Source organism: Podarcis raffonei, chromosome 2, assembly GCF_027172205.1.
Source record: "Podarcis raffonei isolate rPodRaf1 chromosome 2, rPodRaf1.pri, whole genome shotgun sequence".
NCBI lineage: Eukaryota > Metazoa > Chordata > Lepidosauria > Squamata > Lacertidae > Podarcis > Podarcis raffonei.
Window position 1 is genome coordinate 31980724 of NC_070603.1, and position 111278 is coordinate 32092001.

General features: G+C 46.2%; 7 protein-coding genes, 1 long non-coding RNA gene and 1 other non-coding gene across 22 annotated transcripts; 6 read left to right on the forward strand and 3 right to left on the reverse strand.

Moving 5' to 3' along the window:
* Positions 1-3386: 3386 nt before the first annotated feature.
* TMC8 (transmembrane channel like 8) lies at positions 3387-19001 on the reverse strand. Of its 2 annotated transcripts, none has more exons than XM_053375609.1 (16): positions 18371-19001; positions 16155-16315; positions 15391-15539; positions 14347-14499; positions 14139-14218; positions 13530-13669; positions 12020-12167; positions 10577-10747; positions 10122-10270; positions 8917-9040; positions 8142-8239; positions 6983-7166; positions 5761-5891; positions 5522-5677; positions 4535-4613; positions 3387-4384 (listed from the first exon to the last, which is right to left on the reverse strand). In XM_053375609.1, exons 2-16 carry the CDS (start codon positions 16301-16303, stop codon positions 4322-4324), a joined length of 1974 nt encoding a protein of 657 aa, XP_053231584.1. In that variant the 5' UTR covers positions 16304-16315; positions 18371-19001; the 3' UTR covers positions 3387-4321. The 2 variants fall into 2 exon arrangements, with proteins under 2 accessions (XP_053231584.1, XP_053231585.1); XM_053375610.1 differs by lacking the exon at positions 18371-19001 and adding an exon at positions 17864-17954.
* Positions 16303-18149, forward strand: LOC128407362 (uncharacterized). Its single transcript, XR_008328777.1, has 2 exons — positions 16303-16424; positions 18030-18149. It is a non-coding gene; the product is annotated as an uncharacterized LOC128407362 (long non-coding RNA).
* Positions 19002-20725: 1724 nt separating the features above from the next.
* Positions 20726-49035, forward strand: TMC6 (transmembrane channel like 6). Of its 6 annotated transcripts, XM_053375613.1 has the most exons (23): positions 20726-20847; positions 21292-21391; positions 22686-22848; positions 27384-27515; positions 29609-29733; positions 31990-32121; positions 32278-32436; positions 33154-33259; positions 33664-33757; positions 36042-36296; positions 37007-37203; positions 38390-38534; positions 39373-39528; positions 40000-40172; positions 40635-40716; positions 41291-41388; positions 41823-41918; positions 42805-42880; positions 43437-43570; positions 45051-45227; positions 46082-46160; positions 47151-47229; positions 48545-49035. In XM_053375613.1, exons 4-22 carry the CDS (start codon positions 27460-27462, stop codon positions 47205-47207), a joined length of 2397 nt encoding a protein of 798 aa, XP_053231588.1. In that variant the 5' UTR covers positions 20726-20847; positions 21292-21391; positions 22686-22848; positions 27384-27459; the 3' UTR covers positions 47208-47229; positions 48545-49035. The 6 variants fall into 6 exon arrangements, with proteins under 6 accessions (XP_053231588.1, XP_053231590.1, XP_053231589.1 ...); XM_053375615.1 differs by lacking the exon at positions 22686-22848; XM_053375614.1 differs by lacking the exon at positions 21292-21391.
* Positions 49036-49057: 22 nt separating this feature from the next.
* On the forward strand, positions 49058-49131 carry TRNAI-GAU (transfer RNA isoleucine (anticodon GAU)). The gene has a single exon. It is a non-coding gene; the product is annotated as a tRNA-Ile (tRNA).
* A 1210-nt stretch (positions 49132-50341) lies between these two features.
* Positions 50342-54347, reverse strand: ARL16 (ADP ribosylation factor like GTPase 16). Its single transcript, XM_053375630.1, has 5 exons — positions 54229-54347; positions 53399-53456; positions 51448-51561; positions 50984-51099; positions 50342-50729 (listed from the first exon to the last, which is right to left on the reverse strand). The coding sequence occupies exons 1-5, from the start codon at positions 54327-54329 to the stop codon at positions 50561-50563; spliced, it is 558 nt and encodes a 185-aa protein (XP_053231605.1). The 5' UTR covers positions 54330-54347; the 3' UTR covers positions 50342-50560.
* A 138-nt stretch (positions 54348-54485) lies between these two features.
* Positions 54486-67063, forward strand: HGS (hepatocyte growth factor-regulated tyrosine kinase substrate). 6 transcript variants are annotated; one of them, XM_053375618.1, is made up of 21 exons: positions 54486-54588; positions 56407-56491; positions 57991-58066; positions 58507-58599; positions 58952-59075; positions 59562-59677; positions 60324-60392; positions 60548-60672; positions 61217-61295; positions 61392-61490; positions 62064-62159; positions 62456-62494; positions 62604-62747; positions 63126-63339; positions 63949-64121; positions 64268-64408; positions 64526-64703; positions 64822-64955; positions 65570-65680; positions 65881-65976; positions 66203-67063. In XM_053375618.1, exons 1-21 carry the CDS (start codon positions 54552-54554, stop codon positions 66314-66316), a joined length of 2343 nt encoding a protein of 780 aa, XP_053231593.1. In that variant the 5' UTR covers positions 54486-54551; the 3' UTR covers positions 66317-67063. The 6 variants fall into 6 exon arrangements, with proteins under 6 accessions (XP_053231593.1, XP_053231594.1, XP_053231595.1 ...); XM_053375619.1 differs by having other exon boundaries at positions 64822-64948; positions 65563-65680; XM_053375620.1 differs by having other exon boundaries at positions 63129-63339.
* Positions 67064-67268: 205 nt separating this feature from the next.
* Positions 67269-70607, reverse strand: LOC128407366 (methyltransferase-like 26 B). Its single transcript, XM_053375628.1, has 6 exons — positions 70195-70607; positions 68801-68960; positions 68658-68717; positions 67996-68063; positions 67597-67675; positions 67269-67400 (listed from the first exon to the last, which is right to left on the reverse strand). Exons 1-6 carry the CDS (start codon positions 70386-70388, stop codon positions 67347-67349), a joined length of 615 nt encoding a protein of 204 aa, XP_053231603.1. The 5' UTR covers positions 70389-70607; the 3' UTR covers positions 67269-67346.
* Positions 70608-72053: 1446 nt separating this feature from the next.
* Positions 72054-77701, forward strand: MRPL12 (mitochondrial ribosomal protein L12). Its single transcript, XM_053375629.1, has 5 exons — positions 72054-72245; positions 73433-73619; positions 73818-73892; positions 76196-76333; positions 77304-77701. Exons 1-5 carry the CDS (start codon positions 72193-72195, stop codon positions 77418-77420), a joined length of 570 nt encoding a protein of 189 aa, XP_053231604.1. The 5' UTR covers positions 72054-72192; the 3' UTR covers positions 77421-77701.
* Positions 77702-83260: 5559 nt separating this feature from the next.
* On the forward strand, positions 83261-97484 carry SLC25A10 (solute carrier family 25 member 10). Of its 3 annotated transcripts, none has more exons than XM_053375627.1 (11): positions 83261-83361; positions 88298-88417; positions 89393-89507; positions 89596-89644; positions 90575-90616; positions 90976-91019; positions 92311-92381; positions 93415-93507; positions 94649-94726; positions 95004-95060; positions 95500-97484. In XM_053375627.1, exons 2-11 carry the CDS (start codon positions 88328-88330, stop codon positions 95599-95601), a joined length of 741 nt encoding a protein of 246 aa, XP_053231602.1. In that variant the 5' UTR covers positions 83261-83361; positions 88298-88327; the 3' UTR covers positions 95602-97484. The 3 variants fall into 3 exon arrangements, with proteins under 3 accessions (XP_053231602.1, XP_053231601.1, XP_053231600.1); XM_053375625.1 differs by lacking the exon at positions 83261-83361 and adding an exon at positions 83385-83744; XM_053375626.1 differs by lacking the exons at positions 83261-83361; positions 93415-93507 and adding an exon at positions 83381-83744.
* The last annotated feature ends 13794 nt before the right edge of the window (positions 97485-111278 follow it).

A 111278-nucleotide genomic window follows, 5' to 3' on the forward strand; every position in this document is an offset into this window, starting at 1 on the left:
GGAGAATTCTTAAAACAGTGCACAGGATGAATTGTTTCTGGGAAGTTGAAATGCTTTCTCCAACAGAATGTTTGTAATAGTGTTGAATTCCACCCCGAGTGGAATTCTTGAGGCAATCAGACATCACCCATGCTTGCAAGCTAAGAGACCATTTCACATAAAAACAAGTAGCTTTGTAAGTGTTGCTTTTTCTTTTCTTTGTGTTTGTAGATTAATACCATTTCAAAATCGTTTTGAACTTGTCTGATTTATGGTTATTTAGTTCACTTGATGGGGAGACCCCCAGGGACTTCAGGCATGCACTTTTACGCAGGGCAGTAGGATCCCTGTTAAGAGAGTGTTGGGGTTATACTATAAAAAACAACCCCTCCCCAAACAAAATCCGAGTAGACCACAGGAAGACTTTACAGTGATACCTCAGGTTACATATGCTTCAGGTTACATACGCTTCAGGTTACAGACTCCACTAACCCAGAAATAGTGCTTCAGGTTAAGAACTTTGCTTCAGGATGAGAACAGAAATCGTGCCGCGGTGGCAGCAGGAGGCCCCATTAGCTAAAGTGGTGCTTCAGGTTAAGAACAGTTTCAGATTAAGAACAGACCTCCGGAACAAATTAAGTACTTAACCTGAGGTACAACTGTATTATGATTATGCTGCACCTTTTTTTTTTTTTTGCACCACAAAGGTAGCTGAAACTAGCATAGATTCATTGTAAAAACCAAGCTGTTGAGAGGTTTGCTCTGTGAAGGATAAAACGGATCTAATTTTTATTTTATTTTTAAATTAAAAATTGAAACTTAGAATCTCTTAGAGAGCTACAGTCCCCTGAACTAGAGTGACAAAAGGAGGGAGTATTCCTTATGAATTCCTTGGAGAGAAAAAGAAGATGGGGTGATAATTGGGTGGGATTAGTACAATGGATGGAAAACACCCAGGAAATCCAATTTTTTGCCACAGCTTTGTCCAAAAACAACAACGGAGACAACAATCATCACTGTCCTAAATCAGAGAAGAGGAGCTGAATGTGCTATTCAGCTCTCAGAATTGATGTTTTATCTGCACAGTCCTGACCCATTTGTTTGTTTGTTGAAATATTTATGTCCCACCTAAAATTCCAGAGGGAGACAAAATATGGTCTTAGCTGCCCTAGGAAACAGAATCAACACAAGTAATGTCTGAACGATGCATATAAAACAGCAGTGAGGAACCTGTTGTTGGACTCTGACTCCCATCACTCCATCCAAGTCTAGTGTCACAACAGGGATGATGGGAGTTGTAGTTCGCCCACCTTTGACAGAAGGCCAGAAATCTCATTTGGTGAGGAGGAACAAGAAGCTTTATCTAGCACTGGCCCAGTACAGGGAGCAAAGAATAACCATTCAGTATAGAGTAGCCCAGCCTGGTCTCTCAGTAGAAACATGGCTAGTGCCAGAGGTTGCCATAACCCAGACTCCCTAAGCCCATTCACCTCCTCAGAGCCATTGCTGCCTTCTTGACCTTCTTGAGAGCCAGTGTGGTGTAGTGGTTAAGAGCGGTGGACTCGTAATTTGGTGAACCAGGTTCGCGTCTCCACTCCTCCACATGTAGTTGCTGGGTGACCTTGGGCTAGTCACACTTCTTTGAAGTCTCTCAGCCCCACTCACCTCACAGAGTGTTTGTTGTGGGGGAGGAAGGGAAAGGAGATTGTTAGCCACTTTGAGACTCCTTAGGGTAGTGATAAAGCGGGATATCAAATCCAAACTCTTCTTCTTCTTCTCTTGGCATGGAGACCAGCCAGGTCAGAGGTAACGGGGCACTATATTGGTAGAACACTGCACTAATAATAATAATAATAATAATAATAATAATAATAATAATAATTTTTATTTATACCCCGCCCTCCCCAGCCTCAGGGCGGCCAAGTGAGGCTGTCCCCCATATAATTTCCTGTGGTGGAAAAGAGGATTATGGGTTGTTCTCTTAGTTTATATACCCAATTCTCCTTCACACCTCTTGACAGTTGAAAGACACCCATAAGGATACGGTCAGCTGTCAGGTGAAAAAACCTTAGCCCACATGCTCTGCAGCTGTTTCCTGAAAGGCTGATTTAATTTTCTTTGTAAGATGTAACTTAGTGCCTCTAAGTCGTTTTTGCTAGTACATTCCCCTAGGACATCTCTGGGTTCACTGGGCTGGCTTTTCTGGAGGCAAAACCATTTAAAGCCCTAGTTCTTGAAATGGTCTGAGAGCACATGAGGTTACCGCCTAGTAGTTTGTTGCAGGGCAAACTATAAGCACCGCAAATGTGAATTTAAAAAGCAGAGGGAAAGACATTGTATAAGAGTTCTTAAGAGAGAGGTGCAACAAATGGTTTAGCTGTATAGAACACCCAATCCCTCTGACTGCTGGAATCTGTGCCTAGCTAAGCCCTCTCCAGACATTGCCCATAATGTTCTGTTTCTCTGTAAAGAACATGTCAGATATCTGTTCAGAGAGTGCCACATTATAAACAATGCATTATATTCTGTAGTTACTGGACGAACTTGCAGGAAACCCGCACTGTACACAGCATGCAGCAAGAAGAGAACACGAGGCTTGAATCTTAGACAACAGCATGAATTCACATCTAGCCAGAGGCAAGACTGTGCGTACACTTAGTATGAAGATATCTGCCATTTACAGTCTTAAGTGGGGAGAGTGTTGCTAATAGATACAGAACACAGGGGAAGGTATGAAAGGTTTGGACCGCAGTTTCCACGTTTGCCTCTGACACAGAGAGGTGCAACATGGTGGGAGTGTATGTTTTAACACACAGGTTTTCAACCTTTTTGGGTCCACGGCTCCCTTGACCAACTACATTCTTTCTGCAACACCCCTGTGGGGCTCAGGCGTCCAGTTATGTCACCCCTTGCCTGAAGAGCTGGCAGCCCCTCACCCCTTTTCAAGCACCATCCCTTCTGGAGTGTTTCCTCAGCCTCCTCCCCTCTCCTTGGGAGGCCTCTTGGAAGCCGCAGCTGCTGCCCCGATCTCTGAGCTGCCTCCCCTGTCCTAAAGAGAGATGCCTCCTCACACTGCCCTACAGGAGCCTAGGAAGCACTCCCTGGCCAGCCCCAGAGGCACCAATCCCCTGGGGAGCTTGTAGCCAGGGCTGCTGCAACTAACAGCCGCAACATGAGAGGGCATCAGAGGAGGGAGTGAAGGAAAGAGGGGCAGTGTTGCCCGTGGGACCCCGACCATCATTCAAGGCATCCCAGGGCACAATGGTTGAAAACCACTGTTTTGACAGATTGACGTATGCTGGTTTAGGACTATGCAAGCTTCCAAGTTAAGCAGAACTCTTCATGTGATTGTCAATCTGATCCACATTGTGTACAACACACGACTCATATACTCATGCCCTCTTGACATTTATTAGACAAAGCATTTGTTTTATTTTGCAATACAAAAAGATCATGATCCAGTTAGTAAGTAATCCACCTCAGTGAGGACTGGTGACATACTCAGTTTCAAATTTTTGTTGAATTAGAATTACTTTGGACACGGGTGGCACTGTGGTCTAAACCACAGAGCCTAGGGCTTGCCGATCAGAAGGTCGGCGGTTCGAATCCCCATGACGGGGTGAGCTCCCGTTGCTCGGTCCCAGCTCCTGCCAACCTAGCAGTTCGAAAGCACGTCATGTACAAGTAGATAAATAGGTACCACTCCGGCAGGAAGGTAAACAGCGTTTCCGTGCACTGCTCTGGTTCACCATAAGTGGCTTAGTCATGCTGGCCACATGACCCGGAAGCTGTCTGTGGACAAATGCCGCCTCCCTCGGCCAGTAAAGCAAGATGAGCACTGCAACCCCAGAGTCGTCTGCGACTGGACCTAATGGTCAGGGGTACCTTTACCTTTACCTTGTCATGATAAGGCTGTATATATTCTTGCCATACACCTTGTTCTTTACCCAAAACATTTTCAGGCCTGCAGGAACTTGTTCTAACATGAAGTTGGCCAAATAAGGTACAGCAACTCACAGGGAAGATATGATATTAGGTACCAAACGTACATCCCAGGGACCTGTATGCACAGTGAAAAAGTAGGTATTGTACCTATCTAAAAGATAAAGGGTATGATAGGGTAGTTCTATGAGCCAACTTGTGTTCACAGAAAAACGAGGTCTTCCAGCATATAATGTTCAAATCACACTCGGGGGGGCTTCTCTTCCTTCTTTAATCCAGGTATGCTTTGACCATTCTGTGGTCTTTGCTTTCCTCAGGAGGAAGACCATTTTTTCCTGCCTGTTGCCCTGCCACCAGAAGTTTTCGTCCTTTGGGAGGCCTTTCCCCCCTGCAACCCAACTCACAGTTGTTTCACCAGCCGCTGAGCCAGCTTCCTCACTAAACACCATTTCTCCTTGACACACTGGACAGAGGAACAAAAGGAGAAACAGGTTACATAACCTAACATTACATGAGCCAGAGAACAGATCATCACACAGTCACAGGTTACCAGAGGTGCATGATTATTGCACGCCATCTGGCATCCTTCTGTAACATTGCAGGACCACTTTACCTGCACACGTTGCCTCTTGAGCCTTTCAATGATGTGTCTGTTTGCTTGCACCTGAGAAACGTACACTGTAAGGATGAGGCTATGGAAGAAAAAGAGAGGCCATCACACCAATAGTTTGTGGAATATTGGTTCCCACTTACACACCAGGCCAGACAGGGAAACGGGATGCCACCTGCAAAAGGCTGGGTAAGTTCAAAACCATCTGCTAGGTTAAATTTAATCAAGGTTAAACTGAGAAATAATCTGTTTTAGAGCATTTGTAGTTGGGTCACTGACCAGGAGCCTCTTTTTCCTGCTAGTAACATCAAGGCATCAAAGTGATGATCAGGTGTGCTAGCAAATGTCTGATGCTGATGCTACTAAAAAATTCCATCCTTGACTCTTATACTGGTCTCCCATACAAGGGATTGACCACCTCCACACCTGCTTAGTTCAGCTGCAGCATCTGCTTCCGGACCACTCAATGGATACACAGCTACACTATCATGTATAGTTACACAGAGGCCTGCCAGGACTCTGACATTTCCTAAAATATTGGTACAGTAATTTTTTTCAAATGTGACTCTTCATTTGCCAGAACTATGGGACTTTCATTACCTAAAAAGGGGGGGGAGCTACACTCCTTTTTCATTAGTGGCAAAGTTTCCATTGAAATTACACACTGTGATCACAATCCAACACTGAGGTGTGCTTGAGCCACCTTCCTTTTGGGGTGAAGCAGTAGAAGATAAGAAGTAGTGTTTATAGAGGACAGGTCTCTTGCTCAAGTGGCCCTGAGTGGTAAGGCAGATGGTCAGATTTAGCTTGAAAGGAGCCGTGGAGGCTGTTCTGTGGCTTGTAAGGCCAGTGACGGTAACACTCCACTTTTGCAACAGGGTCTAGGCCAAGAAACAAGGAGGTTGCTTGCCTTGCAAATAATTCAACAACATACGGCCAGCCCTCCCTCCTTTGGTATTCCTCCATCCATGTCCCTCCCAAAGTACCCACCTGAGTACCATCAGAAGTAAGAAACAAAAGACATTGGATGTCGCATAGCTCAAGGCACGTTGTGTTGACATGGGCAAACGGGACAAAGCCTTAGGTACTGCCTCCCATGGAGTTGAATAATTAGTAAAGAGCCCACAAGCTTGGGATGGAGAGACCCTGGGAGGAAAAAAGAATGACTGTCAGAATATAGGCTTCATCAACCCCGTACTCTTAAGATGCTCAACCACCTCTCAGCTCACCTACTGATGACATAGCCCAGAGGGACGTAGGCCTGGAAAAGGCCTAAGAGTAGCATGATCTGGAAGAGGAATTTAGAATGGGATGCTCGAAACAGCTGAGTTGAAGGCTGGCAGTTCTGGAACAAGGTGTACTGTGGGTGAGAAAAAGAGACAGAGTGAGCATGCCTCCTGAACCCTCACACATTCCCAGAGATATAAAACCCATGAGACTTTGCAGAAGGATGACTGCCTTGGGGTGGGGTGGGGTGGGGAGAGATAGAGAGAGAGTGAAGGGCCTTCATTAGGAAGCAGTTGCTTTTATACCATACTTCCTGGGATTCAGACAGCAACTTCAGTCCCCCCTCCTTGACCCCAAAGGTGAACAGCTCAATATCGCTTTCAAATATATTGCTAAAGCCTTCACGTCAGAGCTGCAAACATATATTGAAACACCCCCTGAAGAATCATGGGAACTGTAGTTTACCCCTCACACAACTACAATTCCCAGCACACTTAAGAAATGACAGTGCCCATGATTACTTTTTTGTGGGGGTGCTTTAAATTATGATTTATATGCAGTCCAGGTGTTCACAGTAGGGCCAGGTTGCACCCAACCTGCTACAGCCAGGTTCAATGGCTTCAAATGCATACATGCTAGCAACAGCTGTGGGCAGGATGAGGTCAGTAACCACCAAAGTGAAGGTCTGATTCTGGGTGGGACTGCCTCCAAGAGAGGTGAGTTCAGAGAAGCAAGTTCCTTACCCTCTGCCTCTGGTCTTCCTGTGTGGGTTGCTTGCTACTACCAGCAATTTCTCTGGTTTGAGAGTTTGTAACTCCCGGAATTCTCTACAGTCTCTTAGCCAGGATCAGGACCATTTTCCCTGGCACGGTACAAGCCAAGAGGATGAGGGGCTCAAAATAGGGCCAGATCCACAACCCACATCATGATGGGCATGATAGGTACTCTTTGTGTGTACTCTCAAACACCCACACATACACACATGTATACACAACCTTTACCTTTTTCAATAGCGGGCAGTGAATTTTTTCATAGGGGAACAGTTAGGGTGAGAGACACCAGCTTGCAAGGGCGATTAGGGGTGGGGATGATGTCGTGCCCATGAACACTGCGCCTCCTTCCCTAAGCTGGGCAGAAGCTTCCCAGGCTTTGGGAATGAGGTGCCAGGGGAACATTAAGGGGACTAGCCTAGTCCCCCTAGTCCAATGACCGCATGCCACTGACCTTTTTTATATAGAATGTGAAGAAGACGAAGACACAGGCAAGCAAAGGCAGAAGTGGGCAGAAGAAAATCCCGGTCCAAATGACTGTTTGAGCTGCTACAATATCCAGTACATTGTGAGGCACCAGGAACTCTTCTTTGCCAAGCCACTGAGCCAGTCCACAGGAGGAATGCTTAGCAATCAGTCTGAGAGAGAGGGAGAGAGAGAAAAAGAGAAAGAGAATTAATTCAGAGGCCGCGGGCATAACCTCTTCCAATAACTGCAGCTGGGTACCATGCCACTGAATTCTGCCTCTTTTGCATAGGGAGCACATATGCTTATTCTCCCTTACTAAAAACACCCTGCAGTCAACAACGATACAATGGGCAGATCTGCACATTTAAAGCATATGACTTCGCCCAAAGAAGTCAAGCTTCCCCCTCACAGAGCTACCATTTCCAGCATCCTTAACAAAGCACAGTTTCCAGAAATTATTTGAGGGAGGTCATGAATGTTGAATATGCTTTGAATGCAGAGCATGCACCTGCCCAATGACAGCTACCCTGCAACTGGACCACCTGGCATCACTACTGGGAGGCAGGAAGATGAGATAAAAATACCTGTAGGTCAATGTGGTGCCTTTTGGGTATGTGTGTTTTTTGGCTCCAGTTCCTATCACCTCCAGCCAATCTAGCCGGTGGTCAGCGACAATGAGAGCTATGGTCTAACAATGTTGGCTATCCCTGCCATACATAATGCTTTCCCAAGGAAGGAATGGTCTGTCCATTTGTGGAAAGAAAAGGCTGAATGAGGGCTTAACCACACTTAAATTCCCTCCATGCTTTCCAAGGACTGTCTGCACTTTAAAGCTCTGAATCCAAGCACCCTTTTTTGTTGTTGTTCAAGCTTTCCCAGCAAAACCCACTCTTTAAAGCTCAATTGGAGCACATGACAATCCATGGAAAACCCGAATAGCCATTTGCTCGGATACAGCTTTAAAGATTTCACAGGGAAAGCTCTGGTACAAAAAAGGTGTGCTCAGACACAGAGCTTTAGAGTGCAGACCTGTGCCTGGAAAGAGTGGGCAAAAGGTAAGTATGGAAAAGCCCTGGGTTAGGCCAGGAATCAATGAAATCAGAAGAGTAGGGTAGACTAGTATTAGTTATGATCTCTTGCCTCACCTCCGGGGCAGGCTGATAAGGAAAGCAGATCCCAAGGTGGTCAAGAAACTGAAGAGGGTCATCTTGTACATCTCTTGTCCAATGTGGGTTTCCCAGCACTGCATGCACAATCAGGAGAGAGATAATGTCTTATGGTGAGTATATGGAAGGAAAAAAGAAAGAGAAGGGAAAAAAGGAATCCTAGACATATCAGGCACATTATTATAAGCATAGTATATTGTAAGTATATGGTGTTAAATGCAAAAAAGAAAAAGAAAAAGCTAAGTTCACATTAAGCATGCACAATACAACATTATATAGGTAATAGAATGTATGGAGAATTGTTGTATAAGTTGCAAATTTCTAACACATTAGTAACCCCAAATCTGGGGGACTTTAATTGCTAATGATCAACCAGGCTTTCCTCATTGCTGGAATTGGGATGAAACAAGGTGTGTGTTGACGGGGGTGGGGTGGGGGCTGGGGAGTGGGAATCTACAAAATAAGGGGGAAATGATACATTGACACGCAGACAAAAGAAGTACCAGGAAAAGGAATACTCAAAGATGTCTAGACAGCCGAAGAGCCATTCTAGAAATTGAAAACCAAGTTACGCAGCTGGGTGCTTAAAGGTGAAATATACTTTTGTCACTGCACCAAGTCAAGGCTAACTAGCTCTTTGCCTTGCCAGCTAATCATACCTTGCTTTAGAAAACTTCATACCCGAACACATTATGTCTGGGCCACATTTGCTCTAAACAGGAAAAGTTCAGCTGAAATATCCCATCCATGTCACCTGATAGAGTTTGTTGTAACCGCATTGGTGGCACTGAGGAGCACCGCCGCTCCCTATGCATAGCACTCTGCGCCCCAAGAAGAACATGAACATTCCCAGGCTGGACAGTTTCAGGATTACACACCTGCGAGAGACCACAAGAGAGATTGGGCCTGCACCTTACACTTGGTTTCCACCCCACTAATCCTACCATATAAGCCACTGCTTGAGATTACCACCTGACCATGAATGGATCCAAATATCCATCTTACCACACATTTCCCCACACATCTGTCCCTAAAGTGGGGTGTTGTTTGGTTCTGATCATAGCTGTCAACTTTTCCCTTTTCTTGTGAGGAATCCTATTCAGAATAAGGGAATTTCCCTTTAAAAAAGGGAAACGTTGACAGCTATGGTCCTGATGCACTTTGCACTTCAAAACTTCTGAAAGATCTGGATCTTTTTAACATTCCACAATATATTTTTAGAACAGCTGCTGCATTGCATATCTTAAATCTGTATATATTTGGTTGTTCTTTGGGTTATGGCATTATAATTGTAATTATTATGGGTGGCATTCAACTAAGTTTTACTCAGAGTATATCTATTTAAATAAATGAGCCATTTATTTCGAAGGGTTTACTGTGAGCACAATTTAGTCGATCGCTATCCTATTATTTTAGGAAGACAAAGGAATGGGGAATTTTGACAGCAAAAGAACTAAGGTATATTAGAAATGCATTGATGATGTTCATAAACACATACATTACATGACTGCATTCCCCCTGAAAATATAATAATCTTTTTTGAATTGCACTCCTCAAGTTTTCTTTGTGTTTACTATTTGTCAACAGGAATCGATAAAATACACATTTTAAAAGTATATATTGTTGCTGTCAGCATCTGCCTGTCTCAGGAAATATTGATTTTACTGCATTCCCGTTTGCCCGCTTGAATCATTGTGCCATTGTAAGGGGTATCAATCCCTTCTTGATTGTTCTGCTTCTTCCCTCATACTTTCACTGCCATATTTACAATAAAGGATATTGGGCTTGATGACCGACTGGAGCAACTAGTGCTTCCCAACTTAGAAAGAGAGAATAGCGAAACTAAAACAAAGCATAAAAAACTCTGCTTGCAGCTCAAAGTAATTTAAGGCCTGCAAACTCCTTATACCACGGGAAATATATCTGCCCCAGGTTCCCCACCAAGATGAAAACACCTACCTGACTAGGGTGAGGTTGACTTCAGTATTAGGAGAGTAGCCTTCCAACTGGGTCAAGACATGAAAAAGTAAAGGCAGGATGACATTCACAATGGAGATGGCCACTGGTGGCAGGTACTGGCTCAGTACATCAAGGCTGGCAGCATTTTTCTGGGAGTACAGAGATGGATTTGTTACGGGGAGGCACATTTGTGCCTAGAATCAAAACACAGAGGAATATTTCCTGACCACTCAGTACCAAAACACGGTGCAAAAAGTCAGGACCACCAAACTTACTGACTTTTCAGAGCAGTACCTTCTGCTTACTGCGTGTCAGGCTTAATCCCTCACCCTAGCCCAGATTCCTGGTCCAGCTGCAGCAGCTGTTCTCCAAGAGCACACAGCTGAGTTCCGGATTGAGGTACAGTCCCCCACAGCCCCACTCTGACCCTGGCAAAGGATGAAGGGTTGGCCTACTTGACTGTGCCCCTGGGAAAACTCAGTGGCTGCGTAGATACAGTAGAAAGCAGCCCCTGTCAGCAGCAAGATGACACCATTGATCAGCAGGCGTAGCAGGTAGAGCTTAGCAAGCTGCTTCCGTGTGCGCTGTTGGTTCTGCAGATGCCGGATCTGCTCCGCTAGGTCTATCTGTGAAAAGAAACCGAGTTGGTCACTTGCTATTTGTGCAGCTGAGCATGCAGAGGAGAGGTTTGCTTCCAGTGCTTCAGCATGCAAAGGAGAGGGAAGACCCAGCCAATCTAGTAGGCATGCACAGCCCAGGAGAGCCATAACACCTTGAGCACAGAAGGGACATAATAATCTGAGGCTAGAAAGAATGACTGAAACATAGCAAAGCAATCCCTTGTTGCCTTGGGAAATGTCCTTTGACGTGGGAACAGGAATTAAAGGGTATGATTCCTGTTTCCCTTTGCTTGTTGCCCCTACTATTAAATGGTGGGTGGACATATCAGATGACACAGAGATGTCTCCAAGTAGTTCTTTATAAGTAAGCTGGAACTGAACTGAACAGCTCAGCCGGCCTGCTTTTATAGGCAGCCAGCGGTCAACATTGTAACAACAACAGCTCAGGGTTTCCCACCTAAATTAACTGACGTGGACCTGAGTGAAAACTATATACAGTGGTACCTCGGGTTAAGTACTTAATTCATTCTGGAGGTCCGTTCTTAACCTGAAACTGTTCTTAACCTGAAGCACCACTTTAGCTAATGGGGCCTCCCGCTGCTGCCGCGCCGCCGGAGCACGATTTCTGTTCTCAACCTGAAGCAAAGTTCTTAACCCAAGATACTATTTTTGGGTTAGCGGAGACTGTAACCTGAAGCGTCTGTAACCCGAGGTACCACTGTACTGTACCCAATACCCCTGGTGGCCAGGGTGTGAACTTCAATACATAACACCTACAATGCTTGTTCTCTTTGATTTCACCCAAGACAGGTATTGTTAATTGTTGCTGCCTGACTTGCAAGTGAAATAAGCAAGGAAGTGACACAGGGCCTGAAGAAAATAAAATAATGGTGCCTGTATCAAATTCTGCAGCTCCACTTGTGCAATATACTTCTATGCATGCAACAGAACTTCCTCTTCCTCTCCCCTCAAAATCAGCTCCAGAGGGTTGGGAGACCTCCCAGAGCAGATTTGGGGGGGGGGGGTACACAGTGGGAGGACAAGAAAAGGAAGCCTCATTATGCAAGCAGAACACCGCTTGTGCAACATTGGATTCAACCCTGGTTTGTTTGCTTTTTCAGTTCAGCCAAATTAGGCAATGGCTGAGGTTTCGTCCAAAAATATTTTTTAAATGAATGGATGTGTATACATACTTGAAAGGATGCCGCAATGAAAGAGGTGGGACTTTTGAGGACATGAGCAAATTATCATGAAACCCTATAGGCAATTTTCATGTACCTTTAGGTGATTGTAAATATTCCTCTGTTTGAGGGTGGCTGCCTCTGGGCTTTGGATGCAGAAATCCCACTCTGTGAAGATCCTGGCACTGACACATGGTTTGAATTCCCACCGCAGCATCTGCCACCGGGCCATGCTGGCTACAATCCTGAATATTGGAATAGGAGTGAAGATTGTCACAGGCAAGCAAGACTTTTCTCCTAGCAAATTAATTCCTTTGCCCCGAGCAGTATATAGAACTCAGTGTGTTGCATAAGAAGTTCCACTGTGTCACTGCAGCGGGTCCAGCCCAAGATATGTGAATCAACATGGGAGTAACACCCAGTTTCTAGAAAGAAGGAGATTGCAAGTCTGCACAGGGATATATGGTATGATGTGAAAGTGTGCAAAACAGTTGCAGGGGGTGATGAAGGCAGAAAAGATGCAACAGTTTAGGAATATTAGCTTGGTCCACTGGAGGAGGGTTACCTAGTGATGCTTCAGAGTTTTCTGGGAATAGTAGGAAAATTAGATGGGAATGAGTTAGGGATGCAGAGTCTCAAGAAGACTGACCTGATCTACTATGGCAGGATCTCAACACATAGAATGTTGTTGTAACATGAATAAATGCTAGACTTATTGGAGAAAAGGTAGGGAGTGAAGAAGGAAGAAGAACAGATTTTTGTCCATCAATGTCTGATTAGATCAAACACTCTGTGAGAATGATTGGGCACTGGAATATGCTCCCAACAGAAAGTGTATAATTTCCATTCCCAGGGAATTTGAACATGCCAAGAATAGGTTAGAGCAGAAGTTGGGGAACTTGCAACCCTCCAGATGTTGCTGAATTACAGCTTCCAATGGGGGCCAATGGCAGCTGAAGTTCAGTAACACTTGGAGGACCACAGGCTCCCCATCCTTGGGTTAGAGAAATGTTATTCTGACTGTATGTAAGATATGGGAGTATATAACCTACTGAATTACTACAGGAAAGAGTCAGCATTTTAAGTGGGTCAACATAAGCCATGGTGTATGTAAATCCCTATTCATTAATCCACTCCCTTGCCCTGCAGTTCCTTGCTTCTCTCCTCCTCCCTTTTCCAAACCCCTGCTGAGATCCAGCGCCGAGGGCCTTCTGGCGGTTCCTTCACTGCGAGAAGCCAAGTTACAGGGAACCAGGCAGAGGGCCTTCTTGGTAGTGGCACCCTCCCTGTGGAACGCCCTCCCACCAGATGTCAAAGAGAACAACAACTATCAGACTTTTAGAAGACATCTGAAGGCAGCCCTATTTAGGGAAGCTTTTAATGTTTGATGTATTAGAGGATTTTAATATTTTTTTGGAAGCCGCCCAGAGTGGCTGGGGAAGCCCAGCCAGATGGGCGGGGTACAAATAAATAATAATAATAATAATAATAATAATAATAATAATAATAATTATTATTATTATTATTATTATTATTATTATTATTATTATTATTACTGCTGTCAAGCCTAGAAAGGCCTGGGTCTCAGCCATCATTAGGGCCCTTACCGCCGGAGGATCCAAATGAGGCAGGCAAAGAAGTATCCCAGGATGCTAAGCAGATATGCTAAGTGTACATTGTAGTGGTTCTTGCTATCCTGTGTCACATGATAAGCACCATAAAACAGATACGAATACTCCAGAGAGCCCTAAGGATGGAACATAAGAGGAAATTACAAGCCAGCCTTATGCTTGCAGATTAACCCAACTCATAACAGAGGAGCATGGGACCTGTGGGTCCTTCAGATGTTTGCAGGACTCCAACTCCTCTCACCTCTAACCACTGATTGACCATGCTGGCTGGGCCTCTTGGAGTCACTGCCCAACAACAGTGGAGGGCCACTGCTTCCTGTCCACTGACATAATACTTTTCTAAGGACTTTCTAAGTCTGAATCATAGAATGCAGTGAGTACAAAGTTTGGATAAGAACCATCACTCATTAATCCAACATTGTCCTTCCTGCTCAACTCCAAGCTATATTTGTCTTCCCAACTGCTCCATTTTTGTCCATTCTTCTTCACTCCATCTATAACCACTTGCTTAGGCAGCATTTGCCCCTCCATCAGCCTCTCCTCTCCAGCACAGTAAACTCCAGTCTCTATTTCCAGCAGACTCACCTCCCCGGTGAAGATATCTTGGAATCGTTGCCAGGCAGATCGATAACTGACGTTACTGCTGTACTTTATGCATTCAGGATCTGGGGGAAAAGACTGGGTAGCTTTATAGCACTAGACACTCTGACACTTAGATGTCAGTATAGGATCTAATCCAGATGGGATGTTGGGGAAAGCACAAATGCTCTTGGAAGTACCAGCAGAGACTCACCTGCACTCAGACCTGTAGGAAATATCGTCGTATTTTGAGAAATGATAACAGGCAACAGTATGAAGCCTGTGGCCAGCAACACAGCCAGGAAGTTGATGAAGAGCAGGAACCTCAGGAAGGTAAAGTAGGACTGGATGCCAGGACCAAAGTTCCCTGTACAGTATGTTGAAGAGGATAGCAAAAGTGGGAAACACAGGAAGGCAAGCAGACAGGCATCAGAGGGGATGGGGAGGATGAAAGTGACACACACAATAAATTCTGTCCCAGATCCACAGCCCTTCCTTCATTCACATGTAGTATTGCTAACTGTGGCTGGTTCCTATCTAGTCTGACAGGGGATTCCGCCTGCTGTGTCTACTTCAGTGCCAGTCAAGCAGAGGTTATCTTGCATTTTGAAACTGTTCACACATATCAAAGAGGATAATAACTAAAGTGGGTAGTTTCTTTAGGAGAAAGAACTGCAAACTGCCTCCCCTTCCTAATGTACACAACAAATCCACAACTCCGTGGTTACCCTCCGCTAGAGGAAAGCAAGATTTATTTGTGTTCTCCACAAACCATGTGGTCAACCAGCCTGCAGAGGTCTCCCTTGCCTCACACCAGTTAGAGATAGATTATCAGTAGTTCAGTTGTTGTATTTAGTATATATAACCAGCAGCCCCTGCCATTTATAATACCAAGTCCCTTCTCAACACAGAGAGAACTTTATATTTTCTTCAAGTGCAGCTGTCGATCTGACGTCCTGCAAGGGGTGGACCCTGGTTTCAAATACCAGGGGTGCCCTGTGCAATGCCAAAATTTGGCACCCCCAGCCTCTTGCACTCCATTCTAAAGCATAATTGCAGTGTCCCCTGTGTTGCCCCTGAGGTTCTGCACCTAGTGTGACTGAACCAGTCGTGCTCATCTAAATCTGCCTCTGATTCCACCCATTTTCCCTTTAGAAGTAGCCCACCTTGTTTGCTGCCACTGGACCAAACTGATACCCCCGTGACATTCCTTGGGTAGACAAACTTTTAAAGGTGAAAAACCATTTCCTAGTGTTACCTCCAATCTCATCCAGGGGAGGCTTCCAGAGTTGGAAGATCCTGACAAGGTTCCAGATTCCTTCCTGAAACTGATTCTGGGCCCTGGATTGTCTCTGTCTCCAGACCACCCAGTAGGACACATCTCTCCCTGTGGATGCTCTCAGCTGCCTGTGCAAGGGAGAATGGCTTGAGTTTAGAATGGGCCTTCTGAATCAGTGAGGCTTTGGGAGATGAGGTTAGGAGAGGACCACACGTCCCACCCCATCTTCCGGTTGAATATCTGCACTTACCTGCCTCGTGCTGGGACAAAGACTCCCTTTTGATACTCTTCTATTTTTAGTCAGCAGGTTCCTCTTCCCTGCCAAGCCCCACTAATCCTTTATTTTATTACCTGTATTTCTTTGATGCTTCTGTGCCATATCAGAACCGGCTACAGTGGGATGGGGGAGCTTTTTCAGTTCAGGGGGGCTACATTCATGCATGCGCAATCTTCTGGTAGGCTGGTAGGCGGGGCCAAGGGCAACTGTGAGTGGAACAATGACTGCGACTCGTCCCTTTGTACAGTTGGCCACCAAAAATCCACAGGTTTTTACACCACTTGGTTGGGTTAAAGCAATCTATCTAAAGTAGAAACAAACCAGCTCTGTTGTGGGAAGGAAGGGAAAGGGGGACAAAAATTGTGTGCCTTTTCTTGCCAAGTACCGCGTGGTTTTAGCAACCAGTCTGCACAATTACAATCAATTACATACTAAATATGTTTTCCCATGTGACCTTGCTCCAGACCTGAGGAGGCGCTTCTCCTTCATGGAGCAGGGCAAGTCCCTGAGCAGCAACTCCTGGCCATCCAGCTCCTCCAAGGAGTCTTCTGTGCTGGAATCAGAGAGAGCATCGTGCTGGGCAAGTCTGTGCCTCAGGACCGGGGTGCCATCCATCGCTTGAGATCCCTGAAACAACAAGTGTGCATGTGTTAAGGTGTGAGGATCTGGGCACAGAATAAACCAGATGTGAGAAACCTTTTTCAGCCTGAGGTCAGAACCCTCTGGAGGACGGAAGGTGAGCAGGGCCAGAGGCAAAAGTAGATGTGACTCTTGGGCTATGTACAAATCAGAGGCTTATAAAGCAGTGAGGTCGGTTCCCCCTTGCTGCATTTTAAGTCACATTTGCACACCAGAGAGGGAGCGGGCATGTCTTCACCCACAGAACATTACTTTATTTGTTTCCCTTGTGACCGCAGCTACCACCACCCCAAACTCCTATTCATGAAGCTGTCATCTGTGCATGCGCAGTGGATGTCTTAAATGCACTCACCTCAGCTCAACCGTGAAGTGAATGTGGCTTACGTTTTCTCTCTCTCTTTTTGCCAAATTATTTTATTGGTTTTCCATAATTTAAAAACAAATTATAACCAAATGAATACAAATTTTTGAGAATGTGGCTTACGTTTTCAAATCAGATAGAAGCTGGTTTGAGGGGAAATGCATCCAACAGCAATATTTCTCAAGAAACTACAGCAGGCACAGGCAAACTCGGCCCTCCAGATGTTTTGGGACTACAACTCCCATCATCCCTAGCTAACAGGACCAGTGGTCAGGGATGATGGGAATTGTAGTCTCAAAACATCTGGAGGGCTGAGTTTGCCTATGCCTGAACTACAGGATAGATGTCGATTGTGGCCAACATCTGTACATGGACGGCTTCAAACACCAGCGGTGGAAGCGCACCAGTGCCAGAGTAAATGGTAATGTGCACACAGCTTTGCCTTTATATAGTAGGCTGCATTCCAGCCGCACAAAACTCAAAGGCTTCTACATACAGATGCACATCTCTCTATCCAGGCAAACAAACAATATTTTCTCTATTCAAGGCCGCTTTCCGAGCCACGCAAAAACCCTAGGGGGTGCAGAGCAGGGTTGGTGAAGAATATGGCCTAGGAAGAATATCAGGGGCCATAAAGAGAGGCCTGGAAGGCTGAATTTAGCCCTCAGGTCTGAACTAAAAAATTATCCCTCAACCTGAATACCTGATATCTCCATTATAATTTGAATGTGTTAGCTGCAGACCACAAAAAAATACCACACAACACTCCTAATGTACCATGACTGCCTTTTAGGCCGCAACCACAGCCTAAATTCTAATTTGTTCCGCTTCATGTTTGACTGGAAATTGGGAAGATAGCTAAAGTAAATTAGGATTTCAACATCTGCCAGTAAAATGATAAAATGACTGTTTCACATTTAAAGGTGCATATTGTGGTGAAGCGTTTAAATAAACAACCACAGAATCTTGAACAGCCTCCTAAAAACATTATCACAGCCCATTTTTTGAAAAAAGATGGGGCAAATTTTAGTATGGCAGGGTACAACATGCTAAGATAATCTTGTTTTTAAGAGATATTGATGCCTCTTTCCTAGAGTGCAACTCTAGAAAGGAAGCATCAACAGGCCTTCAGTTTACTGTTATCCTAATCCTGTGTTGTGATAAACAATGCGCACCAGTTAGAGCCAATTTGCAGCTATTGGGTGCAGTTCTGTTCACGTTCCAGTTTACACAGACAGTCCTCAGGTCAGCTGTCTGCTGAGTCACCACCACTAAGAGGAAATGGAAGAGAGAGAAAACAGTATCACTGGTACTTAATTTTACTTTCTATTTTTTCCCTAGGTGGCTGTTCCCTCTCACAGGATTTTCACACATCTATGTGGGTCAGTTGGGCACAGAAGAACAACTGTTCACCCCTGGCTGTGCTATTCCTGCTGAAATAAAGGCTACACGTTCACTTTGTACTCTTGCATGTATACACACCATACACAAGTACAAGGCTTCCCCCCCAAAATCCTGGGAACTATAGTTCACCCTTCATAGAGCTGCAATTCTCAGCACCCCTTGACAAGCTACAGTTTCCACCATACCGTTCCCAGGATGCTTTGGGGCACGTCATGTGCTTTAAATATGATTTAAATGTATGGTGTTGCATGCGGCCTCTGAAAAAGGAAGCAACTCACCCCTTGTCCTTTTAGCTTCTTATCACGTATCACTACTACAGCACCACACCAAATCCAGTCAACCTGAAGTACAGTTCTGGCGATACAGCTCTCCTGTGCATTAGAGAACCAAACGGAAGTACAGCGTCTTCATCCTAGCTGTGGGTTTTTGCTCGCTTATCTGTGGAGATGCTAGTGGCAAGCCCATGTGACAGGAAGACGCAATTTCCTGTATCACACCAAGTCATTCTGTTGGGTTCATACGTTGCACTTGGTAGATTACACTTGTGGGAGATGGTAGATATGAATACATTTTTGCATTTCTTTTTCTAGTTCTTTTAAACTGCCAGGCCAATGCTATGTTAAAGGTAAAGGGACCCCTGACCATTAGCTCCAGTCGTGACCGACTCTGGGGTTGCGGCGCTCATCTCGCTTTATTGGCCAAGGGAGCCAGTGTACAGCTTCCGGGTCATGTGGCCAGCATGACTAAGCCGCTTCTGGCGAACCAGAGCAGCGCACGGAAACGCCGTTTACCTTCCCGCCGGAGCGGTACCTATTTATCTACTTGCACTTTGACTTGCTTTCAAACTGCTAGGTTGGCAGGAGCAGGGACCGAGCAACGGGAGCTCACCCCGTCATGGGGATTCGAACCGCCGACCTTCTGATCGGCAAGTCTTAGGCTCTGTGGTTTAACCCACAGCATCACCCATGTCTCAATGCTATGTTAGAACTGCTTAATTTTCCATTACAGTATTTAAAAAGTTTATTTGAAGTATAATTCCACTTTCTTCCCCCTTTCTACCATTCCCCATCCCCTCAAGTTTCCCTGGGAATCAGCATTTTGTTTACATCAGGGATAGGGAACCTGGGGCCCCTCCAGACGTTATTGGACTACTACCCCCATCGCTCCTGACCATTGGTCATGCTGGCTAGGGCTGATGGGAGTTGGAGTCCAGCAACACGCTGCAGAGCCACAGGTTGGGGAGGGCTGATGTAGCAGGTCCAAGCTTGCAGACTGCACAGTGCAGTCATAAATATGTTTACTTGGAAGGAGATCCCACTGAGTTCAATGGGGTTCACTCCTAGGTTAGCAAATATAAGGTTTCAGTTTTAAATTGGTTCAACAGACATTTCCTCTTCCCAGGGAACCTGGGAATAGTCCTGAGGGAGAATAGGTTATTTTACAGAGTTGTTAGTGCTGTCTCACTAAACTACAGTTCCCAAGATTCTTTGGGGAAATAGAAGCTTGTTACTTTAGTATAAATCTGATATAGGTTGCAGTGTAGTATATCCTGTTAGTGAGGCAAGCATATGTAGAGTGAAGTTTCTTGTAAAGTGTAGCTATGCAGAAACCTTCGTTTTAGGCAACTCAGACCCCATCTGAACTTTACATCTAAAGCATTATCACAGACCTTCCAAGTGTCCCTATTTTCCAGGGACGACCCTGTTTCAGAAAAGCCAACTCGGTTATTGATTGATCCTGGAATGTCCTACTTTTCCTTAGGATGTCCCTATTTTCAATGGAGAAATGTTGGAGGGTATGGAGTTATCCAACCCCCGAGCCATCTAAAGGCAATCCTGTATAGGGAAGTTTAAAAAAAATAAAAATGTTTAATTATTATTTTTTATATGTTGAAAGCTACCCAGAGTGGCTGGGGCAACCCAGTAAGATGCGTGGGGTATACCGTAAATAGAAAAATTATCACTGTGGAATGGGACGTCCCTATTTTCTTCGGAGAAATGTTGGAGGGTATGGTATCATGCTGCTTTAAACAGTCATGGCTTCCCCAAGGCATCCTGGGAAGTTAAGGGTGCTAAGTTGATAGGAGAACCCTATTTCCCTCACAAAGCTACAATTCCTAGAGGGGTTTAACAGTCACTCCCTTTACCCAGTGAATTCTGGAAATTGTAGCTCTTTGAGGGGAATAGGGGTTTCCTAACAACTCTCAACACCATTAAGAGGCCACAGTTCCCAGAATGCTCTGGGGGAAGACATGAATGTTTAAACTGGTATCATAGTGCTTTCAATGTATAGAGCTAATGTGGCCTTTGAGAGGATGATGGTGATGATGATGATGGCGAAAAGAGTGATCAGTACATCCTTTCCCATTATACAAGGCTCTCCTTCTTGAGAGCGGACATCTAACAGTGCAAGTGGAAATATGAACACATAGTAAGCCATACCATAATACAGTAGTCCTCTCTGATAACTCGGGAGACTTGCACTTATTTGGTCCAAACGTGGCTCCTTTGAATAAATGAAGTTGTTGACTTCTTTGCAAGCCGCCCTTCAATACAAACCTAACCTAGGAGTTTGCTCCAGGTAGATGCTGGAGTCGGGGAGGACTACATCTCCCAGCGTCCTTTGTGTAACAGGTGAGGCGCAGGGTGTGGTCTGAAACTGCCGAGACGGGACAAAGGAGACCTTGGAGGGGGAAAAAAGTTTTCTGAATCTTGTGGCTAAGATTCTACTGATCAAAACCACAGGATCCCACCAGGTTAGTGAGTAAGATGCCGCAGAAAGGCTGCTTGTGACTTGCTGGACTGAGAAATAGCTCAGTTCCCCTTGTTTTGTAAGTACTGAAACATTTTCTTACATTGTTATTGCCTCTGATGATTTCCCGCTGTGTTCTGAGCGGGGATGGGCTACAAACTGAGGACTTTTCTTGTGTCCCCGATGCGTAATCGTTCTGATTCTCAATACCCTCAGCGTGGGAAGGTAACAAAACTGCTCTGGAAGACCCGTGACCGTCCCTCCTTCTCACACCCACTCGGTTGTATATGTAGTAGAAGTACGGCCTCTTAGATACTCTATCGTGTTTGGCCAAAACTCTTTCTGGCCCATCCTTTATGGTTCAAGAGAGAAAGGGAATAAGATGCCCACGGCGTGCATGTACACAGAAGCAGCTGCCTTTGCTCCCTTCCTCATTCTCTCCCTCCAGGCAGCAAGGGGAAATAAAGAGAGAAAGGCAATAGGAGCAGCTTAGTTTGCTGCAGGGTCCTAAAACTAGTGCCTCTCCAGGAGTAGTGGGCTGGAATTAGGTATGTTTTGTTTTGATTTTTTAGTAAAAATGAATAAATCTGCCTTTCTCTCTATTGAAAGCCTTCAAAGAGGGGCTGGGGTAAAAGCAGAAATGGGGTACTCTTGGCATGATGTGCAAAAGGTTATTCAGTGGGACAAGGTGGTGTGAAATTATTAGATGTGCAGCTATTCCTTTTAGAAGTTCTAAGTCACTCCTGCACACAGTCAGGCTTCCCTTGCCTCAACCGAAGTATTGTTTTATTTACTTGTAGCAAAATGCCCAAGACATTGCTAAATATAGTTCACGATGAGAAATATAACATAGCTGCAGTAATTATACGGAAATTTTGGATGCAAGATAGCTCTGAAACCTTTTATTTTCACTATAACATGATTTTAAAGTCAGCCCCTGTGACTTGGTGTGTGTGGAATTTTTCTAGTTAGTAGGGTTAGCTTTCATATTCCACGTACCCTACTGGAGCACTTTCAAACAATGAAAAGTAATGCTAGGGTCACAAGCAAGTTTACTTGCAAGAAAGTGCCAATGACCTTGGTTGAGTTGTTTCCAAGTAGTCCGAGATGTTAAGCGCCAATGTAAGAAAGGGGAATTGGGTAGTGGGTTGTGGTAAACTGAAATGGTGCCTGGACATTTTTTTCAAAAGTAGTCTCTTCTGCCAGAGTGCCAGTGTGATTGACAGTCTCCTTGTTCTGGCAAGTAAATGAGGTGATAATGTTTGTGACAGATTAGCATAGAGGAAGTTTGGGGTTGAGGACAATGAGCAAACGCTGGGTACTGCTTTCCTTTTCTTTGATGTGGTCCTTGTTTCACAGTGGCAGTTTAAATTAAACTTTTCATTAAAAGTTAAAAGTTGTTTTTCAGCTGAGTAGAGATATTTTGTTAAATGCCAGTGTGCTTTACAAATTAAACCTATACTCCTAGGTAATTATATACTGTACTGTATATGATTTTAGTTGGGATGATCCTAATAAATTGGATATTCTGCTAAGTGGTGCTGCTTGCTAGGTGTGGGTGTGTTGTATTCTTCTTCGAGTGAGGCTGTGAAGGCTGTTTTGATTAACTCCTGCATTTCAGAATTTACCACTGTGCTTCTCTGACTCCTCCTGGGCTGTCCTGCTGTATCAGAGCAGATAATATGAAAGAGCTGTTTGCAGAAAAGGAATAGGGGGAGGGTGGAGGATGAGGCTGCAGCCTGTGCTTCTTGGCACAGCAGAAGCAGAGATCTTTGGAACACTTTCTTGGCCCTGCAGGCAAGCCTTGGGCATGCAGCAGTTCTATTGTTTCCATTATTTCAGAAGCTGCTGTGGAGAGAAAGTAAGAATGCAAAGGTATGTCAGGATGGAAGCATGCCTTTGCCTTCTGCCAGGGAAGTAGGATGCGCTGGGCTAGGCTCTCTCTAGCCCTGGAAGTGTGAGAAATTTCATGGAGTTCAGAGGTCTTCTGGGTGTCCTTACACTGGTAAGTAAACTATCTGGTTTGGGGATGAGAATTACCAATTGCACTAAGGGCACATCCTGCCAGCTTTCTTTCTGCATTCCTATTTGGGTGCTGAACTGGCAGTGCAAAAAGTGTTTTTGAAAGAGGCACTGTTTCTCTGGAGGCACCACCCTACTCACTGCAGGAAGCCAGATGTGAGCCCTGCCTTGCCCTTGTTAACTGGCAGGTGATTAGTTCAGTCCAAAAACCCCACTACATCTGGAATGCAGCTCAAAGACACCAGAGCAGTGCTTCTAATTGCTTAGCCAATCCTGGCTCTCATGGGTGACCATCCTGAGACTGCTTTGATGTTTCATTTAGGACAGGAGGCGGTAAACCTATTTCCCTCCAGATGTTGGACTCCCAACTCCTAGCAGCTCCAGCCAGCATGGCCAATGGTCAGGGATGATGAGAGTTGTAGTCTAGCAACATCTGGAGGGCCACATGTACCCCCTCCAATGTTCTAGGGTTCCCACATGATTGTCCTGACCTGCCCATCGTCCCCTGCATGTGACCTAGTGTAGGAGGTTTCACTCTAACTGAGCAACAGTAGCTTTAGCAGTTCTGGTGTTGAATATGGGCTTCTTGGTTCTTAAGAATTCATACAGGAAAGCATACTTCCATAAGGAAGAAAGCGCAGAAGCATCATGTGACAATTTTACACGTCTCCGTTTCATCCTAATATATACCCAGTGAAACAGATGCATGCAGACAACATCACATGTAACAATCTGCACATGAGTTTCATCCTTTTCCCTACACAGAACTGTTCCTGTTCCGGTGAATGTATAGGAATGGGTGTGCAGCCCAACCCGTTATCTGTCCAAACATGCCCACAGGCTGGGTGAGCAAAACACTCTGAAATTCCTGCTGCTGGGGGCTGGGAGGAGAGGCCTGAATGTACTGCGATTAACTCTTCTATGTCCAGTGGTGGCCGTGCCTGTTGTAATGATTCTTCTCCTGTGTGGCTGCCAAGAAGCGGTAATTAAGCTGCCACTGAGATTTGTGTTGAGTTAGACGTGGATGCAGCTGCTCCCCAACATAACCCTGTGCATGCTGTAGTAATGAGAGTGTGTGTGTGCCCCCATACCGTGCAAAATCACTGCTTCTCTGTGATTTGGCATTTATTCCAAGAAGGGGGAAAGAATACTGCCTCCGGCTATTTGCATAGTTAAGAGTTCATTTACACATGCATAAATTTGACCGGTGCCTGCTGCCTAATTTTGCAGGTGTTAAATGAAAACTGGCCAGGGTGCAAGTCTACTTCAGCCCAAAGAGAATAGTCTTATTAAAAATGGGGGAATGCATAAAGTATGGCTGGGGAAGTACATGAATGTTTGGGATATATAGATGCTCTCAAAACCAAACTGCAGGAGACGGGTGTGACTCTTTGCTTGGACAAAGGCTGTAGCAAAGGCCTGGCATTCTGGCATTCTATTAGGCTGATGTTAAAGCATGCTAGGAGAAAGCATGCTAATTTATATGGGGGCAGGAAAAGGGTTGGCAGCCACGACTGGGCAAACAAATGCCTTTTGTTGCATCGTTGCTGTACCAGCTGCCTGGCCCCCTGCATTCTGGTGAGAAGTGAGAGAGTTTAAAGCTTGGGGTTTACATACATGCCACACATTTAAAGTTCCCCATGAATCCCTGGAACTATAGTTTGTTAAGGGGCATGGGAATTGTAGTTCTGTGAGGGATGAACTACAGTTCCCAGAATTCTTGGCAGGGGTGGGATGTACTTTAAATAAATACAGTGGTACCTCTAGATACAAAAGGGATCCGTTCCGGAGCCCTGTTCGCATCTGGAAGCAAACATAACTAGCAATGGCATGTCTACGCATGCGTCGCTTTTCGCCGCTTCTGCGCATGCGCATGACGTCATTTTGAGTGTCTGCGCATGTGCAAGTGGCAAAACCCACAAGTAACGCGCTCCGTTACTTCCGGGTTGCCGCGGAGCGCAACTTGAATGCGCTCAATTGGAAGCGTATTCAACCCGAGGTATGACTGTAGTGTGTACAGAGGCAGAGTTCTAAGTGTTCCAACAATACCAATCTGCATCAGACACCATTGCTGAGCTACTATCCAGGGCTAAACCTTTCTGCTTGCTCTGATAAGGAATTCAGAAGATCAGTGGTTGTTCCTAGCAAGCATGAACTTGGGGCCAAGGTTTCCTCAGGCTTGTTCTTGGAGGCAGCCAGGGCAGTAGTATGGGACGTTGTTAAGTTTCACGTTATCTTTGCAATAGGTTTCAGGTCAGCCAGTTGGCTTCCTTTCTGCAGGCTTAATAATTAAAACGCAGCTCCTGGACATTTTAGCTCAAATCTCTTTCAGGGCTACTTGAAGGAGAGGAGCATAGCGTTTTGCTGTAAGACCTGCCTCCATCAGTACTCCTAATACAATTCCCACTTTAGCCAAAAGAGAGAAGTTGATGAATAATGTTAAGCAAGGTCAAAAGAAAGGCCCAAGGGTTCAGGGAGCTGTAAATGTGAGGGAAGCTTGGAAGCTCTGGGTGGAGGCATGGTAAGATGGTTCTGGCCTATGGAAGGCCGAAATGAAAAGAAGACAGAACAACTTTTGCCACATAGAAAAAGCCTAAAAGAGCCCAAAATGTCAACAGAGTGAGGAGAAATAAGTGGGGTCAGCATATAATTAGGAATGCTCTAGAATAAAGTCAGTTTTTAAGGAAGGCTTCCTGACTGTGGGATGAGTCACTAACAAACGTTCCCATGGGAGTGTTGCATTCCCATAATAAATCTCTCTCACAGATGGTCTGAGGAGGGGCCATAGCCCAGTGGTAGAATGTCTGCCTTGCATGGAGAAAGTCCCAGGTTCAGTCCCCAGCATCTCCGAACAAGGTTGGGTAACCTGTAGCTGGCACCTGCCATCATGGTCCTTGGTTGGGATAATAGTAGTTGTGGTCTAGCATTGAGGCACCTCTGGTCCTCCAGATGTTACTGAACCCCAGCTCCCATTGTCCCTGCCTGTATTTCATGCTGGCTGAGGCTGATGAAAGATAAAAGTTCAACAACGTCTGGAGGGCCACAAGTTCCCTTGCCCTTACCTAGAACAACGGGGTTACGGTTTCAAGAAGTAAGGGCACTACACTGTTGTTGTTTTTCTTCTGCAGTATTGATGTAGGCTTGTGAAATAATGGGTGTCCCTTGCACCAGGCTCTAAAATTTGAGACCTCCTTCAAAGCAAAAAATATGTTGCAACTCCTCCTGAACTGAGCGACACAGGATGAACCAAGTGATTTCCTGGCTATGGACGTCAGAACTATGGGCAACCATGCTCAGCTTTTATCTTGTGTGTAAAACACACTTCAGGCATCCAGTCATTTGTTTCCTTCATTCTCCCATCTCAGACTTTTCCTGGAACCTGAAGCAGGAGTTCCTGGTGTTTCCTGTCAGGCAGGAAGCACCAGCTGCTTTGTTTGCTGTAGTTCTCAGTGCACTGAAGCAAGTGAGGCGTTTTGTGAGGGAACTATTTAATCCATGGGTAGGCAAACTAAGGCCCAGGGGCTGGATCTGGCCCAATCGCCTTCTAAATCCGGCCTGTGGCCGGTCTGCGAATCAGCGTGTTTTTACATGAGTAGAATGTGTCCTTTTATTTAAAATGCATCTCTGGGTTAATTGTGGGGCATAGGAATTCGTACATATTCTTTTTCCCCCCTTCAAAATATAGTCCAGCCCCCCACAAGGTCTGAGGGACAGTGGACCAGCCCCCTGCTGAAAAAGTTTGCTGACCCCTAAATTCCGAGTGATGATGAGGGACTTCTATTCCTCTCCACCCTTAAGAATGTCAGGGTCAGGCTCTCCTTATCCCTTGGAAGCCAAGCAGCCTTTGTGCACTGAACTGCAAAAAAAAACCCCTTATCTCCTTGGCAACATGTGGCGACAGCTGGTGTAGTCTGATGAAGGCTGAGGCAGTCAAAATAAACTTTAGTGAGTTTGTCGCTCCCAGAGCAGCGCAGGCGGATGTATGAGAAGCACCTGCATGTGCGTGGGTTCATGAGAAGTGCTCCCCTGCCCTTTCAGTCAAGAGAATGGAGAAAGCCACTCTTTTTCGCCCCTGAGCGGGTGAAGTTCTGACTGTCCTGGAATCTGCTGCTCTGTGTGTGTTATCTCAGTGGTGAAATGCAGAGCAAGGTCACTGCACCATGCTGAATTGCAGCCTTTGTCTCAACCTCCGTTTCCTTCCTCTTCGCAGTGTTTTGCTCCTAGCTGACTGGGCTGCTGTGGCGGTAGACATTTGCCTTCTGTTTAAAAGAGTCTTGCAGCGGGAGTTGAAGGTAGCTTTGCGTTCCTGGTCTTGTGGTCCTCCTTGTAGCATAGAGGCAGCTCATAACTCCAGACCTAGCTTTGCTGTCTGTGGGAGTCAACAGGATTAAGCCAGATCAGTCTTCCTAACCTCAAAAGTCTTGTGATCTCAAGTGTAGCAGCACTGAGCCCCAAAGTGGGGCCACCTCACCAGAAGCAGCTCATCGGTGACGGGATCCCTCTCTAACTTGCATTTAGAAACGCCGTCAGACTGAACCATGAAGAGGCAAGCAAACCAGTAGGCAAGTGATTGGTGCTGTTGAGGGAGGGCAAGATGTCTCACACGGTGGCCTTCACCTTTCCTGCCACCGAGAATAGGGAGGCTGCCAGGTGAGTGACAGTATTTTAAATGATATAAATTAATGTAAATACACTTGGGCTTCATTAACTCCATGGTGTTGGGGGTATTGAAATTGCCAATATGGGGTTTTGTTTTGTTTTGTTGCCCTAAATTGTCTTCATCCTGAAATTTGGTATCTGTGTAATGCTTTAGAGAAGGGATTATGTAACTCAATAGGTAGAGGATCTGCTTTGTAAGCAGAAGGTCTCATGTTCAATCCCCAGCATCTTCAGGTAGGGCTGGGAGGGTCCCAGACAAAACTGATCTAGAGGGACAGGTGGTTTGGTGACTTTAGTCAGTATAAGGCAACTTCCTGTGTTCCTGTTCCAAGGCATCCTAGTCACTCATGCCTTATTTCCCTTCAAATGGAAGACTCAAAAGATATTTCCAGAAATCTAGAAGCACTAACCTGGCAACGGGGAAAGTCTGAAAGAGGACATGATTGTTCTCTCTTGTGCGCAAAACAGAACCCAGCTGGTTACACCACTTCCTTGGTAACTGGGAAGTTAAAATGTGGTACCCTGATAACCACAGAAGTCCGAAGGGGGCGCTTCCAAGGCTCTCCCTAGAAGCAGGGGGCAAATAAATGTACCACAAGGATACTTCCAGGCCCCCCCCGAAAGCTGAACTTTGGCATGCACAAAGTTCTGGACATGCCAACTATTAGAAATACCTGGAAATTGGACATTTTTGTTCAAAAGATGGGGCCTGAGGGATTTACTTCATTGTAGAGGATTCCAGTGCACAGTGAAGCAGACCACACATGTTATGGAATATTGGGAAGTTCTTCTGATTCATCTATGTTTGCAGAATGCAAGCTTTCTTTAATGGCACGAGAAAAAACTTACTGGGACAGGCAGGTGGTCTATTTTAGTCCTTGGCTCCAAAATTTATTCAGCTGTGCACAAGTTGAGAGAAGCCTACGGCTAACTGCACAGAGCAATAATAGATTACTCCACCACATATGTAATTTACATTCATCCCCAGCATGTTTCAAAACAACAGAAGGATGCCGATCACCCTACCTAAACTTTTAAAATGTTCCTTTCCTTTCATAAGAATTGTCTGATCTTTTGATGAAAGATATTCTACTTCCCATGGTTGAACCATGTGGCAATGAGTTCCACAGTTCCTTGCAGTACAAATGGCAAAGCTTGGAACTGGGAAACTAGAGGTACAGGATTTATGCACCTATGGGCTCTGCAAGCAGAGGGAAATGGTACACATAGATTTCATTAATCTTGCCTCTGAACTAAGGCACTTCTCAAAATCCTTTTCATTAGGTAGAGTGAAGCAGCCCCCTCAGGTGACAGGTGCTGGGGGCAGCAGCAGCTCCCTGCTCCTCTTGAGCTTCCCCTCCCCTAGCCATTCCTCACTGTTGTCATAGGCCCTCTCTTAGGTTTGTTGCCTAGGTGTGGTGGAGGTAAAGGTAAAGGACCCCTGACCATTAGGTCCAGTCGTGACCAACTCTGGGGTTGCAGCGCTCATCTCGCTTTACTGGCCGAGGGAGCCGGCGTACAGCTTCCGGGTCATGTGGCCAGCATGACTAAGCCGTTTCTGGCGAACCAGAGCAGCACACAGAAACGCCGTTTACCTTTCAGCCAGAGCAGTACCTATTTATCTACTTGCACTTTGATGTGCTTTCGAACTGCTAGGTTGGCAGGAGCAGGGACTGAGCAATGGGAGGTCACCCCGTTGTGGGGATTCGAACCGCTGACCTTCTGATCAGCAACTCCTAGGCTCTGTGGTTTAGCCCACAGTGCCACCCACGTCCCTGTGGTGGAGGACCTGTGTCTAAAACTGGTGGTCCACAGTTACTGCTTTGATGACTGTTAATAAACACTGCCTTGTGGGACATCTCTATTCTTAGGCTCTATATACACCTGACTCCTAGCATTATCCTACACATGGATCCAGTTGGGAGTTAGGATGCTGTCTTCTTAGGCAATGCACCAGCTTAATGCTTTAGTTGAAATTCCTGCGTTGCAAGGGGTGGACTAGATGGCCCTCGGGATCCCTTCCAACTCTACCATTCGATGATTCTATGAATAATTCTGGAACCTGGTTCTCTGTTCCCCCACAGCCAGGACATAAGTCCTTACGATGAAGGTGCTGTGCACGATTCCTTCCACCAGCTCATCGAGGAGCAGAGCTGGCTGGCTGAACAGGAGGAGGTGGAGATGCAGAATCTGGCTCCCAGAGGCAGAGGTGAGACAGTGTGTCTCATTGTTGAGAACTGCTGGGTGGATATCATCCCTCTGATTGCTGCAGGGAAATAGCTGTGATGGAGTGTGATTTGTGTGGTGAAAGTAATTTTTCTTGATTCTGCTTTTCCTCAGAGGCCAATGTGGTTGTAGAGCAGGAGAAAAACCTGGGGAAGTGTTCTGATGTAGCTTCTATGTTTTCACTTAGAAAGTCAGGGTTGACAGATATTGCTAAATGCACAGCGTCCTAATTTCAGAACATTTTAGCCTCCACTAAAATGCAGGAGTGCTACAGCTAATCAGAATTGTTTTATTTCAGAGAAGCTGATTTTGCAATCTGATCTGTATGTGGTGAAAGTAGAATGAGAACAAACTGTTATATTTTCACATCTTTTTTTTATTCCATTTTCAGCCAGTTCTTTCTTCTACAACAACCCTGCGAAGTAGGTTAGGCTAAGACATGGTGACAGTGACCTTAATGACTGAGTGGGTATTTGAACCTTGGTGTCCCTAGCCCTAGCCTGGGCCTCTTAACAACTGCACCACACTGGCTTGCAGAAGCCGGTGAATTTTACCCAAAGCAAAATTCAGTTACTTTGGCAAATACAGTAGAAACAGCTCTGTCTATTCTTTGGTTAATACTGTATAATATTCTTTCCAAGGGAGACTATACAGCTAACATTGCTACAGCACTCAAAGACGAGAGCATTGCTACCATGACAAAGACCTTCAAATGGTCTGAGGTGTACCGTAGATTGCGGTGTATTAGGCAACTGGGAGTATTAGACAACCCCAAAAAATGGCAGCTGCAATTTGGGGGTTCGTCTTCTAAGCCCAGTTGCCTAATACACTGGGCAGCTCCATGCTGGGAGAAAGCCGCGCGGAGTGGAGCACGCCGCCCCTGCTGCAGCAGGCGGGGGGCGGGCTCCGCTCTGCACCGCGCCGCCAATACCCAGCATATAAGACAACCCCCGACTTTTTAGCCTCTTTTCCGGGGTTAAAAAGTCGTATTATACGCCGGAATCTACGCTATATCGAAAGTGTCCCTATGTAAGTTATATACTATTGGTTTTGTTCTGTTTACTCAGAAACTTTAGATGTCTCCAAGACATAGTGATAAGAGAATTTTGGAATTGTGTGCTTTAAGAACTTCCACATATTTCAGCTGTTTTGTTTTCTTGTTTATTTGCAAAATGATTTATATAAAACACCAGTTGTAATTGTGACAGTAATTATTGTATTTTAAGCAACTTGATGTGCTAGATGAGTGAACCAAATTACCGGATATTGAAGAATGAAATACAAATAACAAAACTATGAATTCATGAACTTGCAGACTAAGAGACAGATTTGGCAGTGAACTTGTGAGATTCTCAGATGTGATGAAAGTTGAGATGTTTTTGGGTTGTTGTTGTTTTGCTTTTTTGTTGTGCTGAATATTAATTTCACTCTTCATGTGTTTTCGGAAGCCTCTGGCAAGAAACACTGGGGGAGATTTCCCAGGGGTATAGACGACTCAGCCTAGATGACAAAATGTGCCATTTAATTTAATTTAATTTATAATAATCGCCCAAGGGGTCCTTAAAGCTTCCTTTGTTAACCGTATTGAAGCTGTGGAGAACTCAAAAGGTGTAGAAACCAAAGAACCTAGACACACACACACACACACACACACACACACACACACATATCAATGCAAGGATGGGTTTCCACAACAATGCAATGTCTCAGACCATCAGAAAGGCAGCATAATTGCTGTACCATGCATACAAGTTTCACATATCTATGAATAAGTACATTCTATTAGTGCACTTAATTTTTGCCATCTCTGGCAAGTGGTTGGGGCCTTCAGGGGAGAGAAGAAGGAAGTTCCGTTGTGCAAATGGAAGTCTGTTGCACTAGCAGAACTGGAGTGTTGCAATACTCACAGAAAATGCTATTGTTCATTAAAGATTTTCATATTTAATGCTGGACCAGGTGGGTCGTATGCCTGATTCAACGTTTGTTCTTGAGTCTGCTGTGGAACAAAAGGTTGGTCCTGAGTTGAGGTTGGGGAGAGAAGGCACAAGAAGTTCAAAAGTGGTAGCAAAGTATTTAAAAGTTCGCGAAGCACTGCTTTTATTTAAAACGAGGGAGCATGCACAGAACTGGAAATGAAAAGTAGGTAAGGAGGATCCCTGCTCCAATGGGACAACACCCCTTCCACCTCCCTACCCAAGACTATGCAGTAAAAATCATTTCGTTCCTCCCTTCCCTCCAGAGAATCTGGCCTACACGGTTTCTCCTCCCCGCCTGACTGAGGCTTGGGAGGCACCAGGACAGATGGCAGAACATCCGGACTTCTCCTCAGCCACTCTGCGCATCCTGGCCAGCATGCCCAGCCGAACTATTGGTGAGTTGGAGCAAGCCTGCAAGGAAGTGCCTTTGCAAGAGGCAGGGTCTCAGAGTTAAGGCTTTTCAGCATGGAGCACAAACGATAGAGGGTGAAAATTCTCCATGGTATCAGACCAGGAGCCTTCCTCTCATCTTCTTTCCCATCCACTTGCAGGCCGCAGCAGAGGAGCTGTCATCTCCCAGTATTGTAACCGCACTGCCCGGCTGCGCCGGAAGAGCACCCGCGCCCCTCTTCAAGAAGTGTCCCGCTCCGCGCGGCCCAGCATCCGGCAGCTTGATCTAGACCTGGATTCCAGCCACGAGGAAGAGGATAGTAAGTCTGCTATGGAAAGCTTGGGGAGATGCACACTCTGGCAAGAAATTGGAAGGGGCTGTGTACTCATTGTGTAGCTGTCTGAGTGATGAGCATTTTAGGGAAATAATAATAATATTATTTTATTTGTTTATTTATTTATACTTACATACATACATACCCCACCCATCTGGCTGGGCTTCCCCAGCCACTCTGGGTGGCTTCCAACAAAATATTAAAGTATAGTAATCCATTAAACATTAAAAGCTTCCAATAATAATAATTTATGGTCACTGTTCTGTGCATATGGTTCACCCTTCCAAATATTTGCATCATTAGAACAATTGGATTTTTTCACCAGAGCAGGTGGGGCAGAATACCTTTCCAGACCAATGACTGCTCAGAGGATCAACTACCATAGCCCTTTAAGGCAGCATTATCATGTTATGGCCCTGACTCAAGAAAATGTACAGGGTCAGCCTTGCCAGGAAAGGCCATGGAACAAACACTTTTCCAGACCAGAGCTGCAGAATCCAGTGTGTGGTTTATTTCTTGTTTTCTGTACGACTTGTTTGTTTTAATACCCAGTTCAAAATGTGTAAGGAAGGGGAGCCAAGGAGGTACTTTTTTCTTTTTGACATTTTCTCTCTTTCGCCAAAATTCCTGCCATTGGAAATGCAGCTGGGTTTACCTCCTCCAGCAGTGGCCTTTAAACATCCTGTATTCTTCCCTCCCTAGACAAACGCAGCCTCCTGGTGAAAGAACTCCGGAGCCTGCCAGCCAGCCAGCGCATCAGCATGCTGAGAACAATGCCTCTAAGCCTGGGCGAGAAGTGCAAGCTGAGGTCAGTGCCTTTAAGCCATTTCAGCACTACTAAAATGGGCAGGAATGAGATTCAGTGGCGCCTGACCTGTGGAATGCCCTCCCACCAGATGTCAAGGAAATAAACAACTACCTGACTTTTAGAAGACATCTGAAAGCAGCCCTCTTTAGGGAAGTTTTTAATGTTTGATCTTTTATTGTGTTTTTAATATTCTGTTGGAAGCTGCCCAGAATGGCTGGGGAGGCCCAGCCAGATGGGCAGGGTATAAGTAATAAATAATAATAATAATAATAAAAATAAAAATTATTGCAATCAAGGGAGCAGTTGGTGAGTGTGCTGAACGACATGAGGAGCTTGTACTTCTCATCTAAAGAGCAGCTTTTTGCAATGATTCTATAAAAATCCGTTTGTCTGTCCCTTTGTAGGCAGGAATCAAGTGGGTACTCAGGCACCTTGATGAAACCCAAGACAAGAGCTCCTTTGTCACATTGCAGCCGGCTTAAATACCACATCATCATAGTAAGTCATGAACTTCACCTGCCCTGCATAGTCCTGGGCCACATCTGTGCCATACCTTTAAAACACTTTAATACCCCATTATTATTATTATTATTATTATTTTATTATTATTATCTACAATAGAACAGCATAGCACCAGCCCTTTCCTTAAAAACAGTCAGTTCCCAAAAGCCTGTTGGGAACTGGCTTCACCTTCAGGCAGAAGGACAACAAGGAGGGAGCAGGTCTAGCTTCTCTAGGGAGAGAGTGTCAAAGTCTGGGAGAAGCCACTGAGAAGGCTCTCTCCAGTGTCCCTTCCAAGCGTGCCTGTGAGGATGGCGGGACTGAGAGAAAGGCCTCCCCTGAATATCTCGGAACCCAAGCAGCGGTTCATGGCTTCCTGCAAAGAATCCTGGGAACTGTAGTTTGTTAAGGGTGCTGAGTGGTATTAGGACACCTCAGTTCCCCTCACAGAGCCACAGTAGTGGTTTAACAATCAATTCCTCTTCTGGGTGAACCCTGGGAATTGCATCTCTATGAAGCATATAGGGGTCTCCTAGCAACCTGCAGCACCCTTAACAAACTACAGTTCCCAGGATTTGTTTGGAGGAAGCTGTGACTATTAAAGTGGTATACTACTGATTTAAATGTATGCTTTAGAAGTAGGCCTGGAAAGGTCAGCCTGCTTTGGCACCACCAGCTGCCCCCAGAAAGAGAGAAGAATCTCTGCTTACGCCCATTGAAGGTGCTGCTAAATGAGGGCATAACTTTACCAACACCCTTTCTAGATACAAGGTTGCCTAATTGAGGCCAATTCTTTTCATACAACTAATGAAATCCCTCATTTGTCCATACAACAGTTTCCCAAGCACTTCCTTATACAGTGGTACCTCGGGTTACATACGCTTCAGGTTACATACGCTTCAGGTTACAGACTCCGCTAACCCAGAAATAGTACCTCAGGTTAAAAACTTTGCTTCAGGATGAGAACAGGTACCACTGTATATCTATATTGTGAGGAGAAAAACAGACTCAGGGGCCTCTCTGAGAAGAAGTGTGGCCTCCAGAATCTTCCTTGCATAGCTGTGGAAATATCCATCAGAATCCTTCTAAGAAATCCATGGGGTATTTAAGGATTTGAGTCGGCCCAACTTTTGCCAGTTACGGAGTTTATGTTAATGCCATCAAGGCATTAAAATGTTTTAGGAGCCTCTTTCTAAGTTTCTTCTAGTGCTGTTAGAATGTTGTACTCAAGGCCTGGCTTCAAATTCCCACTCAGACATGAAGCTCTCTTGCTGACTTTGGGCCAGTAGCTTGACCTACCTCACAGGATTGTTGTGGGAATGAGATATTTTTTTCGGGGGGGGGGGGAGAATCATGTACATTACCTTGACCTCCTTCAAGGAAAGGTGGGATAGAAATGAAGTAAATAGATAATGGAAGACTTATGTCAGCTTTCTCTTCAACACAAGTTCATTTTTGGCTCTGCTCGCATTTTGAGAAGGCACCATGTTAGGTTCCAAGCTGGGCTGGGAGAGGAGGCACTTAATATTCTTATGACATTCTTACTGTGCCACATGCAAAGCAAATATTTACTCATTTTGTGCCGCACCCCAGTGAGCTAGAACATTGTAATTCACACTTCAGAGATTGTGGCCCAGTGGTTTGCTCAAAACAGGCGGTGACTGCATGTTTCACATAATGTAGTGGCTCCCAAACTTCTCCCCCCGACAGACCACTTGAAAATGGCTGAGGGTCTTGGTGGGACCACTTAATGGATTTTCTGCCTGTTGTGGCAGCTGCAGTTCCATAGAATTCAAAGGTTGATACAATAAAACACAATATAAGAAATAAGCAATGAAAATACAGTTAAAAATTAATACAAATATCCAATGTGATTGATGTGGCATCTCCCATCTTCAACCACAAATTCACAGATGCTCAGCAGACCCCCTGAATGAAACTAGCAGACCACAGTTTGGGAACACAATGACACAATGGATTGCAGTGGATTTACTTATCCTGCCAAGACCAACGGGAAGGAGTCCAGTAGGGTTGGGCTGGATGCTTAGTCAAGTGTAGCTCAGGTGCTTGGGAGTCAACTAAATAGTTGTACTAATGCAAGGGGATTTCCTCCCTCTCCTTCTCCTCTTGCACATGACCTGGACCCTCACCAGGACATGGAACGATTTGCTTAACTGTGTGTTGGTGAAACACACCTGTAGGACCCCAACCAATGGCTTGCTGAAAGCTACCATCTCTTCAGCTGAAGGGCTTCTCTGATCAAAGGCTGCTTTCCCTGCAGGGGTTCCGGAATCTCTGGTACAGCCTTCTGTCCCTCCGTCACACCCTCCAGCCCTGGCATTATTCCCTCAAGCAGATCAGCGGTCGCTTTGGGTCCAGCATCCTCTCCTACTTCCTGTTCCTCAAGACTTTGCTCATGTTCAATCTCTTCTTGTTTCTGCTCCTGCTGGTCTTCGTGGTTGCCGTGCAGGCTGCTTACCCTCCTACCACACCCAACAGCAAAGCCTTCACGGGGCTTGAGCCCCTCACTGGAGCGGTAAGCATTTGTCGAATACATCTGATGTCCCTTTGCTGCCATTGGAATAAAGCAGCGTACTTCTAATCGTGGCATGTGTGGAGTGATATTAAAAACGGGGGTGAGTAAACTGTGGCCACTCAGATTTCCTAGGAGTTTGATTCCCATCAGGCCCAGACAGCACAGGCAGTGGTCAGGCACGATAGGAGCTGTAGTCCAGCAAGATTGGGAGGGCCACAAATCCCCCATCACAACGTAAAATATGCCTTTCTCCTTATTCCAACACTACTTCTGGAAACAATTGCACAGCAGAGGTGTTTGCTTAGCCCATGAGGGTTTTAAAAACCCCAGACTCCTCTGAGAAGAAATGGGGGAATTGTGAGTACAGTGGTACCTTGGGTTACATATGCTTCAGGTTACAGGCATTTCAGGTTACAAACTCTGCTAACCCAGAAATAGTACCTTGGGTTAAGAACTTTGCTTCAGGATGAGAACAGAAATCACGTGGCGGCAGCACAGCGACAGCGGAGGCCCCATTAGCTAAAGTGGTGCTTCAGGTTAAGAACGGACCTCAGGAACGAATTAAGTACTTAACCCAAGGTCATCAGTGTCATCAGTGGTTGTGTCAAGCATGCATGTGGGAGCCACCCCCATGTTGCTGTGCCCAAGTTCCTTGGGCAAAGAGTAAAGCACTTGAAGGACTGGAAACCATTTCTCTCTTCTCCTTGCAGGGCTACTTCAATCACACATTGATGTATTATGGCTACTACAGTAACTTCACACTGAATGACCCCTGCGCATTCAGCCCTAACAGCAGCACAACTTGCAGGCAGGGCAGGACTGTCCATCTGCCATACAATATGCCACTGGCTTACGTGTTAGCCACCGGCGTCTCCTTCTTTGTGACCTGCCTTCTGCTGGTGTACAGGTGAGATGATACGGGTTTCAGGAGTTTTCTTTGCTTTTTCTCTTACACAGGACCTGTCCTCAACCTTTTCATTTTGTCTTTCCTTCTTGGTTGCATTTAGAAAATGTCTAGGTATCTTCCATATTCTGCATCCTTCCTGATTTTTTACAATTCCCTGAAAATAATATTAATTTTATTATTTATACTTCACCCATCTGGCTGGGTGTCCCCAACCACTCTGGGGAAAACAGAGGTACTGGGCTCCAAATAACACTTCCTCCTTCCCATCAGTATTTCTTACTGCTTTTTTTTTGCTGCAGTCTGGTACACCCAACCTTCTCAAACCTGGTATCCTCCCATATAATTATAAATTCAGCTCCCCATCATTCCCAGAAGGCAGAGCTGATGGTCAGGGATTGTGGAAATCCAGCAGCATTTTGAGGCCTCTAGGATGGGAAGGATTGCAGCAACAACAACAAAGCAATCAAGAAGGGTTCATAATTGCCATTCAAATGTGATAGCATATATTGCAAGTCTAAGTAGTAACATATTTTGTTAAATCTGCAGTCTTGTAAGCAGTTTACAAGAAATGTTAAAAATTATAATAGGACAGTTAAAACATATTTTTAAAGATATTATTAAAAAAGCAGTTAAAAAGATTTAAACATGTCACCATTTTACAAAAATGATTTAAGCAAGCAGCAAAAAGAGCACAGCAAAGGTGCCAGTCTGGTGTCAATAGGCAGGGAGTTTCAAAGTGTTGTTGCTACCGTGTTATAAGATGGATTTCTCAGAACTGCAGAAAGAGTATTACGTGGCAGCTACAACAGTGTCAGAGTAGTTGAGTAGGCATATAAAGTAAGATGATCCTGCAAGTAAACTGGTCGCAAGCCCTTATGGTTTATTATGACATGTGAACACTAATAATATCTGTTTTAAGGTCTGCAATCCAATGCGTATTTATCTGGGAGTAAGCGCCATGGAACATGATGGGACTTACTTAACTCAGGCAGTGTCAGAATCTCTCTCTTTTTCTTTCTTTTTTTTTTTGCCAGATGGTCAACAATCTGGTATCAGAAAGAGTGCAAATAACTTTAAGAAATGAAAAAAAAAAATCATGAAGGGTCTTGCTTGGAAGACTTGATTTAAAGAAAGTATTTCTAACACAAGCAATCTTGATTGACGGTATCTTCTCCCTTCTTCGCAGCATGTCCCACTCCTTTGGGGAGAGCTACCGTGTGGACAGTGCATCAGGGGACCTGGCAATCAAAGTCTTCTGTGCCTGGGACTACAAGGTGATCCAGAAACGCTCCGTCCGACTTCAGAGTGAAAACATCTGCACTCACCTGAAGGCAAGTACTGAGTGTGCCAATTCAGGCTGTGAAAATGCAACAAGCTTGGTGGATAAATCGGTCTCCCTGGGAAGGCTGAGTGATGGGGCTCTCGATATCCTGTGCAGCAGGATGTTGTTGTTGTTGTTATTATTATTATTAATTATTTGTACCCCACTCATCTGACTGGGTCGCCGCAGCCACTCTGGGTAGCTAGATGTGAGAAGGTAACAAGGCATTTTGTACGACACTGAATATAAATAGTGCAGCGATATCTATGCCATGATGCTCATACCTCTCCAAACTGTATAAACTTTTCCTGAGAGATGATGCCACATGGAAGATGGAGTTTGCTTGCTTTCTGCTGCTCAGAGGGTAGGACCCAAACCAATGGCTTCAAGTTACAAGAAAGGAGATTCCAATTAAACGTTAGGAAGAACTTTCTGACATTAAGAGCTGTTCAGCCGTGGAATGGACTCCCATTGGAGGTTTTTCAGCAGAGTTAGGATGGCCATTTGTCAGGGATCATTTAGTTGTGATTCCTGCATTGCAGGGCGGTGGACCAGATTACCCTTGGGGGTCCCTTCCAACTCTACAATCCTATGATGACAACAACAAGTCTGATCTGCTCTTTTGTACAGATAACCTCCCCATATTACAGAGCAGATTACAGTCACACTCTTTGATTCCTTTGAACTCCCAGGTGCCTCTCCCACAGATTTATCGCTGGCTCCTTTTGCATTGGGTATATTGCCTACCCCTAAGAAATGCAGATTGGCCATGTAACTAGGAAGTCATGTTGCAGCCCCTGTCCTCATTTATCACTCAAGTGGTTGTTTTTCTTCTTTTCCTTTATCAGGAGTGTCTGGCTGAGCGGCGATCCAGGTCTCGCCCATTAAACCTGTGCAAGAGACTGCAGAGGCTGGCAATCCTACTGATAGCCTGGACTCTGTCTCTGGGCATTGTTCTGGGATGTGTCCTAGGAGTTCACTACTTCTCTATATACATTTACCAGGTGAGATGGCTGCTACATTGCTTTCCAAGGGCCTGCTGTGTTCTTGGCAGCAAGCACTATCTCTGATTTTCTGGGTCTGTGGCAGGGACTCCTTAGCCTCTTTGGGGAAAGAGGCCATCACTGGGCTCACATGAGGCCTGCCTTCCCCAGCTTTGGGTCCCCAGATGTTCTTGGACTACAATCCCCATCATCCCCTGCTGGCCTGGGGTGATGGGAGTTGTAGTACAACAGTGCCAGCTTTCTACTTGTTTCTTCCATGAAAGGTGGCCACTTTTCACTGTAATAAACAGGCAGATGTAGATTATTATCTCCTGCAATTTCCCAGCTTGAAAGTTGCGATTTCAGTGATAGTCATAAAGGAGGTGCTGTGATGCTTATATCCCGTTCCTAGAACCTAGAGCTCTGTTTGCATTAAATGTGGGGACTTGATAAGAGTTGGAACAGGTAACCCACGGTGCACCACTTTCACAGGTTCATCATGAGAAGCTCTTGACAAGCAACTACCTGGGCAAAGAAGCCCTGCTCCTGGCCCTGCCTCTGCTGGTGTCTCTGATTAACTTGCTCATCCCCTACATATACAACCTCCTGGCTGCCTGGGAGAAGCAGGAATCTCCCGTCCTAGAAGTGTATGTCGCCATCTGCAGGTAACACAGAGCCTAGCAGCTGAAACAGAGGAGCATGTTGCTTCCTCTGCATTTTGTGTCCAGGTATTGGCGTTGGTCCTCCATGCCTGAATGTGCTGGTGATAGCTTTTTCCCTACCTCTTTACTCCTGCCAAGCAGAAGAACAAGAGAACTAAGTGGATCACACTTAAAGCACATGGGTTCCGCCAAAGAATCCTGGGAACTCTAGCGTACCCCTTACAGAGCTACAATTCCCAGCACCCATTTAAACAAATTCATCTCCCAGGAATCTCTGGGGGGGGGGAGCCATGTGCTTTAAATGTATGCTGTGGGTGTCACCAGATTCTCCAGGTAACATTCTGGCAGTTGGAGGTGGAGTGGGTGGGTTTAGTCGATCTAACTTAGAAACAATTTTCTTCCTCAGAATATTGTTTCTTAGGAAATTCCTTTCCTCTTTTTCTTTCTTTTTGTTTTTGTCTTCAGGAACTTAATTCTGAAGATGGTTATCTTAGGGTTGCTGTGTTATCACTGGCTGAGCAGGAAAGAGACGACTTCAGAAATGGAGGTCAGTGTGAATTTGTGGCAAGTGAAGCTGCTGCTGGGACATTTCCAGCAACTGCTGGTCTTCTGTGGTTTTATCATACTGAACCAAGCCAGGCACAAAAAAGGTGGCTTTGTGTACTTGGAACAAAGTGACCCCCCACTCGGATGCTTCATAATTTCCAGCAAATAGCTCATGAGAAATGGGAAAGGTCTTTGCAGCAGGAAACCTTTTCTGGTGCTTTGAATAACCTTTTAAACTTTATTTATGCCAAATATTAGTTTCTTAAATCCGTTCATTGGGCATGCTAAAACTGGAACAATGCAAAGTATCTTGTGGAACAGGAGGAGAGTTGACCGGCTGCAGCAAAGGCAGGCTGGCGTTGCTTTCCCTTGTTTTAACCTGCAGCAAATAGAGCCCTGCCCCTCCAAAAGCAAGAGGCAAAATGTCATCTTTTTGCTGGCACGTTGCACATATAGCAGGGATGGACTCAACTTCTGTTGCTAGGGATGTCTGAAGCAACAGCAGACAGAAGAAACTGGTTGGCCAAGAGCTCCAGAAAGAGAAACACCTCTCCATTTTGCCCATTTTTCCACAGTGCTGGGAGAACTTTGTGGGGCAAGAGCTCTACCGCTTGGTGGTGATGGATTTCATTTTCTGTCTCTTGGACACCTTCTTCGCAGAGCTGATGTGGAGGTAATTATCAGGCCAATCCCTTTCCCAAATGTGAAAACTTACTCTGGCAAAGCCCTGCTTTGCAATTTGGACTGACTGGGGTGGAATCTAGACACATACAAAAATGCTTTTAAAAAAAAGCGTTTTGAAAAATATATTGAATTTGCCGTAAGCTCACCAGCACCATCTACTGTCACATTTGTATAATGCACTTATAACATTGTATCTGCAGCTGTATAGCTGTGTCCTGGGTTGAATCCAGTGAAGTCATTGCATAAATAGAACTACTTCAATGGGTACAATGGAACATCTCCTTCCCCTACACCCCACAGAATCTGCTCCAGAGGGTTAGGGAATCCTCAGAGCAGATGTGAGCAGAAGTTGTCCCCCTTGTGCAATGACTTCATGGGATACAACCCAATCTCTTTCTCTCTCTCTCTCTGACTACTACTCAGGGTTATTTTGGAGAAGAAGCTACAGAGTAAGCGGAGGCCTGAGTTTGACATTGCTCGAAATGTTCTGGAGCTCATTTATGGACAAACCTTGACCTGGTGAGAGATGCCCGCTTCCATTTTTTTGCTGGGTCACTCCTTTTCCCTTTGCATATTCATGTTATAGTCTTACATTCTGTTCACCCTGCAGATAAGAGCACTAATCTGTTTTTGAAGAAGGCAGAGGATCTTTAGATCGCATGCATTTTATTTAAAACATCTACACCCTGTCTCATGTGAGCTGCTCAGGGTGGCTTTTAGTGCAATGACATATGTTAACAGAGGAAGCTGCCTTGTACTGAATTAGGCCACTGGACCACCTACTTGATATTGTCTACACTGACCGGCAGGGGCTCTCTAAGGTTTTCACAGCCTTACCTGAAAAAGCCTAGGACTTATGCATGCAAAGCATCTTGTTCTACCTTCGAGCTGCAGGTTCTGCAAATAGCAATCCTATTAAAACAAATATCAAGACCAGCAGTAAATTAAACAATCCTAATTAACCACTTTGAAGCAGGAAAGCTTTAAATTTCCTTTAAATCTCCGCTGCCACAGTCTTTCAGGTGCTGCTGCACATCTGCACCTTGTTGTTTGTTGTTTATTTGCAGTATTTTTACCCTATTTTATATCATTCAAACTTTTAAAATAGGATCGCCACACCACAAAAACATGCAATGGGGTGGAGCCTCTAGGTCAAGCACAGCTCCTTATCATGGACCCCTTGCAGCCCATCCATCTCCACCTTCAGTCTTTCTGTGCATTCATTTCTTTCAGACTCTGCTAAAAAATTCCACCTCCTTTAAAAGCCAGAAACCAGATTGAATAATGTAAAATACTTCACAGGATTCTGGTTGCCTAATTTGAGATTCTGGTGCAAAACTGTGCAGGGGTTTACAAGCTCAGCTTAAGTAAACTACTGATCTCTCCTTTTTGTCCCCCCGCCCAGGCTGGGAGTCTTCTTTGCCCCACTCCTCCCTGTTGTCCAAATCTTCAAGTTGCTGCTCCTGTTCTATATTAAGAAGGTAATTTATCTGCCCATCTCCAACGGGCACTAATGCACTTTCCACTGCACTGAGGCAACATGCATTAGCAGAGGGTTGGCTTATGGAAGTTTTGTGGACAAAGAAATTGGGGTGGAGACAAGCTAGCAAATCACACTGAGTGGACTTGCCTCCCAGACTGCCTTCGCTCTGTCCCGAAGAAAATTAAAGGAAATGGAAACCTGATAGAGGTCCTTGACCAGCAGGAACTAACCTAGATTGTACTTTTATCAGTACCTCGGGTTACAGACGCTTCAGGTTACAGACTCCGCTAACCCAGAAATAGTACCTTGGGTTAAGAACTTTGCTTCAGGATGAGAACAGAAATCGCGCAGCAGCAGTGCGGCAGCAGCGGGAGGCCCCATTAGCTAAAGTGGTGCTTCAGGTTAAGAACAGTTTCATGTTAAGAACAGACCTCCAGAACGGATTAAGTTCTTAACCCGAGGTACCACTGTATGGCTGAGTCCCACTCAGAAGTTGCTGTTGTTAGGAGAGTGAATAAGCTAGTTTAAACTGTGTATTTTTTCCACCCTCCTAGACCAGCTTGATGAGAAATTGCCAGTCTCCCAGTAAACCCTGGCGTGCATCTCACATGAGCACCATTTTCATCACCTTGCTGTGCTTCCCTTCTTTCCTGGGTGCCTCCATATTCCTCTCCTACACCATCTGGGCGTGAGTAGATTTTCTGTTCAGTTGTAACTGACTGCAGTTACATTCCGGGTGTTAGAGGAATGCTATGACTGCTGGATGTTTTGCCACTCTTCTGTTAATTCCAGTTCTCTCAGCCATGATATCTGATATCAAAACATCCTGCTCGTTTGGGCTTCTCCGTCCCATTCTACTGCAAAGCTTGTCCCCATGCCCACCTGAAAGGCACCTTGTTACTAGTCTACACTGCTCCCTCGCTCATAAAAGCTCATCTTCCACCTAGTGCTAGTGCAGCCACACTAGTCTACCATCAAGGCACTAAAGTCTGAATGACTTCTCTGATGCTGGTGAGCATGCTGTCTTTGCGGCCTCTGGTGTCCTGCTTTTTTTAAACATACAATTTCTTGCTGTTGCTTTAAAGAATGTGTCAGAAGTCTTGCATTTGGCATCCTGCTCACGGGACATACTGTAAAGCACTCTTTCCATATGGGGGCAGGGGTCAAACATAATTAAGGATTTTTGCTTTCATTCTGGCAGACATGTGCACCTGTTTTGATACTGCTAAATAAATTATGGTATGGTACAGAATAGGTAACATATTAAAAACTTGTCTTTGTGCAAATTGGCATATAAGAGAAGTGCAGGCAACTCCCCATTTATGTGGGGATTACGTTCTGAGGCGCTGCACGCTTAAGTGAAATCTTGAATGTTGGGAACACTATTGAAAAGTCTGCAGAGACCCTCTAAACCTCCATGCTCAAACTCTCCATAGGCCACAGAGGTCAGTGCAAGTGTTTCTGGGATCGCAATTGCCAAGGCTCATGCTAGATTCTGTTCTTGCGCCATGTTTGCTGTTTTCGCCCCTTTTTGGGCCACTTCTGGGTTTGCTGTAATGCGTGCATGTGCGGTGGCGGGTGCCTTGAATGTGCATAAATGGGGAGTTGCCTGTAGTTGAAAAGGGGCCTCTAGCTACTGCAGGCAGCTGAATATTCAGACATTTACACAATCAGTTATTAGTTAAACCCATGTGGGGCCTGCAGTAAAAGGTTGCAGAGTGGAGTACTCCTGTTCAGTCAGCCATGGTCTTCTGCATGATATTCCATTCCATTCTATTCTATTCCATTCCCCTCCCACCCATTTTTCTATTGTTTTCTTTAACTCAGACAGTCAGTCAGCATTCCATGGCTGCTGAGCACACTCGGTTCTTATTTGGCTATCTTTTGTTTTGGTTTCTAAAGGTTGTTTTGTTTTTGCTTTCTGCAAAGCTTTAGGTTTTCTCAAGCCTGCTGGTATCTCCCTCTTGTGGTGTCATTTTGGCCAAATAATCAGTGACGCTCACCTTTGAACTTACATTTTTATGCTACAAATGGCTTTGTAAGTTATCGAAAAATGCTGTATAAATGTTGTAAAAACAAAATGATTAGGTGTGTAGCTTTTGTATGCCAAGTAGAGCAACAGTCCTTTGAATAGCTCTTTGATAATGAGCTGCTCTTTGTCCATCCAGAGTTAAACCATCTAAGATATGTGGACCCTTCCGAGACCACGAGACCATCTATGAGTCTGGGAAGACCTGGGTTCTGAAGCTGGAGAAATCCAACCCAAACCTCACCTGGTTTACCTGGATCCACCAGCACCTGATCCAAAATAGCTTCTTCCTGTTTTTGATTGCTGGAATTTTGCTGTAAGTTGGAAAGACTCCGTTATTTATCTAAGCTTAGAAAGCCATAGATGGTTTCTCCCTTCCCAACCCAAATAATCAAAGTGGTTTGGTGAATACCATACAGGGTTTACCGAGAATGGCATATACCTCAACCTGTGATATAATTGGAAGGAAGGCTGATTGTGTGCCCTGTTCTCAGCATAGTTCAGCTTCAGTAGCATCAGCTGTACTCTTCTGTAAAAGGTTGATGGCTTCCACTGTGGGACACCTCCCCTTATCAAGCTGGGGTACCTCATAAGCTAGCACTAATGCAACTTACTAAACCTGTAAATATAACCTGCATATTTCAAGCTTTTCTTTACCACTGTTGATGCCATATGCTGTTCCAACACCACCGCAATTTCCTATTTGGTGGCCTTCGTATTTGTTGCTGGATTCCCATTTCCAACGTCTGTGGCAACTGGCCACCTGGCTGGGGCTGATGGAAGTTGCGCAACATTTGGAGGGGCACCACATTAGTTACCCGTGTTACGTAATCCAATTACGATGCAATCCAGAGAAGGAAATTTTGGGGTGTTTCTTTGTGCAGCTAACCATACCTAATGGAATGTGCACCTCAAAGCTGTCAGAGGCTGAGGCACCAATATACGCGTGGGAATGAGTGTCTTAGATGTGCCAACACCCAGGATTTCTGACTGCCCAATGGATCATGAGGGTTTAATGCCCTCCCTCTTCTCTGTATGAGGGCAGACGATGATGCATCAGTTCTGTCACCAATCTGTTCCACATTCCTGGTGTGCATATTACTCTTCTGCGCATTTCTCGCTTAACATCTCTCTGTGCTCATTCTGTCCCGCGCCTTTGTGATTTTGCAGAGCTGTGATCTACCTCAACTTCCAAGTGGTGAAAGGTCAGCGGAAAATCATTACCCTGCTGAAGGAGCAGATTGCCAATGTGAGTGGAGTCTGCTTTATCCTGTGCAGTTCCGAGACCTGAAAGTGCTGCTACCGTATTTTTTGCACCATAACACTCACTTTTTTCCTCCTAAAAAGTAAGGGGAAATGTCTGTGCGTGTTATGGAGGGAATGCCTACAGGTGGCATGCCTACAGATTTTCCTCCTCTAAAAACTACGTGCGTGTTATGGAGCGAAAAATACGGTAATTCCTGCTTTGTCAGAGAATATGAGTACCATGCTGAGTGGGGCCTTAAGAACTGGGCCCTTAGTTCTTGGAATTTATTGGAACCAAAGCAAATGGGCTGCAGTCTGTTTCTTTCCCTGAATGAATGAATGGAGAATTATTTCCCCTGTGGTGAAAAGCAGTGCAATAGAAGCATACTTGGTTTCTCAGCTTCCATTGAAAGATATTTCTGAAGACGGCTGTGTATATGTGTGTGCTCACGCAAAGTGCTTGTATACAAAATTCTACAGATGCATCTTCCACATTAGGTTCCTGCTGTGAACAGTCCCTTTGTCTGCATGAATCATGCTAGTCATAATGGCAGGACACTTCACTAATAATAAATAGATTAAACTTGCATAGACCCCTACAGCAGTTAGGAAAACGCAATAGGCATTACAAATTTTTATTATCTGCCTGAAATGCTTCTTGGGAGATGGCAGAATAGATTTTAACCCCTCCAGGAACGGCAAACAAGCCCATGCTGCTGAAGATGTCAGTCTCCTGTTGCCTCCCTTCAAGCTTCTTCCTGTTCAGGAAATTTCACGGTAATCTCATCCACCTTCAGTCCCAGAACGTCCATTCTTACCATTTGCCAGCAATCCCAGCTTCCATGGAAAGGCAAATGGAAATGTTTCCTTGAGCTGGATGAAGTGAGCACAGATCGTATTTGTTTCAACCTTTTATATAGATTCCTAACATTGCTAGCATTTGTTCAAGAAAGCCACTTTCCCGCAACTCACCTTAATGTCTCTAATGTTCCAGGAAGGGGAAGACAAGATGTTTCTCATTCAGAAGCTTCATACTATATATGGGAAATGAGAATGCAGCAATTGAAGATGAGGTAAGGCTTTGGGGGCAGTTGAAGGTGAGGTAAGACTATTGAGGAGCTCCATGGAATTGACAAGATGCTGCTGCCAAGCTGCTTGGCTGGGTAGCACATACATAATGGATTACTGCCTTAGCCAAAGCTAGTGTACACCTTACACTGAGCCCATCCAGGTGCAGCAGAGGCTAATGGGGCGGGGCAGAGGAAGCAAAAAGGTAGGAGGAAAAGGTACTGTAGAAGGAAAGTGGAGACAGTATAACAGAAGTTTGTAACTTCCTGATGAAGGACCTGAGAGGTCCAAAACATGCTGGATATTAGGAAACTTTTTCTCCTCTCCCTTTGCTTCCTGCTTACCCGATGACCCCTAAGCCCACATAGCCTGTGCAGTTTGTGCCTGGCAGACTGGGTGCTTTTGAATGATGCATCAAAGCACCTTGATCTTCCCTTGTCTGAATTGTGCAGTGAGCCTCCACGAATACAGGAGACTGGCCCTGCAGTTTCTGGGAGGTGATGAGGATGGCAAGAGCTTTGCATACTCCCCCCCCCCCACTCACCCTGCTTATGAATGGATTTTATATAAGCAAAACATCTGCAGAGACTGGTAACGAGACAAGCTTGGCTGTGTTGCAGCGCTCTCTCCTGTTACTGCTTAATGTATGCATATGTACACACAGAGAGAAAGGAAATGCAGTCCATTTTTGAAAATGTATTTCACTAGGAAATCAAATTGATGGAAGTAAATTGCAGGACCTTGGGGGCAAGCAAGATATGATGGTAGCAGATTGGAGGGAATCAGATTGCTATCAATTTCCTATGAAACAGGGCAGGGGAGCAATTTAAATTGCAGCATGGGAAAGTGGGAGGGTGCTGAACTCTTGCTCTGCCTGTACTTTTTTCCAAGTTGTTTTTCTCTTCCATCAGAAACAGTGCCTGCCAAAAATAAATTGGGGGGAGAGCAGGTGGGAGAATCGCCTAGGTTTCATTTTAAATTACCATCACTCTGCTTAATAGGAATTTGGCATGATCCGCTAATGCAGGATTGTGCCACTGTTGCATCTTGTTTGTCCTTGGATGCTGGCAATCTCTTAGCTCTTCTGTTCACTTCCCAGCACACTCCCAAGGCAATAATTTACAAGCAAGATTAGAGGTGGAGGGTGTGTTACTAACAGCCATTCTGGTAAGTGAGGAACGTAAAAGAGCACTAAAAGGAAGAACTGAAAAATATAGGTGTTGTTGCTGAGTGGTGCATATTTAGGACCATTATTCTGATTGTAAAAATAAAACCAATTCTCTAATAACAATGGCAGCTGAAATTTCCCTTTCAATCCAGCAGTATATCAGTGGATGTGCAAGATGAACCTTTGCCTGAAATGCTCCTTGTGAGATGGAGGATTGATGTCAGCTGCTCTAGGAATGCTCTGAGGAATAGCCCATGCTGCTGGAAATGTCGGTCTCCTCTTGTCTGCCTTCAAGCTTTTCTGTGTTCAGAAGATCATGAGAATCTCATCCATCTTCAGCCCAATAACATCCCTTCTTAATATTGGCTGGCAGTTCCAGCTTCCATGAACAGGCAAATTGAAATGTTCCTTGAGCTGGACCCAAGTACTTGAAGCATACAGAAACTAATGATATTTAAAAGAGAAGGACCAAACACTGAATTTTTAAGAATTGTAATGGCCCTTCCTTTTGGGCCTTGCACAGTGGATTTATAGGGCCATTGAAGCACAATAAGAGGATTGTAAGACATTTGTTGGCAGGATGCCATTTTTACCAGGACATCTTGATTTGATGTTATTAAAAACATTTTCTTTTGAAAAACTACCCAATTACAGCTGATCATGAAGCCTGGATAGCTCAGTTGGTTAGAGTTTGGTGCTGATAACGCCAAGGTGACAGGTTCGATCCCTGTATGGGACAGCAGCATATTCCTGCATTGCAGGGGTTGGACTAAATGAACCTCAGGGTCCCTCCCAACACTACAATTCTGTGATTCTACTTGTGAAGATTTGGTTTCGCCCCTTCACCTTCTACCCTGCCCCATCCTTTCCTCTTTTGCTGTTCCCCTTGTTTGTGAGCCTGGTGGCAGTACATCTTTTCATTATTATTGATCTGAGTAACTTTGAGAGACAATAATTGTCAGAAAAACAGCATAGATTATAGCTGATGATAATATAACAGATCACCACCATCTTTTTCAAGATTCCTTAGTTTAAATGTACTTTTATGCTTAAATGTATCTTAGTTTGATTCCCCCCCCCCCAATTGCTTCTGGACCATTTCCTGAACGTTTAAAGCTCTTTTCTCGGCAGTGTTACACTGCTTAGCTCAAAATACCTTCCCAAGGAAACTCCCCAAATTGGTTCTGTCCTAACCATCTAAAAATTAGTCACACTGTTTTTATTCCATCAGGTTTTTAAAGGATGAGAGGAGGTGGCTATTTTTAAACTTCCAAAGTGTCACCTCCTTCACATGGCCCAAAGTCTGTGATTGATTCTGGGCAAAAGGAGGCAGGGCTCGGCACAGAAAATTAGTCCAAGCAAGTCGCTTCTTCACTGATGTACAGGATGGATGGACAAATGGATCCTTTGCCTTTTCACCATTCTGTTAATCAAAGATCTTGCCATTGTAGCAGATGAAGCAAGGGGCATGGGGTTTGCTGTAAACGACAATGGTTAGTGAGAATGACATGCAACTAATAATGTCACAAAAGGATATGGCAGAAGGCAAGTTTCATGCCACATATAATCAAATAGGTGCCCTCGACACACAACCACATTCCACAGGCCAGTTGCAACTGCTGTTGTGTGAATACCTGAAGGGAGAAATTTATTCTATATTATATTATGTAAAAGTTACAATATCCCTGAAACCAAGAGGTACCTTTTGGATTCTTTGTTAACAACTCTGCATTCACTGCATGAACAAAGTATCCTGCAAAGAGGCTCTAAGCCACAGAAGGAATTTGAGAACTGGCACAGACGCCATGGGAACTTGGACTGTGAGAAATGAAGACCTTAATTAAAATAAATGGATGAGACAGACATGTAGTTTGTCCTCCCCTTCCATAGAAGCATTCTCTTCCAGCATCCTAGTAGCACATGCAGAACAGAAGAGGCAATATACTGAATGATTTAAATAGGAAAATATTTACTTTTGGGTTCAAAGTACATCCAAAGTCCATAGCAGCAATGTTGTTTCCACTGCCTGCAGGGAACTATTAAGTTCTGCTGGCTATAAATTTTGCTAGCTGCTGCTTCCTAAGTGATAAGACTAGGACTGTTGCCTAGGTCTCTTTCTGCTGCTCCATGTCCAACCAAGGTACCTGAGGTGAGAGCAATCTCCAGCTTCAATCACATTGGATTGTAGAATGAAACCACTGCATCACATTGGATAAGCCATTGCCATCACGCGCACTGGTCTCTACAACAGTGATGGGCTGCTTGGCACAGGCAATGATATCCTGGATTCGGAACAATGACTTCATCTCCACAAGGGACATATAGCAGGGTAGGTCACTAAAGTCCAAGTAGAGAGAGAAAACAGTAGTCACACACTTTTTACTGCCTGCTGAACTTTCCAATAAAAAGCCCTGCAGTGGAACATTGTGAGCAGGTTGCAAATCAACTGAAAATTAAAATATCCCCATTCTGATAACTCTCATCATCCCACTGCCTTGCCACTGGCTACTAATAGTCACTGAAGCCCATCAAATTCTGCTCCCCCTCTTCCAGAGTCCCTTGCACAGAGATTAAAGTTAAATATCACTTACATCTTGTTGAAAATGATGAGTACAGGGACTGATGCTAGCTGCTCAGCAGAAAGAAGTGACAGAAGCTGAATGCAGGATGAGGAGATTTGCGTAGGCTTAGCAGCATCAATCATGTACTGCAGGAGAGACAGAAAGAAAAAGAGAATGATTCAAAGGGAGCCCCAAAGTGAAAAACTAAAGTTCCAGAGTTTTCCAACACAGCATAGCCAGAAGAATTTGGAAATATGCATGAACCACTGAGGTGCTGCAGCATACAAACTGCCTAGTTATTCTCTGGTCAGAGCAAGATTTTCTAGAAATTTGAGTTATTTTTTCTAAGTGGAAGTATAGTACATAGGGCTGCTAAGGAGCAGATGCAGGACGTGCTGATGTTCCAGGCTCTTCAGACCCTATGCTTTCATTTTTAATGAAAGTAAGTAATTAAGAGCAGCAAACAGCCACAGGAGTGGACAGATTTCCCTTACCAGGACGCAGCAACAGTCACTGTAATAACTAGACCAGATGGGGCCCATGCATCCTCCCAGTTCACGAATTGTGATTTTCTTTCGTATTTGAAGGTCAGTAAGGTTTGTGCCAACCTGCAAAGGGACAATCACCAATTAGACTTGTACGCTGGCGGGTAACTGAGCTGTTATTCACAACACAGGCAAAGGGATTGGTCCAGGTACTTCTGTCAAGCATGACTCAACTCTTGGCACTAGAAGAATCTGATTGGAGCTCTTCCATGCACTTAAAAGGCCCGATAAGCTGGAGATGCAGTTACAATTCTCAAAACAAGCTATTGCTGCCTTATAATGACAGTGCAATCCTGTGCATACTTAGTTGGAAGTTAAAGAACTCAATGTGTCTTACTCCCAAATACGTGCATAGGTTTGAAGTCTTCTACTGGCAGCAAGTCCCACTGAGTTCAATGGGATTTGCTTCTCAGTAGACATTTATGGGATCACACTGTACATATCTCATGGATCAAGCAGCCTGTTGTGGACTAATTCATACTGTAAAAGTGTCATTTTGTGTAGGTAACCTAAGAGCTGTGGGGTGTGAAATAACAGCGTTCCCAGGGAGTACTGGTATAGAGAATGGTGAAGCTACCCTTTAGCTACATCACAGAGAGTTGGTCAAAGTGTTTTAAAACAAATTAATTTGGTTTGAGGTTTAGTTTATTTACATGACTCATCTGGGCAGAGGGCTCTAGGAATGTTTGTGTGATCAAAACCACAGTGCTTAAGGATAACTCAACAGTTTCAACCAGTGTCTTGAGAGCACTACAAGTTTCTTGGTTGTTTTTATTGATGGTGTGTTGCCCAGAAACCCCAAAACGCTGAATGTGGTCTTGCCTTATACATGCCACTGAACTATGTCCTCTCCTTGTGTACAATTGCTTCTTTTCCCAAAGTTGCTGAGCTTCTCCAAGCTTATTTTGAAAATATTTGGAGCAATATTAATACTTGCTGGAGGCTGGGGACGGGGAAACGTGTTAATACAGTGGTACCTCGCAAGACGAATGCCTCGCAAGACGAAAAACGCGCAAGACGAAAGAGTTTTCCGTTTTTTGAGTCGTTCCGCAAGACGAATTTCCCTATGGGCTTGCTTCGCAAGACGAAACGTCTTGCGAGTTCTTGCGAGTTTGTTTCCTTTTTCTCAAAGCCGCTAAGCCGCTAATAGCCGTGCTTCGCAAGACGAAAAAACCGCAAGACGAAGGGACTCACGGAACGGATTAATTTCGTCTTGCGAGGCACCACTGTAGTTTTGCAGTGTGCAATGAACTGTAAGCCGACTACAACACACAGCCATGTGTAAGCTATATAAGCTATATAAGAAGTGAATCCTTTGTAACAAGAAGAGTGACAAAATGCAACAAAGGTAATCACAGCAGAAACTATAGGAAGAGGTTGGGGCCTGTCTTAGAACAACCCCTCCCTGAGAGCCACCTACCGGCCATTATCACACAAGCAAAAACCACTCTGAAATAAACCAATCTGTATATACAGTGTTCAGTTTCACTGATGAAATTTGCTCAATGAAGTTTGATTTCATTGACGACAGAAGTGTAAAACATTAGCTAGTGTGACCACAGCAATGCCCTTATCTTTACCACAATTTGCTTCTGTCAAAGATTTTGCCATGTCTTCCTGTCAGGAGCAGTAAATCATCTCTAATCTGGGTACCACAACATCCTGTACCAATTGGAACACAAGAAACTGCTTTATGCCAAGTCATACTGTTGGTGGGCTAGCTGGGCAATATTTACTGGGGCTGACAGTGGTTCTTTCCTACCGATGCTACTCAAGATCCTTTGAACAAGATGTTCAGGAGCAAACCTGCTGGCACCTTCTGCTTGCAGAGCACATGCTCTACAGCTGAGCCCCATCTGCTGAGCCACAAGAACCAAACCAAAAACAAGAAAGGCCATACCGTAGGCAGAGTAGCTGGCGGCTCCCCAAGGTCTTTGGCACCATCTTTGGAGCTCAGCTGTGCAGAGAGACTGTTAAGGAAAGTGGTGGGAATGGAATGGAGAAAGGTTCGGTACAACACAGCACAGACAGAGCCCAAACAGGTGCAAGGGGTTCCCTTCAACCCCCAGGAGAGAGGATGGGAGTAGGGTTGCCATATGTCCTCTTTTCCCAGGGCATGTCCTCTTTTTTGAGTCATCGTAGTGATCCATAGTTAAAAGTGGAAGTCATGAAGGTTTTGCTTTTCAAAATATGGCAACCCTCATGGGAAGGGTCTGTTGTCATGAAGCCAGCCTCCCACCACACTTAACTTTCTGTCACCAGGAATTATCTCCTCCCCCTCTCCTTCCCTCCCTGGCCTTTTGCCCATCTTGTGCCTAGTCGCACTGCCAGGCAGGCATGGATGACCAGCAAGAGGGGCACAAGAAGAAGAAGAAGAGTTTGGATTTGATATCCCGCTTTATCACTACCTGAAGGAGTCTCAAAGCGGCTAACAATCTCCTTTCCCTTCCTCCCCCACAACAAACACTCTGTGAGGTGAGTGGGGTTGAGAGACTTCAAAGAAGTGTGACTGGCCCAAAGTCACCCAGCAGCTGCATGTGGAGGAGCGGGGAATCGATCCCAGTTCACCAGATTACGAGTCCACCGCTCTTAACCACTACACCACACAGGCCAAAGAGATGCAGCTCACCCACCACCCCTTTCCACCCTAGGCAGCCTCCCCGCTTCCTCCGCCGCCGCCTCTGCACCCGCAACCCCATCCCCGGCCCTCCTCCCAGCCGCGAGGGGATATTCTGCAGCCGCTTCACCAGCAGAGTCTTGCCCGCGCCCGAACCCCCCAGAAGCAAGTAAGTGGAGCCGCCGCCGCCGCCGCCGCCGCTGGCCATCACCATAGCAACCAGAGGCGACCGCTTACTCCCGGCCACGAATCCATCCGTTCCTGGACCGACAAGCCGCTTCGGTCGCCACGTCCGCCAATCGCCAAATGGCTGCCGCCGGAAGTCCCGCCTCGGCGCTCCGCGGAAGCCGGAAGCGGGGCCTAGGCTGCGGAAGCGGGTTTCCGAGGCGAACCAGATCCAGCGCTCGGTGCTACCTGCTCTTGGACGGGGATCGCCATGGGGCGAGGCGGCGGCACCTTCGAGCGGCTTCTAGGTACTGGGCGCGGGGGGGGGGGAGTCTCGGCAGCGACCTGCCCTCTTGGCCTGTGACCCCAAATACCTGGGTGGGGTGTTCTGTTCTGACCCTTCCACTTCCTCTCCCCTTCTTCGCTCCCCTCGCACCTTCGCCCGATGCTGCGCTTCTTCGGGCAGAGCTCCTGTGGGGAACGTCGAAGCCCGGAGCTCCCGCGCGGAGGACCTCCCTTTTCCATCAGCTCCCATCACCCTGGAAGCCAAATAGGGTTTTTTATCTGAAAGCTGCTTCTCTGTTCGCTGCCCATCCCCCCCTCCCGCCCCTATTCATTTCCCCATGGTTATTCGCTATGGTCGCCTCACATACGCCCAGATTGAAACTCCCAACGTAAAAACAAAACCGTGTTTGGGCCTAGCAGCTGTAACCGACTTCCTCTGCCAGACACAGACAGGATGACAACATTTCTTTTGCTGCCCTTTGATCTCGAAAATGGGCGTTTGGGGTTTTAACCAGTGTTCATAAAGCTCAGTGGATATACTCTGAACAGAAATAGCATGGGATACAACCCTTAGAAAAATAAACAAGTCACACACACACACACAAAAACATATATTCAGTGACGAATGAAGGGGTTATCATTGGATCAGAGCTGTGGTGTTTGTTTAACTGACTAATCTGGCCCTTTTTGAATTCTGGGGGAAACTTAACAGTCTTTTGAGAAATGAAAAGCTTTATGCTTTTACAGTACAACACTGGTGATCTCACCACTATTACTAAAATCAGGCTCTGCAAGGTGACTAACAATCCAGGAAGTGACAGGGCAAGAACAGAACTCTCAGCTGACTGAGTCAGGAGAGCACACAGTGGTGCATTTGGGGCAGATGTCACATGGGGAAGGAGTTTGAAATGTGTCAGCTGCTGTGGGGGTGGCAATAACATTGCTTACCAGAAAACAAGAAAAGGGGGATGGGGGATGGGCACACAATTGTCATTAGATTATGAGCTCCTTTGCCAATTTTTATATAGTGCTGTCCATGAACAATGAACTTTAGAGTAACATTAGCAAAAGAAAGAGAAAAAAGTTAAAGAAGCTTACAGTAAAAATTTTTACAATTAAGTGAGAGGATGAAAACGCACAGAAGCAGTTGCAAATAATTAGGCTTTGTGGATGGCAGAGTTGGAGTAGCAAACATGGGTAGGGTCACTAGACAGCAAGTATGCTCTGCAAGTATTGACTGTGCTATTGGGGGTTAGAAATGCTCTTTGTAAGGGGCCACCACTTAGCAGCAACATAACTGTGGTGTTGTTGTTTCCATTTACAGATTGCAAACTACTGTATATGAAAATCTCAACAGTTTACAATAGATAAAAATAAATTTAGAAAAACAATAATTAAAATAAAAACCATATAAAATGATTTATATATAAACAAAACAAATTCATATATACCATACATCATAAACATAATATCAGTTATAAAGTCAGAGAATGTTACAAGGCAATACAATACAACATAAAATTTCAACCAAAATAATGCACATCATTCATACAACCACTCACCCAATCCCACTCACCATCCATTCCATGCAACTGAAATTACTCAATAAAATTATAATCCACATACAAAGGGCTGATGCCAAGCATAGACATGTAAGATATTTTGCAAGATACTTTTAGGTGAACAGTAGGTCACAAAACAAAATGCTCTAGGTTCTCAAATTTCTGGTGTACTCTATCAACAAATACCAAGTATGGCTTATTTGTCCAACAGACTCCTAAAGCAAATAACTATATTAGCATTTGACCTGAATGGTTAATGGTTATTTCAATGTATTTCAGATAAAGCTACCAGTCAGCTTCTGCTGGAGACAGACTGGGAGTCCATCCTCCAGATTTGTGATATGATTCGTCAGGGTGACACCCAGTAAGTGCTGATGTCTGCACCAATCTTTCTTTGCTCCATGCACATCAAGGTTTATTGATCATATGTTTAGAACTGTCCCACATTTTAACCTCGCAGCTGCCTTTTGCGGTAGAGTAAGTTGAGTATTTGTGGTTGCCCAGGGTCATCCTTTGAGCCTCAAGGGTGAGCAGAAATTTGAACCTGGGGGTTTCCACATCCAAAGCCAACATTGTTGCTACTATGGCATGCTCTCTGCCTATGAAACTAATACAGAGGTAGATAACATGTGGGCCATGTGTGGACCCCCCCCCCAAGTGATTTCTGGTGGTCCCCAGCAATTTGGCTGCTGTCATTGTTTACTGAGAAGGACTTGGTGCTGCTGAGCACTGCTGTCGTGTTGTACTGGTGTGAGCAGAGAGGTTTCAGCTCCACAACCCAGACCAGTGCAATGATGGGGATCTCCCCTTATGTATCAGAATCTCCCCTTATGCATCAGATTGATCTGATGAGCAGGGGCAGTGATGTTGTCAAGCCCCATCACTCCCTGAAGATCAAGGAACAGCATTTGCTCTTTCATCCCCATTGCTGATCTGCAGCTGAAATAGGGGGTGGAAAATGGCCTTGGCATCCAGCCCTTGGAGTGGTACTTTATGGTTAATATAGCCCTTGAACCAAAAAAGGTTAGCTAGGTAAGAGGCTAACCAAATGAGCAGTTGATGAGTGTAGACTAAATTTTTCTGTGGGAATTGGTTCAGCTTGGTGTCTGGAGGGTATATCTTCTGTGTAGCTGTAAATTTTCTTCAGAAAAATGGATTTTCAGGACAGTCACATAAGTCATCTATTAATGTCAGTCCTTTGGGGTCTTAAAATTCCATCTCATCCCAGTGTATTTATTAGTGTATTTATTAACAGAACTGTTAAAACTACATATGAGACCTGCTCTTCTAGATATAGCCTCTGCTGAAGGAGATGAGAAAATTGTTTTGTGGGTTTCTTGTCCTGTGAAACTAGAGACATGCTGTCAACTAGGAAGTTGCAGCCCTTGTGCAAAAGGAAAATGATAATAATAATGTGACAATTATGTTTGCTTATATTGGCTTGGTTCTGTGTGTTCAGCTTTAATAACGAAATTGTCTGAAAATATTTGACAAGGAAGGTATCTATAGAAAAGAATAGGAAGAGAAGGCACTGCATGTATTTCCAAGTGTTTTCTACAACTACTGATACTTATTCTTTCATCATACAGCAGTTTCCACATTACGTAATAAACTCACAGATGTACAAGATATTCACTGCCTCACATGTCAGTGATTTTGATTGGTAACTGGAACAGTTATCATAGATTAGTCAAATAATTTAGCTTTGAATCTTGACACATATTGACACCTTTTCCTCTTCTATTATAAGTGCTGCTATTATATTTCATGAGAGCAGGGATTTTGGGGTGGCTTCAGAATGACAACTAGTCCTTGTATGCTGCCATTAGACTGAGTTATTATTCTTCGCATTTTGTTGTCCAGGGCTAAATATGCTGTTGGTGCAATAAAGAAGAAAGTCAATGACAAGAATCCACATGTGGCTCTCTACGCACTAGAGGTAAGCTAAAGTGAACACAACTTCCTCAGGGTGTATTCACTCTCCCAGGTCAATGAGAGAAGCTTTCTTTCCCTAACCTTGCGAGGGAGATATGCAGCCAGCCCACTTTTTGTTCAAAGGAGGACCAGAACTTCTGCTGCTAATTACTTTTAACTAGGGCAACATTAAAAGGGGATTAGACAGATTCCTGGAGGATAAAGCTATCAGTGCCTCCAATACCAGAGGCGGTATGCCTCTCAATATCAGTCCTCTGGGGGAAAACAGTGGGAAAGGGCTGTTGCATTTGTGTTGGTTGCTGGTGGTATTTCCATGGACATCTGGTTGGCTACTGGGGGAAACAGGATACTTGACTATATAGGCCTTTGGCCTGATCCAGCAAGGCACCTCTTTGGATATTTGGTCAGGGACAGTGCATGCTCATGAATATATTTTCCTTGTAGGTCTTGGAATCTGTGGTAAAGAACTGTGGTCAAACAGTTCACGATGAAGTGGCTAACAAACAGACCATGGAGGAGTTGAAGGAATTGCTGAAGGTAGGAGCTTTTTGGCTGTTTCTCCTCCTCATAAGCAGCTGTTTAAAGAAAAAGAAATCCAAATTTATAAACAGCGAAGCACCCTCATAGGCCAACATGGAGTTCCTTTCCAGCGGGAGGAAATTTACAAGGAAAATCACTCTTTCTGTCCTTCCCACCCCTAGTAGATGATGAATATACAGGTAGTGAGCAAAGAGAATAACTGAGGTTGGGTTTCTGATACTAGATGGCAAGGGACATTGCTCTGAGTGTCATTTCCCAGTTAAATTGCACTTATGCTGTTCCCTTGGAAGATTGTGGGTTTGCTTCCATTGAGCATATTGCCTGATCCTGGCTCTGCTCATTTCTACAGAGACAAGTTGAAGCCAATGTTCGCAACAAGATCCTGTACTTGATCCAGGCATGGGCTCATGCCTTCCGCAATGAACCCAAGTACAAGGTGGTGCAGGACACTTACCAGATCATGAAGGTTGAAGGTAAGGATGAGTGACCTGTGCTGTGAAGAAGGGAGGGGGACAGGGGGGAAGACTTAGTATGTTAAGTTGGGGATCTGGAGAAAGCACACTGGTGCATTTGTTTTAAGAAACAGCAATGACCAGCTTCCATGTAGCATGTCAGTGTTTTAGGTATAAGCCCTAACAGAACACCGTAGCTTCCAGAGCCGAGAAGAATTCCTGTGATCTTTGTCACTTGTGATATTATGGTATGTTGGACTATGGGTCAGGCGGTTTGTTGGACTCAATTCTGGAAGGCCAGTCTAGGCCAATCGCTCTAGCCTCATCTCCTCAGTCCCTTGTGGGGATGTCATGATTTCTTTGGTTGGGAAAGGGAACGTGGTGAGCAAGTGAATGGCTTGTGTGCACAGCTTCTCAGGTCTGTCACTTGGTACCCCCATCCCAAGTACCAGCTAGTGCCAGTGGTTGAAGATCCCAACAGAGTGACATTGTTGATCTTTCCTGCAGGTCATGTTTTCCCAGAATTCAAGGAGAGTGATGCCATGTTTGCAGCGGAAAGGGTGAGTGTCCCAATTGGGAAAGGGGCACGCCTCACATATGGAAATGATTTGGACTTTTTTGTGGTAATTATAATCTGTCTTGATACTTCTGTTGCTGAGTTTGGGCTGAATCAGTCTCCAGTGAAAATTCAGCTGCCTGGGGGTGGGTGACAGCAAAAATAGAACATATCCCATTCGATTTGTACATTGTGGGCTGTGGGAAGTAAGAGAAGCTAATTGTGTTACTTACTTCTTATCTCGTTTTTATAATGTTCTTCACAACAGCATCCCAGGGTGGTTCACAAAAGGTAAAAAAATGTGCAGAACTAAAGCCAACATTAAAAGCAACAGCAGAAAGTAAATACTTCTAATAGATTGTTACGGAATCAGATTGCTCATAACCCAGGGGTGCCCAAACTTATTTTTCAAAGAGGGCCAGATTTGATGAAGTGAACATGCACGAGGGCCGACCAGAATTGTTGAGCTTTTTTTAGAATTGAAGTTGCTGAGCTTTTTTTTAGGATTTTGCCCCAGGACATATACTACCACAGGGGAAGAGAACCACCTATTTAGTTTTTACTGCCTCTTTATGTTACATGTGCATTTTCTCTAGGATCCCTCCTCAAATACTGCTGCTCTTGGGGGTGCTTTTTTCAGGCTCTTAGGATCACTTCAGGGCTTTATGACAGCCTTTTTGTTACCCAATACTTGCTTTGTTTCTGTGCGGCAGGCCCCAGACTGGGTGGACGCGGAGGAGTGTCACCGGTGCAGAGTCCAGTTTGGGGTGGTGACTCGTAAGGTGAGTGGTGCAGCTCCCTGTCCCAACCTGGAGCTTCTTTCCTGTGGCAGCTGACATGACACAGAGCCATGTTATAATGGCAGCAAGAGGAGGTGGTGGCCGTGAGATTTAAATTCTAGTGGGCTTCTTTTCTCAACCTCTCCCTGTGTTCGCAGCACCACTGCCGGGCATGTGGGCAGATTTTCTGCGGGAAGTGCTCCTCCAAGTATTCCACCATTCCCAAGTTCGGCATAGAGAAGGAGGTGCGAGTGTGTGAGCCCTGCTACGAGCATCTCAACAAGTAAGTATCGGAGCTCAGCTAATGAAGAGGGTCATTGGCACAGAAAGGTTGGGGAGGAATGAGGGTTTTTTTTGGCAGCCTTTCTTTCTACATGTGCATACTCTGGAGGGAGAGAGTTCTTATTCCTCTAACAGTAAACTGAATACAGTCATACCTTGGTTCTTGAATGCCTTGGTACTCGTATGTTTTGGCTCCCGAATGCCGAAACCTCGGAAGTAAGTATTCTGGTTTTCAAATGTTTTTCAGAAGCCGAACGTCCAACACAGCTTCTGCTTGAGTGCAGGAAGCACCTGCAGCCAATAGGAAGCTGTGCCTTGGTTTTCGAACTGTTTCAGGAGTCAAACGGATTAAATTCGAGAACCAAGGTTCCACTGTAGTCTGGCAAGTTGCAGCTTAAAGAGAAAGAGCTAATTGGCTTATTGCAGTTCAACAGATGCTACAATAGAGCAGGTGTTGAGCGGTCCTCTCTTCCCCCCAAACCCCTGGCCGACCACCAGATTGCAGTTCAGCTGTGGTCATGATCCTGGCTTCTCTGTATACACAGGAAAGCAGAAGGGAAAGGAACTGCAACCACGGAGCTTCCTCCTGAGTACCTCACCAGTCCTCTTTCCCAGCAGTCCCAGGTGAGCACTTGGCTGTGATGGCAAGGGATGGGGTTCCTGCTTCACCCGTCACCTCTTCACCCAGGTTACAGTGACTGCTGTTTCTTCTGCCCTCAGCTGCCTCCCAAGCGTGATGAAACTGCCCTGCAGGAGGAGGAGGAGCTGCAGCTGGCCATTGCACTCTCCCAGTCAGAGGCAGAGGAGAAGGAAAGGATGGTTTGTGTCTTGAGAATTAGGGGGGGATTCCTGTGACATTAATACTCGAAGGTACCCCGCAGGGTTGACTGCCTTGTAGCGCCCAAAGAGCTTAGGTAGCTCAGTGTTCTGCATAAACTCCCTCTTTCACTGCAACAGCCTAGCCCTCAAATATGGGAAACTTGTGCTGATGTCGTCTTCCCCCTGCCAAAAGGAGGCATTTTAATTTTGGGGTGCTTTGCCAATTGGGTTTTGTAACTACCAGAAACGATTCCAGGAAACATACACGTTATGTCGTGTTCAGTTAATTAAAATGCTGCACTAACTTTCCCATTTTGTTGTCTAATTAAGAGCAGATAAAGACCATGCTGATTCTGGGTGAATCTTAATTTCATCACTAACTGCACACTTATTTGTGCCATTCTGAGATGCCCAGATGTGGCTGGTAACTGTCAGGAGGCACGCTTCATGCTTCATTCCCGATCAGCTTCTGGCTTGCTGGCCGACTGCAAAAGTGGTTCCTGGCTTGCTGTGCAAGTTCAGGAATCGGTGAAGCATTCCTATATCGTTCTCCCTCTTGCTTTTCCTCTGCAGAGACAGAAAAGCACGTATTCCACATACCCCAAGGCTGAGCCGACACCAGTCACCTCATCGGCTCCACCAGTCAACACCCTCTATTCCTCACCTGTGGTAAGTGCCCACCCGCCTGGAGAGATTTCCCCTTTTGCCATTTAGACACTTCTCCCGTGTCATGAACATTCTGTGGTTCTTTGGTAAGTCCAACGATGTCCATGGGAGAGGAAGAGAATGTGTGTTGGCTTTTCCTCTCCCCTTGCTTCAGCAGCTCCTTCTGCTCACAAGTCCCCTCATGCCTTGAAGCTTGAAACAGGCAGCGTTTCAAGCTTGATCTCCTAAGAGAAGGGGAGGCAGTGGGGGCACCCATCTTTGCATGGGTGGTTAATCCTCTAATATGTGTCTTATTTCAGAACTCCTCTGCACCTCTGGCTGAGGACATTGACCCTGAGGTAAGACCCATCCCCCATCCCCATAAGCCATTTTGTACTCCACTGGTATCAGCGACACCCTGGCTAGTGACAACCAGCTTGCTTCCTGTTTCCCAACATCTCCTTCCAGTTGGCTCGGTACTTGAACCGTAACTACTGGGAGAAGAAGCAGGAGGAGGTGCGCAAGAGCCCCACCCCTTCAGCCCCACTATCCATGGGGGAGCCAGCAACCCAGAACACCGAGGTCCAGCCTGCCCCGCTCAGTGTGGTGGAGGTAAGAGCAGCCTTCCCTTTCTGTGTGCTCTTAGGATGCTCCACAGTAAGGCAGAATTAGGCTCAGCCGCTGGGTTTGTTTGGTTTTTTTCCTGAAATGGTTGCCAGCTGGTGAGCAACTGCTGTTTCTTTCTCCAATGTGAGCAGCGGGATTAAAGGAGGCCAGGCACGGAGTGCGGCAAGCTTTCTGTGCTGCATTTGAACAGTCTGGAGGTTTAAGGTTTTTACAGGAGATGCATCGCCTTGCAGGGAAACAGGACAGGGGTAACCCAAGGCAGCTGAAGCCACATTGAAAAATGAACTCTGTTGAGCTTTAACTTAGTTGGAATTGTGGCTTCCAGTTAATGGTCTCCCCATCTCTCTCTGATGGTCTCCCCAGCAGCAATACCAAAACGGTGAGACAGACGAGAGCCACGACCAGTTCCTGAAGGCTCTGCAGAACGCCGTCACCACCTTCGTCAACCGCATGAAGAGCAACCACCTGCGCGGCCGGAGCATCACCAATGACTCCGCCGTGCTCTCACTCTTCCAGTCCATCAACAGCATGCACCCTCAGCTCCTGGAGCTGCTGAACCAGTTGGATGAGCGCCGCCGTAAGTTCCCAGGGCCCCGGCCCTTAATGTGGGCAGAGACCTGCGGGAGGAGCTTGTAGCACGGTTGGGATCACCTCTCTCCCCATGAAATCATAGGCGGTTAATTGACTTCCTTGCGTTGAACCAAAATGGGCATTGGGGCTTCCTTTCCACTTTTTGGGGTGGGAAGGAAGGGAAGATGGCGTGATGCCTTTGGCCCACGCTGAGGAGTCTGCCCTGCTTTCCTTGAGGTGAGAGCTATAATATAATATTTTTATTATTTATACCCGGCCCATCTGGCTGGGTTTCCCCAGCCACTCTGGGCGGTTTCCAACAAAACACAATACAATAACCTGTTAAACATTAAAAGCTTCCCTAAACAGGGCTGCTTTCGGATGTCTTCTAAAAGTCTGGTAGTTGTTTTTCTCTTTGACATCTGGTGGGAGGGTGTTCCACAGGGTGGGCGCCACTACTGAGAAGGCCCTCTGCCTGGTTCCCTGTAACTTGGCTTCTTGCAGCGAGGAACCACCAAAAGGCCCTCGGCACTGGACCTCAGTGCTATACCTCCTGTGGATCTCATGGAGGTGGGGCTTCTGACTACGCCTTTTTTCGCCCCTTCCCCCCGCCCAGTGTACTATGAAGGACTTCAAGATAAACTTGCACAGATCCGGGATGCACGGGGAGCCCTGAATGCTCTGCGGGAGGAACACCGGGAGAAGCTGCGCCGCGCTGCCGAGGAGGCCGAGCGCCAGCGCCAGATCCAGCTAGCCCAGAAGCTTGAGATTATGCGGCAGAAGAAACAGGTGAGGTGGCCGGTGCCAAGTGTGTCCGGTACAAAAGGTACATCTGTCCTCTGCAAAATGGTTTTGCAAGTGGTGCAGCTTAGTAAAGCATGAAGTCCCATGGCTCCCGTGTTGTAATGCATCCCATGTTCTTCTCCAACTTGTAGGAATACCTGGAGATGCAACGGCAGTTGGCGATCCAGCGCCTTCAGGAGCAAGAGAAGGAGCGCCAGCTGCGACTGGAGCAGCAGAAGCAAACGATCCAAATGCGGGCCCAGATGCCTGCTTTCTCCTTGCCGTATGCTCAGGTATGACGGGTGGAGAGGCCGAGAATCCCTCCTCCTCTTCCCTTCCATGGCTGTTCTCTTTGCAAATACATCAGCCAAGTCACCGTCCCTCTCTTAACCTGCTTCCTGTCTCTCTAGCTGCAGGCCATGCCTCCTGCTGGCGGGGTGATCTACCAGCCATCAGGCCCCACAAGCTTCCCAGGCACCTTCAGCCCAGCAGGCTCTGTGGAGGGCTCACCTATGCACACAGTGTACATGAGCCAGCCTGCCCAGGGCAGCACCGGACCTTACACTGCAATGCCTGTGGCAGGAACAGGTAAGAGCAATAGGATGGAGGGGGAATGTGTTAGCTGAAAGCACCTGAAACGGGATACTGGGCTACCTGGCGTGGTCTCGGAAGGCTGTCCTTTTCTCATATTTCATCTGTATTTCAGATCCCAACATGGTGAGCACCTACATGTACTCAGCAAGCACTAATAATGCCCAGGCAGCTCCGCAAGGGCAGGCTGTGCCCACCACGAATCCTGCCTATTCTTCCTACCAACCTACACCTACCCAAGGCTACCAGGCAAGTTTGACCCACAGCCCAAATTTCCTCTGCCCCAGCAGGTTATATGTGCTGTTGTGAAAGTGGGGGGGGGGGGGAGAGAGTTCAAGCCAGTGTGGTGATGTCATTAGTGTTTGACTAGGACAGAGAAAATCCAAGTTTGAATCATTCTAGCGGTGATGCTTCTGTTGTTATGAAGTTGAAGCACCTATTTTAAACCATTTTCAGAAGGGTAGCCAAGTTAAGTCTGTTGCAGCAAAAATAACGGAGTCTTGTGGCAACATAAAAGACAAAAAAATAATAATCATTGCATCAGCTTCAATGGACTACAGTCCAGTTCATCTCATTATGCGTGTTGTGGTTCAAGTATTTGGATTTGGACCTGGGAATTCCAGGTTCAAGTCTTCCCATAGCCATCAGGCACAGTGCAAGTAGCAAGCTCTCCGTCTTACCTATAGCACTATGTGAATACAGTGGAGAAGACTGTACATGGCGCCTTGATCTGCTTGGAGGAAGAGTGGAATATAAATAGTCTTTGCCAGCTTGCAAGTAGCAAAAGTTTCTCCCTGTGTTCTTGCCTGTGTGTTGAAGTTTGTCTAGACTTCTCACCCATTCCTGCCTCCTTTACCTTGCAGAACGCAGCTGCCCCTTCCCAGACCCAGGCGATCCCAGCCATGACACAAGCGCCGCAGGGTTACATGGGCAATCAGTCGGTCTCCATGGGCTACCAGCCCTACAATATGCAGGTGAGAGACTCCTTGAAACTGTTGCGCTGTGTGCCTTCTCCAGTGTCCAGTGTGAGGGCAGCCGGCAGACAGGACTGAAGGGGAATTTTTATATGTGCATAGAGGCAGCAAAGCCACCTCTAAGCTCCAGGCTGCCTCCTGTTATGAATGGAGCCGTGTGGATTGGCGGAAAGTCTTATGCCCTCTTCTTTTCCTGCTAGAACCTCATGTCAACCCTCCCTGGCCAGGAACAGGGTTTGAGTAACCTGCCACCCCAGCAGCCTTACCTGTCAGGACAGCAGCCTATGTATCAGCAGGTGAGTCTTTGACCAGCCACTTTGGGGGCAACTGTTTTGGTGACTTCTTCATGTTATGTTAGGCTGATGCCCTGAATTCCTTCGGCTCCACATTGTTTGGCTTTTTAGCCTGTGCCAATCCATGGGTTGGAGGACCGTTATCTACAGTAGCTTTAAATGGGGGAGGGGGGATGCCTTTTTAAACAAGACCTCCTTACTCGCTTCCCTGTTTTTTGCCTCCTTGCAGATGGCACCTCCTGGAGGACCTCCCCAGCAGCAGCAGCAGCCTCAGCAGGCTCCAGTCCAGGTGCAACAGGCACAAGGCGGCAGCGGAGAGGCTCAGCTGATCTCCTTTGACTAATCTCTTGGCTTATGAGGAAAGGGAGGGGTGGGTTTCTAAGACATTGTAACACTACCATCTGTTGGTCACTGCTGTACTCGCTACACCATTGCTATTACCTTGCGCCATCCCCACCCTGGGGAATGGAGAGCTGAGCCCCCGCTGTCCTAGGTAGTTTCCCGTTGGCTACCTGTACCTCCCCCCTCCATCCCTCACTAAGTGAGCCTTCTGGGATGAGCAAGAGACATCTGTGCTCAAATAACCTTATACACTGTTTCTTGGCTGTGGAGAGAGAGTAGCCCACTGCCTGATCCTCCTAGCTTTGTGTTGGCTGGGCAGCAGAGCAGAATTCTCAAGGAGTGCCTCCTATGTGCGCCGTTACAGGTTGGAGAGCTGCTCTTCTCATTGGAAACTGCATTTAAGCATGTTCCAAAGCCAGAGTAAATGGGTCCAGCCCACAGCATGATCTGGGCCTACATCCTTCTCCCCACCTCCCCTTTAGTACATTCTATGGTTGCATCTTGCCAATCAAGTGGCCTTCACCTCGAACACCACTGCCCCCTCCCCCTCCATGATCTCACAGCCCTCCATGTCTCTTCTCAATCCCTTTGGAGAACCCACGACATTGAACACAGCCTGCTCCAGGCCTGCGTTTCTTCTCCCCTTCCTCTGCCCTACTTATGCTCGCTGCTTTTGAAGACTCATCTCTTGTGTTTAGTGCTGGTGTAGGCAGAATGGAACCAGTGACAATAAAGTATTTAAAACTTTTTTCAGTCTGTGCTTCCTCGTAGGCCTTGGGTTAAGTTTCTGTCTCTGCAGAACTAGTTGGTGGGTTGTGACCACCGGTGTATGCAAGGTCTTAGAAGGGGGTACAGGAGGCATTCGTCATCCTGGGGCAGCACAGAGAATAGAATTTCTTAAAGCCATTCTGAAAACGTTATCCCCCCCCCCCAAGAAGCTGCAGAAGCATCCATTTCTTTTTCTTAATTTAATTTCCGCACCCATCCATATAAATAGGGCAGTCCTCCTTTGACTTTTCCGTAGCCAGAGATCATAACTCCCTCCGCCGAAAGATCAAACATTTGGTGTATTCAGGCATCTCCAGCTGAGGAAGAAAAATAGGCACTGAGTCATTGCATGAGGGAGGATGAGCAAAATGGAAGCCTATGGGAGAAACTGCAGAGCTGGTGGGATCCCCCTTCCCAGGAAACAAAGAGCAAGAGTGGGAAATGGTGGTTGTGGTTTCTGCAGTTCTATTTCATTGCCCCCTACAATGTTGTAGGCTGACCTCAGCCTCTTACCATGCGCTCGAGCCGGAGTGCATTAGTGTTTGCCAGTTGACGAAGCTCCTCCACATCTCTCAGTCCCCACTCAGGATTTCTGCCATTTTAAAAGCATAATGTGTTAAAAGTAGAACATGGCCTCTTCCCAACAAAATCCTTAGAGCCTTTCCCAAGGAAGGAGAAACAGTAGGCTAAAGGCTAAACACGGTCTTTGCCTGTAGCTCATCTTCATCACCTAACACAATCTTGCCCTGTTGTCCATCTTCCATGCTATTACACAACATGTAAATAGCAAGGAAATAAATCAAGGGGAGCTTTCCAAGTAGCCTTTCCCCATCCTGCCTTGACCTCACTAGGTCTTTGGTGGTCACCACAAGGGAGATGAGATGGAATCCTGTCCTTCAGCTCTTAACATACCTGGCCTGGAGCATGTTATCCAGTTTCACATTGCACTCTGGGAGGATGATCCCATTAACGGCGAAAGGCTGTGGAGGGGAAGCAGAGGGAATTAACACCAGGCCAGCATTCTATGGGGCTCTTAGGGCAAAGGTCTAGAATGAAGGCAACAAGCCTAACATCAGTGACCCTTGAGCAAGCCCTATTGAATTCAGTAGGATTTACTTCTGAGGAGGCATTGTGCTGTAAGACTCATGAGTGAGAAGTCTTGTGGCAGAACTGGATCAAAATACGAGCTGCTTTCCAACCTTGAGGTTCTCCCTTTCCATCAAGTTGATGCAGGGGCTGCATACTGCTTAGCGCTGGGCTTGGGTGCACAAAACTTACGCATCCGAGCAGAGCAATAAGCAGAAGCACTCGGCCTTCCTATTGGCTGATGTGGAGGGAGAGTGATCCTTGGGGCTCCTGTTTTGCACATCAATTCAAAGGCTCCCAACAACAAGCTGGTGGTCAGACACTTTGAGAGCTGCACAAATCAAGACTTCTGGCATACCCCACCCATACCTAGATGTAATGAAATATGACCTTGCAGGTCAGATGGGGAATCCTGGCAAGCCCGGACTTTGCCTGTGATTGCCTTCCCACTGAGCTTAAGCTGTAATGGATGGTTTTCCTATACTCACCCCGTAGGCCAAGCAAATACCTCCAGGTTTCAGCAGTTGTCCTATGCCTTTAAACATTCCCTGTAACACAAAAGGTTATCTGTTGAATAAGATCCTTTGCAGAGGTCAGTTTCCATAATATTGACCTAACTGCTTTGTCATACCTCCAGGCCTTGATCAGTCATGTGCAGCAGGTTAATAATAATGATGAAGTCACAACAGCCTTGACTCAAGCCAGCCCACTGGTCCCATGGCTGTGTTACATCTATGGCAAGGGGTTCTCGGACATTGGTCACCTTGGTGGCTTGGATGTAAGCAGAGATGCTGTGGGAAAAGATGGAAGATTCTATTTTTGTGTGTAAAGCCATAATAAAAAAAAGGGGATAACTACTTTCTCCAGTTTCCTTCCCTCTGGCCCCACAAAAAAGCAGCACTGGGTTTGAAATACAGTCAGGCAATATAGTGGGATGCTGAACCAGAGAAAGGCTAGACAAGGGTATGATATATGCATCCAACATTGATTCTCCAAGTTAAAGGGGTGGACACATTTTGATTTTTCCAAGTGACAGCGCTAAGATTTCAGATGTGACTGCTCTATGAATTATGGTCAGTGTAAATGACACAGGCACTCAATCACATGTGTATGTGACGCTAGCAACAAGCAATACAGCACACTGGCACAATCTCCCATGCCATTTTATGCCCTTCAGTTTCTGTCCTCATCCCTCCCAACACCTCTTGGTGAGCAATGACTATTAGAAATGTTATTGCTATTTGAAAAGGAATACCCCACACAACACCCTCTTTACTCCATCTGTTGACTTAAGCTGTTTGCGCCAGATGATTTTTGCACAGGCCAAGATGCCACCTACGAAATGCTGTTACAATTTTATCCTCACCCTTGCGCATGTTTTGCAAATTGTAAATTTCAGGAATAGCTAACAATAAAATAAAATGTAATGAAGGAACGTCTGGAAAAGCCCTTGGACGCTCGTCAACTGTTTGTTCATGTTTATCATACAACAGCTCTAAAAAAATAATCCTCATTTCTCATACTGTAATCTAGTGCACATTAACCATGATAATTTTAATCTACCCACAATCCACAGACCCAGGCTAAGCAGTCAAAGCAACACCAGGTATTAAAACCAAGTTTTTAAAAAATGCATCTACCTTGGCATATACTGTTTTATTGCCAGATTATTCTATAGTCTAAAACAAGTTGCCACCAAGAAGTTCTCATTATTCCGTTTAAATGTACACATGCCGTTACTGCTTCAGCAGCAAGCCTTTCTTGCTTACCAAGAATATATGCACAGCTAGGATCTGTCCAATGCAGAACAGTCTAGCTATTTCTTGGAAAGGCATTTTCAGTCTACTGAACACAAGCTGCCATATGGTTTTTGACAGTCCCTTTTGGCTGACTATAAACAAGGACTAAGAGCCAGTTCTTTTTAGTGCAGATTTTGTGCCAACATTCTGCTGGGGCCAAGGCTAAGCATGGTCTACACGCCACTACAACACTCATCCCTTGCTGTCATCACAGGCCCCAGTGTACCTCTGTTGAGAAGCTGGGCTGATCTCTGAGGGTTGCCAGATGACCGTGGGCAAGGCCTGAGCAAAGTGCACCACATGCTGCCCTGTGCCAGATCCCAGTTCAAGCCCAAAAGCTGAGCTTGTATCATCCACATAGTCAGCCAGCACCTCGAGGATGGTTTCCTTGTTTCTCTCAGCCATCGGTGAAACTAGCATCTTTTCTGTTGATAGGCTTTGGTCTCTTCTCCCAGGATTTCTGTTTGCTTTCTGATATCTCCAGCCCTACAATGATGCCTTAAGCTAGATTTATTAAAGCAAAGGAGATTACACTAAGATGCACTTGGCTACAGCAGGAAAGGCACGTGTTGCCCTTGCACCTGCAGCCCAGACAATCCAGCTGCAAGATTCAACTATGTTTTCTCTGGGATATTTTGTACAGACCTCTGAGCTGCGTGTCTGCTTCATACACCTGATCTATTCTACAAAGTAGGCTGATCAAATACTCATCATACTGCAATAAGATGGTTGCCTTTTAAGGGGCCACAGAATCCTGTTGTTTTTGTTCAGAAACATGTTGCCTTTGGGATCTTGTTTCTGTTGGATTTTTTGTTAGATTTTATTTATATGCAAATGAAAATACAGTAATACATAACTTTAACAGCATTATTATACAAGATCACTTTTGTCTAGGAGTTTGTTTTGTGGGCTATTAAGATCAGTGCCAGCTATCGGTACTAGGCTGGCTGCAATACTCCTGAATCAGGAATGTGTTCTAAATCAACAGTGCCGAGACTTGCGACCATCACTCACTGTATAAGAGGTCAAGAAATGGAATTGCTGAAACTAAAAAGTACAACTTCATTTTATTGTGAAGGACCACATTAATACATGCTTGTCTAAAGAAAGGTTTTAGCAGGCATTGAAAAACAATACAAAAAGGTACCTTGTTGATAATACTGAAAAAGCCTTCATGGGGTAGGATAAACTCTGCTGTGGGGCTTCTGGTGCGCAGCATTCTTTGGGAGCTTTCCCCACCGAGTTCTTCACTTGTGGTGTCTGGTGGGCAAGTCTGTTTCTAAAAACTTTCAGTTCTTATCGGCATTGGCTAAAATCAAACTAATGCAAATCCTTGTCTCTGCATCTCTCCCACACAAAAAGCCCTTTGTTTCAAGAAGGCAGACTGGGTGAAACACAAAGCTAATTCTGGATCCAAGCCAAGTTAGACTGTACATCTTTGTGTTCTGTAAATATCCAGCATGCTGGTATATATCAAATTACAAAAAATTAGTCAGGACTAATTCTGTACATCACCAAAATCTTTTTGGAAATTATTGTTTACTCAGGAGTAGGTCCCACTGAATCCAATAGGGCTTGCTCCCAAGTGTTTCAAGGCTGCAGCCTTAGCTTAATTATCAGCTTTGTAAACAAACCCTGTGATTTGCTAGGCCGAATTTTAATTGTCAGCAGCCCCAGCGCCGTGCTGTTAGTATGTGCACTTGGCAATATCAAATTATGCCTTCCCAGCTTTTGAATCCCACCGGTCTCCTTGCCAAACGAATCAAACAACCACCTCTGAAGAGCTCAGTGGCACGTTTCGGGAACACCATTTTACACCCATTTTACAGTTTACACCGTCTCCATTCCACAGGTTCCAAACGCTCCTTCCTCTTCCCGCGCAAAGAAAACACCCTCCCAAATCCCGCGCGACTTCCGCCGTTGCTAACAAACGCGTCGGCCGCCGCCGCCGAGCGCAGCAACGCCTGCCATAGAGTCTTCATCCCTAGCGCAGCATTGTGTAAGGCTGGGAAGCGGCCCGAACGTCACCTCCGTCAACCACGGAGATGCACGGCGGGCCGCCTAGAGCGCCATCGATCGAACTCGGCCGCGATAGGTGCACCCCGCTGGATCAGAGAGAAGGAGCGGGCAGAGCGTTCCCTCGGCGTCCTCTGCCGCTCGCACGCCGGAGACAGAGGAGAGCGCCGGTGTGTCTCCGTCCTGCCCGCCTCCTGGAGCTGCCGCCATGGCCATGTTGCCCGCGGGCCGGCTCGGTACCGCTATCCGCCTGCTGCTGCGGTATGCAAGAGGCGGGAGGTGGGCTGGGCTGTTCTTCGGGGCGCCGAGGGGCCCGAAAGAGGTCGAGGTTAGGCGAGTTCACGTGCCAAACTCCCAGCGGAATCCCGCCTCTCCCGCGTGAGGGATGAGGCGCCCACGCGCGCTTTTTCCGCCGTGAAATGTTCAAAGCTGCTTCGGGTGCTTCCCGTTTGGTGGTGCCCGCAACAGCTCTGAAAGGTGGGCCGCCCCCGCTATCCCCAAATCACCATCGAGGGCGCGAAGCTGGTGGTGGCAAGTTCGCCAAAGGCCGACCTGCTGGTTTTTATGGCTGAGGCGAGACTTAAAACCAGAAACTTCCTGCTTCCTGGCTCCTGCTTTTAGTCAGTAGGCTAGGAGTGGGTAGGAGCTTAAAACTGAAGGAAGGAAGGGGTTCCCAAGGGTCATCTAGTCCAACCCCCTGCAACACCAAGAGAAGGTCAACCACTGGCCAGTTTCAGCTGGACAACCTAGTGCTATCTCTGCAGGTGTCCCCCTCCCCTTGTTCTCAATATCCAGTTTCCAGTCACAAACAGCAAGTTTGAGAAATAGTCCGTGTAGAACCGGAAGACAGAAGCTGTGAATTGTCTGGACTATTTTTGACAAAAAAATAGTAGATTAGCTGGCTCTTGATTTGTTCCAAGGTAATTTTTATGTTTATAAGTAAGAAGGTACATTTGAGGTTACTTAAGCCCTACTAAGATATGAATATACATTCTTGCTTTGTGGAGCAGAGGACTTCCTTTTTGAAAATTAGAGTAGACCATGCAAGATTGAAGTCAGTCCACCCTGCACTTCACCTGCTCTGTTGACAACTATCTGCTCTGAGTTATCCCACCGTGGAGCTCACAGTGCGAAAACAAATTTGTCTATACCTCACATTGGAAAACACTTCAAGCTTTTAAAAATGCCTTTTAGTAATATGGTCATCTCCTTAAATTTGTTTTTAAAATTACAGTTTTGTTGCTGTTGAGAGGTGCTGCTTCTCCCTCCCCTTTTCCACAGCACCTACACCAATCCATGTTTATATCACCCTTTCTTCTCACTTGGGTGGCCTTGCTGTTTCTCCTGAAGCACATCTGTTCTCATTCTTTCATTCATTTGCTGCTTGCACAAGTCTTTATGTTGTGAACCATGAAGTGCTGACAAACTCTTTGTTGATTTTTCTACAGGCAGCACCAGCCACGAGCATGTGCTGTTAGGATGCTGAAGACTACCAGCTCACAGCGAAGTGAAGCCTTGGCAACTCCACCTCTTGATAATGTTCCTAAGGAGTACTCACCCAAGATTCAGCAGCTAGTTCAAGACATTGCCAGCCTCACCCTACTGGAGATTTCTGACCTCAATGAACTGCTGAAGGTGCCACTGTTTGCATGGGAAGCAGGGTGATTGCTGTACTAGGGAAAGATGGGGCAGCAGACAGCTCATTGTTGGTCGTGTCTTTCTCTTTTTCTGTAACAGTGGGATGGAGTACTTTGGAACTCCTTCCCCAACTTCTGTGATGCATACGATATATAAGAAGGATTAATATTTCTCTAACACTGTCTTTTTCTTCAGAAAACCCTCAAGATCCAAGATATGGGACTCATGCCAATGGCTGGGATGATGCCACCAGCACAAGCAGCAACTCCAGTAAGGGATCGATCGTTTAACTTGTTGTTTATTTGGGCTGAGTAGCAGCTGTAGCTGGGCAAATGTCTGAATGGAAAACTTCAGCAGCCCTACAAATGAGCATTCTGTTGAGAGAGTTGTGTGTGAAGGCACCAAAATATTACATAACAGGCATGTTGATTGCTTGAGGCTGTTGGACTAAGCATGCAGCCAGCCTGTTAGTTCTGCTGCAGTGTCATGGAAAAGGTTGTTTCAGTGTTGCTAACTAGTCAGATGACATTTTCCTGGATGTTCCTGGTGTATAACAAACTCAGCAACTGGAGATGGGAATGCAGGGGTGAGAAAAGTTCTCTGCTAATGGGTTGTGGTTGTGCTTGGTATCGCAATCATCTTGCCACATTTACTTATTTATATTCCCTGTCTTATGAACTGTTAATAAATAAGATATTCAGAACCAAAATACCATTTACTGTATATAAAAGCCACACAAAGCCATTAACCTATCTAAAGAGTAAATAGCACTAACACAGTGCAGTGAACCTGCCACTTATTTGAGGTTCAGTTCCAGGGGTCCATGTGTAAAGGCAAAATCATGAATAGTCTGTCCATGAAAAAGAGGGTGCCATTGCATCACATATTTTCAGGCCACTGCAACAATTTAAATCTAGCACATGATGTGTTGGGCCTGCAATAACCAAGGATAACCCTGTCATTATTATGGACATCACAAAGACCTGAGCTGCAGGTGATAGGGAAGCCTGGACATGGATGTTAAAACCCTTTACCTAAGATTGGGCAGATAGTTGTAATAACTCTTACTGCAGTTGACATCTCAGGGCTGATACTACATCAAGAATCAAGTTGGGAGCTGTTGGATCAAAACAGGTCGGCTTGAATTATGCACTGAGTTCTTAGTTCTATATTCCTGGTCAGTAGCGTTCACTAGAATAAAATACTCAGTAGTAGATGTTTTGTTGACAGTTGATTTGACGTTAATACATTGCCCCTTGGCCCCTCACACACACACACAAACAAATCCCACTGCAGCCAAGCAAAGACAATCAACCACATCCTAGGCCACCCCAACCTCTCTCACCACCAAGGAAACATAACAAGCGAATAGAAAGAGAACCTATCCAAGTGACGCTGAAACAACCCTCTCCCCACATACACTGTCAAAAAACATAAACTTTACCATCCCACCCCCCTCCCATCCCCTCTTTTCTTCCCAAGCCTATACTGCATATAACACCAATGTTTCATGACAAATGTAACTGATCTGTAGAAAACACAGCTTGAAGAAAGAGACAATGCATGTGCCTTTTATAAACGAGGAAAATCTTTAATAAAAATTGTTTTTAAAAAATAATAAATAAGTTACCCCTTGGGGCCACACCTTTCTGTGACCCATTCCCCTTATTAAGATTTTCTAAGTACCATGCAGGGATTTGCGTAAACTGTATGCAGACACTTCTAAAGCTGCAGGCAAGTGCTCCTTAAATGTGAAGATTTCCCCATCCAAGTCTCCTTTCTCAAAGGAGGTTACTTATACAACATTTGTGATACTTCTCCCTTCCAGCCTTAGATCAGCATTTGCCAACCTGGTGCCCTCCAGATGTCTTTGACTACAACTGCCATCTGGAGCTGTAGTCCAAAACATCTGGACAGCAGCAGGTTAGTGAAAGTTGCCTTATTGTATTACATTGGTTAAGATCTTGAGCATTTATAGAGCAGATGAAATGTCCATTCGGCCCGCCACCTATTTCCCATTGTGGACAATCAGAAGTTTCTGGTCCATATGCTGGGCCTTTAAAGTCAATAACAATTTGCCTGCTATTACTTCCAGTAACTGATTAGATATGCTCATTGGGCCACTTCCAGTAATAAAAAGCTGGTGTTCAGTTAAGGCAAGGCTTTTGGGTTGACCTACTGTCTCTATTCCTTCATCATTAAAGGAGAACTAGCATAGATGGTGAGGTGTTTTAATCTTTCTAGTTTACTGTTGATTTTGATCAACTCTTAAATGTTTTAACTACTTGCTTCTAACTTTTCATTGATGGTTTTCATTTCTTGTAAACCGCATAACGGTTTTGTTGCAGTCAAGTGCTGTATACATTATGGTTAAATAAAAATAAAGATTTAGCAATGGTCTTGCAGCCCTACACAAGAATTTAGGGGAAATAATGAAGGAGTAGCTGGTGCAAGTTTTGTTAGATCTTCTCTCTGTATTTGGTACTTTGGTACTACCATTGGCTAATGAAACTTCAGGGATGTGAGGGTCAGGCTGTTGCCAATTGTGAGTGGGTTTTTATCATTTTTGCTAGGAAGCTGAAGAGGATTTTGTCCCCAAGAAGCCGGAGAAGATAAATTTTACAGTCAAGTTGACTGAATTGAATGCTGCAGATAAGGTGAAACTTATCAAGGAGGTGAAGAATTGTATGCAAGGCTTAAACCTTGTCCAGGTAAGCAGATGGTGCTCAAGGCTGACTTAACAGGTGAATGTGCTAAAGGCTTGAGGGAGGCAAGTTTCCTTTTACTTGTGCCATACAGAACTTAATTATCGAGTAGCCCCATCTACTTGGGCTACTTTTGTGCATTTAATGGTGGTGCAAGTACCTCCTTGTTCTCTGCCTCTTGTCTGATATATCCACAAGAGGTCTGCAGTCAGTACTTAGGGCAAATGCACATTTTGCTTGACCTGTACTTTGATTGTATTGTGTACCAATTTATTCCCCTGGGTCCGGGAGCTTTTCTTTTTCTGTGGCTGTGCCTTCCGAAAATCTGATCCTACCTGCTGAATTGAAGCAAAATCATTAATACCTGCTGAATTAAGCAAAATCTCTCTTTGGATTTTCTGCACATCCATCAAAAAAGATCTGATTCAGTGGGAAAGATCAAATTTTCACAAGGCACAGTTGCAGAACAATGAGGAAAGCCCTGGGACCTTTAATCAGTACACAGTAATCAGGGGAAATGAATCAGTACACAATACAGGTCAGGTGAAGAGTGGATGAGCCCTTGGTCATACCACTTGGGGGCAGCAAATTACAAAGAGATGAGCTGCCAAAGGAACGTTCACATGAGGAAAGTGAGGAGCTAATGCAGAGTTAGTGGAAGCGAATTTGCATCCTTTGAGATAGTACCAGCTAGTGTGGCAAGTCCCTTGCGAATCATGATGCTCCAAAGAGGATTCTTCTAAGCATTTGGACTCTGGTCAGAAATGGCTTACTGTTTCTTGCCAGGAACTTGGCCAGCTGAAAATTAATACGCTTCTGCTTGGCTCATCTTCTAGGCTGCGTGATCTGCCAAGTGGGGAGATAGGGGTGAAGTCACAGAGGGTCCCATACTAGTGGGAGCAGGCAGCAGCAGCTTCTTGGGTTCAGCGTTATCCCTTTCCGTGGCTAACTGGAGTGGTTCTCTTATCTCTTGCAGGCGAAAAAGTTGGTAGAGTCTCTTCCTCAAGAGATCAAGGCACACGTCTCTAAAGAGGAAGCGGAGAAAATCAAAGCTGCTCTGGAGGCAGCAGGAGGGACTGTCGTTCTGGAGTAACGGTTGGCATCGGCAGCCAAAGGACTAAAGCAGAGCAGGGGAAAGTCCTGCGCTCTGTCACCCACCTGAAGCTTTTATTTGCCTGCTGACTGGTGGTGGTGGGGTGCTGTGCAGTTCCATGAAGCTGTGCCCCGCCTTGTTTTCTCTGCAATGTGGTTGTCCACTGAGATGGCCCAGTGTGGGATGAATGTCTTCGGCACAATGGGGTCTGTTGTTTGTACCAACACTGCAAGGAACTGAATCTATAAAGAATATACACGGGGGCAAATGCCTTTGGAACATGTGTTGTGTGAGCAGACTTTCTTGCATACCAGTGTCCCTCCTCACCTGGAAGGGCTCCCTGGTTTGTGCGTTTTTGCACCAGATCCTGCTAGCAGCTCATCTTAGGGTCTCTTGGTGGTATTCAGGGCCACTCTCTTAGCTGCAGTTTCTAACATGACCCACAAGGACAGCCTTCCCACTTGACTGGGAGGCTGTGGACTCTCCTTCCTTGGAGGTTTTTAAGCAGAGGTTGGATGGCCATCTGTCACGGATACTTTAGTTGAGATTCCTGCATTGCAGGGGGTTAGGCTAGATGTCCCTCTGAGTCCCTTCAGACTCTTCAGTTCTTTGATACTGTGATGGGAATTGTAGCCCAGGTTGGGGAGAAGCATGTTGACGAAGCATGGTGATGACTAGCCACTCAACATAGAAGTGTAGTGGTCCAGGGACCTGCCTTGCATTGCAGGCAGCTTTCCCCATCATGAGCTGTTCCTCCCCATGAAAGAGATTGAATGTGAAAAAGCCTGATCTCTTTTCTCCTCAGGATATTAACTTAAATGACAGGTTTTTCTGCACCAGGTAATCCTGGGCAGGGACGATGCATTGTGTAGGTCTGCACCATGCATAGATACCCTGAGTAATACTAGTTGCCCTGTTTCTTTCCACCTGTTTTCTGCACCAAGAACCTGAGCTCGTGGGAAAATCTCTCTGGCCATCTTCCAGAACTCCTGGCTGTTCTCTGTTACAAGTGGATCAGTTTTACACTCCTTCCCTCAACCCCATCGGATGTGATTTATAGGCAACTCGGCTTTTCTTACTGCCAGGCCCTCGCTGGCTTGTAGCTTCACCAAATGAAAGTTGGGCAGCTAAATCTATCCAAACAGGAGCTCCTGTTTCAAGGGATGAGGGGAGTCAGTGCTTGGAAGAGACCGTTCTTGGAAGGAGTGGAGCACAAAGGGAAGGGCCTCTGGGACACAGTGAACCTCTTTCAGCCTGTTCCATGTTCTCTTCATAAATGACAGTGTGTTCCTTTTCGCTACACCGTTTTGAAGTGGCCAGAATTGATCTTCTCAGTTGGTTTTAGATAAGACACCCAGTGAAACAAGCTGGGTTATTAGTCCAAAGGCCATATTGTCACACCTTTCACCTTGACTTGTTCCTGAGTTCTATTTGGCAGGTGGGGGGGGTATGGAAAGTAATGCCGTATTTGACCACTTTTGCTTTCTTGCCTTCCTCAGCCTCATAAAAGCTAGTTCGTTCCAAACAGTCTATCCTGGAAGTGGCCAATTGCATAGGCTTTTTGCTAAGAAGCATGGAGTTTGGTTTCTCTTTCTTTCTTGAATGTCTCTTATTAGGCATTTCCCATTAAATCAGTTCACTACAAAATGCCAAATATTCCCAGTGAAGAACTAGTTTAGGATATTTTTGTCCTATTCATCTCAGCGGTTGTGCACAGAACCTATGCTATGATGTAGTCCTCTGTGGATACAGCCATGCCCTCTTGCAAGAAATTCTACATACTAGGAAGCCCTGATTACTTTCTGCAGTCACATACATCACTTATAGGCGGCCGTGAGTGTGGAGAGAGGCAGCTGCATCCCCCAAAGTTGGCAGGTGTATTAATAGTGGGGAGAAAATATTAAAATGGCTAAAGCACTCCAAATTCCTCCCTTGTAACCATACTGTGTGTCTAAATGCCATTTTGTTTTAAACATAAATATGTGGTTTCCTGCTTCCTGTGTCCAGTGAAGTAAAGAACTCTATTGCATCGCCCTTGTTAGTACATCCATCAAGGTGTGTGCTCTTAAAGCAGTTTGCGGGGAGTGGAGTGGGAAGGGATGCTTTTGAAGAGAAGGTTGAACAATAAACTGTGTACCTGGCCAGCTCAGAGAAGAGCATGATGCTAACATTCAACTTTGAATCAGCTTTGATTTCTGTTTGTTGTCTTTTTTTAAAAAAAATGCAACAAATAATACAAAATGAAGGAAATGTTTAGAAACATTTATTTGACCCTGCCCATGTATTTCCATGGTTTTGCACACTGGGGGCTAGAAACACACAAAATTAAATTTCCACAGTTTTCTACATCGCCTTCAGCTTCAGACATGTCTGAGATGCTGCATAGTGCAATTGTAGTCAGGCACATATTTAGGTGCTCCTTTCTACTAAAGGTGCTGTAGTGCCACTGTGGCAGTGGCTGCTATGGCAAGACTACTGTTTACAATCCTAAATACAAGAAGGGTTACAGAAACAAGATCCAGTAGCCTGTGGGTGTTTCACTTGCATCTCTGCCAACTGACACTAGCCAGGTTGACATGGTGGGCATGTCAACCTGCAGCAATGGTACAAATGTCACAGAACACCCCACTCCTGCCCCTCCCACATACAGGTCCTAGCTTCAATCTCTGGGATATCAGAAATACTGGAGAGCCACGGCCAGTCCAAACAAGACAGTACTGAACTGGATGGACTAATGTTCTGACTTCATGTAAGGTGGTTTCATATGTTCTCTCTACATGCAACAGACAAAACTATGAGGTAGCCAGCACTTCCACTGGAAGAGGTCAAGGCCCATCAACAACAAGTACTCCAACATACAAGCGCTCCCAAGGTTTTTCCTCCAAAGGAACTCAAATCCCCTGCCAGCCCAAACAGCCAGTATTAACAGCATGAAGGAACATCAGCAGCATTCAGGCTACCATTTAGACAAGGAAAGTGGGAGTGCCATTCTGGTTGCCAGAGCCATCTGAATCCATGGCCCAGTACATAGCAGAAGGTCCATATATGGAATGTTAGGCCACAGGCTCCCCAAGAGAAGAGGTTGGCTAGGGTAGAGCAGCTGATGACATTCAGATCACAATACAGAATATGTTTGTGTTGGTTTCAAGGTGCAGTGGGAGAAGAGAAGTTTATTGCGAGAGGTGAGGGTAAGTGGATGGGGACAGAGAGTGTGGGCAAATAAACACTGCCAGGAAGCTTTCAAGAGGCAGGTCAACAAACTATAGTAGCTCAGGGAAAGTGTAAAGCAATGAGAAAAATGTTGACCCTCATCTCAGGCAAAGCCAGTAAATTCGATCCTCATCTCAGGCAAAGCCAGTGTCCACAGGGCTGGAAGAAAAGCGGCAGGATCTGATCCAAAGAGCTCTATAACTGGACCTGTGACTCCTTGTCTCCCAGAGGCCTGGCCCACTGCATGCCTTTTTCCTACTCAACATGAACCCAGAAATCTAGGTCAGGGGTACCCAAAGTTGGACTACAACAACCATCATCCTTGGCCATGAGAGCACTACATTAGCCACTCCTGTTCTAGGTAAAGCCATTGCTCACTGCACCAGCATAGGATTAGCACATGAACGGGCCTGGATCCCAGCTATCACACTCCTAGCTGAGAAGATGAGAAACCAGCAGACTCTTAGGACAATACAGTGTGGTGCCCTATCAGATCACACGTAATACAAGGGCTAATGGTCTCACTCTGACAACTGTGGGCCCCCACAAAGCCTACAAGTCTGCTTGGTTTTGCTAGACTGTTGTATCTTCAGTCTCTGTCGGTGCAAGGGAAATTAGGAACCATCTTATCGCTGGCCAGAAAGCACGTAGTTCAGGGATAGGAGGAGCATACTGTTTGCGTTTTGATGTGTTAAGAAAGTGAACACTGATAAAGAGCAGACTTGGAGCTAGAGCTGGCGCTGGTACAACAATGCTTTGATAATTCAGGTGTTGGCTCAAGGTAAGTAATATTTTGTCAGAGCAAACTTTGGTGCTAGTTAAGAATTATATGTTATATAAATTATTAATCAATCAACTCCCACCCTTCACCCTAAGGTCCAAATTATAAGGTCCACCATTTCCTGTTTAGGGCAGTGTGACTCACCAAGAATGGCAGTTCAGCCTAACAGTGATCTCTTTGCTATCCTGGAGTTAGAGACAATATGCCAATCTCTAGGATCTTATTGCTTTTTGAGGACCAGTTTTTGTGCACATGCAAGCCACTTGATAGCTTGCAGCCAAGAGTGGGAATAGAACATTATGCTTGTGGGCTGAATGATGCTGGCCTGTGCCTTCAACAGTTCTTATCTTGTGCCATCATATTACAGTGAATATTTCTGCTCCATATGGTGGTGAGGATACCCAGTGTGATGGTTGCCCTTCACTGTGTATAGAATTTGCCAAGGGGATGCCATCTTCTGTGGCATTCAGCTCCCTGCAATCCTAAACCCACGTACTGGAGTAAACGTCAGTAAACACAGTAGGACTTGCATCTGAGTAAATATCCATAGACCTGGTCTATGAATACAAGGACTGTCGCCAATGAAAGATGGTGTGATTGAGGCGATATGACACAGCTTTGAGATGCGGGCTTAATATTGTAAACAGGTTTTTCAGATATTGCAAACAGTCACCGTCAACAGTTTTTTCTTAACAAACATTCCCTGGAAAGGGTAAGTTCTTAAATGAGGGGGCAGGAGACATAAGGGCTGGTATTTTGATGCCAGTCATGTCTGTTACAAGGCTGCAGAAATATCCACCTGCGCAAGGAACACACACTTTCACAATAAACATTTCTCTCAGCACTCCGAAAGTCATATGTAGAACAAGAAACTACAATGGCGTTATGTACAATAAGTGTTTGGCTGATGTAATGCAAGAACAAATCCAGGTTTGCCGCCAAATATACACTTGACAGGGAGTTGTTGTTGCCAGCTAGTGCACTCTTCTCCTTTTGCAATTGTGTTTGACCTATCTATTTGTTGTTGTTTAGTCATGTCCAACACTTCATGACCCCATGGACCAGAGCACACCAGGCACTCCTGTCTTCCACTGCCTCCTGCAGTTTGGTCAGACTCATGTTCGTAGCTTCGAGAACACTGTCCAACCATCTCGTCCTCTGTCATCCCCTTCTCCTTGTGCCCTCCATCTTTCCCAGCATCAGGGTCTTTTCCAGGGAGTCTTCCCTTCTCATGAGGTGGCCAAAGTATTGGAGCCTCAGCTTCAGGATCTGTCCTTCCAGTGAGCACTCAGGGCTGATTTCCTTCAGAATGGATCGGTTTGATCTTCTTGCAGTCCATGGGACTCTCAAGAGTCTCATCCAGCACCATAATTCAAAAGCATCAATTCTTCAGCGATCAGCCTTCTTTATGCTCCAGCTCTCACTTCCATACATCACTACTGGGAAAACCATAGCTTTAACTATACCGACCTTTGTTGGCAAGGCAATCTCTGCTTTTTAAGATGCTGTCTAGGTTTGTCATTGCTTTTCTCCCAAGAAGCAGGAATCTTTTAATTTCGTGGCTGCTGTCACCATCTGCAGTGACCATGGAACCCAAGAAAGTAAAATCTCTCACTGCCTCCATTTCTTCCTCTTCTATTTGCCAGGAGGCGATGGGACCAGTGGTTTTTTTTAATGTTGAGTTTCAGACCATATTTCGCGCTCTCCTCTTTCACCCTCATTAAAAGGTTCTTTAATTCCTCCTCCCTATCTATACTGTACCACAAAACCCAAAAAAGGAGTGGGCGAGGGGGGGGGCCGAGGAACTGTGTGTGAATTTTCAACGAAGGAGTCAGCAGCAGCTTGGCTACTCGATTTAAACAGAGCCGGGATTTCCTTCCAGATTAGCCATGATCTTGGCAGGCAGCGGAGATCAGCGGCGCCCGACGCTGCAGAATCCGTCGTCGGAAGGTGATTGTCCAGAAGCCGGAATGCGCGGGGGCGGACAAAGACGGGGGCTCCGCCTGAGCGGAGAAAGGCTGCGTACCCTCTCCCGGTTACTCTCCCTCCCCGGTACACCCAGCCGGGCCTCCGCGTTGCTCTTTTAAGGCGTCCCTCCCATGGCGGGCGTTGCCCCTTTAAGGCCTCGTCGGTTCAGTGCAGGGAGCGGCGGCGGTGAGCAGGAGGAGGCGGCGGCCGGGCTTCCCGGGTCCGTGCAGCGGGGAGGTGAGGAGCAGCAGCAGCCACGCAGAGCCGGCGGCGCGATGGTGGAGAAACGCGTGTCCCGCTGGTACTTCGGAGGCCTGGCCTCGTGCGGGGCAGCCTGCTGCACCCACCCGCTAGACCTGCTCAAGGTGCGTCTTGCGTTAGAGGGGGGGAGAAACCCGCCAGGAAAGAAGACGGGGCACCCCCTTCCCCGGCGACGGATGGGGGGACCTGGCCCCTAAAATCCCTCTCCGGCCCTCTGCCTCCCGTCTTCCCCCTGGACTCCCCTGCGCTGATCTCTGCTGGCCCCATCCCTACTGTTTGTCTCTCGCCGCCCCCTCCGCTTCAATATTGCCGCGTGTTTCCTTTGCAGTTTGGCAAATCCTTGCGCCGCTTCCTTTCCCCGCTTGGCTGCAGGCAAAGGTGGCTGAACAGCAAAGTGCTCCAAGGAGAGGTTCTTCACCTCTAACCTACCATTTACGTCTAAGGCAGCGCGAGCGACGGCAAGGCGAGGAGACACTTCCTTAGCCCACCCCCACTCTGGGTTGGAGGCTATAGGGGGTTGACAGTGGCGTGGCATTTCCCTTTTCTCCTCTCCCCCCACCCCTTACAATGATTTCTATCTGCCATTTTGGCTCCGTTGATAACTAGGAAGTTGGAACTGCCTGGGCACCACCGCCACCACCGTGGTGCACAGATGTACCCCGTTTCCCAGGCAAGAGACGTGGCCTGCGGTTGGTATTCTGGCCCTGGCTGGCACCCCTTGGTGTCTCGTTTCCTGGGCACAGCAGACTGGCATCTGCTGCCGCTGTGTGCCCTGTAGTGGCTCCCTCTGGCCAGACAGCGTTGGCTGCCTTCCAGGAAGCAGTGCCTAAGGAGCTAACTGAAGGCAACAGTCTTGAGTCTGTTCAGATTGATTGATTGATTGATTGATTGATTAAATTTGTATTCAGCTGAAGATCACAGGGCAAGTTTGAAACATAAAAATACAAAAACGAGAACAGACACCTCCCCCTCATTTCCAGTTCATTCTATGTAAGGTAAAGGTAAAGGACCCCTGGACAGTTAACTCCATTATGTGTAGTATAATTTGACCAGCTAGCATTCTCCACTACGAATTAGAGAGCACAGATCAAGGCATAATTATCATCACAGTAGTTGGGCCCCTGCTCTGTTAAATATTACTGTACTGTACTTGTAAAACAGGTATAGCCTGTCTAGTTTCTAGCTTCTACTGTGTGTCAAGTGATACAGAATTTGCGCAGCATTTTCTTGGTTTGAGAGACTGAGGCCTAATTGTGTTGGTTTGGAAGTGAGGACTTCCAAGATAACAGCTTGAATTCAGTGGCAGTACCTCCTGGTATGAATGGAGGCCTGCAAAAAACAAAGAGGCCCCATTCAGCCACGATTCTGCACTTCTGGCATTGTGCAGACCCCTCACAAGTGGCCAGATACCGTAGTTTCTGCCTTGAAAGGCAAGCACACAGAGGGAAAGTGGCATGTCCAAGGTCAGTGGGGCCATTAAGAGTTTTTCTTAATGATCTCTGGCATGCAGCCCTGATCAGCAGATGCAGTGTTTTCCTGTACTCTGTTGAATGGGTACAGATAAATTATTTTCTTTTGCCGTGTAATCTTTATTGCTGTTATTTCTCAGTTAGTCGTCATAGTGGGCGTTCTTAAGTTTTTTTGTTTTCTGTTTTAAAAACAGAATCCAAGGTTCCTCAAATGTACGCGAAACACATTCGTCCTTGACATGGTGCAAGCCAATCAGAAAGGAAGAAAGAGGGAGGCCAAAACATGGGGAAGAATTCAAATGTTGCACTAAAACAAACATTCTGGCAAGGCAAGCATTTCTGTTTGCTCAAGGGAACAGTCCTCCCTTTCCTCCCCCATGTGGTGTTCTAATGGTTCTCCTGATTCCTCCCTACAAGCCAATTTGGGGAACGTGGGGTGAGGAGAGGGGAGAAAGCCCCATTGCACTAGTAGCAGTCCTCGTGTGGGCTTCTTCGAGCTGTGCCAGTTAGTCACATCTGTCCTATAATCCAGGAAGAGACCAGTGTCAACAGGCCTCTCCTGGCTGCTCTCTAGATCTCCACACAGAAGCCTGCTTGGGATTTTAATGATAACTTTTCTAAGCCCTTTTATTACCCAACTGTCCCGCCTTTCTTTTGTGTGTACCTAGACGAGATCAGCCAACTGCCTTTCTCTGTCTACTCTAGGGCCTATTTCTCAGGGGTAATCTGTCAGTGGCCACAACATTGGTGATAAGTGAGGCTACATCCTGTTTCCACCTTCCTTTCTGCCTGGCCCAGCCCCTGCCCCTTTCCCCATCTCTTTGTCACCTGCATGAACTTAGGCCAAAAGTTGCATGCAGTCTAAAAGTGGTCTCTGAGGCGTTGCTCATCATGGCAGTAAGGTGTCCCCAGCTTTGGTCCTTGCTCTTCAAAGTCAAATGTCAAAGACTGCATACACAACATACATCTGAAACACACTCACACACCTTAGAGAATTCTGGGAACCCTAGTTTACTCCCTCGCAGACCTACAGTTCTCAGCACCCTTATCAAACTGCAATTCCCAGGATTCTGTGGGGGTGGGAATGTATGGTGTGTACATGGCCCAAGTCTGCCCCACAGGCTGCTTTAACGCTGACAGAAAGGGGATGGACTTGTCAAACTCAATAAACTTGAAAGATAGCTTTCTTAGGAGGGGAGTTTGTGGGGCTACGAAGTTTTTCTGCCCAGCCACTGACAAGTTACCAGGCAAGGCCTGTTCTGAGATTCTCACCCACTCCACCCGCCTCTCCCTGAGCATTCTGCATACTTAGCCCTGGTCCCTAATGGGGTGGGAACATTCTTTTCCCTTGTTATGGTCTGGCAGGGGCACACTAATGCCAGCATGAAACTGCTAACCCTGGAGATTCCTGCAGATTTGAGCCTCCATCGTTTGCTTTCCCTGTGTCACTGCTGGGCCTGCCAGCTGCTTGATGAGCACATTCCAGCTTCATCCTTCACAATGGGATCTTTGAGCTGCCACTGGCTGCCTGGGAACACTGCCCATCTGAGCTGCTGTCCACCGCTTCACTGCCCTCTCCTGGCTACTGGTACTTCTGCAGCCTCAGCTGATGTGTGTTTCCACCGGGGGCTGCTTCAGTCCACTTGCTTTTTAAAAGGGTGGGTCTTACCAAAAATGGCGAAGCTGCGGGTCTTGTTGTTGTTGAACTCTAACCCCTGCTCCTAGAAGGCTCTTGGATTGATTGATTGATTGATTTTATTTATTTAAATTAAATTTATTTAAATTTATATATTTATATAAAATATATTTTATTTTATTTATTGCTTTTCTCCCAAAAACTCAAGTACATGGTTTCCCTGCTCATTTAATCCCCAGGACAACCCTGTGAGGTAGTGCCTGGCTCTGCGGCCAAGTGAGGATTTGAACCCTGGTCTCCCAGCTGCTAATCCAACACTCTAACCAAATAGAATCACTATAGAGTTGGAAGGGACCACAAGAGTCACCTCGTCCAATCCCTTGCAATGCAGGGATATTTCGCCCAATGTGGGGCTAGAACCCACAACCCGGAGATTTAAGTCTCATGCTCTACCAACTAAGCTATCCCCAGCTGCCTATAAAACATTGGTACATTTGCATTCAAGAACCTCCAGTCAGATAATTGCTTGGACTCCTTGTTCCTTACAATAATATCATGCAGGATGGGAGAAGGCCAGTGTCGAGAAGTGCAAGTGTTTTGTACTATTTCATTTCTGGGTCCAGTTCAGAACTTGTGTAGGCTACATTCTCTTGTTGCTTGAATTGACCTCTCCCCTTCTTCAGGATAAGGGCTGGTTGGCCAATGGCCCTGCCAAGGTTTTTTTGATTTTTATCAACGTGGCAGCCTTTCACCTAAATTCTCTCCAAGTTGGCTGTACAGTACTATAAACACGAGCTGCTCCACTGCGAGGTCAGGGTGCTTGCAGGTGGGATGGTAATCTGGGAAACCAATGTTGACCTGCATTTCTAAACTACAGAAGCAGATGGGTCAGCAATCGTCTGTGGATGCAGGCACCAGACTGTCCAGGGAAGCCCCTTGCCATGGCTGGAACAAGTGCCTTGCGGCTGTGATTGCAAAAACATCCAAAATTAATAGCACCCATTAGGTTATGGGGTGAAGAATGCAGGAATCTTCTTACAGCTCACTGGGGAGAATAATATCTGGGAGAAATTGGGGGAGGTAGCTGGGAGGTAAGACTTGTCTTTCTGGAAGGAGTGGGTTTTGTTGGGCAAGCCACATGTCCTGATGGAGGGGAAAGGGTTTTGTAAAAGCAAGGAAACCAGAAGTCAGGAATCCTTTTCAAATTTTATGGGGGAGAGTGGAGCAGGATAGCAAAATATAAATTCTTATGCAAAGGGATTGTCTCTAGGGGGAAAACATCAGTCATGGCTTTAAAAATAGAGAGAATCTCTCCTTAAGCTCTGGTAGGCAGTATTCTTGGAGTAGAAGATTCAAAGTGGATGTTTACAATGAATTCCTGAGATCTTGTTGACGTGGAGTTGCAGTTTCATTTGTTTGCTGTATCAGAGGTGCATGGGCCATGGCTGCTTAATCTTTTCCTTGCCCTGGCCCCCCTGGAATATCCCTCAGAGAACAAAGAGCCTGGCAAATCCAGCCTGACCTGTTTGCTACCTGCTTTCCTTGCCTCTAGGTCCACCTGCAAACCCAGCAGGAAGTGAAGATGCGCATGACGGGCATGGCCTTGCGTGTGATTCGCAGCGATGGCTTCTTGGCCCTCTACAGTGGGCTTAGTGCCTCCCTCTGCCGGCAGGTGAGTTGTTGGACCGCTGCAACGATTGCTTTACCCCGGTCTGTTCAGTCCTGCTCCTTTCGTCTGGCTTCCCATGCCAGCTTTTTGGTTCCGTCACGCTACCCGTGAGAGTTCTGCAGCTTCTTCCAGCACCCTTCAAAGCGTATTCCACAGATTTAACACTGAGACTGTGTTTGGCTTCACGGACAGAGCTTTGTAAATTAGGTCAACTTGCAGTCTCTGAAACTGAGAGGCCATTTGGTCACAGTTAACGGCAAAAATCCTGCAGAATATTGTCAATAGAATATAAGGATCCAATAGCCCCTGCCATCTGAGAAGGTCAAGCAGGTTTTTAGACTAGGAATTTCTGAAATGAGGCATGTGCTTCTAAGCTATGTCCTCCCCAAGACTTTGATGAGTCAGGCATCTTGTGCAGATGAGGAGAAGCTGAGAAAAGGTACAGCTTCTTGAGTTGTATCCCTCTTCCTTCTTAATATCTTGTTTATTAGCAGCACACTGACAGTCACAATGGCTCCCTCCACTCCCGGCACACTGTTGCTTCTCCCACCACTCTGCAAGGGAATTCTCAATCCTTGCAAGTGGCTCTGTAATAACGTCACATTGATTTCTGCAGCCACCATAAGCCCTGCTTGAATATCATTCTGCTTCCAGAATCTATGATTCCTGAATAGTTGGGTGTTAGGGTTGGCCTCTGCTATGGCAAGCAGGGTTCGGGGAAGAAGAGGGCTTCACTTGGGGTTGCACCTCTTGCATATATGGTGCCTGTTGATTGGCGAAAAGGACACTGCTGCCATGGCTCTTAAGAGCATAAGCTCCATAATGCCAAGGCTGTGGCCATGCCAGCGCAGGGGCTGCGCCGTTGCCAAGCTGGTGCCGTGGCTGAACGGTGATTCTGATGAGCGATTGCCCTGTGCTGGGCAGGACCAGGGCCTGAGAGCTGCTGCCAACCTGCTCTGACTCTTTCTGCTTCTCCAGATGACGTACTCCCTCACCCGCTTTGCCATCTATGAGACTGTGCGGGACCACTTGAGCCAGGGTGCCCAGGGGCCAATGCCCTTCTACCAGAAGGTGCTGCTAGGTGCAGTAGGAGGTGAGCTGGGGCTTGGCAAGCGCAGGATGACGGGCCACGCCAGTGCAGGCTGCACAGTCCCCTTTCACCTGCTGTTCTCTGGTTGCAGGTTTCACCGGTGGGTTCGTGGGGACCCCAGCGGACATGGTGAATGTCAGGTGAGTGGTCTCCTTCCCCATTCCCTATGGCTGTGCTTCAACCTTTCCCAGTTCAGCTCCCCCTGACCTGTTCACTTGACTCTTTACACCCCTACTGAACTCGGGGGACATTCCATGGGGCTGGATAAGCCCACACAAGGACTTCCGCCAGTTCAGTGGTGTTTTCCCTCTTCGTGCCCCCTTAAATTGGCTCGGGTGGGCAGGGGGGTTTGGAGAGTCCCTGCAGCAGCATGCGGGGGGAGGAGAGGGCTGATCATTTCACCATCAGAAATGCTTCTGCTGACAGAGAAATCTGCTTAGTGCTAGCTGGATAGCTCAGTGGGTTAGAGCATGGTGCTGAAAATGCCAAGGCTGCAGGTTTGATCCCAGCTGCATATTCCTGTATTGCAGGGGGCTGGATTAGATGATCCGTGGGGTTCCTTCCAACTTGATAATGATGATGATGTACTATTTATACCCCACCCATCTGGCTGGTTCACCAAGCAACTCTGGGTGGCTCCCAACAGAATATTAAAAACACCAAACATTAAAAACTTCTCTTCAGATGTCTTCTAAAAGTCAGATAGTTGGTCATTTCCTTGACATCTGATGGGAGGGCATTCCACAGGGTGGGCGCCACTACCGAGAAGGCCCTCTGCCTGGTTCCCTGTAACCTCACTTCTCGCAGGGAGGGAACCGCCAAAAGGCCCTCGGCGCTGGATCTCAGTGTCTGGGCTGAACGATGGGGTGGAGATGCTCCTTCAGGTATATGATCACAAAATTCTGAACAGCTACACAGAATTTAGCCCATTGTCTCTGTGGTTCGCCTTGCTCTGGGGCAAACTCAGCATCCTATGGTGGTGGGGGTGGGGGTGTGTGATTTGGGACAGGGTTTTGTCTCCCTGCCCTCATGAAAGTGTCCTTAACGCTGTGATGCTTTTCCCTCCACAGGATGCAGAATGACATGAAGCAGCCGGTGCATCTGCGGCGCAAGTGAGTGTCCAGATTGCAGAGGGGGGTTGTACAGGAGATGCACAAGTGAGGGAGAGGCAAATAATAGCATTAAGGAGGCGGACCCTGTGAAAGCCTTTATCCCTTCGAAAAGGGTTGTATTGAAGCTGCATGGCCACAGAGGGGCAGCATGGATCCTCAAATTCCAATTGTTTGAAGCTCAAAGACACCTTTCTGAATCAGGACAGCACCCCCTGGCGACCAAAGCCCAAGGTTCTATAAGTCCCTACTAGATCTGGAAGAGTCTATAGTTGCAGCCTTCTGTCTGGTGTGGCCAGCAGAAGTAGCAGCTGCAGCAAGATGGGTTTAGGTGTCTAATATGGTCTCTCCTTGCTTTCTAGCTACTCACATGCTCTGGATGGGTTGTATCGGGTGCTTCGTGAAGGTAAGGATTTGGTCAGCCCGCAGTGTGGCTAGTTTGAGCTTCTGAGAGGCCACAGGGAGCTCACCCTGAATGAAAGAAATTGGCCTTGGGGAGAATCTGCTGCAGCCTCTGCCCCCTTTTCTATACGGAAGTGGGAGCTGTTAGGTTGCAGGCCAGTCCCGGTGCCAGGAAGCTGGCAAAACCAGTGCCAGGAGAAGGGGCAACACCATCCAAGGCAAACTACCTGGAAGTAAAGCTGGTGGCAGGATGAGAGCCCGTGAAAGATGCAAGTACAGCCTTTGTTTAGTGGCTCTTTGGGATCAGTGATGGGAGCCGCTTGCAAGCTCCTCTTGAGTCTGGCAGCCGCTGAACGTTTGGAAGGGAGAGGGGTGAGTAAGCTGATGGGAAGTGCAGAGGAATATGGTGACCTGGAGTTCACACGGGTAGAATTCAGAGTTGACCACATACTTGGCTTCTAGAGCGTCACAGAGAACAAGCATATGGGGCCCAGGGAAAAGGGAGAGAGGAGACTAAAAGGGTTGTCCCTTCGTGTGTGTTAGAGAGGGGCAATGGGGGGAGAGGGAGATTGGCAAGTGGAGAAAATAAGACCCACCCCTCCTGCCTTTAAAGTCCAGTGGAAGGATGAGGAATGGTAGCTTCCTGCTCCATGTTGCTCTGGAAATTGAGGAGAAAAGGCAAGGAGCAGAGTCTACAAGTCATGCAGCCTTCATTGGTTCAGATCCTCTGTGGCTTGCCCCCAGGCAAGTGCTCATAGATTGGCAGCTGGACTGGGTTTCAAAAAGTGAAACTGTGCAAGAGCAGAGAGACCCAGTCTGAGCAACTGCCCCTGTCCTCTGTCCCTGATTAGTTTGAGCAGTGTTCTCTCTTCCACAGGCATCTAATTGGAGATCTTATCTTCTCTGATGCTTTGATTTCTAACCACAGATTTATATTTTAATCTTCCAACCACAGATATTTTATTGTGATGGGGCATCAGTATCTCTGCCCTATCAGGGCTTCTGATCGTCTGGCTTTGGCTAAATGAGGAGCTATTTCATAACCTTTTAAAACCAACCTGTGCTAGAATACAGTGAAGTCTTTTATGGATTGGCTCTGCTTTCTAAGCACCTAGTAGATTATAACATCATTCCTGTATCTTTGGGAGCAATAGAGAATATCTATTCCTGTGCAGTGTCTTAGGGGCTGGGAGGCTGTGGTTTCTGAAGAGTTGACGAGCAGAAAAGCACTGCTGTTTGTAGACTGTGCAACCTAGTGTATACCCCCATGCCTTGAATCCCTTTTGTCTTTGCAGAGGGTGTGAAGAAATTGTTTTCGGGAGCTTCAATGGCAGCAAGTCGAGGGGCCCTGGTTACTGTTGGACAGGTAGTGATACAAAAAAGATCCATAGTTGCTTATGGCTGTGCACCTAAATCCAGCCTACATGTGTGCATATTCAGCTAGGCATATACCCACCACAATGCACACCAAGGCCATATCTATATGCCCACTTTTCACCCCAGGCATGAAATCGATTGACATGTTCTCTAGCCACCTGGGGAGGGAAAATAGGATTTAGTAGAAATCCTGTCCTGTTACAGTCAGATGTAATGGAAGACACACCCGCTCTGCAGTTGATGCAAGGTAAGATTTCTAGTCCAGGCATAACTTCCCCACAAGAGCCAGTCTTCCCATTGGGAGGCTATAGGCAGCTGCGTTCAGACAGCAGGATGCAGAAGGCAGCATGTATTTGCAAAACCTGCAGACAGCACTAATAGCTTTTGACTCAAAATGTTAAAATGTTTGAAGGCTTCTCTTAGTCTCTGGGCCCAAGGTTAACAGGTTAGTTTGTAGGTTCCTTCGTACTGTCTCTCCTGTCTCTGGGGCTGTAAGGGGGTGGGGTGAGAGGAGAGGTCAGGCTCTCTAGCAATTGTTTTCTCAAGGTGAGAGATTTGTGCAAAAGGGTGTAAAGGCACAAGTGACCCAGTGTAGGCTGGAGAATGAGATCCTATATTTCCCAGTCCACCTGTGTCCTCAGCATATTGGCTTAGGGCTTTTAAAGATGGGTTAGGCCAGGGGTGGGGAACCTGCAGCCCTCCAGATGCTATTGGACTCTCATCACTCCCAGCCAGCAAAGATAATAACAAGGGTTGGTAGTCTAGAGAGCCCCAAGTTTCCCCGGATTAGACGTACAACTTCCTTGTCTCCCTGGCAGTACTGATGAGACAGGAGATTTGTCCGAGAGGGCTGAGGATTAGTCACACTTCTGCCACTTGTCCTCCTGATACACTGCAGGGGCTGGTGTCGCTGTCTTGCCTGATCCCTTGTGGTTCAACAGAGAATGGACACTCCGTTTCAGGGCCAGTCTCTCTGCTTGGGAGATTTGGGGCCAGTCTCACATCTTTCTGCTTCTCTGCAGCTCTCCTGCTACGACCAGGCTAAGCAGTTGGTTCTTGGGACCGGTTTCCTCTCCGACAATATTCTCACCCATTTCTTGGCCAGCTTTATTGCTGTAAGTGGATACCTGGGTGTGGGTGCAAAGTCAAGGGTTTTATTTTGTTCGTGTGTTTGTATTCATTGGGGTTAAAGCCATGATGCTTGTTCCACCTTCTTGGGAGATGGAGGTCCAAAGTCGAAGTCCATGGAGCTACCAAGAATGGATTGTTATGAAGGTCCTAGTCCTTCCCTGCAAAGATAGCATTTCAAACCCAGAAAGCTCATCATTTAAAGTTGGATTGTCTGGCAATTGAGCCATAATAGTTATCTCATAGCTGGGCAGTAAACCAGACCTGCACAAGTGGTAATGCTCCAAGATAAACACAATGTTTGGCCTTCCTGAGATTGTAAAAATATGGGGGAGGATGGTGGATGATGGTGGTGAAGTATCTACCATACTTGACTGGGGCTTGGTGGGGACCATACACTGTTTAAGCCTGTACTAGGCTCATGACTCTTTTGTAGCTCCTTTGTAAAGCTATTACATTACTGAGCATCTGCTTGGACCCAGTAGTTAGTCTACTGGGTGCTGTTTGGAATTAATAAGACCATAAGTCTCTGGACTGAGGACTAATGGAGAGGGCAAGGTTTGACAAAGGGGAAAAGGTAAAAGGGAAGGTAGGGCTAATAGCAGGCACTGCAGTGTAGATGAGGCTGTTGTGATTCTGAAACGGTTTTGCCCAAGAAGTTGGTTTTACAGAGGGCTTTGAAAGGTTGGTGAGAAAGAAAATTAGCCGGATAAAGGGATGGGGTTCTTTCAGGTCTGGGGCACTATGAAGGAGGCGCTTCAGGGAGCTATATATTCCAGAGCAGATCATGCAAGGTGATTTTGTGGCCTCTTCCCAGTTATTCTGCTCCATGGCTTAAAAACACAGCACACGCCACACACTAATTTAAGCTACCTGTTTGGTAAACCAGTGGTCTGCAAGTAGAGAGAAATGTCTTGCCACTCCCCTGTTTCATCACTGGATTTCTACCTTTAACACAGCAGTGGGGTGAGATATCGCCCCTTCCTCCAACTACCACTTAGCAGTATGTCAGTTGATAACTAGCTTATCAAGTGGGCATGCTTCTGGTGACATTCACGCCGTGCCCTGTAACCCAGGATTTCAAAAAAGGCTCTGCTGCCATCACACACACACCCCTTTTCATTGCAGGGAGGATGTGCCACATTCCTGTGTCAGCCCTTGGATGTGCTGAAGACACGCCTTATGAACTCCCAGGGGGAGTATCGGGTGAGTGATCTGATGTCAATGGCTGTCCTGATTTCCAGTCTCTTGATTCATTGGTTGCTTGAACTAAGCATCATCCTATAGATATCACTGGCCTTCTGGCCAGCTTTCTGTTTTTTCTTTTGCTGCTGCTTGGTGCCATGCCTCTGAGCATCATTCTGGCTGCTGCAGCTCTTCATCAGTTTGTGACTGGCAGAGATTGAGCCTTGTAAGGAGAGGAATGGGATCTGTACAGGGGGCTGCCTGGGCATGGGCTGACTTCTTTCTCATTCTCTCTCAGGGTGTCGTGCACTGTGCAATGGAGACAGCCAAGCTTGGGCCACTGGCATTTTATAAGGTAATGCAGATGCAGCAGAAGCATCGATGGGTGATTGCACCAAGTAGACCAGGCACGCAATGCAGACAGCACAACTCCTAGCCCTTCCTAGTCCTGCATTCCTGCCCTTTTGGTCCCCAGCCACTGTGCTTCTCCAGTTTGCCTCCCTATTCCCAAGATGGCTCCACTGCCTCCATTGCATCCCTCCCCCTGCTCAAGTGCTGCAGCTGCATGCCAGGCTACCTGGCCTTTAGGTGATGCCAGGTGAGTGAAAAAGCCTCATATGACTCCAGATACTGGAGTAGACGCAGGGGATCAAAATCTGGGCTTCTCTCCACTGGGACCCTTTGCCAGCTGCCTCTTTTTCAAGCCCCACCTTCCCTCCTTGGTCTAGCTGTGCAGCTTGCGGCCACGATTCCAGGATTGACAGAAGCTGACCATAACCAATTTCCTCTTCTAGGGCCTTGTTCCTGCTGGCGTCCGCTTGGTCCCTCATACGGTGCTCACCTTTGTTTTCCTGGAGCAGCTGCGCAAAAACTTTGGGATCAAAGTGTTGGCCTGAGGGAGAAGAGGGCCTGCCTTAGTCAGAGGCATAAACCTGGAGGACCAGGGGCGGGGAGGGCTTGGACACTACGACCCCCACAGTGCCCGGGTATCACACAATATTCCTTTGCCAAGGTGAGGCATTATTAACAGTGCCCTTTTTAGCGCTGCGGCACCAGCTGAACTCTCGCAGAATGCCCCCTTTCAGTGCCTGACAGTTTCTCACAGCTGCTAGCCAACCCTTTGGCATTGCTTGGTGCCTGATGGTATGACAGACAGCCAATCAGAACTCTCTCCTTTAGTGCCCAGTAGCAGTGAGCGGCCAACCTCTTCCCACAATGCCTTTCTCCTATGCCCAGCAGTTCACTGGAGCCTCCATTCCTTGCCGTTAGCAGCAGCACCACAATACTGTCTGCCGTGCAGTAGTAACCCTGCTGACCCCACAGCATCTCCTCTTAACGCCCAACAGCCCCACGAATGCCCTTGTCCTGCCCGTCGGCATTGCAACATTTGCTACCACTCGCTACGGGAGCCCTGCAAGACTGAAGTTGCTCCTGCGCTGTGCCATGGGCAGTAACTTGCCTCTTCTGCAATACCACCATATTTCTCTGTCCTCTCAGTCTCCTTCGTTGTTTCTTTGGGGAGGGGGGCAGTTGGGTGCCACGGCCTCCCATCTCCCAGTCACCTTGCCATGCTGAGCACTGCTTTCTCCCCTGCTCTTCTGGAGCAGACGTGCATCTCCATGTGGGGAGGTAGAAACTTAATAATAATAATAAGGTTCTCTGTCCATTTTTAAATGTTTACGAGTGAACTGGAGAGGGGTTCTATTAGTTAATGGTGGGGCTGTCGATAGCAATACACCTGGTGGGCACCTTTTCCTTCTTACCCTTCAGCGTCCCAGATTTTTAAATGTTTATACGAACACAAGGTTTCCCTCACTGCGTCCGGCCTCCTCCCTTTATCCTACCTCAGTCTCTTCTTAACCCTCAGGTCTGCTGTATGAGGCACGGATGGTCCCTTGTATTTAACTGTGACTGGTAGTAGTGGTAGCATAGGGCAAGCAACACCGCAGTCTACGGCCGGCCTAGCAAGCCTTGCCTCCTTTATTTTGCTTCTCTCTTTAACCTTGTTCAGCCAAAGCCTCCTGAAACCAAAGGGCCTCCTGGGGGAAGGGCACTAATGAGAGCAGAGAATAGGTTTCTGAGGTATTCCTCTAACTAGCAAGAGCCAAGTTAGCTCAGCCTGGGGGAGAGAACGTTTGAATCCCTTGTGACACCCCCTTCGCTTCTCATGTACCCCAAGTGAGCAGGCCTCTTGGCATATGATGGTGGAGGGGGGGGCTGTCGTAAGTCGGCAAGGCCTTCACGGAGGATCTGGGATGGGGAGAACATGGTCCATATTTAGACCCGTGGCATGGGCTAAGGTTGCAGGGCAGGGGGAGGCCCTCTGTTTACTAGGTTTACTCTAGAGTAGGTGTCACAGATAGACATTGTGTGCCTCTTAAGCTGCCAAACTTTCCCTACTCCCTGCCCGATTTATCCTCTGGCAGTTCCTCTGAGCCTCTTGGCAGCTTTGGAGGGAGCCTAGACGGCTGTGAAATCTTTCCACGTTGCCTTGCTTTTTCTGTGATGTTGTCAAAGCCCTGTTCTGTAGCACTGATTTATTTTTTTTTAATACCTCTGGATCCGGCCCACGCCTAATGAAATGATTGTCGTATCGGCCATTTGTCCCTTGTTTCTGCTGGCCTTTGTTTTGCCGGCATGTGGTGCCCCCCTCACTGGTCAGCCCCCCCCCCGGGTGTGAAGTGTCATTCCAGAGGGTAATGACTCTGCGGGGTCGAAGAGCCAGAGCAACTAAATCAGCACTTTTGTAATCATGACAATAAAGTAATTGTGAAAAGCAGGTGTTGCTCATTCCTGAAGCGCCAGTCCCTTTCAACGTGTGTCATATGACTTCGGATTTACATCCTCCAAGTTCGCTCTGTTGGGGAAATGACTGAGAAGGCTAAATGGTTTTGTGCAGTGCTGTTATTTAAAATGTCCCTCAAATGTGGCGTATTGAACCATTTTTAGTTAACAGTTTCCAGAGAGAGAAAGAGAGAGAGAGAGAGAGAGAGACGTATTCTCATTTTCAACAGGTGCCAACCTAGCATGGTTGAGTGAGCAGGGCTAGTCCATGTCGCAGCAAGTTGCTTCTGTTGCCAGACTTTAAGGAATTTGATGTCCAAATTGTGTAGATCCACTTTCTCCTATGCAGTATCTTGTTGTGGAACAAAGTGCAGTGGGAAGCTACAGGACTTAAGACTGAGTCCCTTTATTGTATGAGGCAAATGGTACTATAAACCTACATAGGGGGATGGACCAGTGTTAGAGTCTCCGCCTTACATACAGAAGGTCCCAGGTTCAGTCTGGCAGGATTTCAGTGGGCAGCCCTGTTTTGTCTCAAACAGAGCATGAGGAACCGGTGTCTCAAACACAGGTGTTGTCCCTACACTATGGCTGCCAACATTTATCTACCCCATACTGTGTGGCTTGCATGAGAGGTGCGTCTGGACAAGGTGCTAATTGGGCAGTAGAAGAAGGCCAAGGGAATGCAAATTCGTCATCTTAACAAAGCTTAATTAGGTCTGGCAATAACAGCGCTTTGTTCCCAACCCTGCTCTTTGAGCCACATTCCAGTATCCCCAGGTAAGAACAACCTATGGACCTCTTAAGTGGCTGAGGCACATAGCGACAAAAAGACTGGAAGTTGTAGTGCTGTGGTAGGCAACGGGTGGCACTGTGGTCTAAGCCACTGAGCCTCTTGAACTTGCCAACCTAGCAGTTCGAAAGCACGCCAGCGCAAGTAGATAAATAGGTACTGCTGTGGTGGGAAGGTAAACAGCGTTTCTGTGTGCTCTGGCTTCTGTCACGGTGCTCAGTTGCGCCAGAAGTGGTTTAGTCATGCTGGCCACATGACCCAGAAAGCTTTCTGTGGACAAATGCTGGCTCCCTTGTCCTGAAGTGAGATGAGCGCCACAGCCCATAGTCTCCTTTGACTGGACTTAACCATCCAGAGGTCCTTTACCTTTTTACTGCAACTCTTCCATCATCCTTGACCATTTGTCATGCAGGCTCTGGGAGTTGGGAGTCTAACAACATCTACAGAGCCACAGGTTCTTCACCTCTGGGGATCTGACTTGCACCCCTTTTAAGACACATTAGATCCCTATGTCTTAGTGTGATTCTGGGGGCCAGCAGCTGTTGGTTGGCACTTATCCTCTGTTCCTTTCCCCAATTTATTTAGCCTCTCCAAGTAGGATGCAGATTGGATAGTGAAAGCTGCACTGTTCTGCACAGCACAGATAGCTTACTGCCCGCAGAAGTGTGCCGCTCTTCCATTCTCCCCAGCTTGATGCATTCAGTGCTAGGTTGCTGCATGATGCATAAAGCACTGGAGCTGTGGAGATGGCTCCAGGCACTGTCAGCACTCAGCAGATGGAGCTTGGGTGCCGACTGTGCTCTCCGTAGCCCCAATTAGTGATGGAGAGGAGATAAGCATATGTGACTCCTGTCTCCTCTCTCACCCCTTCCAGCGTGTTGCCAGGATAACCTGGGTCTGGCTGACCTGTGCTGCAGCAGGACAGAGGGAGGTATCACACATTGCATTTTTTTAGAGGCATGTCCTGACGGTGCTTTCAATGCATGCCAAAAAAATGTAGCTCTAGCAAATGCCTGTTTGGCTATGCTTGTCAGGGAGCTAGGATTGAACATAATACAACTGCCTTGTTGGTCGCCAGCCAGACAATTTTGGGATGTCTACAGGTGGGGCATGAGCACAATACCCCTCTCTTGCTGCTGTTCTCCAGCTGCTGGTTTTTAGAAGCGTGCTGCCTCTTGTCCTGGAAATAGTATTCGTCCACCATGGCAGCTAGTTGTTTGATTTGCTGCTGTGTGTGTAAAATTGACTACAGAACACTAAAGAAGATGTGGTCAGTCAGTCTTTTTTATGAATATATGCAACATCGTTCAGAGATGCCAAGAACCTAAGCCACATGGTGTGGTCCAGCAACTGCACCCCTGTCAATTCACAAAATACATGCCAGGGTAGCTGGATGTTTCCTACGAAGGACACTGGTTTTTCCTAGGATGGAGCAAGGACTGCACAATATCCTGGCTTAGCAGGTGGGGTCAGACCAGGAGGAAGCTGGCAAATGCCTCTAACTTCTTGCCATTCAAAACAACTGCCAAATGAGTGTGACAAGTGCTACAAAACACTGAACAGAACTGCACAATCCCTGATCTGAGTAGTGTCTTGGCTTTGCACATTATTTCTCCTATTTGTGTGTCTCTGGCAAACCTAGGCACTGGGATCAGGTATTCAGCTTCTAGTATTCGTTAGGCTTGACTTAATGGTCATAGTGGTGTAACTTTGCTTAGCCATGGAAGAAACAGCACAAATGACAAATGTCAGCTGGGGCAGTGGCAAGGGGTGTGTGTAATTTAGTTCAACCAACATGTATTTCAAACTCAGTCCCTGTTCTGAGTTGGTGCTTACTCCACAACTAAAAGGGTAGCCAGACTTGCTTTCACCACTGCTACTGCTTCCACTTGACTAGAGTACTTTGGTTTAGGTAGCATAAGAAGCCCTGAGTAGTATAAGCAAGGGTACCTGGCAGGGGGGCCAACATGAATAAAATATTGGGGGGGGAGCTGGTAAGCCCTGCCCCCCATAATCACATGATGGCAATGCCCACCACCTTTTGGAGGGCCTAGCTCCCTCAAATATTTTTTTTTGGTGGGGGGAGGAACCTCAGCTCCTACAAATTGGCTCCTAATGGTACCTGGGACTGAAGTTGTTCAGCACTGGTGCTTATGAACCCTCAGGGTTAGTTTATGCATTGACGCAGGATCAAGCTGTGAAGTTTTCCCTGCAGAGGCTGTAGCACAGGCTTCCTCAAACTGAGCCCTTCAGATGTTTTTGGCCTGCAGCTCCCATGATCCCTAGCTAGCAGGACCAGTGGTCAAGGATGCTGGGAATTGTAGTCTCAAAACATCTGGAGGGCCAAGTTTGAGGAAGCCTGCTGTAGCACATCATGCTGCATATAATTTCAGTGCTCCCTCCTGAAACATTTCCCTTCATTGCATTCTTCTTGTTCACATGACAAATGTGTATGCAAAATGATATTTTAAAGGATGCAGCATGTTTCAATGTATAATACACATTCCGATGTGATGCCTGCTGCCATGTGGTTAGAATGTCAGCCTGGGACTGGGGAGACCAGTTCGAAACTCCATCAGCCATGCTCCTCACGAGGTGACCTTTAGCCAGTCATCCTCTTTTGACCTATCCTAACCCACAGGGTTGCTAGAAGGATAAAATGGGGGGGACGGGACTGTTTGCTCCATCTGGAAAGTCTTGGAAGAAAGGTGAGATATTAACCCCATTTGATGTTGTTGTTGTTGTTTACAATCAAGCGGTATATAAAGTTGATCAAATAAATAAATAAAATGCAATAGACAAAAACTTCAGACTACATACCACAAAACGAGCCTCCGGATAATGTAATAAAATTTTAACTGACATTTTGTAAATGTTTTCTTTCATCTGGGATAATGAGACAAGTGTTCAAAGTGATAGATGAAAACACAGCTGCTGTTGTTGTCCTTTTGCTGCTATATTTCTTACATTTTTTTTTGCCAGGTTTCCCCCCATAGTGGCTCCCGCAGCAGATATAAGTATTCTGGAAGCCTTCCTGAGAGCACCAAGCCAGGCAGAGTGATGCTCTTCCTGGATTCTCATTGGCTCTTAGTCGGCCCCCTAACACAGTGGGGAGGAGAGAATGGGAGAGATGTCACTGGCCAGCTACTGTTAATTGCATGGTAGGAGCCAGCCATGTTCTTTTGAGTGCAGAACGAGCCGTCTGCTTGAACAATAATAGTTAGGAACTTCAGCATCTCACACTTGGTCAGGATGTTGAAATAGTCACCAGGAGCTTTTTGTTTGTTTGCAAAAAGATTACCAGGGTGGAAAGAGGAGAAACACGGTAAAGATTTGTAGAGAAAGCGTAGAGAAAGAGAATAGAAATGTGTCTGTCTCAGATGGTGCAGTGGGTAAGATGGTGAATTTCTGCACCCTTCCACTGATCCAGCCACCTGCCTGCCACCATTTAGCACTAAGAGTACCATCACCACTTTGTGGCTGCAACAAAAGGGTCCATGGCACTCCTACAGGGATGTCCTCAGGGCCCTTCCACAGAGCAAGGCATATGGGGAGAGGGGGCCACAGAGAATGCCGACACCTCCACATTGCTCTGGCAAATACAGCTTATCAAGCAGGAAACTGTTAAAACTTTAAATAGAGTTTCTTCTATTTGTCACAACTGTGACAAAGAAGCAGTGGGAGCAGGCACTCTTTAAGATCACCACAACCACAATGCCTTGCTGTGGAACAACTCTGCAGTCCCAATTTGTTTTATTGTAATTGGATTCAGCAGCTTTACAGTTGCAACTTGCTATTTAATGTATTGCAAACTGCTTTGTGGGAAGATTGTTCTAAAAAGTGGCATTTTAAAAAACCTTGGTCTTCTCTATGTGAGCCTGTCCATCGGTTAAGATAGTGTTTGGATACATTTCTCTGGAGGTCTTCCAAAGCCTTTGGATAATGATGGCTGTCAGACACGGGGCCTTTTCTGTGGTGGCGGCAGAAGAATGGATTTCCCTTCCTAGATGTGTTCACCTGGTACCCATGTTCCTATATTTTGGCTCCAAGCAAAGACTGTCTTATTCTCTTGTTTGATGGTTCTTAACTTAAGGTTACCAGACGTCCCTGTTTCCCGGGGACAGTCCCCAGATTTACAAAGTTGAAGTTGAAAAGTGTCCCCAGATGCATTGAAAAAAATCTGGTTACCTTATCTTAACTCCCCCTTTCACATTTATTGATTGCTGTTTAATAACTTCTGCCCCTGGATAGTTTCGTAGCTTCTCAGTCACTTTATTCCTGACATGTCATTGCTGTTCTATTATTGTTTTATATTGTGTGGTATACTATTGGTTAACTGCCTTGCGGCAAATGCAAAAGGCAAAGATATAAAACCATAAAATAAAACAAGAGGCAAATAACGTAATTCTGTTTCCCAGACTGCTAAGACCCATTGTTGTCCGATGAGAAAAGTGTAACTTTCAGGACAATAAAAAAGTGCCTCCTAAATAATTGATGGCGTTAATTTCCAACAGGTTGTGTTGATGGCCACTAGCTCAGACAACTTGGGGGGGGGGGAGAGAATAAGATAAATTACTGGAAAGCAGATTGAGAATTAGACAAATTAAGAATTAACAAAATTACTGGAAGTTATGTTGGCAGCTGAGGCAGAAAAGTCCCACAGGTACCTTTCTCCCTCGTCAGCAGCAACAGCAGCAATATCAAATAAATTACAATTTGCTGCCCTTTCATGACACTCAAAATCAGTTTCCTGAGATGGCCCACCTCACTGTGCTTAATGGCAAGGTCTACATGAATAATTGCTAAAATTGAGCTTGCATGTTCAAAGGCTGTGAGCAAACAATAGTAAATGGCTGTCTCCAACCTGCCCTGCTTCTGAGCTGACCACCGTTGGAAACAGAGAGCTTTAACTTGATTGCAAGGCAATTCTTGTGGCTTCGGATATGAATACGTAATAAACTTAGCCAAGCCTGCCCTACCTACTTAACTAACCCACTCAGCGAAGGAGGGTCTTGATTTCCCCCTTCAGTACAACTCTCAGGCTCTTGGGAGATGTTGTTGCATAATTCCCAGAGGCAGAAGACAAAAAAAAAAAGCCCCTTCAAATGCTGGGTTTGTCATACGCTAAGAGTAGCAGCAGCATGAGATTTACAGGCTAGAAGAGCATACAGCTGCAGGGCCAGGAGAATGTCTGGCATTTGTGTCCATCCGTATCCCAGGCAAAGAGGCATCCAGCCGTCCGATTAATGAGCACACAGCAGGGTTCCTTGGCCCGACACTGCCATTGTGAAAGGAAAGCTACCACTTAATATGTGTGTGTGTCGGGCAAGACAGGGAGAAGAGGAGGGGGCCTGGGACACAATGGAGCAGAAGCTCACATTGCCAGAAGGAACAGTATCTAGTCCCAGTGGAAGCGAATTGAGAATCATTGAACCTTGGGCCAGCCCCTCGGTAAACAGGCCTATGTTTGGCAGCACAGATGAGCGTGAGGGAGCAGGCCAAGCTTCTGTGGGGCCTAGCGGTGGGGTGGCCCTCAAAGATAAGAAGCAAGCGCAGCAGCAGCACGGAACGGCAATATTTGAAAGCATCAGACTGTATCCAGCTAACTTTTGCTCACTTAGTAGACCCACTGAAATGAGTGGACTTAAGTTAGTCATGCCCATTGGTTTCAACAGGCCTACTCTGAGCACGAGTAACATTGGATGCAACCCATGGCGTATTAAGTGGCTACAGTGTGTGTTAGAGATCAACATCATCTCCCCTGTTCCCCAAATTAATCAGTACAGCTGTCAGAAAGCGATGATTCTTGGTAGTGGGGCTCTTGTAGGGCTTACCATCATGAAGCCCAGAGAGATGTCTTGGCTATTTGCTGGCTGCACCAGATTTGACGAGAAATAAATTACAACATGACGTTTTCCTCGAGTTTGTATCCAGCGGCAGCCTTCCAGGAGAAATGATTATGCCTTTCCTTCTGAAGCAAGAACAATTAGAAACTAAAGCAGACGGTCATTAGCAGAGATGAATGGGCATAAACTAACCAAGGTTGAACAAAATACTTGATGTCCCGTTGATTTTGACACGAGAGTTACAGTGCAATGCTATGCCTGTCTATTCAGAGTTAGGTTCTGCTTGCTCAAGGGGGATTATTCTCTAGTAGAGGATGAAAAACTTGTGGCCCTCTATATTTTGTTGGGCCACTTCTCCCATCAGCAGAGGGAATGATTTACTTAATAGTTATTTGAATATTGCATATACCACTTAATGTTTTCAGCAACAAACCATGAGCAGTTTACAAAAAATACAGAGTGGAATTCAGCATTGCACTAATACAATTGTTCCTTCAGTGCAACCATTTCTGCTTGCCAGATGGAACAATCTCTCCTCTGCTTCCCCTGCATGCTGTTCTGGGGGGGTCTCCCAGTCCCACAGAGTCCCGTATATTTGGGGGTGGAGCAGGGGGAAGCCCCATTGTGCAAGCATAAGTCCTTGTGCTGGCTTCCCCTGTCATGCTGCGTTAGTGGAAGCCAGCTAAAAAAACCAAACCAAAATGCAATAACTATAATAGATGTCAAATAAATATCAGAATGCAATAAATACATTTTTAAAACCATCATTTAAAACAGCAAGTTGCAACTGAGCACAATAGCATTCTCAAACAGACCTGTGTAACCAGCTGATATCTTGGGAAGCCTTTGAAGCATCCAGCAGACGGAGCTTCTCAGATCTTTTTTGGGCGAGTGCTCCAGACGGTTGGTGCTATAACTGAAAAGGCCCATTTCTGAGAGGTTTCCAGATGGTACGGCCAGCAGGGTCTCCTCTGATGAGCATAAAGTTTGATTTGGCCGATAGCAGGGAAGGCAGTCTGCTCGGTACCATAATCCCAAGTTGGTTGGGTCTTTATATGTCCATAATAAAACTTGGAACTTAACTCAGTGGCAAATAGATGGCAGCTGCAGATCCTTAAGAACCAGTGTCATACATGGCCCAGCTAGATGTACCAGTCAGTAGTCACAGCATTCTGCACTAGCTGCAGCTTCCAAACCAACCAATAGAGTTTAATATTTAATGTGCCTAATATGGTGGGGTAGGAATGTTAAGGTGGGACTTTACTTCTCAGCAATGACAGGTGGCTTTTGATTATCAATTGCAAGTGGTCCTTAGAATAACTTTTTTAAAGTATTCTGTTGAGGTCTTGTAGCATGCTAGTCAAGTATTTGCATTTCAACGACTACTTAGTAGATTGGATAAAAAGCCAGAACATTAATCAGCTAACGATCTTTAATCAGTTGGCAGTCCAGCTTCTACCCCACTTGCACGTGAACAGGTCAATAGGTCATCCTGCGCAATGTTTGATGTCACTGGAATTGAGCACATCAACGCTGCCCTGCTGCCAACTGGCAAGCAATGGAATTGGGCAGCTATGAGGGGTGTGGTCGTGCTGCTTAGCTCATTGGACTGTCCTGCAACCGAAGCTCCTGCTCACCATGGGGAATGCAACGACTTGGCCATTTGAGCAGGAAAAGTATAACTGAGGCAAATCACTGCTACTACAGTTTTAGAATCTTAAAACTGCTTTGACTTAGAATAGCGGCAGAGAGGTATTTTAATGGCCCTCCAGATGTTGCTAGACTCTCTACTCTCATCAGTCCGAGCCAGCATGGTCAATAGTCCTGGATGATGTAGTCAAGCGACATCTAGGGAGCCAAAGCCTAGCCACCCCTGCCTTAGACTGTCCTAGCAAGGTGTGCTTGAAGTTGGGGAACAAGCAATAGTGGAGGGCATAGCGGGTCTTTGCTAGAGCTAATTCAGTGTCCTCCATTAGGTGAAAGGAGCATGGAAGGAAATGCTTGCTATCCAGGTTCTCTCCTGACGTCACTTGGGAACCATGGGAGCTGCCTTACACCAAGGCAGATGATTGTTTTTGCACAGGCAGCATCCTAAGGGTTTCACACTGGAGGTGTTCCCAGTCCTACCTGGGAAAGCTGGGGGTGGAACCTGAGACCTTCTGCATGCAAGCAGATGTTGTACCAATGAGCTACAGCCCTTCCCCAAGCAAGAACCAACAACCTATGGCAAACATGGGGCAGGTGAGCAAAGCAGATGAACTCAAAACCTAGGCGAGTTGGGGTAGCTTTCAGCCCCGTTCCACAGCATGCTGTTTGTTTGCTGGAGAATGTGAGGTGCTCCCAGAGGCCTCCGACCCCATTCCCTGACCAAGTTTACTTCACCCAGTTTGGCCTCTGTGAGTCTCTGTTCTGCTCCTGCTATGCGCCCCTCTTCCCTCCCTCTCTGCCGCAGTCACTTCCGATGTCCCGAGACACCCCAGCTGCGGGAACCATTCTTAGCCTTTCCGTTCACCCAGAGGAGCAGCTGAGCCCTTTGTTGGGGCCGGGGGTGGCTTTAATTTCTCTTCCACTCTTTTGAGCAAACAAAAGTGCCAGAGGAACATCTCCTTGGAAGCTGGAGCCCTGTTTAATTTGCAATGATCATGGGCTTGGAGTGGCCCAAACTTAGTTCCAGGGCAAGCAAAACAAAAGGTTTCCTTTTTATCACAGCTTTATGCTACAGAACAGAATCTCTGAGATTTTTTTAAAAGGCAATTTGGCATTCTTAGGCATGTTAACTGTTGTATTATTGATTAATTGATGGAGTTTATAGACCACCTTTCTTCCAAAAATATTGATATAAAAAACAACAGGGTTTGGCTTTTGCTGCCCAACTCCACATGGGACTCTGAGTCCCCTAAGTCCATGATCAGTCAGAGAAGAATGGATGGAGGCAGGATTCAGTGGAAAGCAAAACATAATTTTCTTGGCCCTGCATCACCATCACACTTTGCATAAGCAACTGCAATATAATTACCATCTGATTAAAAGGATTAAGACAAAACAGGTGACGTTGAGCAGCACCGGGGTCTGGTTAGCCATGAGGTCAGAGTGCTGTCCGAAAGCAGCCTTTGAAGCATAGGGTTTGATGGCATCCACTGTGCTTTCTGCATCAGTCCAATTTGGAGAGAGGTCAGAAGCAGCAGGAGCTAGTGTGTTGTTGTTTTCTAAAGTGCTATCTCTTTCTGCTTAGAAAATTCTTGTGTGCAGAACTTAGCCTCTCCCCCCCCCACTCCCCATACACACTCACTCACTAATGAGCCCCAGCTATTCATTGCTATGATGCACCAAGCATGTGTTCTCTCCCCCAACTCCCAGTATGATGGCTCAGCTGGTCTCCAGGGGAAGCTAAGTAACTCAGAGGCTGTCCTCACACAAAAACATTACCACTCTCTGGACACATAGCAGACACCTCTGCCCTTTGCTGCCGTCCTCTAGGAAGCCGAACTGTCTTCCTAGACCTTTCCCCTGCATGTCTCCCTGAGCAGCGAGGCAGGTGTCCCCGAATCCCAACTCAGTGCTCATTTGCTACCAAGATGTAGCACAGTATCTAACAGCCTATCGGCTGACTTAGCACAGCAGTAAATGCATTTCCCTTTCCCCCAGAGGCTGGTGGGAAAGGGCAGCATATTGAGAGATCCTTCTTAAAAGGAATTAACAGACACCCTTTCACTGGGCAGGGGGTGATGCAAGGAGGGCACAGCTCAGATCTAGGACCACATTTCCAAAGCTGGTGTCAACACACTCATTACCTAACTCCCCAGCCATACAAGGGATTTGTGGTCTCTATTACTGCAGCTAATGTGATAAGCTCCCTTTCTTTTGACAGGCTCATCAGCAATAACCAGTTCAGAGCATGATTGTAATGGCCCCATCCAATTACCGAGGGTCAGTCACTAAAAAATGGCACTGGGGGACTAAGTGGTATTTCTTTAAAGTGTTGTTAAAGGCGAGCATTCGGAAAAAGCTTGCACAGACAATTTTTTTTAAAAAAACTGGTGCTTGATTACTTGCTCTGTAGTATCTCTTAGAAGGGCCTACTTGCAGCAGGAGGGGAGGGTTCAGAGGGAGAGGGAGAGACAGAACAAATGAGAATGTGGACTACAGCCTTTATCCAAGATCCCATGTAGGATGCTCTGTGGCTCAGTGGGATTTTCTTCTGTGGATATCCTGGTGTTACCTGCATTTCTCATGCCTTAAAAGTGCCCACTGAACAGAGGGCTCTGGAATTGAGACACAGGTAACACCTCCACACATACCCTTCTTCTTCTGTCTCTTGTTGCATTAAAAATGCACTCCAGTTCCCATCCGTGCCAGCCAGAAGAGCCAGGAATTATGAGAGTTGTAGTCCAACAGTATCTGGAAAACCACAAGTTAGTTCCCCATCCCTGGAATTTCTGTTGTTCATGCTGCAATATATATAGAAAGAACAGAGACCCGTCCTTATTTTTCTGCACACATTCTGTAAAGTTACCCCAAAAAATATTTCAGGAATTTGCACACATGGGCTAAACCACAGAGCCTAGGACTTGCCAATCGGAAGGTCGGCGGTTCGAATCCCCGCGACGGGGGATGAGCTCCCGTTGCTCAGTCCCTGCTCCTGCCAACCTAGCATGTCAAAGTGCAAGTAGATAAATAGGTACCGCTCTGGCGGGAAGGTAAACGGTGTTTCCATGTGCTGCTCTGGTTTGCCAGAAACAGCTTAGTCATGCTGGCCACATGACCCAGAAGCTGTACGCCGGCTCCCTCGGCCAGTAAAGCGAGATGAGCGTTGCAACCCCAGAGTTGGTCACGACTGGACCTAATGGTCAGGGGTCCCTTTACCTTTACCTCCAAGGGTGTCCCCTGCCCAGCCCACATATTTCAATTTATTCTTTGGAAGCCACGGTGCCCTGTTTTGATTAACTGTTAACTGTCTGGTCGATTTCTAATGGGGTCATTATCCTCCCACCTACAAAGGATAGCTTGCGTTGCCACCAGGAAGGCCCTTTGGAACCAGGCAGCTTCTGTCTGAGGCAGAGCCCATGTGGCTGGAATTGCATGTGAGTATTTAATGACCACAGTATATGACTAAGGGTAGTCTCCGAGGCCTGACATCACCACCAGTGGCTAGGGTTGTTTGCCCTGCTTATACGGGAAGTCGATTTTATATATACCATATATAAAAAACTAAGGGACGCGGGTGGCGCTGTGGGTAAAAGCCTCAGCGTCTAGGGCTTGCCGATCGAAAGGTCAGCGGTTCGAATCCCCACGGCAGGGTGCGCTCCCGTTGCTCGGTCCCAGCGCCTGCCAACCTAGCAGTTCGAAAGCACCCCCAGGTGCAAGTAGATAAATAGGGACCGCTTACTGGCGGGAAGGTAAACGGCGTTTCCGTGTGCTGCGCTGGCTCGCCAGATGCAGCTTTGTCACGCTGGCCACGTGACCCGGAAGTGTCTCTGGACAGTGCTGGCCCCTGGCCTCTTAAGTGAGATGGGCGCACAACCCCAGAGTCTGTCAAGACTGGCCCGTACGGGCAGGGGTACCTTTACCTTTACCTTTATATAAAAAACTGGATCTCACAAAAGTATACATACCTCCGGCAAGGCAGCATCAGTAGCTTTTGGGCTGTTGTGAACTGGGTTGGTTTTATAATGCCTTTTCAGTCTTTGTTCCACAGTTCCCTTCCATTATTGCAGTGGCTTCTTTGAGGCATATGTGCCCAAGAAATACAGCAGCTTTGAATGGGACGGAGGAAAAGCCACCAGAGAGTGTACTCTCCCTGCGGCACATAGGGGAAGGAGAAGGCAAGGAATGAGAGAAATGAAACCCACAATGTAGATCTGCACATCCCTGAAATTCAGGAATGACCATGTGAGGAAACTGCCTAGCAATTCCAGAATTAATGGTCTGGAACTTAAGAGTGTGCCATCGTGACCTTGCTCAGAGTCACCAGATAGATTTAATTCCATAGCCTAGATCTCCCAGTAGCAATGCACAATCTCTCAAATCTCATCAGCTGTCAAAAATGGCACTGGTAACCAGAGGAAATAAGAATTCACCCTGTAGAATCCGCATCCTGCTTCCAACAGCGACCAACTTCTCCAACAATTCTATAGCACCTCCACTCTACACACAAGGAAATAAAAGCAATTTCCACTCATAATAACTGTTGAGCATAAAACTAGCAATGTGAATTGTTTTCAATGCACATTTGAACTTTCCCCAACATTGTAGGATTCAGGGGATGGAGTAGGGACAGCATCCAATCTCCCACCCAAATTAAAATAACAACTTTTTAAAAAAAAGATCTGTGTAGCTATTTTGTGACCAAAGACAAACCTATACAGTGTATTAACACAAGTGGAAGATTTTTGTTTATTTGAAGAACAGTTTTATTTCTTTTTATTTCATTCATTCATTCATTCATGCTTGCTTTCTATAAAGCACACACCTAGCAATGATTCTAGTTACAGGTAGGTAGCCGTGTTGGTCTGCCAATAACAAACTTAGTTGGTCTCTAAGGTGCTACTGGAAGGAATTTTTAAATTTTGTTTCGACCTAGCAATGATGTCAATCAAGAAGCAAAACATGCCTTCTCATTGCTATCATTTGTATTCAGAGACACACTGCCTCCAACAGTGAAGGTAGAACATAGCCATCATTCCTGGTAGCCTTGTTCTCCGCGAATTTATCCAATTCCCAGAGTGGTTCAACAATCCCTCTTCCCAGAGAACCCTGGGATTGTAAAACAGAACTTCCCTTTGCAGAAGCCAGCCTAATTCTTCTGTGCCAACACTTGCTCTTCTTTATGTTTACTACGTCTATTTTTAATAACGCCTTCCAGCAATTTATCAAGGCCAAACATTAGGCTAACTAGCCCGTGATTTCCTGGCTCGCTGCCCTCACCCCTTTATAAAAATTGGTGCTGCGCTGGCTTACTTCCAGTCATCTGGTAAAGATGCTTATTTTAGTTACAAATCTGTTTCTGCTAGATGCATTTCCAGAGGGAGGTATCCATGTATTACCATCACAAATGGGTGGCGTCAATGCTAAATGGAAAGGAAGAAAGGAGGAAGAGACCACAAAATTTGAGCTTGAAATTAACAGGCATTAATTGTCACAACTGATATGC

Coding starts and splice junctions, on each gene's coding strand:
- TMC8 (XM_053375609.1), bottom strand. CDS start 16,303: ATGGATGGCACCCCGGTCCTGAGGCACAGACTTGCCCAGCACGATGCT. Junction 15,540..16,154: donor AAGGAGAAGCGCCTCCTCAG/GTCTGGAGCAAG, acceptor TCCCTTGCACAG/GCAGCTGAGAGCATCCACAG. Junction 9,041..10,121: donor GTCAACCTCACCCTAGTCAG/GTAGGTGTTTTC, acceptor GGTCTCTCGCAG/GTGTGTAATCCTGAAACTGT.
- TMC6 (XM_053375613.1), top strand. CDS start 27,460: ATGTCTCACACGGTGGCCTTCACCTTTCCTGCCACCGAGAATAGGGAG. Junction 36,297..37,006: donor TTGAGCCCCTCACTGGAGCG/GTAAGCATTTGT, acceptor TTCTCCTTGCAG/GGCTACTTCAATCACACATT. Junction 43,571..45,050: donor CTCTCCTACACCATCTGGGC/GTGAGTAGATTT, acceptor TTGTCCATCCAG/AGTTAAACCATCTAAGATAT.
- ARL16 (XM_053375630.1), bottom strand. CDS start 54,329: ATGGTGATGGCCAGCGGCGGCGGCGGCGGCGGCGGCTCCACTTACTTG. Junction 53,457..54,228: donor CTGGTGAAGCGGCTGCAGAA/TATCCCCTCGCG, acceptor TCTCTCTGCACA/GCTGAGCTCCAAAGATGGTG. Junction 51,100..51,447: donor GTGACTGTTGCTGCGTCCTG/GTAAGGGAAATC, acceptor TCTCTCCTGCAG/TACATGATTGATGCTGCTAA.
- HGS (XM_053375618.1), top strand. CDS start 54,552: ATGGGGCGAGGCGGCGGCACCTTCGAGCGGCTTCTAG. Junction 58,600..58,951: donor AGTTGAAGGAATTGCTGAAG/GTAGGAGCTTTT, acceptor TCATTTCTACAG/AGACAAGTTGAAGCCAATGT. Junction 64,409..64,525: donor TCTCCTTGCCGTATGCTCAG/GTATGACGGGTG, acceptor CTGTCTCTCTAG/CTGCAGGCCATGCCTCCTGC.
- LOC128407366 (XM_053375628.1), bottom strand. CDS start 70,388: ATGCTAGTTTCACCGATGGCTGAGAGAAACAAGGAAACCATCCTCGAG. Junction 68,718..68,800: donor TGACTGATCAAGGCCTGGAG/GTATGACAAAGC, acceptor TTTGTGTTACAG/GGAATGTTTAAAGGCATAGG. Junction 67,401..67,596: donor CACTCCGGCTCGAGCGCATG/GTAAGAGGCTGA, acceptor TTTCTTCCTCAG/CTGGAGATGCCTGAATACAC.
- MRPL12 (XM_053375629.1), top strand. CDS start 72,193: ATGGCCATGTTGCCCGCGGGCCGGCTCGGTACCGCTATCCGCCTGCTG. Junction 72,246..73,432: donor GCTATCCGCCTGCTGCTGCG/GTATGCAAGAGG, acceptor ATTTTTCTACAG/GCAGCACCAGCCACGAGCAT. Junction 73,893..76,195: donor CAGCACAAGCAGCAACTCCA/GTAAGGGATCGA, acceptor CATTTTTGCTAG/GAAGCTGAAGAGGATTTTGT.
- SLC25A10 (XM_053375625.1), top strand. CDS start 83,511: ATGGCGGGCGTTGCCCCTTTAAGGCCTCGTCGGTTCAGTGCAGGGAGC. Junction 83,745..88,297: donor ACCCGCTAGACCTGCTCAAG/GTGCGTCTTGCG, acceptor CCTTGCCTCTAG/GTCCACCTGCAAACCCAGCA. Junction 89,508..89,595: donor GCTGCTAGGTGCAGTAGGAG/GTGAGCTGGGGC, acceptor CTCTGGTTGCAG/GTTTCACCGGTGGGTTCGTG.